Source organism: Rattus norvegicus, chromosome 7 (assembly GCF_036323735.1).
Source record: "Rattus norvegicus strain BN/NHsdMcwi chromosome 7, GRCr8, whole genome shotgun sequence".
Taxonomy (NCBI): Eukaryota; Metazoa; Chordata; class Mammalia; order Rodentia; family Muridae; genus Rattus; species Rattus norvegicus.
In genome coordinates, this window is record NC_086025.1 from 8,502,998 (window position 1) to 8,647,176 (window position 144,179).

A 144,179-nucleotide genomic window follows, 5' to 3' on the forward strand; every position below is an offset into this window, starting at 1 on the left:
GGCTATCTGATGTGGCTGCTAGGAAGTACTACTGTGTCAACATTCCAGACCACAAATATGCAACTATAATGCAGGAAATGGAGAGACCCCCATCATTCCCTTGGTCGTCTATCACAGGGTCCCTGATAAATGACCACTGAAGAACTGAATGGATACATATCCTTCTGTGAATAGACTCTGCTATTGCTTTTCAGTGTCGTTTTTTAGCAATTCTGTCAACGAGAGTGAAGACAACAAAAGATTTAGTTGACCAGAGATGAGTTCAGATTATACTAGGAAAAGATCCATGAAAGGATATGGTTGTTTGGCTTTAGGGATGTGTGTGTGTGTGTGTGTGTGTGTGTGTGTGTGTGTGTGTAGAGAGAGAGAGGAGAGAGAGAGAGAGAGAGAGAGAGAGAGAGAGAGAGAGAGAGAGAGAGAGAGAGAGAGTCTATATATATAACCATGCCATCCTGGAACTCACGTGTAGTCTAGCCTGGCTCAGGGAAACCCATCTGCCTCCATCTCCCAAGTGCAAGTACCTCTACACCCAACTGAGGCGTTTTGACAATGACCTATCTGTGAGTCACAGACTGAAAGGATTACATAAGATTTATGCACAAACCTTCATTCTCTGATGACTGAAGCACCCCTTGGAATACAACATTGTATAAATTACAACTGGTAAATCATTTGTGTTCTCAATGTGCTGTGGCTATTTTGTTTTCTTAATTTCATGTTCGATAATTTTTACCTGGGTGCATACACCTGTGCTAGGGTGTGCATGTGTCAGCCAGAAGCCAACTTACACATGTCTATTCCTATTTCCTCTGTGTATGTTTAACCCACGCAGTCAAGTTCTGCAGCAAGTATCTTCAACTGTTGAGTGAACTCACTAGTCCTTTAAGTTTCAAAAATATTTATGTATGTGGTGCTGTATAGGTATGCATAAGACATAGATAAAACTTATACTAATCAGAGAAAATTGGCATGTTTGTCTCTCACAGAATAAACTCAGATCATCAGGCTTAGCAACAACCTCCTTAAACGAGAGAAAATAATCTGCCATTCATTTGTGTCTCTTAGAAAGTGTTAAGAATAAATATTTAATCTTCAGAATAAACTAACATAACCCGTAAAATGGATGGCAGATGATAACTGTCATTTGCAAATAGGTTTTATTATTCAAATTACTGTGCTGTTCTATTCTTGGGTGACAATTTATTTATAATAAGAAAACAAGACAATTGTTTAAGGGTGAAATAGTTCTGCTAATCTTCTATAAACACCAGAAGATGGCTCAGTGGGAAAATGTGCTTGGTGTACAAGGCTTTAGTGCACTTATTGGACTGGTTATTTCCAGTAGGAACGCTTTCATGACTTCGAAGAAGACGATGACATGTAAGGGTATTATGACACTGATTATATCTTGAACTTTTCTCAAATATTCAGTCTGTGATGTGTTTCAAGATTATACTGATGAGCCAAACTTTCATTGCATCAATTGCATCCATAGGATGCTGTCCAGTGTGAGATTTTTTGTGATTACAAAGACTAGTGTGATACGCAAAGGCTTTACCACACTGAGTACATTCTTATGGTTTCACTCCAGTATGAACTCTTCTGTGTATTTGAAGATAACTGCGGCTTGCAAAGGCTTTACCACACTGATTACATCCATAAGGTTTTTCTCCAGTGTGAATTATTTCATGCCTATGAAGATCTCGGTTATATGTAAAGGCTTTACCACATTGATTACATCCATAGGGTTTCTCTCCAGTATGAAGTCTTTTATGTATTTGAAGGTAACTGTGACTTACAAAGGCTTTACCACATTGATTACATTTATTTGGGTTCTGTCCAGTATGAGCCCTTTTGTGTACTTGGAGATAACTGTGACTTACAAAGGCTTTACCACAAAGATTACATTCATATGGTTTCTCTCCAGTATGAACTCTTTTGTGTACTTGAAGATAACTGTGACTTGAAAAGGCTTTACCACAGTGATTACATTCACAAGGTTTCTCTCCAGTGTGACGTCTTTCATGTATTTTAAGACTGCTACTACATACAAAGGCCTTATCACATTGCTTACATCTATACGGTTTCTCTCCAGTGTGAGTTCTTTCATGTATTTGAAGATCTCGCTTTAAGACAAAGGCCTTACCACATTGCTGACATGCATGAGGTTTTTCTCCAGTATGAATTCTTTCGTGTACTTGAAGATTACTGCGACGGGCAAAGATCTTACCGCATTGCTTGCATTCATAAGGTTTCTCTCCAGTATGATGTTTTTCATGATTCTGAAGACTCGCACGACTTGCAAAGGCTTCACCACAATGACTACATTCATAGGGTTTCTCTCCAGTGTGAACTCTTTTGTGTATTTGAAGATAACTGCGACTTGCAAAAGCTTTACCACACTGAGTACATTTATAAAGTTTTTCTCCAGTGTGACTTCTTTCATGTATTTGAAGACTACTACTATACGCAAAGACTTTACCACATCGCTTGCATCCATAGGGTTTCTCTCCGGTATGAATTCTTTCATGTATTTGAAGATAACTGCGACTTGTAAAGGCTTTACCACACTGATTACATTCATAGGGTTTCTCCCCAGTATGACTTCTTTCATGTATTTGAAGACTGCTAGTACATACAAAGGCTTTACCACATTGATTACATCCATAGGGTTTCTCTCCAGTGTGATGTTTTTCATGATTTTGAAGATTAGCATGACTTGTAAAGGCTTTACCACACTGATCACATTTATATGGTTTCTCACCAGTATGAGTTCTTTTGTGTATTTGAAGATAACTGAGGAGTGCAAAGGCCTTACCACACTGACTACATTCATACGGCTTCTCACCAGTGTGAGTTCCTTCGTGCCTCTGAAGAACACTCTGACTTATGAAGGCTTTACCACATTGTGTACATACAAAGAGCTTCTCTCCAGTATGATGTTTTTGATGATTTCGAAGACTAGCACGACCTGCAAAGGCTTTGCTGCATTGGTGACACTCATAGGGTTTCTCTCCAGTGTGAGTTTTTTCATGTGCTTTAAGAGCTCTGCTGTATGCAAAGGCTCTACCACATTCACTACATCCATAGGGTTTTTCTCCAGTGTGAATTATTTCATGTATTTGAAGATTATTGTGAGTAGCAAATGCTTTACCACATTCACTGCAGCAATACGGTTTCTCCCCTGTGTGAGTTCTTTGGTGTACTTGAAGATTACCTTTACTTGCAAAGGCTTTACCACATTCACCGCAATCATAAGGTTTCTCTCCAGTATGAGTTCTTTGGTGTATTTGAAGATGACTGCGAGTTGAAAAGGCTTTACCACATTCATTACAGTCATAGGGTTTCTCTCCTGTATGAGTTCTTTCATGTACTCGAAGAGAACTGCGACTTGGAAAAGTTTTACCACAGTGATTACATTCACAGAGTTTTTTCCTAGGATGACTTCTATCATGTTGTTGAAGACTACTAAGAGTTGGAAAGGGTTTACTGCACAGATTACACTCACAGGGTTTCCCTTCAGTGTGGAATCTTTCATCTTTTTGAAGAACACTGTTACTTGCAAAGGTACATTGCCTCTTTCCATATCCCTTACACTCACAAGGCTGGGATCCAGAGTGACAAATGTTACACCTATTAAAAGGGAAATAAAAAAAAAAAAAAAAGAATTTTATACTGCAGTCACATCTGTGAAATTTTTCTCCCCCACAGACATAGGGATTAAGGCTTCTCCATGACAACAATCTCCTTGCTTCCCATAAACTGTTCCTCTCACTAAACTTTGGAAAGTCACGGTAAGGACAGAGTGACACTAGCTTTACTATGGACTGTTTGCTTATAAAAGGTATTGGACACTCACTGGATCCCGAATCAATGTGCATGCTTTTAAGGATACTTGAATGGGATGAAACTAAATAGATTGACAGTTCCACAACACGGCTGTCATGGGGCTATGACTAAAAGAGTGTAAAGTGCTAAGTTATTGTTTGGTTGTCTTTTTTCTTAGAAGAATCCCTTACAAACATAGCTCAACCCCCTGAAATGAACGGGCACGGTCTTCTGAGAGTTGAGTGCTCATCAGTGTACTTAAACCTGCGCTTATTCCCTCTGTTGCTTTTCTTTAAAACTTCGGGGCACATTAAATTTTCTTCAGTGATGCATTTATATCAGCTTCCACATGAAAATTACCTTCTATGTCTTCCAGAACTTTGATAACGTTCTTCAATATTGTGAACTTCCCACTTGTAGCCTAAAATATAGTACCAGAAAATGTATAATATATTATTTGATACTGTGCAAATTTTAACTTAAAATCTCTGGTGAATCTGAGAAGCATGACTGATTATTTACTACATTCTTCCTCTTTGACAATAGAGATTACAAAAGTATACCAATAACCAAGAAAAACTAGACCCCTTGCTTAGAAAGTGAAGGAAAACTCACATTCTTACCTATAGCAGTGAGGTTCCTGCACGTTTCCAGCATCACGTCTTTGTAGAGACTCTTCTGAGAAGGATCCAGCAAAGCCCACTCTTCTGGAGAGAAGTTCACACGCAAATCCTCATAGGTCACTGCATCCTAAAATAGCCCATACATACATCATGAAAATGGTGAGACTGCCTGCACTGTAAATGCTCATTTCACTGAGACGATACTTACATAATTCTGGGTGCTCCACACATCTATTCCATATCACAGACATTCAAATGCAGTCTCCAAGTGTTTTAAGAAGGAAACAGAAAAGGAGGATCACACATCTCATTTATGGGCCCACTGAATTCCATATGGCATTGTAAGAGTTATGACTACTAACACATAATACCAAGAGACACTCAAGCAGATCAATGAAGAATAGATTTCTGGGAAATAAGCAATCTGCTGTTACTGATGAGCTATGACTGCAGGAGGCTGCAGATACAAGTGAAGCCAGGTGTTACTGCCTCATACCATGCCTGTGCCCCAACTGGAAGTCTCCCCGCCTGTTTTTCCCTAAGACTGTTGTGATTGCTCTGTTCCACCTGTGATGTCCATTCTTGTGTCTGCCCAACCATACCTAAGAGCCTGTACTTTTTTTTTCATGTTTGAGTTCTTTTGAAATATACAAACCATGGAAAAGGAATATTCTGGCATTGTTTCCTTTTCGATATTTTTAGATGTTTTCTGTATGCTGGATCCTATACTCTCTGAAATATGAGTGAGCATTTAAACAAACATTGCATATTTAGCAAAGTGAGTAGAAAAGATTTTGTCTCATTCACAGTTTTCTACAACAGTTCATCATCAAAAACAGGGAGAGCAGAAACTTAAGCAGAAACATAGAGACAGAAGAAGCTGAGGCAGAGACCATGGAAGTGCTTCTTCCTTACTTGTTGCTCATGTTTTGCTGAGTCTGCTTTCTTATACAAGCCAGGACCACCACAACCCAAATTGGGCTGGACACCCTCTCATCAATCAATAACTAAGAAAATACCCCAGGGACACTTTTCATTCTCTGTGAATTTCACACCATGCATCCCAACCCCAGGTGGTACTGGTTTTGACGGTATAAAGGGGTCATGAGGAACAGCTAAGGCCTGGTAGTATGATGGGCCAGGGAAGGACATTGGTGAAGGTGCAGTGCAGCCTTAGTTGCAGTTGATGGTCCAGGACTGAAGGAGTCAGGTGAAAAAAGTTGAGGATTGGTGCCATGAAGAGAGCCTGTGAGAGGCTTACTGGTAAAGCCTAGTTGCAGCAGAAGACTCCAGTGTATTGGCAATGCCAGTACCATGGGATGATCACCAAGAACAACAGCAGCAGTGGAGTAGACTCAACCAGAGCCTAGAGTCCTACAGAGAGCAGAGCTGGAGAAGTGATGCCAGCCCTTTGGAGGAGCCCAAAAGATGTGTGGATCCCAAATATTCGAGCAAGAAGCTGTAATGTTGAAGCTGCCTTTGTGAGTCCATGATGTTCAAGATGCCAGAGCCGTGGGTATCTGCTGAGGAAAGCTGCTAACAGGAGGGTAATCAGACAAGGAGAATTGTGCTACAGTCAACCAAGTGAAAGGAGTTTGAAATCTGACGAACACTTTGATAACAGACTTGGAGATGCAGTTTGGAGCTTCCCAAGGTGGTTTTCATCTTGTTTCTCCTAGTATTTCCTCACTGTGACATTTTGGAATGGTATTTATATCCTGTGATGTTTAAGGTATGTTATCTGCCTTTTGATTTTGACTTTATAGGGGATTACAGTTAAGTGATTGGATGAATCTCAGAAGAGACTTTGAACTTTGTACTTTTAACATTGCTGAGACTGCTATCAGCTATGGGGACTTTCAAAGTTCGACGAAATGTATTTTACATGATGCTATGTTTAGGTATGGCCTCTATAAACTCACATCTAAACAAGCCTATGGGGCGACACAGTAGAATGGGGTAGTTTGAATATGCTGGGCCCAGAGAGTGGCACTATTGGAGGTGTGGCCTTCATGTCGTAGGTGTGGCCTTGTTGGAGGAAGTGTGCAACTGTGGGAGTGGGATTTGAGAGCTCCCTTCTAGCTGCCTGGGGATGACAATATTCTCCTGATTGATTTCAAACTGAACCTTTGAACCCACAAGCCAGGCCCAGTTAAATGTTCTTCTTTATAAGAGTTTCCTTGGAATGGTGTCTCTTCACAGCGATAGAAACCCTAACTAAGACAGACCCACACTATATATCTAGCCTCCAGGCTTTCCTTAGGCAGGAAGGGAAGATTCTGTAACCACATCTATTTGAGGCTCCAAAGCCAAAGCCATGTGGCCTAAGTGGCCAAGTTCTGCTGCTTGCTGAGGCTGGAACATGGCCCCCTCGTTCAATTACATCTTCACCAGCTTTCCGTTTTCCATGATTGCCTTCACTGCCCAAGCTTGGATGACCTGGAATATGCTCTGGAATCCAGGCTGTCCTTGAACTGAAAGAGGCGCATGGCTCTGTCTCCTGATTGCTTCGTTTAAGTGTACTTAACAAGATGCCTAGACCTGAGCTTTTCTTTACCTGGACCATGCTCTGTAGACCAGGCTGGCCTTCAAGTCAAGACATCTGCATACCACTGACTCCATATATGGACCTAAGCCTTTCTTCATCTAAGAATTACTGTGTACACTGGGCTGGCCTGGAATTCCGAGATCTCCTTTCCTCTGTTTCCTGAGCATTGAGATTAAAGCCCTGTACCAGCAGACCCAGACCCATTTTTACTTTCCTAGATCATTATAAGCATAACCACTATACTTCAAGATCTGTATTAAAGGCAGGCTTGTTTTGATCTGGACCAAAAGAATGTGTCATCACATCTCAAGATCCAGATCAAAAGTCTATATATTTCAGACTCAAGATATGATCAAAACATGTTATCCTCTTGCCTGGAGATCTGGATCACTTGTGTGCCCACCACTTGTGGAGTGTAGTTCATTCCAGACACAGTCAAATTGAGAAAAGAGAAAAGACATCATAACTCATCATTTGTCAAACTGACACACACTCATATCTCATTATGTCCAAATGAAAAAATAACTAGTTCATAATAATGTCAGATCTGATATAACTATGGCCTAAAACCACAATTGATAAAAAGTAAGCTTTGTTGGGAAGGATCTTGTCTGAGGTCATCATTCCCTTAATTCCATTTAATATCTTCAATCTAACTGCTTTAACTCAGGATTTAGCTCCATTGCACTTCCTGGTGCCGCTTTATTCCTTGAACCATACATTTTGTATCTGTCCTTCCTCATCTTCCTCCTTTGCAAAATGGTTTCTTAATAAAAGTGAACAACAGGACAGAGTCTATACTAGGCTGTTGTAAGATTTCCTTTGCCAATGCAATTGCTCTAAATCTCTTCACCTTGGCCTCAGGAAGACTCTTCAAACAAGGGTGAAGACCAGCCACAATCTTTACTACAAGAATAATGTCCAAGCAACATACTGAAATGCTTCTCCTTTGAAAGCTCTTGAGCCAGACCTTCAGAGTTCAAATCACCCTCAGTACCACTGTCTTCTATGCTTTTACTTGTATGGACCATTATGCCCCACTTAAAGCATCCACTGTTATGGTTATGACCAGACTCTGGGCTCTCTGGAGACCACCAAAGACCACCAGAGGGCCAATTCCTAGCTCATATGCAAAAGCCAAGAGTCTTTATTCAAGCTCAAGCTCAGATCTCTCCAACCTGTCCAATGCCATGGATAGGTATAAAAGGTGCTGATCTGGGTGCTAAGCAGGGTGAGGTGACTTCCAACTTGGCAATTACATAACTGGTTGACATTTCAGAAGAAAAACATTTCAGAAGTCATAGTCTACATAACAATTTAGCTAGCATCATAAACTTGATACAGAGAGAGAGAGAGAGAGAGAGAGAGAGAGAGAACTTGAACATGACATTTGCCATTTCCCATTATCAAGGGTGGTTCCTGAAACAAGTTGTGGTTTATCCAATTACTAACTTCAAACTAAGGATATGCTGGACATAAAATGAAGTCTGATCACAAAAAGGATCCAGCTAGGCTGGTTTCTTCACTTTCTTAATCCAAAATCCCAAAATCCACATGTTTCCAAACAAAAGGATGGTCAGGCCTATCATAGCAAAACCCCAGTCCCTGGTACTATTGTCTTAAAGTTACAGTTTTATTGCTATGAAGAGACACCATGACCAAGGCAAATCTTATAAAGGCCAACATTTTATTGGAGCTGATGATGGTTTCAGAGGTTTTGTCCATTAGAATCATGGCAGAAAGTAAAACTGTGTACAGACTTGAGGCTGGAGGTGCAGCTGAGAAATCTTACACTTGATTTTCAGGAAGCAAGGAAGAGACTCTTGTGCAAAAGAAGCCAGGAGGAGGCACATTCATTTCACACTGGCCAGAGCCTGGGCATAGGAGACCATAAAGCCTGCCCCCACAGTGGCATAATTCCTCCTCAAACAGTACCTGCTCAGTGTTTTATGATCTACAGAAACCAAGCCAAATGGACTGTGTCTCAATAATACCACCAGACTGAAGTGAACCAACTACATTTGCACTTACCCATGTGAACGAGTTAGCAAAAGGTAATTTCCCTAAACTGCACACCCACTAATTTGGTTTTCCTTCATTCACAAGGTATGAACTAATGTATGCTGGGTATGTAGTACACACAAAGTCTTTCACTAGCCACATAAGAACCTCCTTTGTAATGAAAACCCCTGACATAAATATAAACTATAGGCTTACGCATTTCACATATGCTGTCAACTTGGTAAATGCTGCTTTCTGACTGTGGAAATTTTAATAAGAATGGTATTCACAAAGTCATACATTTGAATGTGCAGTCATTAGAGAGTAGTGCTGTGTAAATAGAGACTAGGACCTTGTCTTAGTTAAGGTTTTACTGCTGTGAACAGACACCATGACCAAGGCAACTCTTATAAGGACAACATTTAATTGGGGCTGCTTACAGGTTCAGAGATTCAGTCCATTATCATCAATGCAGGAACATGGCAGCATCCAGGCAGGAGGAGCTGAGAGCTCTACATCTTCATCTGAAGGCTTCTAGCAAAATACTGACCTCCAGGAAGCTAGGACTAGTGTATTAAAGCCCACACCCACAGTGACACACCTACTCCAGTAGAGCCACACCTTCTTTTTTTTTTAAAGATTTATTCATTTATAATAAATAAATACACTGTAGCTGTCTTCAGATACACCAGAAGAGGGCATCGGATCTCTTTACAGATGGTTGTGAGCCACCATGTGGTTGCTGGGAAGTGAACTCAGGACCTCTGGAAGAGTAGTAGGGTGCTCTTAACCACTGAGCCATCTCTCCAGCCCCCAGAGCCACACTTTCTAATAGTGCACTCCCTGGGCAGAGCATATATAAACCATCATAAACCTTTAGCCATGTTGGAGTACACAAGGCCTTGTAGGAAGCAAGTCACTGGAGATGGGCTTTGCAGCTTCAAAGTCAGGCCCAGTGTCTCTCTTCCTGCTGCCTGAGGATCTGGATTTGGAGTTCATGGCTCCAAATCCAGCACCATGTTTCCTGTGTGCCACCATACTCTCCGTCATGACAATAATGGCCCAAACTTCTGAAAATAGTAGCCAGCCCTAATTATATGATTTCCTTATAAGAGATGGTATGTTCATGGTGTCTCTTCACAGCAATAGAATTTTGACTAAGGAACTGCTCTGATCTCATGGCTTGCTAAGATTCCACTCTTATACAAGTCAGGATTACTTGCCAGGATGGCACCAAACACAGCTGATGGGCACTATGATATCAATCATTAATCAAGAAAATACCCTACACATTTCCCACAGGCCAGTCTGACTCTAGCTTGTGTCAGGCTGACCGAATCCACCAAGTCCAACCAGCATTCATCAGTGTCATCTCCCAACTCCCAAAGACTGACTTTAAAGCAAACTTCAATTTCCTTAACACCTGTTTTCAGCCTTTGTCTGTGTGTGTGCGTGTGTGCGTGTGTGTGTGTGTGTGTGTGTGCGTGTGTGTGTAAAATTTTGAAAATCTGTCACACTTAAGACAAGACTGATGAAAAAAAAAAAGACAAGAGTGATGGCTGAGCGGATAAGAACAGTTATTGTTCTTGCAGAAGACCTGGGTTTGGTTGCCAGAACTACCATGGTGGCACTAAAGTATCCCTAGATACTATTGCAGGGTATTACTCCTCTGTCTGATGTAGGGTTGGTCCTTTCCCAAACTGTAGGCTACCATTTTGTCCTATCGATAGTGTCCTCTGCTAGAGAAGCTTTGCAGTTTCCTGAGGTCCCATATTTTACTTCTTGATCTTAGAGTCTGAGCCATTGGTGTTCTGTTCATGAAACTGTCTCCTGTGCCAATGACTTAGGGTGAATCCTGCTTCATTGAATGGTTCTTGGCTTAGATATTGGTTTGTCTCTATTAGAATGTTAAACCTGCCCATAGGCCATAGATCCTGTTCTCTTCTTCTTGGGGCTTCCACTCTTAATAAGATTTCATCACTACTTTTACTGTTTCTCCTTCCTAAAGCAAGTAAACGCACTTATTTCAGAGATCAGAACTCTGAAAACACTTTTGCATCTTTAAACTTTAGTAAGAATGAAAATGCTAATGATTCAAGTGACACTTCTGCCTTTTAGTCAAGAAAGCAACAGGCTTGGGGCTGGAGAGATGGCTCACTGGTTAAGAGCGTTAACTACTCTTCCAGAGGTTCTGAGTTCAATTCCCAGCAACCACATGGTGGCTCACAACCATCTGTAAATGGGATCCAATGCCCTCTTCTCATGTGCATGAAGACAGCTACAGTGTACTTGTAAAAATAAAACGAATAGATCTTTAAAAAGAAGAAGAAGAGGAAGAAGGAGAAGGAGAAGAAGGAGAAGGAGAAGAAGGAGAAGGAGAAGGGGAAGGGGAAGGGGAAGGGGAAGGGGAAGAGGAAGAGGAAGAGGAAGAAGAAGAAGAAGAAGAAGAAGAAGAAGAAGAAGAAGAAGAAGAAGAAGAAGAAGAAGAAGAAGAAGAAGAAGAAGAAGAAAGCAACAGGCTTCTTTTCTTTGAGGCCATTTTATCCTAACCTACCTACAAAATTACTACCTCTAGTTCTTATCCCACCCCTTCTGAAGAGGTAACCTTACTAGAATTGGGAAAATAGCCCATCTGGTTTTTCTAGTTGTATTTGTATTCAGTGGCAGTATTGGGGTACCCATCAGAGATCCTCTAAAAGATCTCAACTGTCAGGTGTCCTTGGCTTGTGTCTTAAAAGGACTAAAATGTCCAAACTCATTGGTCTCTTCCTAGGATTACAAGGGCCCCTTCCATTAGATTCCTGGTTTTCCTAGTACCTCTAAGGTTACTCTCTAGAAAAATGACTCCAAAACCAGCCACTTTGTAAGCTCTTGTAATAGCAAAAAGTCACCATGATGCCCCATCCATGTGGCTTCCAAATGGGGAGAGAAGAGATATTTACCCATCATTTCATGTTTATGCTAAAACAATACTGACTGGTCTCCCTTGGCTGTAGGCAGATGCTAGAGGAAGCCAAAGTCTAGCTTACATCTGGACAATGTTCTTTTCTCAAGAGCAAATATTACCAAAAGGTACATTTGTCTAAGAAACATCTCCTGTAGACTTACACTTACTGTATGTGGAGTGGGCTCCCTTGGGTGTTACCAATTCTTGTAGTCCTTGCTTAAGCTTTACTTCTAAGTGTTAAAGATCATGCAGGGGGCTTTTGACTCAGACTTTCTTAAAACCTACTTTTAATAAGGGTTCTCAAATGCTTCAACCACCCCATCTCCCTTTTAGCCCATTGCCCAAAGTAGGGGCCAAAGGCATATGGACCTCTTCAGAAGTAGTTCTTTGGGGCAATTTTACTCTCCATTGTCAGGATACCAGCAGTCTAGTTCAGTAGTGTCAAGTACCTCAAATCACCAGCCATGGTGTGATATAGCAGAAACCAACAGGCCTCCACTGAAATGACATGAATCAGCTAGGGCAACTAGGAATAGCCAGGATGTCAGGAGTTTTTTGCTGTCCGTCTCAGCGAAGTGAAGAAAACACTTCGCATTCCCTTGTCCTCCTGTCCAGCCAGCAAATCTCACCTTATCCTTTAACCAGCAATTAGCTTCTGCCATCTTTACTGACCAAATCAAGAACCAATTAGGGCCCTTCTGGTTTCTGCCTGCACCCAGAGCTGACCCAGTGCCACATCTCTCTGTACCCAGATTCCTTGGGGAGAAAGCTGGATTTTCAGAAGTGCAGAGAATCCTGAGAGCACAAGTGAGACACCACTTCTGCTCACATTCCTGGCCCAAGAGGAACCTGTCTGGAGACCTCAGGACACAAGAACTGAGGAGCAGTCTAGGACAGGATACTTCCTGTTTCTGCCTGCAACCAGAGCTGACTCTGTGACACAGCTCTCTGTACCCAGATCCCACTGGGAGAAAGTGAGTCTCTAGGAGTACTGACACACAGGCTTACAGGAGGGTAAAGCCACTGTCAGAGACAGCAAGACCAGCTGACACCAAACATAAGCAGATGGTGAGAGGATAGAGCAAGAACCTCAGCAACAAAACCAAGGCCAATTGGCATCATCAGAACCCAGTTCTACCCCTACAGCAAGCCCAAGATACTGCCAACACATCAGAAAAACAAGATTTCAATTTAATATCACAACTCATGATGTTAAAGGACTTTAAGAAGGATAAATATAGCTCACTTAAAGAAATACAAAAGAACACAAGTAAACAGGTAGAAACTCTTAAAGAGGAAACACAAAAATACCTTACAGGGTTACAGGAAAACACAACCAAACAGGTGAAGGAATTGAATAAAACCATTCAGGATCTAAAAATGGAAATAGAAACAATAAAGAAATCACAAAGGGAGACAACGCTGAAGATAGAAAACCTAGGAAAGAGATCAGGAGTCATAGAGCAAACATCACCAACAAAATACAAGAGATAGAAGAGAGAATCTCAGGAGTAGAAGATACCATAGAAAACATTGACACAACAGTCAAAGAAAATACGAAAACCAAAAAGCTTCTAAGCCAAAATATCCAGGAAATCCAGGACACAATGAGAAGATCAAACCTAAGGATAATAGGTATAGAAGAGAGCAAAGACTCCCAACATAAAGGGCAAGTAAATATCTTCAACAAAATTATAGAAGGAAACTTCGCTAACCTAAAGAAAGAGATGCCCATAAATATACAAGAAGTCTACAGAATTCCAAGTAGATAGGACCAGAAAAGAAATTCCTCCTAACACATAATAGTCAAAACACCAAAGACACAAAAGAAAGAAAGAATATTAAAAGCAGTAAGGGAAAATGCTCAAGTAACATACAAAGGCAGACCTATCAGAATTACACCAGAATTCTCACTAGAGACTACAAAGGCCAGAAGATCCTAGGCGGATATCGTACAGACCCTAAGAGAACACAAATGCCAGTCCAAGCTACTGTATCCAGCAAAACTCTCAATTACCATAGATGGAAAAACCAAGATATTCCATGACAAAACCAAATTTACAAAATATCTTTCTGGGAAATCGAGTCCTACAAAAGATAAAAAATGGAAAACTCCAACACAAGGAGGAAAAGTATATCTTAGAAAAGCAAGAAAGTAATCTAATTTCAACTAACTCAAAAGAAGACAACCACACAAACACAATTCCACCTCTAAAAACATAAATAACAGGAAACAGCAATCACTATTCCTTAATTTCTCTTAACACCAATGGACTCGACTTCCCAAAAGAACGACATAGAATAATAGAGTGTATACAAAAACAGGACCTAGCATTTTGCTGCATACAAGAAACACATCTCAGTGACAAAGACAGACACTACCTCAGAGTAAAAGACTAGAAAACAATTTTCTAAGCAAATGGTCCTAAGAAACAAGCTGAGTAGCCATTCTAATATCAAATGAATCAACTTTCAACCAATAGTTATCAAAAAAGATTAAGGAAGGACACTTCATATTCATCAAAGGAAAAATCCACCAAGATGAACTCTCAATCTTTAATATCTACGCTCCAAATGCTGGGGCACCTACATTCATAAAAGAAACCTTACTAAAGCTCAAAGCACACATTGTGCCTCACACAATAATAGTGGGAGATTGGAACACACCACTCTTATCAATGGACATGATAAGAGAAAACAGATCATGAAAACAGAAACTACACAGAGAGACAGAGAAACTCACAGAAGCTAGGAACCAAATGGATTTGATGAATATCTGTAGAACATTTCATCCTAAAACAAAAGGATATACCTTCTTCTCTGCACCTCATGGTACTTTCTCCAAAATTGAGCATATAATCAGTCACAAAACAGGCGGCAATAGATACAAGGAGACTGAAATAATCCCATGCATTCTATGAGATCACCATGGACTAAGGCTGGTCTTCAATAACAACAATAACAACAGAAAGCTGAACAACTATATACTCAATGATAACTTGGTCAAGTGAGAAATAAAGGAAGAAATTAAAGGCGTTTTAGGATTTGATGAAAATGAAGGCACAACATACCCAAACTTATAGGACACACTGAAAGCAGTACTAAGAGGAAACTCAAAGCTCTGAGTGCCTCCAAAAAGAAACTCAAGAGAAAGCAAACACTAGCATCTTGACAGCACATCTGAAAGCTGTAGAACAAAAAGAAGCAAATACGCACAAGAGGAGTAGAAATCAAGAAATAATCAACTCAGGGCTGAAATCAACCAAATTTAAACAAAAAGAACTATAAAAAGAATCAACAAAACCAGGAGCTGGTTCTTTGAGAAAATCAAAAGATAGATAAACCCTTAGCCAGACTAACCAGAGGGCACAGAGAGTATCCAAATTAACAAAATCAGAAATGAAAAGGGAAACATAACAACAGAAATTGAGAAAATTTTAAAAAAATCATCAGATCCTAATAGAAAAGTCTATAATTCAACAAAATTGGAGAATGTGGAGGAAATGGACAATTTCCTAAACAGATACCAGGTACCAAAGTTAAATCAGAATCCGATAAAGTATCTAAACAACCCCATAACTCATAAAGAAATAGAAGCAGTCATTAAAAGTCTCCCAACCAAAAAGAGCCCAGGTCCAGATGGGTTTAGTGCAGAATTCTATCAGACCAGCAAATAAGACCTAATTCCAATATTCTTCAAACTATTCCACAAAATAGAAACAGAAGGAACACTGTCCAATTCATTCTGTGAAGCCACAATTACTTATACCTAAACCACACAAAGACCTTACGAAGAAAGAGAACTTCAGACCAATTTCCTTTACGAATATTGATGCAAAAATACTAAATAATATTCTCACAAACCAAATCCAAAAACACATCAAAAGGAACATTCATGATGATCAAGTAGGCTTCATCCCAGGGATGCATGATGGCTCAATATACAGAAATCCATCAATATAATGCACTGTATAAACAAACTAAAAAAAAATGATCATTTCATTAAGTACTGAGAAAACATTTGACAAAATTCAACACCCCTTCATGATGAAAATCTTAGAAGGATCAGGAATTCAATGCCCATACCTAAACATAGTAAAAGCAATATATAGCAAACCAGTAGCCAACATCAAACTAAATGGAGAGAAACTTGAAGCAGGGACTAAACAGGGCTGCCCACTCTCCCCTACTTATTCAAGATAGTACTTGAAGTCCTAGCCAGAGCAATTAGACAACAAAACGAGATCAAAGGGATACAAATTGGAAAGGAAGAAGTCAGAATATCACTATTTGCAGATGATATGATCGTATACTTAAGTGGCCCCAAAAATTCAACCTGAGAACTCCTACAGCTGATAAACAACTTCAGCAAAGTGGCTAAATATAAAATTAACTAAAAAAAAAAATCAGTAGCCTTCCTCTACTCCAAGGATAAAAGGCTGAGAAAGAAATTAGGGAAACGACATTCTTCACAATAGTTACAAATAACAAAAAATAACTTGGTGTGACCCTAACCAAGCAAGTGAAAGATCTGTATGACAAGAACTTCAAGTCTCTGAAGAAAGAAATTGAAGAAAATCTCAGAGATGGAAAGATCTCCCGTGCTCATGGATTGGCAGGATTAATATTGTAAAATGGCCATCTTGCCAAAAGCAATCTACAGATTGAATATAATCTCTATGAAAATTCCAACTCAATTCTTCCTAGAGTTAGAAAGAGCAATTTGCAAATTCACTTGCAATAACCAAAAACTCAGAATAGCAAAAATTATTCTCAATAATAAAAGAACTTCTGGGGGAATCACCATTCCTGACCTCATGCTACATATTACAGAACAACCGTGATAAAAACTATATGGTATTGGAACAGAGACAGGCAGGTAGATCAATGGAATAGAACTGAATCCACACACCTATGTTCACTTGATCTTTGACAAAGGAGCTAAAACCATCTAGTGGAATAAAGATAGCATTTTCAACAAATGGTGGTGATTCAACTGGAAGTTGGCATGTAGAAGAATGCAGATCAATCCATTCTTATCACCCTGTACAAAGCTTCAGTCCAAGTGGATCAAGGATCTCCACATCAAACCAGATACACTCAAACTAACAGAAGAAAAAGTGGAGAAGAGCCTTGAACACATGGGCACTGGGGACAACTTCCTGAACAAAACACCAATGGCTTATGCTCTAAGATCAAGAATCATCAAATGGGACCTCATGAAACTGCAAAGCTTCTCTAAAGCAAAGGACACTGTCATTAGGACAAAACGGCAACCAACAGATTGGGAAAAGATCTTTATCAACACAACATCCAATAGAGAGCTAATATCCAATATATACAATGAACTCCAGAAGTTAGTCTCCAGAGAATCAAATGATCCTCTTAAAAGATGGGGTACAGAGTGAAACAAAGAATTCTCAACTGAGGAATATGGAATGGCTAAGAAACACCTAAAGAAATGTTCAACATCCTTAGTCATCAGGGAAATGCAAATCAAAACAACCCTCTGATTTTACCTCACACCAGTCAGAATGGCTAAAAAAAATCTCAGGTGACAACAGATGCTAGGGAGGATATGGAGAAAGAGGAACATTCCTCCATTGTTGATGGAATTGCAAGCTGGTCAACTACTCTGGAAATCAGTCTGGACATTCCTCAGAAAACTGGACATTGAACTACCTGAGGATCCAGCTATACTACTCTTGGGTATATACCCAAAAGATGCTCCAACATACAACAAAGACACATGCTCTACTATGTTCATAGCAACATTATTTATATAGCCAGAATCTGGAAAGAACCCAGATGTCCTTCAACAGAGGAATAGATACAGAAAATGTGGTACATTTACACAATAGGCAAATGGATGGAACTAGAAAATATCCTCAGTGAGGTAACCCAATCACAAAAAAACATACATGGTATACACTCACTGATAAGTGGATATTAGCCCAAAAGTTCAGATTACCCAAGATATAATCCACAGACAAAATGAAGCTCAAGAAGGAGGATAACCAAAGTACAGATGCATCAGTCTTTCTTAGAAGGGGAACAAAAATATTCATAGGAGGAAATATGGAGACAAGGTTTGGAGCAGAGACTGAAGGAAAGGCCATTCAGGGCCTGCCCCACCCGGGGATCCAGCCCATATACATACAGCCACCAAACCCAGACAATATTGCTGATGCCAAGAAGTACATGCTGACAGGAGCCTGATATAGCTGTCTCCATGGGGCTCTGCCAGAGCCTGACAAATACAGAGGTGGACGCCAACCATTGATATAAGAACAGGGTACCCACTGGAGGAGTTAGAGAAAGGATTGAATGAACTGAAGGGGTTTGCAACCCCATAAGAACAACAATATCAACCAACCAGAGCTTCCAGGGACTAAACCACCATCCAAAGATTACACATGAACAGAACCATGGCTCCAGCTACATATGTAGCAAAGGATGGCCTTGTTGGGCACCAATGGGAGGAGAGGCCCTTGGTCCTTCCAAGGCTCAACCCCCCAGTATAGGGTAATATCAGAGTGGGGAGGCAGGAAGGGGTGGGTAAATGGGTCAGGGAACACTCTCATAGAAGGGGGAGGGGGTGAGGGTTTATCAATGGGAAACCAGAAGGGATAACATCTGAAATGTAAATATAAAAATATCTAATAAATAAATAAATACACAACTAGGAAGCTAGATTTTAGTTATCAGCTCCTCCCTCTACAACCTTTGTCCAAACACACCATCTGATTGGAGACTTTCCAGACAAGCAGACAATGAGAGCTGACAGTCTTAGGTCATTCCAGCAACAGAAGAAATCTCTTGCCAGAGCCTAATTCTAGAAAATGTGTGGAAACTTGCATGATAGTCAGGAAAATGCTATGTCTTTGTAGATAAATCAAATGATGTTTAAGACCAATGTTAACTCCATGAAAAACAAAACCAAAAAGTCCTGTGCAAACTTAATCTTGATTTCAATCCACTAAACAATGAAGTTGGTTCACTAATCCCTCCTCTTACTATCCCTCCCCTCAGTACACCTCTGGCTTATGCTGTGTTTTAGTGCTTACACACTACTCCACTCAAAATTTTAACTACAAATAACAAAGGAGACAGTTACTCCAATGACACCTCCCCTTTATAAAAAGAAAATGGAATTGTGGAACGGTGGACTGTGCCACCAGAGGAAAAGCTGGTAAGGTTGAGAAGATTAAGGATCCCCAGCAATTCTAATTGAAAATGGTAGGTATTTCAATCTACCCCCAAACAGGTTCCTGTCCTGGAGCATGTGACCAGGACACCTCACTAAGAGAGCCTCGACAGTGAGTCAAGTTGCCATAGAGTTCTTTATGCTAACTAAATAGCTAGATAGCCCCTGAGGGTTCAGCCAAGAAGCTTCCCTTCCCAAGCATCCCTTCCTGCAAAAGGTATTTAATCTCTGGTTCGCCCTGAGTAAGTTGTAAGCATTCACATCCACCATGGATAAACAGCCTGTTTCCTTCATCCAGGACTGCAGCAGAGAGGCCTTTGTCATACAGAGCCAAGCCTGACAAACCCAAACAAATGCGACACACCTACTCCCACAGGGGCATATCCGTTAATGACGTAGCTAGTTCTAGCTGTGCACTAGCATTCAAAACCAGGAGCCTGCGGCTGTCAAGCTAATACAACCCAGCATTGCAGGAATGTGACCCAAGTAGAACAGCTCTAAAAGAAAAAGACTGAAAGAGCCTAATGGGCACAGAGAGAGAAGAGGGACAGAGAGGAAAAGGAGAGACAGAAAGAGAAAGGACGAAAGGAAAGACAGTATTTCCTCCAAATAGGGTAGAGACAACTCCTCTGCTGGGTTACGGCTTCCTTATTATATATAACCTTCTCTCCTTGGGTCATTATATATAACCTTCTCTCCTCGGGTCATTATATATAACCTTCTCTCCTCGGGTTATTATATATAACCTTCTCTCCTCGGGTTATTATATATAACCTTCTCTCCTCGGGTCATTATACATAACCTTCTCTCCTCGGGCCATTATACATAACCTTCTCTCCTCGGGTCATTATATATAACCTTCTCTCCTCGGGTTATTATACATAACCTTCTCTCCTCGGGTCATTATATATAACCTTCTCTCCTCGGGTTATTATATATAACCTTCTCTCCTCGGGTTATTATATTGAAAGATCCCATGCAGAGAGATCCTTACTCAAGTCTTGGGAAATCTCGGACCCCAGACACAGAGAGACCATTTTGGATGTAATAAGCAAAGGCGAGGTTTATTAGGAGATCTATTACAGAGATCTCCGGGCCGACACGTATCCCGTGCAGGAGACAGAGGTGTCGACCCCGAGAGGCTGGGAGAAAGAGTATTTAAAGGAGGAGGCTGTGAGCCCAGGGGATGGGAGGATGTCAAAGGGGAAGGCACCACAAGTCACAGGATTGCTTTATGGCTCCAGGAGATAAGGGGACCCAGAAGGTTTTATGGCCCCCTGGTTCCTGGAATGCTCTCTGCAGGACGCAATGGCTGGAAAGCACAAGTAGGGGCTTAAATAAACATCACAGGGGCAGAGCAAAGAACAGTTACTCACACCGGTGATAAGCAAAGTCGTTCTCTTGCATTTTTTTTTTTTTGGTTCTTTTTTTTGGAGCTGGGGACCGAACCCAGGGCCTTGCGCTTCCTAGGTAAGCGCTCTACCACTGAGCTAAATCCCCAGCCCCGTTCTCTTGCATTTTTAACAATATGTCTTCCAGAGACAGGTCCTGTTGCTGAGTTTTGGGCTAATTTAAAACTCTATCTCTCATTCCCCTCTTCTTCTACTAAGTAATTCTAATCTTAGAATTTTGATATCAAGTCTCATATTTGGCTTTACCAGTTGTCCTAATTGATTGGTACTGTTGTCTCAGAACCATCAACTGAACAGTACTCACTGGATGTTTAACAAAATCAATTAGTCTATTTGTCACGTGTGAGCCAAAAACTAAGACCAAGTAAATTATCAGTAACAGTCTAGCTAGAGCAGAGAGTAGGGTAAAAGTAACACCCTTTTTTGAGGGCAGTATATAGTCTTTTATCTTTTAAAATCATCAGCAGAATGATAGTAAATCCTGGGGATTAATTGTATTAACAGGCAGAAATCTATTGTTGGCCTGAACACACTTGTGGACACACAAGAGGTGAGTCCAGTATAATCACCACCGACTGGGTCCTGGTATCAGATAATGAGTGGCAGCTGTCCTAGAACTAATTACTGTTTGGTTATATAAATGTTTATGGAAGGCTGGAGGGGTTCCCAAACAGAGTCCTGATAGATGTCCTTGTACCACCTAAACTCAGCCTTAAGATCTTATTAAGTTTTTAGCATCAGGATTCCAATCTGGACACTATCTGTACCTACACACCAAGGTCATGACTGTCTTTTAGAACTTTTAAACGTATACAGGTTGTGATCCCTGAGGCACAGTCCCAAGAAGTCTTAGGAGTACTAACACATGTAATGTTATATCATTTGTAATAGAAATTAAGCCTATCTCTACACCTCTCCCGATGGAACCCAGGGCAAACATGAAATTCTTGTTTTTAAAGCACACTCTTCAAGTGAGCATTATAGCGACCTCTCAGTCTCGTCTCTGATGTATCCACTTATCTGATGTGTAAGTCTAGGGAGCTTTTTGAAGATATGAGTGTCCCTCTAGGTCCCAGCTCTCAGCCCCAACAGCTAGTACGCGGCTGGTGAGGGCTGAGACTTGGCTGTCAGGGTGGTCAGCAGCACCAGGTATAGTCCTTTCCAGCGAGGCTCTGGGCTCCGTGTCGTTGTATGTAGCTGTAGTCTCCAACCTGGAACTGATTGTCTCGGGGGGTCCCCAGGACATAGGCTATTGTCAGCTTGAGCAGATTTCCTTTTGTATCACCTGTAGGTCTTTTAGCCTGGCATACAAATCATTATTACTATGACGTGTTGGTTTAATAACATCATCTAATATACTCAGAGGAGCTGAGGCCCCATATAAGATCTCAAAGGGGGTAAGGCTGAATCTGGAAGGGATATTTCTTGCTCTGAAGAGAGCAAGAGGGAAGGAGTGCCACCCAGTCTGCGCCAGTCTCCATGGTCAATTTGGTCAGGGTCTCTTTTAGAGTTTTATTTATTTACTCTACCTGTCCTGAACTTTGAGGTCAGTAAATATAACGTAATTTCCAATCGACCTCTAAATACATGGCCACACCCTGGCTTACCTTGGCAATGAAAGTAGGGCCGTTGTTTGACCAGATTATCTTGGGCATTCCAGACCAGGGGAATTTCTTCCAGTATCTTCTTGATGACTATAGAGGCCATCTCTTGCTTGGTGAGGAAAGCTTCTATCTATTCTTAAAAAAGTATCTACAAGCACTAGGAGATACTTGTGATCATATTTTCTCAGTGATGTTCACTTCGACTTCTCGCTAAACTCTCTAGGTCTCCTTGCCCTGTTTGTTTACTAAGCTTTTACTTACTGACATATCTTATATTTTTTTACTGTCTCTCTGGCTAGAATCTTAAAGTCTATTATATACACCTTAACTATTTGGACAAACTTTTTATCTCCTAAATTAGTCCCTTTTTGTATTTGACAAAGTGAGTCTTTTGTTTGTTCTCTGGGGAGTATAGTTTTCCCTCAAGTGTGTCATTGTCTTTTTTCCGTTTAAGCAATTTGGACCTTTTCTTCTGTTGTACATTCTAAGTGAGGCCATCTCTTAGTCCAATCCCAGTTCCCAGTGGCTGTCTCTTGTAGGCCTGTAACCAGGATAGGCTCCTGTATAGCCATTTTTTGAGCCACTTTATCTGCTTTGTTACTGTCCCATGCCACTGAATCTCTTCCCTCCTGATATCCTGGGCAATGAATAGTACTCACAGTTGCTGGCTTCATCAGGGCATCCAAGAGATGGCAAAGACATCTGCGGCGCTGATGTGCTGGGGGATTGAGGTTCAGCCATTCCAGATGACATTGTGTTGTCCACCACGGTAGCACCCACTTATCTCTGACCTTCATGAAGAGAACTGTTCCCGTCTGTAGACAAGGTAGCCTCGGCTTTCAGCAGGGGTCAATCAGCCAGTCGCAGAGGTCTTTCCTCCACCCATGGGCTTCTGCCAGTGCTTGACACTCGTGTTGCAGTGGCTCCAGGTCAGGATTGGGCAGCAAGGTGACTAGATTGTCCCCAACTGGTGGAGAATCTAGTCCATGTCAGCTGACCAGTGGTCCCATCTTTTGGGACGTTCTATTCAAAGGCAAAACATCAGCCACTCTATCACAGTTTAAGTCCTGGATTGGGTGATAATTGTTAGTGCCCGGTTGGCAGGAGTGATGTGTTCCAGGCAGAACAGCACTAAGCCACACATCTCCCAGCATCAGGTACTGGTGCACTGAGACAGGTCTTAAGCTCCACATACACAGTCTGTAGATATGTATACACATGACCTCACCCAGCCATTTCAGCCCACGCAAGCCATTTTGGAGAGCAAATTTCTCATGAGCAAGGGATGGGGGCAGTCAGGGATGACCATGAACTAGTGGGTTACCCGGCCCAGGCCAAGGTCTACTGTTCTTCGGGTAGTCCATAAGTATTGTTTGTTGCCAGTAGACCCTTGTACCCAAGGTCTTTGGATACTGGCCCACTGGAGCATAGGAGCACAGAGCTTTGGGTCCCTGTATCCACAAAACAACTGGGTGGGCTTCTCTTCTATCTTTGTGTATAGCCAGCACTCTAGGACCAAGAGGCTCTTCAGTGGCCCCTCTTGTTCTTTCTGGGGAAGTCCCTGACCCAGTGTCCTTTTTCTTTGTATTAGGCACACTGATCTTTAGCCAGGAATTCTCATCTATTGTCAGGTACTGTCTTCCTAGGTTTCCTAACTATGGTGGCCAGTATATGTTTCTCTCTTGTCTTTTATCTCTCTTTAGCTCTCTAGCTTCTTCTTTTTTTTACCTTCTTTTTTTCCTAGCTTCTTGTTCTTTTACCTTCTTTTCTCTTTCTCTTTCTCAGTCTCTCTGTTCAACCTTACTTTCTCTGTAGCTTACACTAACTCTCTCAGCAACTTAGCTTAACCCTTCAAATTTTTATAACTTTCTCTTTATATCTTTTCTTTATCTTAGCCAGATTGGTGGGGCATTTTCCAGCCCCTTGGAGCCTGGCGGCAGACCTGGCGCTCCCTACCTTCAGGCGTATTGAAGCCAACAGGCAGAAGTGAGGGCCTTCTATCCGTGTCTGGAACATTTTTTTCTGGCCTTTAATAGGATTTTGTCTTTCCTCGGTGGTAAAGAAGACCTGTAACAGTTACTAACAAGCATCTCAAGTGGGATGGTGAGAAAACAAGAAGGGAATCTAGAGAACAGAGGTCCACTGAAGAGGACAAATAGCATTTAGTCAAACCAGGAGGACTTTTTTTTGGACAAAAAGGCCATTGTAAAAATAAGCACAAGCTTTGTCTATGAAACAGAAAGGCGAGCAGAGGGGCAGCCTATCTGTTACCGGCTGTCTCTCTGGACTTAGATTTTCTCTTAAGGAGTACCTCTCTTCAGTGTCAGCTTGGTGGCTTTGCCTCTCAAGAGAACCAGCCTCCAAATGACACTAGCCTTCTAGTAACAACTAATAACAAAAGAATGGAGAGATGGTTAGGACCTGAGTGCTAGATGCCAAGTTGCTGACAAAAGAATTGTAATGGGTTCACCTGGGACTTTCAGGACCTCAGTAGCAGCCCTTTACCAAACTGTCTTAGTGGGCTAAAGGCCCATGGAAAAGAAAACATTAATCCTGACCTTGGCCACAGCCAAAGCCTGAATTCTAAATTTTGACTGGCAAAACAAAGTTCTTCACAGTTTGTTGTAGATTGCTTTTGAAACTATTTTAGGGGCTTTTTTTGTCCCCCAACCTGGGGCATTTCGACCACAGGGGCAGGAACTGGCTGCTGTGGGGATAGGATCAAAGGCACTCTCCATGTTAATGATGACCAACGAGAAAAGTAATTTAATGTTGGAGACTGACTCCTCTCTTGGAATAAGGCCAGCAGATAAGGCAGGCTTCCTTATAGAACTTCTCTTAATGAGCGCTCTCCTTCTGTGAGCAAATGTTGAAGGTCAGGCCACTAAAGGCAGAAATTCCTTTCTTGTTCTTGTTTTCTTTAGAGTCTTCCCCCGCCTCACTCTCAGCCTTTTCAGATCGTTCCTCCTGTTGCATTTCTAATGTAGCCTGTCCCTTTAAGGTTCCTTGCTCCCAAGCAAAATTTAATCTTTCCCAGCTTATCACAGCTGTCCACCGTGAGATTCCCAGAGATAGCGAACCAAGGTGTAGCAATTCACTAAGAAATCTCTCTATAGTGTTTCTTTTTATCTTAAGCCTTTTTCTTTTAAACAGCTCTTGAAGAGCAAGAAAAATTGGGTGAGACTGAGAAGTCTCCATGTTTGCTATAGCAGCTCCGCGGCTAGTTTCGCTCCCCCCACCACTGTGTGGGCTGTGAGCACAAGCACAGATAAAACACTATGCTTCAAAAACATTACGTTGGCTATCAACCAACACACCGCCACTAGAGTGGGGTCCACAAAATTAAATTTCCTTTCACTACACTTGTTTTATACCGGAGGCCTTATCTGGGGAAACTTTTATTTAAGAGCGGTTTTTTTCCTCAAGGTTCTTGTTAATGTCTGCTTCAGACAGGGTCACTAACCTGGAGTTCTTTACACACAACCATTAACAGCGGCTAGACTGGACAAGGGGAGTAAAGAGAGGGGCATCTCTCCTTGGGGAGGAGGCTCAAGAGAGAAAGATAAAACTCCTGGCAGAAAACAATTTTTCTCAAGCAAATTATTTTCAACTTTTAACTTAAGCACCAAGAGAACCAAGTAAAACTCTTTGACGAACAAAGCAAACAGTTTCATGATTTCAAACACAGTCGTCAGTCCAAGATTTCAAACATAGTCGTCAGTCCAAATTTAAAAACGAAACAAGGGGCTGGGGATTTAGCTCAGTGGTTAGAGCGCTTACCTAGGAAGTGCAAGGCCCTGGGTTCAGTCCCCAGCTCCGAAAAAAAGAACCAAAAAAAAAAGAAACAAAAGCCAAAAAGACACTCGACAATACCACAGAAAACAAACCAGACAAACAAGACCAAGACAAAGCATCCTATAACCAATTTCCACAGATGCCTGGTACCTTCAGTACCTGGCCCAAACTGCAGCTTAACCTTAGCTGCTTCTGGGATACCAAACACAGAAACAGAATACAGACAACAGACACTAACACGTCCAAGCACACTTGTCCGTGCCTATACTTAAATAGGCAGCCGAACGCGACCTCTGACGGAGTGGGATTCCTCGTCCACTCCCGCCTAGGTAAAAGGAGCACTCTGTCTCCTTTGTTCCAGAAAACCACAGTCAGGTCCTCCTGACTGCCCACAGCCGGGCTCTTCCGACTGCTCTCCGCCCATGGAACGTCTTTCCAGGGCTGCAGCTTGCGGGCCCCGGGGCGTCCCCCCTTCCGAAGCCAGAGGATCCTCACGGACCACAAAGGCAGCTGCACCGAGTGGGGATACCCATCCACTCTCCTAGCACAGGGCAGGAATACACGTCCGCCCTCCTAGCACAGGGCAGGAATACACATCTACCCTCTTAACACTGACCGGTACTAAGACACACACATATACACACATGGCGGAACCAAAACAGAGACAGACACAGACTGACCAATGCGGCGCCGCTCACACAGAAACACTCAGATAAACATCCAACTCACCTCCAAGGGGTCTTCGGAGTCTGGGGTGGTCGCGAAGATCCCGGACGAGCCCCCAAATGAAAGATCCCACTCAGAGAGACCCTTACTCAAGTCTTGGGAAATCGCGGACCCCAGACACAGAGAGACCATTTTGGATGTAATAAGCAAAGGCGAGGTTTATTACGGAGACCTATTATAGAGATCTCCAGGCTGACACATATCCCACACAGGAGACAGAGGAGTCGACCCCGAGAGGCTGGGAGAAAGAGTATTTAAAGGCAGAGGCTGTGAGCCCAGGGGATGGGGGGATGTCAAAAGGGAAGGCACCACAAGTTACAGGATTGTTTTATGGCTCCAGGAGATAAGGGGACCCAGAAGGTTTTATGGCCCCCTGGTTCCTGGAATGCTCTCTGCAGGACGCAATGGTTGGAAAGCACAAGTAGGGGCTTAAATAAACATCACAGGGGCAGAGCAAAGAACAGTTACTCACACCGGGTGATAAGCAAAGCCGTTCTCTTGCATTTTTAACAATCTGTCTTCCAGAGATAGGTCCTGTTGTTGAGTTTTGGGCTAATTTAAAACTCTATCTCTCAAATATATAACCTTCTCTCCTCGGGTCATTATATATAACCTTCTCTCCTCGGGTCATTATATATAACCTTCTCTCCTCAGGTTATTTTATATAACCTTCTCTCCTCAGGTTATTATATATAACCTTCTCTCCTCAGGTTATTATATATAACCTTCTCTCCTCAGGTTATGATATATAACCTTCTCTCCTCAGGTTATTATATATAACCTTCTCTCCTCAGGTTATGATATATAACCTTCTCTCCTCAGGTTATTATATATAACCTTCTCTCCTCAGGTTATTATATATAACCTTCTCTCCTCAGGTTAAAGTATGTATCTTTTCTGAGGGCGTGGTATTAGCCCTTGTTTCCTTCCACCCCCTATTCCCACAGAAAACAGGAAAAACCTACCTATAACATACTATTTGTGATAGAATAAAAAGACCAACAGACCACAAAATTAAAATAGAGTAAATATTAACAAATGAGACCAGGAAACCCATTGAGTCTGGCTTTCCTAACACACATGACCAGACCCATGGCATCTACATGCAAATAAGTAAATAACAGAGATTTAGACCAGCAGAGAATTAACTGCAAACAGTTTCTGTAAGCTTAGAATTTTTTCAAATCCTACTTTTAATATGGATTCCTGAATGCTTTAACCTATTTCTAGCCCACCATACACCAGAGGCAGTGGAAAGGAAAGGTTATCAGGATAAAAGGAAACAATTTAGAAATTGTTCTTTGGAGCAAACCTCTTCTGCGTTGTCAAGAAATCAGCAGTTCAGTTCGCAGGACTCAGCACCCGCAGCTGTATCCACTGGCAAACACTTCACGAATACACCGCAGTGTCTAGATCCAAACACAGTCAGCAGTGGCAGCACAACCAAGGAGAAATAGCCAGGCCTCCACCGAATCTTACAAGTCATCAGTAGTGACTCAGGCCAGCAGGGACATCAGGAGAAGTTCTCTGCTATGCCTCTCTCAAAGAAGAGAAGATCAGAAAAGATGAAGACTAGTGACCAAGAAGTGTTGAAAAGCTAGCTATGCAAGCCCTGCCCCCTCTCCCCACCCCAACCCCTGTCACTGTGCGTTGAGTCCTATTTATACTCCCTCCAAACATCATGTGTCCTTGCATGGGTCTTGCCTCAGCACCAGTCTGTCTTAGCCAAATTCCATGTGAGTCTATATCAGCTGACATCACTCTGCCAATCGGCCTGAGTCCAAGGAAGCATGGAGAAGCAGATCGACGTCACTAGACTTTGAGTAGTTTTTTCTCTATTGCATCATCACAAGAAAAGCTCAGCAATGCGATCTCAGGCAAATCAATATATGCATGTCGTTTAGCCAAGAATCCTTCACTATGTGTCCTACACGCTTACTTTAGCAAAATATACTTTCGCCTGTGTGCGCTTCAGCAGAATGTTATTACACATGTCTGCCTTAGTGAAACACTCTCTCACCTGTGACTGCATCAGGAAAACATTCCTACATGTATCTGACCCAGCAACACCATCTGACACAACTGGCTTTCCAAAGAAACCATAAGTTTCCATTTCACTTTTCTACACCTGAATGTTAGGTGCCCACTGAAGAACTCCTAGAGGTCACTGGAGAAACTCTGCGGTCACCACCTCTGCCTTCCCTGGCAAGAGAGAAAGACACTGAAGCAGGCTCATTGCACAGTGACATCAGCAACAAGGATGTTTTCACACAAGGTTTCTGTGCAGCTGTGCCCAAGGGAACTAAGTGCAGAGGAAATTAGATTCAGAAAACAGATGCTTTGGCGAGGGGTCACATCCAAAGACCTTCCAGTTCTATGTGACCCAGCTGGAATGCAGACACCTTTAATACCTTGGGACAGAGGCAACCAGATCTCTGAGTTCAGCGACAGCCTGTTACAGGACATCTAAAGTAAAGATCAGCTTAGGTCCAGAGTGTGGTGCACGCCTTTGATCCCAGCACTCAGGACACAGGGGCATGCAGATCTCTGGGTTCCAGTCAGTTTTGTTGAATCAGTGACTGGAAAGGCCTGTCAGTAGAGTTGAGTTCATGACAACACAGTGTGTGGAATCCGAAGGCAGTTTTACCAGGAGAGTTTTACAGAGACAGGTGGAAGAGAGAACAACCTAGACACAGGTAAAGACAAAACAAGCCAGAGAATGAGAAGGAGCCAGAAGATCTGAACATTTTGCTAGAGTTAGTTTGAGCTCAAGCAGAGGAATACAGAGAAGCTGACAGAAGCCTGTTGGAACCAATAAGCTTGGAGAGGAGTTTGAGCCATAAGAGAGACAGACAGAAGTCAGAAAGAAGAAAGGATGAGTTTATTCTACAATAAGTCTCAGAGGCTGAAAACATTCTAAGCTTACATTAGATGGTACCACATTGTACTAAGCCTAGAGGCTTCCAAGAGTACTCCAGGTTAACAGACGGAGCAAATAACTGTCCAAGATGCAACAGGCAAATAAAACATACCTTTAAACTAAGTCACTCAGAGGTCTCTCCTCTGAGTGGGAGATGTAGGGACTCCACAGAACTCAAAGGACTTCACTGGGTGCCACCAGTATCTACCTCACAGGATAACCACACACAGGCTCCTCCAGCTCATACTCTTGTGGTGAAGGAGGACCACTCAACCATGATGAGGATTCTGGGCTCACCCCACACTCTTCACTCCTTCAGTCAGCAAGTTACAGCTCAGCATACTGAGCAAGACAGCTTATGTAAGTACCTTAGCCAAGCCTATAATATTGAGGCCCTACAGTGCTCTGCCAACTCTGATTGGCAAGTCCGTCTGGAGGTCCTGATTGGCTAGAGAGGCCTGAATGATGGAAACCTTTCATTTGGAAAAGAGTGTTGTGAAGTGTCACAGCACAATGGTTCCCAGCTCTGGACTTTAGCCAGGCAAAGAACTGTCCCAGAACTGGAGAGATGGGCATTATGGTAGAAGGTGGCCTGTTAGCCTACAAGCAATCCCACTACCGTACTATCAGATACTTGGCAACGGCTTATGTCATCATCTGCCACCATCATCTTCAGCTGCCACCAAGTATATCTGGTGTGTTCAGCATGATAGAAGGACCCGCCTGCCAACCCAGCTGTCTCTCTACCCTTCAAGCCCCCTTTGTCTCCCTCTCTGCCCCATTCTCTCTGGCCTGATGACACTACTCCCATCTACCTGCCTGTCTACATGTCTACTTTTCTGCTTCTATCCCTTCGCCAGGAACTCAAACTTCCATCCTCCCCCAATAAACCTCTTTTACATCAGATGTATGGAATAGTTTCCCGAGGCACACCTTGACTACACCTGCCAAAGGAATTCCCCATCACCACACTGTTTTAAAACAACACCTGAATTACAAAGTCATCGCTGAACTCAGTAGTCACTTCTTCATCTATTTACAAGGTGAACAGCACATACAGATCACAAAACAACAACTTGTGATCCACTTGTCACACGGCTAAAATGGTGCCCAGGCTATTCAAGTCAAATTTAACCCACTGGATTGATTTTCACCTGGCATCAGCAATTTTAAAAAGACTAGAATGCAACCTGTGCACAGAGTTGGGGCTGTCCCACAGCTCTCAGACCCAAAAACTGCCCACAGAGAGCTGGTCTGCCGGGAGCGCTCTCACTCCTAAGTCCACAGGTGGGACCCCACTTTCTCTCCACTGACTATCCAAAGAGAGACCCACTGGGAGCACATGGAGGTTGCCTAGGTCCCTTTCAGTCTCCATCTGTGCCAAGAGTGCAAGATCACAGGCTCACAGGACAGACAAACTCCAGTCAAAGACAGCAAGAACAACTAACATCAGAGATAACCAGATGGTGAAAGGCAAGCTTAAGAACCTAAGCAACAGAAACCAAGACTACTTGACATCACCAGAACATAGTTCTCCAACCACTGAATACTGGCTATTCCAACACGCCAGAAAAGCAAGATTTGAATTTAAAATCACATCTCATGATGATGATAGAAGACTTTAAGAAGGACATAAATAACTCCCTTAAAGAAATACAGGAAAACACGAGTAAACAGGTAGAAGCTCTTAAAGAGGAAACACAAAAATCCCTAAGAGAGTTAACAGGAAAACACAAACAAACAGGTGAAAGAATTGAACAAAACCATCCAGGATATAAAAATGGAAATAGAAACAATAAAGAAATCACAAAGGGAGACAACCCTGGAGATAGAAAACCTAGGAAAGAGATCAGGAGTCATAGACACAAGTATCACCAACAGAATACAAGAGATAGAAGAGAGAACTTCAGGGGCAGAAGATACCATAGAAAACATTGACACAATGGTCACAGAAAATGCAAAAAGCAAAAGGCTCCTAACCCAAAACATTGAAGAAACCTAGAACACAATGAGAAGACTAAACCTAAGGATAAAAGGTATAGAACAGAATGAAGATTCCCACCTTAAAAAGCCAATAAAGGAATTGATACCATCCCATAGTTCGCTGCACCCAAATCTCATGGGGAAAAGAGCTGAACACCCAGCAGTACAGACATTCGGAGACCGCAGGACAGACTGCCACCTCTGCACACCTCTGCCCTCATCCCTGGTCCAAGGGGAAACTGCACAGTGCCTCTGGACACAAGGATATAGGAACAGACAGTTGCTGGTACCCACAGTTCTGGTCTGCACCCAGGACCAAACTGAACTGGCCAAACAGCTCCCTGTACCCAAATCCCATGGGGGAGAGAGCTGGATCCTCAGAAGTGTGGATATTCCTGAGAAGTCAGAGGAGACTACCTTCTGCCAACAGTCCAGACCCAAGAGAGAAACACATAGTACCAACTGTGCCCGCAGGGTGCAAGGACCTAGGAACAATCAGGGGTAGGACCCTTTGCCTAAAGCTGAAAAACAGTCTCCAGGAGTGCTAACACACCTAAAATCAGAGCACCTATTCTCAGAAAAGGCTGAAAGAAAACAGCAAAACAGTTCTACAGGAGTGCTGACACAGGGGCCTACAGCAGGGTCAAGTCACTCTCAGAAACAGCAAGATAAGCAAACACCAGAGACAACCCAATGGATAGAGGCAAGCACAGGAACCTAAGCAACAGAAACCAAGACTACTTGGCATCATCAGAACCCACTTCTCCCACCAAAGAAAATACTGGATATCCAAACACACTAGAAAAGCAAGATTTAGATTTAAAATCAGATTTTTTGATAATGATGGAAGACTTTAAGAAAGACATAAAGAACTCCCTTAAGGAAATACAGGAACCAAGTAAACAAGTAGAAGCCCTTAGAGAGGAAACACAAAAATCCCTGAAAGAATTACAGGAAAACACAACCAAACAGGTGAAGGAATTGAAAATGGAAAAAGAAACAAAAAAGAAAGCACAAAGGGAGACAACCCTGGATATAGAAGACCTAAGGAAGAGACAAGGAGCCGTAGATACAAGCATCACCAACAGAATACAAGAGATAGAAAAGAGAATCTCAGGGTCAGAAGATACCATAGAAAACATCGACACAACTGTCAAAGATAATATAAAATGAAAAAAGCTTCTAGCCAAAACATACAGGAAATCCAGGACACAATGAGAAGATCAACCTAGGGATAACAGGTATAGAAGTGAATGAAGACTCCCAACTTAAAGGGCCAGTAAATATATTCAACACAATTATAGAAGAAAACTTCCCTAACCTAAAGAAAAAGATGCCCATAAACATACAAGAAGCCTACAGAATTCCAAATAGATTGGACCAGAAAAGAAATTCCTTCCGTCACATAATAGTTAAAACACCAAATGCACAAAACAAAAAAAGAATATTAAAAGCAGTAAGGGGAAAAGGTCAAGTGACATATAAAGACAGACCTATAAGAATTACACCAGACTTCTCACTAGAGACTATGAAAGCCAGAAGATCCTGGACAGATGTCATACAGACCCTAAGAGAACAAAAATGCCAGCCCAAGTTACTGTATCCAGCAAAACTCTCAATTAACATAGATGGAGAAACCAAGATATTCCATGACAAAACCAAATTTACACAATATCTTTCTACAAATCCAGCCCTACAAAGGATAACAGATGGAAAACTCCAACACAAGGAAAGAAACAACACCGTACAGAAAGCAAGAATATAATTTCCTTGCAATGAAACAAAAAACAGAGACAAACATAATTCCACCTCTAACAATGAAAATAACAGGAAGCAACAATCACTATTCCTTAATATCTCTCAACATCAACGGACTCAATTCCCCAATAAAAAGACATAGACTAAGAGACTGGATAAGTAAAGAGGACCCAGCATTCTGCTGCATGCAGGAAACACTTCAGAGACAGAGACAGACATTACCTCAGAGTAAATGGCTGGAAAACAACTTTCCAAGCAAATGGCCCAAAGAAACAAGCTGGAGTTGCCATTCTAATATCAAATAAAATTGACTTTCAACCAAAAGTCATTAAAAAAGATAAGGAAGGACACTTCATATTCATCAAAGGAAAAATCTACGAAGATGAACTCTCAATCCTAAATATCTATGCTCCAAATACAAGGGCACCTACATACATAAAAGAAAACTTACTAAAGCTCAAAGCACACATTGGATCTCACACAATAATAGTTGGAGATTTCAACACCCCATTCTTATCAATGGACAGATCATGGAAATAGAAATTAAACAGAGACATAGACAAAGAGAAGTCATGAACCAAATGGACTTAACAGATATTTATAGAACATTCTATCCTAAAACAAAAGGATATACCTTCGTCTCACCATCTCATGGTACTTTCTCCAAAATTGACCACATAACCGGTCATAAAACAGGCCTCATTAGATACAGAAAGATAGAAATAATCCCATGCATCCTATCAGATCACCACGCACAAGACTGGTCTTCAATAACAACAATAATGACAGAAAGCCCACATATACATGGAAGTTGGACAATGCTCTACTCAATGACAACTTGGTCAAAGAAGAAATAAAGAAAGAAATTAAAGACTTCTTAGAATTTAATGAAAATGAAGATACAACATTCCCAAACTTATGGGACACAATGAAAGTGGTACTAAGGGGAAAACTCATAGCTCTGAGTGTCTACAAAAAGAAACAAGAGAGAGCATATGTCAACAGCTTGACAGCACACCTAAAAGATCTAGAACAAAAAGAAATAAATAAACTCAAGAGCAGTAGAAGGCAGGAAATAATCAAACTCAGAGCTGAAATCAACCAAATAGAAATAAAAAGGACTATACAAAGAACCAAAAAAACCAGGAGCTGGTTCTTTGAGAAAATCAACAAGATAGATAAACCCTTAGCCAGACTAACCAGAAGTCACAGAGAGTGTATCCAAATTAACAAAATCAGAAATGAAAAGGGAGACATAACAACAGAATCTGAAGAAATTAAAAAAATCATCAGATCGTACTACAAAAGCCTATATTCAACAAAACTTGAAAATCTGGAGGAAATGGACAATTTTCTAGACAGATACCAGTTACCAAAGTTAAATCAGGAACAAATAAACCATTTAAACAACCCCATAACTCCTAAAGATATAGAAACAGTTACTAAAAGTCTCCCAACCAAAAAGAGCCCAGGACCAGATGGGTTTAGCGCAGAATTCAATCAGGCCTTCATAGAAAAATTCATACCAATCTGTCCATACTATTCCACATAATAGAAACAGACAGAACACTACCAAATTCCTTCTATGAAGCCACGATTACTCTTATACCTAAACCACACAAAGACCCAACAAAGAAAGAGAACTTCAGAGCAATTTCCTTATGAATATTGATGCAAAAATACTCAATAAAATTCTTGCAAACTGAATCCAAGAACACATTAAAACAATCATCCACCATGATCAAGTAGGCTTCATCCCAGGGATGCAGGGATGGTTTAATATGTGGGAAACCATCAACAACGTAATCCATTATATAAACAAACTCAAAGTTAAAAACTACATGATCATTTCATTAGATGCTGAGAAAGCATATATACAGCAAACCAGTAGCTAACATCAAACTCAATGGAGAGAAACTTGAAGCAATCCCACTAAAATCAGGGACTAGACAAGGCTGCCCACACTCTCCCTACCTATTCAAGAAGTTCTAGCAATTAGACAACAAAAAGAGGATACAGATTGGAAAGGAAGAAGTCAAAATACCACTATCTGCAGATGTTCAACCCAAAGATTCCAAAGGAAAGAAATCTCTCTCTAAAGTTAAGCACAGCAGAGAAAAACTGTAATTCAATTTATACAAAGCCATCGCTAATGGGAAATTTAGCCTGAGTTCTTTTAAGCTCAAAACGTATTTAAACTGTAGAATGTAACAAAGATCAAAGAAGTATAAATTTGCAGCAGAGGGAAATGTTTAAAGGAAAGAGTGGAAGTTCATTTTTTCTCCAAGACAGGAGGCACGGCAGTAGAACAGTGTCCAAGTAGACATGGCGGTGGAGAGAGAGCTGTGAGTTCTACAACTTGATCCACAGGCAGGAGAAGAAAGGGACTGTGTCACACTGGCTGGAGTTGAGCACATAGGAGACCTCAAAGCCCACCTCCACAGCAATGCACTTCCTCCAACAAGGCCACACCTCCTAATAGCGTCCACTCCCTGTGAGGCAAGCATTCAAACACAAGAGTCTTTGGGGTCTAAACCACCACACTATGTCCCAAGCAAAAAAAAACGAGTCTTTTAAAGGAGATATAAATAACTTTTAAAAACTATTTAGGTATATTGACTTTAAAACAATGTAAGTTCTTTCCTGGTAGAGAAAATGACATTAGGAAGACAGTGTATGAACTGCCCTATGTAAAATGTGAACTGCTGAGGGTTGTATACTGATACACAAGTCAAAGACAAATGCCCCATGTCTGTCCTCCATCACCAAACTGAAGCAAGCCAACCAGATTTGCACTTACCCACGGGAGAGCTGGCCAATTGAAAATTTCATTGGCCCAAGATAACTTCCCCAAATTCTACATCTACCAATTTGGCTGTCTTAATTCAAAAGCTATAAACTAATGCATGCTGGGAAAGTACACAGAAAGACACTCTCCTACCACATCAGGATAATGGAGACCCCTACTGTTAAAAGCCTGTAGTCCAGCTCTTGCCTAGCCTGTTTTGACCTGCAGCATACACAGTAAGCTTTTCCTTCCTTTTTTTTTCTGGTGTCAATAAAGAAGCCATGCTCCACATGCAAGTCCTATTCCTGCTATTGACATGAACAGACCACTACGTAAATCAAATGGATTATTTTTAGAACTGTGTGGTGCCACAAACCTTTAACCCAAGAATTGAGGAGGTTGGCTCAGAAGACCTGTATGGCTACACAGTGGGAAGAAGGCAACCAGAGTCAACATAAGAGACCTTGTTGTAAACATCTTTTCCTGAAAGCCTGGAGGTGAAGCTGTTCTGGAATTAATGTGAAGCCACACCACACAGTTAGAGATTAGTAAAGAAAAATCTCTACATGATAAGAAGTCTGCAGCACGAGGCAGCTACAAGACTTTGCTAAATTGTATAACCAGAAATGATAGACTTCTGCATCCCACATATGCTGTAAACTTGGTAAATGCTGCTTACTGCTTATGGTGGTTTTGAGTAAGAATGTTACCCAAAGGCTCATAGATTTCAGGGCTTGGCCATTAGGAAGTGGTGTTACTTGACAAGTACTAGGACCTTTACCCTTGGTGGAGTAGGCCTTGCTGGAGAAAGTCTGAAAAGGCTTTGGAGTTTCAAATGCTCAAACCAGACCCAGTGTCTGTATAACTACTGCCTGCTGATCTGGACTTAGAAGTCGCCGCTTACCTCTCCAGCACCATGTCTGCTGTGTATACTCCGTGCTGTGGCAATAACGGATTAAACCTCTGAAACTGGAAGTGAGCCCTATCTGAATAATTTTATTAGTGATGCTGTTGGTCACCGTATGGGACCGTCACAGCAGTGGGAACTCTGACTAAGAAACTGCCCTGTTCTCATGGCTGGGTGAGACTGCCTTCTTATACAACTCCGAAGTCCCTGCCCTTGGCAGCACAAAACACAGTGGGATGGGCACTCTGTATCAATCATTAATCCCGAGAATACTCTACACATTTGCCCACAGGCCTGTCTGACTCTAGCTTGTGTCAGGCTGACCCAATCTCACCAGTACCTCTGAGACATCTCCCGACTCCCCAGAACAAGACTTTTTAACCGAAACTCAATCACCTTAACACTCAGTTTTCAGCCTGTGAATGGGCACACTCACATGTAAAATTGTGAAAGCCTGTCAAGTTTAAGACAGGAGAGATGGCTCAGCAGTTAAGGCTTCTGCTCTAGAAGACTGGGGTTTGGCTCCCAGCACCAATGTGATGACATAAAACTATCACCAGATCCTGGTGGAGGGCATCTAATGGCCTCTTTGGTCTTCTCTGGGCACCAAACACCCAAGTGATGAACAGCTATACAGGAAAGCAAAACACTCATGCACATGAAATTAATTTAGTAAATTAAAAATAAAGATCCCCATATCTCTTATATGTCACCATGGATAAAAGAGCCATAAGGCATATGAGCGACAATATTACAAATATCTGTAGCCAAAACTATAATTTCGTAATTAAAAGACTCAAAGAACTTGATTAAAGGAGAGAAATCCTATGACTCTAGACAAGTCTCAGTATTATTTCAGTACACAATCTCAGCTATAGATTCCAAAACATCCAATAAAGAGTCTAACGATTTCTGCAAAGAACAACAGAAAACCGATGACAAAAGGTCATCATGAACAAAAACATGAGCAACACAAGACTGAACAGACAGCACAGTGACTCATCTGACTTCAAAACTCCCCTACACCTGCAATAAGACTGTGCTGTTGAGAAAGAATAGAGATGAGCAGAACATGAGAGCACTCAGAACAAAATCATAATTAATATTGGGTCAATTTCGCCAACTTGAGCCAGGAAACAGTGAGGCTGGCATTCCTGACACACGTGACTGGACCCCCGCGGCATCTACATGCGACTGTGTTAATAACGCAGACTTTACACCTGCGCAGAGTTAACTGCAGACGGATCCTACACCTCAATGTCAAGGGCCATGGGAAGAACTTCTAGAAGACACTAAAGAATTTGCTGTGCTAGTAAGCAAATCCCTCTTCACCAACAACAAAAGTCGCGCATGCGCGCAGGATGAAGGATGAACGTATCCGACCACCACTTCTTGCTTCCCATACTATGCGCAGGCGCAGCCAAGGAAACTGTCGCATTGAGAGGTCCCGCTTCTGCCTGGGAGGTTAAGGGAACTCAGGAACCTCAGGTGAACAAATGAAATCACAATGGTCACTGAGTGTCGCCACCGGTTCCCGCAACCCGGGACAACCCTACGCGGAACCCCGCGGCTCCGCCCCGCATGGGGACGGTAGCCCCGCTCACCATGGCGCGGATTCCTAGTTTGCCCCGCTCTCCTCACAGCTCCTAGTTGATGGTCAAAACTGCTTTCCTCAGATTCAGCAGGTAATATGACGGACAGGAAGTGCTCGCCCCATTATGACTAGAGGGCCTGTCTCGAAGTCCTGATTGGCTACTGAGGCCTGAGTGACAGAAACAGCGTCCCTAAGAGACACTGTTTCCCATGTTGGCTTCCACTGCAGGACCAGAGCTGGCATAGATCTTAAGACTGGATTTGCAGTAGAACTTGCTCCTGAACAGCAAAGTCGCCCCTGCACTTTTCCTGTACTCAATAGACAGTTCCCCTTTTCTTCCTGGGCAGATAGTGTTAGGACTCAAACCCAGGGACAAATAAATGCGGCCCCTATCTATTAAAGCTGCTGTCTGCCAGTTTCTCTCTGCATCTCAGTCCCTACCTGTTACAGTGTTGGCCTGCATACCTGGCCCCTATCCTGAACTTCTCCAGACTAGGAGCTTAGCTACCCTTCCCCCAGACGCCTGCTCCTATATAATACAAACATTTAGTTACCTTGGGGGAAGTGGAGAGCTTTTTTCATCTACCCTTTATATCCCTGACCTCTTCATCTACCTCTCTGTCCCCTCTCTCCTCTTGTCATATGCCTCAGCATCATTTCCACCCTGGATTCTCCTACCTGGCTCTCGCGCTGTTCTCCCGTTTATTAACAAAAGCTTTCTCTTCCACCATACTTAGGAACAGTCAACGTTCTTTCCTTTGTTCTTTTATTCATTCATCTGGGGCCAAAACCGAGAACCAGTCAAGTCCTTCTTTTTCTGATTTCTTAGTTGTTTTTTTTTTTAATTCATAGGGGCTCTAGCACACACAGCTGGTTGCTCAATGTGTACTGAAGTGATCCCCCTGCCTCACAGCTGAAATAGTATCTCACACATTCAGGTGGAAATTAAGCCAACAGATTGGTGATAGCATCAGCAATTTCAATAAGGTTTCCTCGCACCTTTCAGATGCACATTCTTAGCCAAGCAATAACACTTTCCCAGACTTACGTGGTGGCACTGGCCTACCATGCCTCCAATCAGGAGCTGGACATCAAAAGGTTAAATGAATGAGGTCTATACCACCAATAAGTATGGTCTCCAAAGTGACCTCCCAACAGGGAGAGAAGAGATTTAGCCACAATTTCATGTGTACTTCAAAACAATACTGATTGGCCTTCCTTGGCTGTAGGCAGGCTCTAGAGTGGGCCAAATTCTGACATCTTTCATCTGGGCAACATCTTTTAATCAATATAAAAATATTAGTGAGATGCATTTGTCTAGGCAACATCTCTCGAAGACTTGTAGTGTCTGTGGAACAGGGTCCTTGGCTGTTAGGAATTCTTTTAGTCTCTGGTTCATCGTTCCTGCTTAGTGCTGAAGTTCATGCAGGTGCCCAAAAGTGATTTTTGGGCCACTTGTGCAACTGGTGCTCAGAAGTGACAGAACTTGATAGGCGCCTCTAACCTTTTTCTACCACTTGTCCATCAGGGTGAGGGTAAATTAAAGGCCTTACTTGACGGAGTATGGCTTCCTCTGAGCATCATCGTACATTAATAATGTTTCTAATTAGCTGGATAGTGTCACGATGGCTCCATGAACAAGAAAACAAGCAGCTTTCCACATTTACAGAATGTTGGTCAATGGCCCACAGACTGCTGGGATCTCACTGACCTGAGAGGGCGGAAAGAAAAATATTCTTCCTCTTACTCCCTCTGGCAACATTAGAATAGCCTGCAACTGTGTAAGGCGAACGTCCCAGAGATCTTTTGGCCACCACTTTTTCCCACTTTTTTTTTTCAGTAACGCTTGTTATTTAAAACCCAATACATCCCGGACTATTTCCTCACACAATCTATTGAAAACAAGGCATGTCATTCTTTTGCCTCGGCCCTGGAAACCTGATGTGTACTCGATTGCACAGCTCGATTGAAAATAAGTTCTTTTCTAGTTCACGATGAGGACCAGAAAGACAGCATGGAGGGTGGGGGTGCTTGCTGCACAAGCCTTTTACAACCTGAGTTCAATCCTTACTAGCCACATAAAGGTAGAGAGACAAAGTTGTCCTCGGGTCTCACAGGTGCCCTAGTGTCACACACCCATGACCACACTACTGATAACAACGATAAGTTCTACTATATAGGAAAACTTCTAGAATCTCTGCATGGCACATGCGGACTGTGTACTAGATGATGCAACTGCAATAAAGGCTTCCCATGTGAATTCCATCTAAAATGGAAAGACAGCACTCTTCCCATGACATGGGTATAGTATGTAGGGGTTCTAGAAGTTCCCCTGTGTTTAAGTAAGGAGGCAGAAGAGAGGTTTGCCGATTGAGTCTTAGAGTCAGGCTTGACAAACCCTGTGCCCATGGGCACCACTACTGATAATATGTATCAAGGACCACAGAACCCAGGGGCAGATCTCCCTACATCATCACAAAAGGCCTGACACCTCAATGGTTGCCTGTCTAAGAGCTAACCCAGAGCATTCACAGTGTGCCCAAAGCCAAAAGAATACAAATGCACTCTTGGACTCATATTCCCCTTATCTCTTCCTATACCCAGCTGTGTGTGTGGAAGGTGAACACAAATAGGCAGAACCCAGACTACAGACCCTAAGGTGTAGATCTGGTTGCGAGGCCCACCCTGTGGAGAATGAAGCAGGAGGAAACCTGCACAGGCCCTGGAAGTGGGCAGGAGAAAGCAAGGGAAACTGCTCCAATGCTTTGGATAGCTGAAGTGAGGCACAGAAGTGAAGGTTTAGAATTCAGTGGGCAAATCTCCCAGCTCCCTGGACTTTTGGTCCTTTGGAGTGATTGTGGCTAGGACAGAGGATGCTACCTCAGGGCATGGTCCACTCTTGCTCAAGTCTCCAAGGATTTGAGTCCTCTATTCTGTCACTGGATAGAGGCTCTTGTTCTAACCCACTTTTTCCCACTTTTAACTGCTCCTCTTTCATCTTAGGCATGGAGATCACCGGGGGTGGGGCGGAGGCCTGGCGTGAGGCATTTCAGACCCAGCCTCACCCGTATCTGGGGCCTCACGCTCTCATGGCTGCTCACTGGCAGCAGCCTGTCTAGCACCAGCAATCCATCCTTTTGGTTCTCCTGGATGTGCTTTCCCAGGGTTGGCTCTCTAGGCTGATGCAAATTCACCCGAGTCCGCAAATCTAACCAACGTCGTGGGCTGGAAGTTTTGGTAACTGGGTATTTGTTAGAGGCACACAGATGAGAAAATCTGCATACTTTTCAATAATGTACACTTTCTGGCACTACAGTTGAGGCTCCAAAGGGGAAGCCCATGATATTGAAGGACCCAGGTCCAGAAGACATGGAAGGTAACTTTACATGCAAGCTGGTGCTCATGTACATCTAAAGGAAGTTTAATAAACCCTCGAGTTTTGAGGAAAAGCAAGAGGGTAAGTAAGCGCAGCCTATGCTGCTTATCAAATTCTCATGCTACCATATCTCAGTGTCAGGTAGCTGACTGTGGGGAAACCTTACTTACTAAAGTTGGAATCTACTGTTGTCTGGACAGCTCTTGACATAAGCACAAAATGTAGAACTCCATTTACCAACAAGGCTTCTCCTCTGGTCTTCTCAGGAAGCCTGAAAACCCCACACCCTCACATGCAGAAAGCTACATAGTCTTAATGAGATCACAGGGTTGGCTTCCTTTCTCCTGATGCTGTTTTGTTTTGTTTTGTTTTGTTGTTTTGTTTTTGCCAGGGTTCTCGGCTTCCTAGGCAAATAGCCTACAAACTGATCTTACCCCTGGCTGAGGAAGTACTGCCTTAGACTTGACGCCTCTCTCTGCACAGCCCCTGTGTTACTCACACAATGTTATTATACCACACTAGGCCAAGAGGAGGATCATAACTAATTTTGTCAATGATACTCTGAGGTCGGTTATGGAAATCCATAATTTAGAACATCTAGATTAGAGATGGAGCCACAACTTCTGCCTGTGGAATGGGAGAATGCGGGACAACTTTTGTAGTAAAAAAAAAAAAAAAAATTCAGTGCATACAAGGGGATCCCACAACTTGCTACCTGCAGAAATGGTTCCCTAATCTTCTATGATAATGTACAAACAAAATCTGAAAATCTATACACTTTTTAATGCTCTTTAAAACACATTGTTAATTAGGGGTAACAGACTGCAGCAAGTATGGCATGCATCTAATTGCAGGCATCAGATCGTCCCATGATTTACTAACTCAGCAAGGAGACTGAGGAGAGCAGCCCTGTATTCTGAACCTTGGAAATAAATTCACTCAAGAGTTTTATTGTCTTGTGTTGTATAGACCTGTAGAAGACAGTGTAGAGGGTAAATTATGTAATTTTAAAGGCAGGTTAGGATCCACACGATACAGCACTGCCTTTTAGTCTGAACTCAATAGCTCTTTCCTTGCATTTTAGATGAATTGGGGACTGCTCAATGCCAACTGTCCTTCTAGAGTTTTAAATAGATTGCTAAATGCCCACGTAAGTGTTGAATATTTTAGTTTATTGAAATTTACTTGAAATGCAAAGTGCAGCTCATGAGACAGGGAAGGGAATCATAAAAAAAATTAATCTTCCATGTGTCCCCTAGCTTGCATAGGTTATAAACAGAGCTTTTTCATAGGCTCTCCTAAGTCTTCATCAGGAAACAGCTGGGATTTAAACTTAGATTCATGACAAAATTCCATAACCCATGCTGCAGGGAGATTTCAGGTATTGGAGGATCTGTATCTAAAAGAACCAGAATATAACAGTGAACTGGGAGGTGAAAGACTCTCAAGACTGAAAGCGGGGGACCCTAGATGAAATGCCCTACAGTGGGAGAGGGAACTTGTTGAGTCCACCTCCAGCAGAAAGACAGGGCATCAAGTGAGGGATGGGGTTGCTATCCCACAGTCAAAACTCTGACCCATAAGTCTTCCTGTATGAAAGAACTTCAGGGATGGACATGGAGAAGAGCATGAGGAAAAGAAGGTCCAGCAACAAGCTCAAAGTGGGCTCCAGCTCAAGAGGAGGCCCCAACACCTGACACCATTACTGAGACTATGTGGCACTCACAAAAAGGGAACTATAATGGCTGCCCTCTGAAAGACCCAACAAGCAGCTGAAAGAGTCAGATGCAGATATGTGCACCCAACCAATGGACAGAAGCTGCTGACCCCTCTGGTTGAATTAGGGAAAAGCTGGAGGAAACTAAAGAGGAGGGCAACCCTGTAGGAGGACCAGCAGTCTCAATTAACCTGGACTGCTGAGATCTCTCAAACACTGGATCACCAACCAGGCAGCATACACCAGCTGATATGAGGTCCCCAACACATAAACAGCAGAGGACTCCAGAGTCTGGGTTCAGTCAGAAAAGATACACCTAACCCTCAGGAGACTTGAGACCCCATTGAGTTTAGAGGTCTAGGGGGTGGGTGGGGTGGGGACATCCTTGTGGAGACTGAGTGGGGGACAGCAAGGAGGAGGTATGGGATGGGGAACAGTTGGAGGGTGGACTGGGAAAGGAATAAAGTCTGGAGTGTAAAAATAAATAAATTATAAAATAAATTACAGTAAGGAAGCCGAGGGGGTCACCTACACATTAGCTGGTGGCACTTTTTTACTTTTGATTTGCTTTAACACAGAAATTTTTTTGCATTTTTAACAAATTTCAATGTTTAATTGTTGAGTTTTGATTCATTCAAGGATGTGTTACCCTTTCCTCATGACTAATATCCTTTTTATCTTCCTTAATATTTTCTTAAGTGCAATTCTCTTCCATTCATTTGGATTTCTTGGAAAGTGTTAAGAATGAGTATTTATTCCTGGGAATAAGATAACATAACCCATAACAATGGATGGCAGATGATAACTGTCATTTGCAAATAGGTTTTATTATTCAAATTACTGTGCTGTTCTATTCTTGGATGACAATTTATTTATAATAAGAAAACAAGACAATTTTTTAAGGGTGAAATAGTTCTGCTAATCTTCTATAAACACCAGAAGATGGCTCAGTGGGAAAATGTGCTTGGTGTACAAGACTTTAGTGCACTTATTGGACTGGTTATTTCTAGTAGGAATGCTTTCATGATGTTGAAGAAGACTATCACATGTAGGGGTATTATGACACTGATTATATATTGGGCTTTTCTCAAATATTCAGTCTGTGATGTGGTTCAAGATTATACTGAGGAGCCAAACTTTTATTGCATCAATTACATCCATAGGATTTCTCTCCAGTGTGAGATTTTTTGTGATTACAAAGACTAGTGTGATACACAAAAGCTTTACCACACTGAGTACATCCATAGGATTTCTCTCCAATATGAATTCTTTCATGCATTTGAAGACTACTGTGACGTACAAAGGCTTTACCACACTGAGTACATTCTTACGGTTTCACTCTAGTATGAACTCTTTTGTGTATTTGAAGACAACTGCGGCTTGCAAAGGCCTTACCACACTGATGAAGTTCACACGCACATCCTCATAGGTCACTGCAGCCTAAAATATCCCATTCGTGTACATAATAAAAACGCTGAGACTGACAGTATTGTAAATGTACATTACATTGAGAACGTATTTCCAGAATGCTGATTGCTTCATACACTTTCTCCATATCACAGAATTTCAAAAATCATTTTAGAAGGAAACAGAAAAGGAGGATCACATCTCTCATTTCTGGGCCCACTGAATTCCATATGGCATTGCCAGAGAAATGAGTACTAACAGACAATACAGAGAGACATCAAACAGATCAGCAAAGCACAAATTTCTGGGGACTAAGCAATCTGCTGTTACTGACGAGCTATGACAGCAGGAGGCTGCAGATACAAGTGAAGCTGGGTGTTACTGCCTCATACCATGCCTGTGCCCACTGGAAGTCTCCCTGCCTGTTTTTCCCTAAGACTGTTGTGATTGCTCTGTTCCACCTGTGATGTCCATTCTTGTGTCTGCCCAACCATACCTAAGAGCCTGTACTTTTATTTTTATGTTTGAGTTGTTCTGACATATACAAGCTATGGAAAAAGAGCATTCTGACATTGTTTCCTTCTCGACTATTTTAGATGTTTTCTGTACTGTGGATCCTATACTCTTTGAACTATGAGTAAACATTTAAACAAACATTGCATATTTAGCAAAGTGAGTAGAAAAGATTTTGTTTCATTCATAGTTTTCTACAACAGTTCATCATCAAAGTCAGTGGGAGCAGAAACTTAAACAGAAACATAGAGGGAGAAGAAGATGGTCAGGGACCATGGAGGTGTGTTTCTTACTGGATTGTTGCTCATGGTTGGCTCAGTCTGCTTTCTTATAACCCACATTGGGATAGACACTCCCCCATCAGTCAATGACTAAGAAAATATCCCAGAGCTCCCTCTTACTATATGAACTTCACATCATGCACCGCAGTCCCACTCATCTGCCCATCTTTTCATTTCTTTTCTCTGTTCTTAAAACTTTTCCCAAAAAGAAGAGGAACTGTCTTTGTAGAAGCTGTACCATGTCAGAGTTCGTCACACAATATACCTACCATTAGTCCACACAATTTGCTTGCAAATGTTCACTGCAGTGAGCTCTGTGGCTTCATCTACACTATCAATACTGGATCCTCACTGGGACTCCTCTCAGATATTCAGTTGTTGTTCTGTGTCATGGAGATCTTGGAGCACTCGCTTATACACTGTGGAACCCTCCTGGGCTCCCTCAGTGTCTGTCCCCTGCTGAGCCTTGCTGATGCATGTTGAAACTTTTGTTTTTAAAAACAGAACATCTTGGCCTTTTCTGTTTGGCCAATGAGCTGTAAACACCGTTGGGTCAGTTCCTGTTTTTATCCTGAGAACAAAAACTTGTTTTTCCGTTGTGCTTCCAGGGTTTTTCCACCCGTGGACTTGGTGTATATATACTGTGAACCTCAGTAAAGCTTTGACATTGTCGTAGCATGACTGACCAGAGTGTCTTCTGTTAAATCCCCCAGGCCTATGCCCAGTTCTTGATACTGTGGCAGCTGAGTGCTGTCAAGGTCCCATCAAGATAGGGAAAGTGAGGAAGCCAGCCTGCGAAGTGAAAGGAACTTATTGGGTGAGTGGCACAGCAATAAACCGAAGGTAAGTTTAGTTCACAGTAAGTAAAAGGGTCGTGCCGTGGGAACCTCGAGTTCCACATTACAGCTAACAGATCAGATAGTACCTCTGCTCCAACAGCAGGGGACAGTGATAAAGGTAAAAATGACTAAAGGATTTATTAAATAGAAATCTATCATCAGGGTCCTCCTTTTCCTCTCCCTCTCCTCTGCTTCCACCACAGCCTGCAGATGTGGGAGACCTCAGCACTGTGCTCTCACCTGTCAGACTTGTCCAGAAAATGGCTGCCAAGATCCCATCCCCTGACCAAATAGTGGAAGAGTCTGTGACTGTAGTCTCTTCTGAAGAGGTGTCCTCTGATGTATCTATCACCGAAAAGTATAACAGAGAAGAGGCTTTGGCAGGCTCCTCCCCCAACCCCTCCCTGCTCCATTATGATGACACTTCAGAAACCATAGCAGACAGAAACATTTCCCTTCCCAAGAGCACATCTGGGTCCAGGAGGAGGTCGGCCATCTGGAAGCACTTCTACTTGTCACCCTTGATAGCTCTAAGGCTGTCTGTGTCTACTGTATGAATGAGTTCAGGAGAGGGAAAAACAGGAAGGACCTGGGCACCAGCTGCCTTATCAGGCACATGTGGAGAGCACATCGGTCCATTGTACTGCAGAACAGGGCCAGCACAGGCATCCCTTCATTGCACCCCATGTCTCCGACCCTGCTGCCTGCCCTGCTGCCCCCAGAAGGGGATCTCAACCCTGCATTATTGTCTTCAGGCAAATAAGTCAAAGAGTCCCCTTCTGCCTCCTCATCCCAGACAGGCTTCCTGAGACCCTGTCATCACACACTAATCCTGGGGATGTGTCCCGGGAAAATGTGTCCATGTTGTTATCCTCTGATGACTTTGGGGAGGTAGTGTCCTCTCCAGGGAAGCAGCCAGCAGACGCAGTAAATCCAAGGTCTGAATCAGGCATGGTCTTCCATCAAATAAGAAGGTGATGAGAAGACTGAAATCAGAAGTCTGGCTTCACTTTTCCCTGGCCCCCATGGACAGTCTCAAAGCAGTGTGCCAGTACTGTAACTGCGTCATTAGTCAGGGGAAGAAGGGGGATGTTGGCACCAGTTGTTTGATGCGACACCTGTACAGATGCCACCCTGAAGTTGTTGGGAACCAGAAGAACTTTCTGGGTACAAGTTTGGCAAACTCTCCATACGCCACCTTAGCTTCTGCAGAAAGCTGCTCCAAGTTAACTGACTTGCCAGCAGCGATCAGAAAAAACCATCAAGGTATGTTTCCTACTAATAGCAAGAAGACCTCAAAGCTGTGGAATCACTTCTCTATTTGTTCAGCAGACTCAACAAAGGTGGTGTGCCTGCACTGTGGCCGGACTGTCAGCAGGGGCGAGAAGCCCACCAACCTGGGCACCAGCTATCTCCTGAGACACCTGCAGCGGTTCCATGGCCATGTACTCAAGAATGATGTCTCAGAGGCCACTCTGCCCCATTCTCCAGGCATCCGGAGGCCTCTGGGCATGGAGCTCTCAGGGGCTTCCTCTTTGCGTGACTTCACAGAGAAGTTCTATGACTCATTCAGTTGCCAAAAAAAAAAATCATGTCTCATAGCTGAAATGATTGCACTTGGCCTTCAGTCATACTCCCTTGTAGACAACCTTGGCTTTAACAGGCTGCTTGAATACTTGAAACCTCAGAACTCTTTACCCTCCCCTCCCTACTTCTCTAGAACAGCCATCCCAGGTATGTATGACAATGTGAAAGAGATAATTATGTCACATCTGAAGGAAGCTGAAAGCGGCGTGGTCCATTTCACCTCCGTAATACTAATGAGTAGCCAGACTCGTGAACACCTGACCCTTATAGCTCACTGGGTCACCTTCACACCCACTGTCCGACCACATTGTGAGGACCACCATTGCTCAGTGTACAGTGTACAGTGCTTCAGTCACACAGTGAATCTGATTCTGAGTGAGGCCATCAAGAGCCAGAGGATGGTGCAGAACTTACTGAGTATTGCCGGAAGCTATGTGAGCGGGTCCATCAGTCACCCAGAGCAAGAGAGAAGTTAGCAGAACTGCAGAAAGAGTACGAGCTGCCCCAACACCAGCTGATCCAGGATGTACCATCCAAGTGGAGCACATCATTCCACATGCTTGAATTTAGCAGAAAAGGGCAGTCAACGAGGTATCCATTGAGCGTAACTTCAGAGAACTGATCAGCTGTGACCAGTGGGAGGTCATGCAGTCTGTATGCCATGTGCTGAGACCATCCGATGCTACAAGCCGAGAGATGAGTGCCCACGTGTCTACCCTGAGCCAAGTCATCCCAGTGATCCACATCCTCAGCAGAAAAGCTGAGATGCTATTTGGGGAGACAGTGGGTATTGACACAATGCTTAAGTCCCTGAAGGAAGCCAGGGCAAGCCGCCTGTCTGCCACCCTCAATGACCTCAGGTACATCTTTGTCACACTGCTGAACCCTAACTATGAGTTTCCCTGTTCGAGGTGGAGGCAGAGCAGTACAGGCAAGACTTAATCAGGGAGCTAGAAATACTGAATTCTACCTCAGAGAACACAGCCACCTCCAATGGCTGTTACTCAGGGTCCCCACTTAAAGACACTGGCACAGAGGAAAGCCTGTGGTCACTCGCACCAATAGAGAGAGATCAGAGAGAGAAGCTACCTGGAGACATGGTGTTTGCATATCTGGAGGAAGAGGTGCTGGAGCACAGCTATGACCCACTTACCTACTGGAACCTGAAGCGGTCATCCTGGCCTGGGCTACCCACCGTGGCAGTGCGATTTCTGGGCTGTCTGCCAAGTACAGTCCCCTCAGAAAAGGTGTTCAGCACAGCCATGGAGGCTGGCAGCTTTGGCCAGCCCAGGCTCATGATGAAGCATTTTGAAAAGCTCATCTTTTAAAAAGCGAATCTCCCCTTAATGTGCTTCAGTATTGAACTCAAGAGATGGAGCCAGCAGACTGGAAGGAGAGGTGCTTCAGAGCGCTAGCTGTTGTACCAGGGCTGACTCACCTGGCAGGGCCATGTAAACACCAGACCAGGCATCTGGGGCTACCTGCCAGTTCTCACCATAATATCCACAGGTGCCTTACTCCTCCGTCAGGCCAGGTGTCGAGGTGCATTTTCAGAAGCCCACCAGAAGCAAAATCTTGGCAATTATGAAATAGGATGATCAGGTTTAAAACTATAAAGTTTTTTTTAAGGTGCTAGTAATCCGTTTTACTAGAGTTGAAGGAAGATGTAAATGATTTTATTGTGTAAGGTTTTTATTCAGTAAAAACCATAAATCACGTGCTGTATTTTAATTAAATATTATTTTAATTGCAACAAAACATCTTTTGTGGCTGTCAAATGACCTGTAAGTAAGAGGTGGACGGTAAGCCATCTTGACTGAGCAATTATTAACCACAGGCTCCAAGAGTATGTAAAATATTCTGGAAACTGTTTACTGTGACAGAACCAGGCGTTTGAAAACAAAACTGAACTTGGACATATCATGGAGTGTCAGTCACATGGCTAGATGGTCATGAGAACGTTCCCATGTCAGGCGTTTCCATTCAGGTTTTACATGGTCAGTTAACTCAGATATTCCACTTCTCATGAGCTCCTTGAAATTGGATCCAAGTTTTAAAGTCATGCTTCAGACTTCACCAGTGCATGATATGACACGTTTACGACAGATAGCCGATCAAATCTCCAGGCCTCTGATTTATGTTTGCATCTCTATACAATAAAGCTATCCCATAAGAAGTACGCACTGACCCCCTCCCAGTTTGACCAGACTATATTGAGGAGGTAGCTTGTTAACAGGGAAACCACTTGTTTATTGCAGTCATGACAAAAGCCTTAGGTATTTGGATTTTATTTTTATGATAGGGAAGACTCAACAATCACTGGGACATTATAGAATCCCGAGGACATCAAAATGAAGTATCAGCTATCAGATTCTTTGCCAGACTCAAAAGGTTTTGCTTATAATGCCTTTAAAAAAGTTTTTTTTCATTTTCTCATTTCAAATCAGTTAAATATTATGGGTGAAATAAATCACTCATTTGCCTTGACCTTTTAGGAAAAAATGTTTTGTTGAAATACTGTATGTAGGCTCAGTCTCAATTTGCCTGGACTACGCTTTAGTGTATTTATAAATGATGAATTTGGATTCTGAAATTAAACTTTTTTCTTGGATATTTTATGTATTTACATTTCCATTCTCTCTCATACCCCCTTCTCCCTCCCACTGCTTCTATGAGGATGCTTCCACTCCCACACACGCACTCCCATCTCAACACTCTGGCACTCCCCTACACTGGGGAAGTGAGCCTTCACAAGACCAAGGGCTTTTGCACCTATCGATGCTGGACAATAACATCCTCTGCTACATATGTGGCTGGAGTCATAGGTCCCTCCATGTAAACTCATTGGTTGGTGGTTTAGTCCCTAGGAACGCTGGTAGGGTCTGGTTGATTGATATTGTTGTTCTACCTATGAGGTTGCAAACCCCTTCAGCTCCTTCAATCTTTTCTCTAACTCCTCAATTTGGGTTCCCTTGTTCAGTCCAATGGTTACCTGCAGTCATCCTCATCTGTTTCAGTAGGGCTGTGACTGAGCCCCTCAAGACACATCCATATTGAGCTCCTGTCAGCAAAAACTTGTTGGCACACCCAGCAATAGTGACTGGGTTTTGTTGCTGCATATGGGATGGATCCCCAGGTAGGGCAGTCTTTGGATGACCTTTTCTTCAGTTCCCACTCCACTCTTTGTCCCTGTATTTCCTCATGTGAGTATTTTGTTCTCCCTTCTAAGAATGTTTGACGAATCCACATTTTGCTCTTCCTTCTTCTTGAGCTTCATATGATTTGTGAATTTTTTCTTAGGTAATTCAAGCTTTTCAGCTAATATCTACTTATTAGTGAGTACATACCATGTGTGTTTTTCTGTGATTGGGTTACCTCACTCAAGATGATATTTTCTAGTTCATTCCATTTGCCTATGAATTTCATGAAGTCATTGTTTTTGATAGCTGAGTAATATTCCATTGTGTAGATGTACCACATTTTCTGTATCCATTCCTCTGTTGAAGGGCATCTGGGTTCTTTCTAGCTTCTGGCTATTATAAATAAGGCTGCCATGAATATAGTAAAGCAAGGATCTTTTTTGTATATTGGAGCACCTTTTGGGTAAATGCCCAGGAGTGGTATAGATGGGTCCTCAGGTAGGACTATGTCCAATTTTCTGAAAAACTGCCAGACTGATTTCCAGAGTGGTTGTACCAGCTTACAATCCCACCAACAGTGGAGGAGTGTGCATCTTTCTCCACATTCTCGCCAGCATCTGCTGTCACCTGAGTTTTAACTTAGCCTTTCTGAGTGGTGGGAGGTGGAATCTCAGGGTTGTTTTGATTTGCATTTCCCTGGTGACTAAGGATGTTGGACATTTCTTTAGGTGCTTCTCAGCCATTCAGTATTCCTCAGTTCAGAAGTCTTTGTTTAGCTCCATACCCCATTTTTAATAGGGTTATTTGATTCTGTGAGTCTAACTTCTTGAGTTCTTTGTATATATTGGATATCAGCACTCTATCTGTTGTAGGATTGGTAAAGATCTTTTCCCAATCTGTTGGCTGTCATTTTGTCCTAATAACAGTATCCTTTACCTTATATAAACTTTGCAATTTTATGAGATCCCATTTATCAATTCTTGATCTTAGAGCATAAGCCATTGGTGTTCTTTCAGGAAAATTTCCCCAGTGCCCATGTGTTTGAGACTCTTCCCCACTTTCTCTTCTATTAGTTTCAGTGTATCTGGTTTTATGTGAAGGTCTTTGATCCACTTGGACTTAAGCTTTGTACAAGCAGATAAGAATGGGTCAATTTGCATTCTTCTACATGTTGACCTCCAGTTGAACCAGCACAATATGTTGAAAATGCTTTCATTTTTCCATTGTATAGTTTTAGTTCCTTTGTCAAAGATCAAGTGACCATAAATGTGCAGGTATTGCTGTAAAATTATAAAAAATGACACTTGTCCTGGTTCCTGCAAGTTCCCACTCCTGAGGATCCTCGTGCTCTAGCTGTTTCTGTTTCCTCTTTCACACACTGTCCCCTGGGCAGTTGCTACCACACCCGAGACTCACATAGCATTCTGCAGGCCATGTGGTCCCATACCATGCTAGCCCCAAGCATTCTATAGACTAGCAGGGCTTCCTGTCACAAACTCTGTTCACACTCCCAACACCCAGTGAAATCATTACTCAACAAACTGGAACCCAACAACCAGATCCATGTGTTAAATGCTCAATGTACATACATCCACACAATTAACTTACAACAAATTGATAAGATATAATTGTCCACCTCGACATACAATTCCCTGTATACATCCATCCCTTAAGAATATTCATAACAACCGGTAAATGTGCAGAGAGGAATCTTAACATCAGCCTCCATGTTCTCTCCGCTCCTTCTCCTTCACTCTAGTCTCCTCCTCTCTCTAAAACTTTTCTCCCAGCCATCCTTCCTTCTCATCCAATGACAGGCCTCATTCTATCTTGTACCTTACCTGTGTGGCATCATCCTACATGTGAATTCATTTCTGGGTCTTCAATTCTATTCCATTGATCTACGTGCCTGTCTCTATACCAATACCATGCAGTTTTTATCATGATTGCTCTGAGATACAGCTTAAGGTCAGGGATGGTGATTCCCCCAGAAGTTCTTTTATTATTGAGAATAGTTTTTGCTATGCTGGGTTTTTGGTTGTTGCAAATGAATTTGCAAATTGCTCTTTCTAACTCTATGACGACTTTATCTGAAATTTTAATGGGGATTGCATTCAAACTGTAGATTGCTTTCGGCAAGATGACCATTTTTACTATATTAATCCTGACAATCCATGAGCATGGGAGATCTTTCCATCTCTGAGATCTTTGATTTTTTTCTTCAGAGACCTGAAGTTCTTGTCATACAGATATTTCACTTGCTTGGTTAGAGTCACACCAAGGTATTTTATATTATTTGTAGCTATTGTGAAAGATGTTGTTTAACTAATTTCTTTCTCAGCTTCTTTATCCTTTGAGTAGAGGAAGGCTACAGATTTGTTTGAGTTAATATTATATCCAGCCACTTTGCTAAAGTTGTTTATCAGCTGTAGGAGTTCTCTGGTGGAATTTTTGGGGTCATTTGCATATGCCATCATATCATCTGTATATAGTGATATTTTGACTTCTTCCTTTCCAATCTGTATCCATTTGACCTCTTTTTGTTGTCTAATTGCTCTGGCTAGGATTTCAAGTACTATATTGAAGAGGTAAGGAGAGATTGGGCAGCCTTGATCAGTCCCTGATTTTAGTGCAATTGCTTCAAGTTTCTCTCCATTTAATTTGATGTTGGCTACTGGTTTGCTGTATATTGTTTTTACTATGTTTAGGTATGGGCCTTGAATTCCTGATCTTTCCAAGACTTTTATCATGAGTGGGTATTGAATTTTGTCAAATGTTTTCTCAACATCTAATGTAATGATCATGTGGTGTTTGGGCCTTGAGTTTGTTTATATAGTGTTTGTTTATAAAGTGAATTATGTTGGTGGATTTCTGTATATTGAACCATCTTTGAATCCCTGGGATGAAGCCTACTTGACCATGGTGAATGATCATTTTGATGTGTTCTTGGATTCAGTTTGCAAGAATTTTATTGTTTTTTTTTTTTATTCTTTTTTTCTGAGCTGGGGACCGAACCCAGGGCCTTGAGCTTCCTAGGCAAGCGCTCTACCACTGAGCTAAATCCCCAACCCCTTTATTGAGTATTTTTGCATCAATATTCATGAGAGAAATTGGTCTGAAGTGCTCTTTCTTTATAGGGTCTTTGTGAGTTTTAAGTATAAGTAATTGTGGCTTCACAAAACAAATTGGGTAGTGTTCCTTCTGTTTTTATTTTGTGGAATAGTTTGAAGAATATTGGAATTAGGTCTTCATTGAAGGTCTAATAGAATTCTGCACTAAATCCATCTGGTTCTAGGCATTTTTTGTTTGGGAGACTTTTAATGACTGCTTCTACTTTTTAGGGGTTATGGGACTATTTAAATGGTTTATCTGATCCTGAATTAATTTTGGTACATGGTCTCTGTCTAGAAAATGTCCACTTCATCCAGATTTTTCCAGTTTTGTTGAGTATAGGGTTTTGAAATAGGATCTGATATTTTTTTTTTAATTTTCTCAGTTTCTGTTATGTCTCCCTTTTCATTTCTGTTATTGATAATTTGGATACTGTCTCTGTGCTTTCTGGTTAGTATGGCTCAAAGTTTATATATCTGTTGATTCTCTCAAAGAACCAGCTCCTGTTTTGTTGATTCTTTGTATAGTTCTTTTTGTTTCTACTTGGATGATTTTAGCTTTGAGTCCATTTACGTCCTACCACGTACTCCTCTGGGATGAATTTCGTTCTTTTTGTGTTGCCAAGCTGCTAGTGTATGATTTTTCCAGTTTCTTTTTGGAAGCTCTCAGACCTATGAGTTTTCCTCATAGCACTGCTTTCTTTGTATCCCATGAATTTGAGTATGTTGTGCCTTCATTTTCATTGCATTCTAAAAGGTGTTTAATTTCTTTATTTTTTTCCTTAGCCAAGTTATCACTGAGTAGAGCATTGTTCAGTTTCCATATATATGTGGAGAGCCCCAGCTCTGGACACAGATGAAACGTTTTATTTTCGATTTTCTAAAAAAAAAAAAAAGTGTTTCAGATTGCTTTCCCTTTCTTCTGTTATGTGCCTTGTATAGGTATGTGCCTTGTATCCCTGATCTCTCTAAAACCTCCAAGATAAAGGGGGCATTAGATTTTAATCAAAGGCTTTTTCAGTTTGCAAGTATTTTATTGAGTACTTTTGCATCAATGTTCATAAGAGCAATCGGTCTGAAGGTCTCTTTCTTTCATGAGTCTTTGTCTGGCTTAGTTATCAGGGTGACTATGGCCTCATAGAGTGAGTTTAGCAGTGTTTCTTCTGTTTGTATTTTGTGGGATAGTTAGGGAAGTGTTGGCATTGATTCTGCTTTGAAAATTGCTAGAATTCTGCACTAAAACTATCTATCATGGGACTATTGTTTGGGAGACTTTTTTCCCCATTTTTTATTAAATTGGGTATTTCTTATTTACATTTCAATTGCTATTCCCTTTCCTGGTTTCCAGGCCAACATCTCCATAACCCCTCCAACTCCCCTTCTATATGGGTGTTCCCCTCCCAATCCTCCCCCCATTAAAACCTCCCCCCAACAATCACATTCACTGGGGGTTCAGTCTTGGCAAGACCAAGGGTTTCCCCTTCCACTGTTGCCCTTACTACGCTATTCATTGCTACCTATGCAGTTGGAGTCCAGGGTCAGTCCATGTATAGTCTTTGGGTAGGGGCGTAGTGTCTGGAAGCTCTGGTTGGCTGGCATTGTTGTTCTTATGGGGTCTCAAGACCCTTCAAGCTCTTTCAGTCCTTTCTCTGATTCCTTCAACAGGGGTCCCATTCTCAGTTCAATAGTGTGCTGCTGGCATTCGCCTATGTATTTGCCATATTCTGGCTGTGTCTCTCAGGAGAGATCTACATTCAGTTCCTGTCAGCCTGCACTTCTTTGCTTCATCCATCATATCTAGTTTGGTGGCTATATATATATGGGCCACATGAGGGGCAGGCTCTGAATGGGTGTTCCTTCAGCCTCTGTTCTAAACTTTGCCTCCCTATTCCCTCCCAGGGGTATTCTTGTTCCCCTTTTAAAGAAGGAGAGCAGCATTCGCATATTGGTCATGCTTCTGGAGTTTCATGTGTTCTGTACATCTAGGGTAATTCGAGCATTTGGGCTAATATCCACTTATCAAAGAGTACATACCATGTGTGTTTTTCTGTGATTGGGTTACCTCACTCAGGATGATATTCTCCAGTTCCATCCATTTGCCCATGAATTTCATAAACTCATTGTTTTCATAAACTCAATGGAATAGCTGAGTAGTATTCCATTGTGTAGATATACCACATTTTCTCTATACATTCCTCTGTTGAAGGGCATCTGGGTTCTTTCCAGCTTCTGGCTATTATAAATAAGGCTGCTATGAACATAGTGGACCATGTGTCTTTGTTATATGTTGGGATATTTTTGGGGTATATGCGCAAGAGAAGTATAGCTGGGTCCTCAGGTAGTTCAATGTCCAATTTTCTGAGGGACCTCCAGACTGATTTCCAGAATGGTTGTACCAGTCTGCAATCCCACCAACAATGGAGGAGAGTTCCACTTTCTCCGCATCCTCACCAGGATCTGCTCTCGCCAGGATCTGCTGTCACCTGAGTTTTTTATCTTAGCCATTCTCACTGGTGTGAGGTGAAATCTCAGGGTTGTTTTGATTTGCATTTCCCTCATGACTAAAGATGTTGAACATTTCTTTAGGTGTTTCTCAGCCATTTGGCATTCCTCAGCTGTGAATTCTTTTTTTTTTTTTCTCTTTCTTGCTATTCTTTTTTTTTTTTTTTAATTAACTTGAGTATTTCTTATATACATTTCGAGTGTTATTCCCTTTCCCAGTTTCCGGGCAAACATCCCCCTCCCCCCTCCCCTTCCTTATGGGTGTTCCCCTCCCAACCCTCCCCCCATTGCCGCCCTCCCCCCATAGACTAGTTCACTGTGGGTTCAGTCTTAGCAGGACCCAGGGCTTCCCCTTCCACTGGTGCTCTTACTAAGATATTCATTGCTACCTATGGGGTCAGAGTCCAGGGTCAGTCCATGTATAGTCTTTAGGTAGTGGCTTAGTCCCTGGAAGCTCTGGTTGCTTGGCATTGTTGTACTTTTGGGGTCTCGAGCCCCTTCAAGCTCTTCCAGTTCTTTCTCTGATTCCTTCAATAGGGGACCTATTCTCAGTTCAGTGGTTTGCTGCTGGCATTCGCCTCTATATTTGCTGTATTCTGGCTGTGTCTCTCAGGAGCGATCTACATCCGGCTCCTGTCGGTCTGCACTTCTTTGCTTCATCCATCTTGTCTAATTGGGTGGCTGTATATGTATGGGCCACATGTGGGGCAGGCTCTGAATGGGTGTTCCTTCAGTCTCTGTTTTAATCTTTGCCTCTCCCTTCCCTGCCAAGGGTATTCTTTTTCCTCATTTAAAGAAGGAGTGAAGCATTCACATTTTGATCATCCGTCTTGAGTTTCGTTTGTTCTAGGGATCTAGGGTAATTCAAGCATTTGGGCTAATAGCCACTTATCAATGAGTGCATACCATGTATGTCTTTCTGTGATTGGGTTAGCTCACTCAGGATGATATTTTCCAGTTCCAACCATTTGCCTACGAATTTCATAAACTCGTTGTTTTTGATAGCTGAGTAATATTCCATTGTGTAGATGTACCACATTTTCTGTATCCATTCCTCTGTTGAAGGGCATCTGGGTTCTTTCCAGCTTCTGGCTATTATAAATAAGGCTGCAATGAACATAGTGGAGCACGTGTCTCTTTTATATGTTGAGGCATCTTTTGGGTATATGCCCAAGAGAGGTATAGCTGGATCCTCAGGCAGTTCAATGTCCAATTTTCTGAGGAACCTCCAGACTGATTTCCAGAATGGTTTTACCAGTCTGCAATCCCACCAACAATGGAGGAGTGTTCCTCTTTCTCCACATCCTCGCCAGCATCTGCTGTCACCTGAGTTTTTGATCTTAGCCAATCGCACTGGTGTGAGGTGAAATCTCAGGGTTGTTTTGATTTGCATTTCCCTTATGACTAAAGATGTTGAACATTTCTTTAGGTGTTTCTCAGCCATTCGGCATTCCTCAGCTGTGAATTCTTTGTTTAGCTCTGAACCCCATTTTTTAATAGGGTTATTTGTTTCCCTGCGGTCTAACTTCTTGAGTTCTTTGTATATTTTGGAAATAAGGCCTCTATCTGTTGTAGGATTGGTAAAGATCTTTTCCCAATCTGTTGGTTGCCGTTTTGTCCTAACCACAGTGTCCTTTGCCTTACAGAAGCTTTGCAGTTTTATGAGATCCCATTTGTCGATTCTTGATCTTAGAGCATAAGCCATTGGTGTTTTGTTCAGGAAATTTTTTCCAGTGCCCATGTGTTCCAGATGCTTCCCTAGTTTTTCTTCTATTAGTTTGAGTGTGTCTGGTTTGATGTGGAGGTCCTTGATCCACTTGGACTTAAGCTTTGTACAGGGTGATGAGGATGGATCGATCTGCATTCTTCTACATGTTGCCCTCCAGTTGAACCAGCACCATTTGCTGAAAATGCTATCTTTTTTCCATTGGATGGTTTTGGCTCCTTTGTCAAAAATCAAGTGACCATAGGTGTGTGGGTTCATTTCTGGGTCTTCAATTCTATTCCATTGGTCTATCTGTCTGTCTCTGTACCAATACCATGCAGTTTTTATCACTATTGCTCTGTAATACTGCTTGAGTTCAGGGATAGTGATTCCCCCTGAAGTCCTTTTATTGTTGAGGATAGCTTTAGCTATCCTGGGTTTTTTGTTATTCCAGATGAATTTGCAAATTGTTCTGTCTAACTCTTTGAAGAATTGGATTGGTATTTTGATGGGGATTGCATTGAATCTGTAGATTGCTTTTGGTAAAATGGCCATTTTTACCATATTAATCCTGCCAATCCATGAGCATGGGAGATCTTTCCATCTTCTGAGGTCTTCTTCAATTTCTTTCCTCAGTGTCTTGAAGTTCTTATTGTACAGATCTTTTACTTGCTTGGTTAAAGTCACACCGAGGTATTTTATATTATTTGGGTCTATTATGAAGGGTGTCGTTTCCCTAATTTCTTTCTCGGCTTGTTTCTCTTTTGTATAGAGGAAGGCAACTGATTTATTTGAGTTAATTTTATACCCAGCCACTTTGCTGAAGTTGTTTATCAGCTTTAGTAGTTCTCTGGTGGAACTTTTGGGATCACTTAAATATACTATCATGTCATCTGCAAATAGTGATATTTTGACCTCTTCTTTTCCGATCTGTATCCCTTTGATCTCCTTTTGTTGTCTGATTGCTCTGGCTAGAACTTCAAGAACTATATTGAATAAGTAGGGAGAGAGTGGGCAGCCTTGTCTAGTCCCTGATTTTAGTGGGATTGCTTCAAGTTTCTCTCCATTTAGTTTAATGTTAGCAACTGGTTTGCTCTATATGGCTTTTACTATGTTTAGGTATGGGCCTTGAATTCCTATTCTTTCCAGGACTTTTATCATGAAGGGGTGTTGAATTTTGTCAAATGCTTTCTCAGCATCTAATGAAATGATCATGTGGTTCTGTTCTTTCAGTTTGTTTATATAATGGATCACGTTGATGGTTTTCCGTATATTAAACCATCCCTGCATGCCTGGGATGAAGCCTACTTGATCATGGTGGATGATTGTTTTGATGTGCTCTTGAATTCGGTTTGCCAGAATTTTATTGAGTATTTTTGCGTCGATATTCATAAGGGAAATTGGTCTGAAGTTCTCTTTCTTTGTTGTGTCTTTGTGTGGTTTAGGTATAAGAGTAATTGTGGCTTCGTAGAAGGAATTCGGTAGGGCTCCATCTGTTTCAATTTTGTGGAATAGTTTGGATAATATTGGTATGAGGTCTTCTATGAAGGTTTGATAGAATTCTGCACTAAACCCGTCTGGACCTGGGCTCTTTTTGGTTGGGAGACCTTTAATGACTGCTTCTATTTCCTTAGGAGTTATGGGGTTGTTTAACTGGTTTATCTGTTCCTGATTTAACTTCGATACCTGGTATCTGTCTAGGAAATTGTCCATTTCCTGAAGATTTTCAAATTTTGTTGAATATAGGTTTTTATAGTAAGATCTGATGATTTTTTGAATTTCCTCCGAATCTGTAGTTATGTCTCCCTTTTCATTTCTGATTTTGTTAATTTGGACACACTCTCTGTGTCCTCTCGTTAGTCTGGCTAAGGGTTTATCTATCTTGTTGATTTTCTCAAAGAACCAACTTTTGGTTCTGTTGATTCTTTCTATGGTCCTTTTTGTTTCTACTTGGTTGATTTCAGCTCTGAGTTTGATTATTTCCTGCCTTCTACTCCTCCTGGGTGTATTTGCTTCTTTTTGTTCTAGAGCTTTTAGGTGTGCTGTCAAGCTGCTGACATATGCTCTTTCCTGTTTCTTTCTGCAGGCACTCAGCGCTATGAGTTTTCCTCTTAGCACAGCTTTCATTGTGTCCCATAAGTTTGAGTATGTTGTATCTTCATTTTCATTAAATTCTAAAAAGCTTTTAATTTCTTTCTTTATTTCTTCCTTGACCAGGTTATCATTGAGTAGAGCATTGTTCAATTTCCACGTATATGTGGGCATTCTTCCCTTATTGTTATTGAAGACCAGTTTTAGGCCGTGGTGGTCCGATAGCACGCATGGGATTATTTCTATCTTTCTGTACCTGTTGAGGCCCGTTTTTTGACCAATTATATGGTCAATTTTGGAGAAAGTACCATGAGGAGCTGAGAAGAAGGTATATCCTTTTGCTTTAGGATAGAATGTTCTATAAATATCCGTTAAGTCCATTTGGCTCATGACTTCTCTTAGTCTGTCTACATCACTGTTTAATTTCTGTTTCCATGATCTGTCCATTGATGAGAGTGGGGTGTTGAAATCTCCCACTATTATTGTGTGAGGTGCAATGTGTGTTTTGAGCTTTAGTAAGGTTTCTTTTACATATGTAGGTGCCCTTGTATTTGGGGCATAGATATTTAGGATTGAGAGTTCATCTTGGTTGATTTTTCCTTTGATGAATATGAAGTGTCCTTCCTTATCTTTTTTGATGACTTTTAGTTGGAAATTGATTTTATTTGATATTAGAATGGCTACTCCAGCTTGCTTCTTCTGACCATTTGCTTGGAAAGTTGTTTTCCAGCCTTTCACTCTGAGGTAGTGTCTGTCTTTGTCTCTGAGGTGTGTTTCCTGTAGGCAGCAGAATGCAGGGTCCTCGTTGCGTATCCAGTTTGTTAATCTATGTCTTTTTATTGGGGAGTTAAGGCCATTGATATTGAGAGATATTAAGGAATAGTGATTATTGCTTCCCGTTATATTCATATTTGATGTGAGGTTATGTTTGTGTGCTTTCATTCTCTTTGTTTTGTTGCCAAGACGATTAGTTTCTTGCTTCTTCTAGGGTATAGCTTGCCTCCTTATGTTGGGCTTTACCATTTATTATCCTTTGTAGTGCTGGATTTGTAGAAAGATATTGTGTAAATTTGGTTTTGTCATGGAATATCTTGGTTTCTCCATCAATGTTAATTGAGAGTTTTGCTGGATACAGTAATCTGGGCTGGCATTTGTGTTCTCTTAGGGTCTGTATAACATCAGTCCAGGATCTTCTGGCCTTCATAGTTTCTGGCGAGAAGTCTGGTGTGATTCTGATAGGTCTCCCTTTATATGTTACTTGACCTTTTTCCCTTACTGCTTTTAATATTCTTTCTTTATTTTGTGCGTTTGGTGTTTTGACAATTATGTGACGGGAGGTGTTTCTTTTCTGGTCCAATCTATTTGGAGTTCTGTAGGCTTCCTGTATGTCTATGGGTATCTCTTTTTTTAGGTTAGGGAAGTTTTCTTCTATGATTTTGTTGAAGATATTTACTGGTCCTTTGAGCTGGGAGTCTTCACTCTCTTCTATACCTATTATCCTTAGGTTTGATCTTCTCATTGAGTCCTGGATTTCCTGTATGTTTTGGACCAGTAGCTTTTTCCGCTTTACATTATCTTTGACAGTTGAGTCAATGATTTCTATGGAATCTTCTGCTCCTGAGATTCTCTCTTCCATCTCTTGTATTCTGTTGGTGAAGCTTGTATCTACAGCTCCTTGTCTCTTCTTTTGGTTTTCTATATCCAGGGTTGTTTCCATGTGTTCTTTCTTGATTACTTCTATTTCCATTTTTAATTCCTTCAACTGTTTGATTGTGTTTTCCTGGAATTCTTTCAGGGATTTTTGCGATTCCTCTCTGTAGGCTTTTACTTGTTTATTAATGTTTTCCTGTGCTTCCCTAAGTGTGTTCAGGTCTTTCCTGAAGTCCTCCAGCATCATGATCAAATATGATTTTGAAACTAGATCTTGCTTTTCTGGTGTGTTTGGATATTCCATGTTTGTTTTGGTGGGAGAATTGGGCTCCGATGATGGCATGTAGTCTTGGTTTCTGTTGCTTGGGTTCCTGCGCTTGCCTCTCGCCATCAGATTATCTCTAGTGTTACTTTGTTCTGCTATTTCTGACAGTGGCTAGACTGTCCTATAAGCCTGTGTGTCAGGAGTGCTGTATACCTGTTTTCCTCTCTTTCAGTCAGTTATGGGGACAGAGTGTTCTGCTTTCGGGCGTGTAGTTTTTCCTCTCTACAGGTCTTCAGCTGTTCCTGTGGGCCTGTGTCTTGAGTTCACCAGGCAGCTTTCTTGCAGCAGAAAATTTGGTCTTACCTGTGGTCCCGAGGCTCAGGTTTGCTCGTGGGGTGCTGTTCAGGGGCTCTCTGCAGCGGCAGCAACCAGGAAGACCTGTGCCGCCCCTTCCGGGAGCTTCAGTGCACCAGGGTTCCAGATGGTCTTTGGCTTTTTCCTCTGGCGTCCGAGATGTGTGTGCAGGGAGCAGTCTCTTCTGGTTTCCCAGGCCTGTCTGCCTCTCTGAAGGTTTAGCTCTCCCTCCCACGGGATTTGGGTGCAGAGAACTGTTTATCCGGTCTGTTTCCTTCAGGGTCCGGCGGTGTCTCCGGCAGGGGTCCTGCCGCTCCTGGGCCCTCCCCCACGGGAGCCCAGAGGCCTTATACAGTTTCCTCTTGGGCCAGGGATGTGGGCAGGGGTGAGCAGTGTTGGTGGTCTCTTCCGCTCTGCAGCCTCAGGAGTGCCCACCTGACCAGGCGGTTGGGTCTCTCTCTCACCGGGTCTGGGAGCAGAGAGCTGCTGCGGGCCGGGATCCGCGGGTGTGGGACTTCCGGTAAACACAGAACGTGCCCGGTTCTAGAGAAATTCTGCTTCCGTGTGTCCCAAGCTCACCAGGCAGCTTTCTTGCAGCAGAAAATTTGGTCTTACCTGTGGTCCCGAGGCTCAAGTTCGCTCGTGGGGTGCTGCCCAGGGGCTCTCTGCAGCGGCAGCAACCAGGAAGACCTGTGCCACCCCTTCCGGGAGCTTCAGTGCACCAGGGTTCCAGATGGTCTTTGGCTTTTTCCTCTGGCGTCCGAGATGTGTGTGCAGGGAGCAGTCTCTTCTGGTTTCCCAGGCCTGTCTGCCTCTCTGAAGGTTTAGCTCTCCCTCCCACGGGATTTGGGTGCAGAGAACTGTTTATCCGGTCTGTTTCCTTCAGGGTCCGGCGGTGTCTGTGGCAGGGGTCCTGCCGCTCCTGGGCCCTCCCCCACGGGAGCCCAGAGGTCTTATACAGTTTCCTCTTGGGCCAGGGATGTGGGCAGGGGTGAGCAGTGTTGGTGGTCTCTTCCGCTCTGCAGCCTCAGGAGTGCCCACCTGACCAGGCGGTTGGGTCTCTCTCTCACCGGGTCTGGGAGCAGAGAGCTGCTGCGGGCCGGGATCCGCGGGTCAGTGAATTCTTTATTTAGCTCTGAACCCCATTTTTTACTAGGGTTATTTGTCTCCCTGCAGTCTAACTTTGTGAGTTCTTTGTATATTTTGGATATAAGCCCTCTATCAGTTGTAGGATTGGTAATGATCTTTTCCCAATCTGTTGGTTGCCGTTTTGTCCTAACAACAGTGTCCTTTGCCTTACAGAAGCTTTGCAGTTTTATGAGATCCCATTTGTCGATTCTTGATCTTAGAGCATAAGCCATTGGTGTTTTGTTCAGGAAATTTTCTCCAGTGCCCATGTGTTCGAGATGCTACCCACTTTTCCTTCTATTAGTTTGAGTATATCTGGTTTGATGTGGAGGTCCTTTATCCACTTGGACTTAAGCTTTGTACAGGGTGATAAGAATGGATAGTTCTTCATTCTTCTGCATGCTGACCTCCAGTTGAATCAGCACCATTTGCTGAAAATGCTATCTTTTTTCCATTGGATGGTTTTGGCTCCTTTGTCAAAAATCAAGTGACCATAGGGGTGTGGGTTCATTTCTGGGTCTTCAATTCTATTCCACTGTTCTATCTGTCTGTCTCTGTACCAATACCATGCAGTTTTTATCACTATTGCTCTGTAATACTGCTTGAGTTCAGGGATAGTGATTCCCCCAGAAGTCCTTTTATTGTTGAGGATAGTTTTAGCTATCCTGGGTTTTTGTTATTACAGATGAATTCTCAAATTGTTCTGGCTAACTCTATGAAGAATTGGGTTGGAATTTTGATGGGGATTGCATTAAATCTGTAGATTGCTTTTGGTAAAAATGGTCATTTTTACTATGTTAATCCTGCCAATCTATGAGCATGGGAGATCTTTCCATATTTTGAGATCTTCTTCAATTTCAAGTTTGGGTATGTTGCACCTTCATTTTCATTAAATTCTAAGAAGTCTTTCATTTCTTTCTTTATTTCTTCCTTGACCAGGTTATCATTGAGTAGAGCATTATTCAACTTCCATGCATATGTGGGCATTCTCTCCTTATTGTTATTGAAGACCAGCTTTAGCCCATGGTGGTCTGATAGGATGCATGGGATTATTTCTATCTTTCTGTATCTGTTGAGGCCTGTTTTATGACTGATTATATGGTCAATTTTGGACAAAGTACCGTGAGGTGGTTAAATAAAGGTATATCCTTTTATTTTAGGATAGAATCTTCTATAAATATCTGTGAAATCCATTTGGTTCATGACTTCTCTTAGTCTATTTCTCTGTTTAATTTCTATTTCCATGATCTGTCCATTGATGAGAGTGGGGTGTTGAATTCTCCTACTATTATTGTGGGAGGTGCAATGTGTGCTTTGAGCTCTAGTAAGGTTTCTTTTATGTATGTAGGTGCCCTTGTATTTAGAGCATAGATATTTAGGATTGAGAGTTCATCTTGGTGGATTTTTCCTTTGATGAATATGAAGCATCCTTCTTTATCTATTGTGGTTACTTTTGGTTGAAAATCGATTTTATTCGATATTAGAATGGCTACTCCAGCTTGCTTCTTCAGGCCATTTGCTTGGAAAGTTGTTTTCCAGACTTTTACTCTGAGTTCGTGTCTGTCTTTCTCTGAGGTGTGTTTCCTGTAGGCAGCAAAATGTTGGTTCCTCATTGCATATCCACTTTGTTAATCTGTGTCTTTTTATGGGGAATTGACTCCATTGATGTTGAAAAATATTAAGGAATAGTGATTGTTGCATCCTGTTATATTAGTGTTTGGATGTGAGATTATGTTTGTGCTTGTCTTCTCTTTGTTTTGTTGCAACACGATTAGTTTCTTGCTTATTCTAGGGTGTAGCTTGCCTCCTTGGGTTTGGCTTTACCATTTATTATCCTTTGTAGGGTTGTGTTTGTAGAAAGATATTGTGTAAATTTGGTTTTGTCATGGAATATCTTGGTTTCTCCATCTATGTTAATTGAGAGTTTTGCTGGACACAGTAACCTGGGCTGCCATTTGTGTTCTCTTAGGGTCTGTATGACATCTGTCCAGGAGCTTCTGGCTTTCATAGTCTCTGGTGACAAGTCTGGTGTAGTTCTGATAGGTCTGCCTTTATATTGTTACTTGACCTTTTTCCCTTACTGCTTTTAATATTCTTTCTTTGTTTTGTGCATTTGGTGTTTTGACTATTATGTGAAGGGAGGAGTTTCTTTTCTGGTCCAATCTATTTGCAGTTCTGTAGGCTTCTTGTATGTTTATGAGCATCTCTTTCATTAAGTTAGGCAAGTTTTTTGCTATGATTTTGTTGAAGATACTTACTGGTCCTTTGAGTTGTGAGTCTTCACTCTCTTCTATACCTATTATCCTTAGGTTTGATCTTCTCATTGTGTCCTGGATTTCCTGTTTGTTTTGGGCCAGTATCTTTTTCCGTTTTACATTATCTTTGACAGTTGTGTCGATGATTTCTATGGAACCTTCTGCTCCTGAGATTATCTCTTCTATCTCTTGCATTCTATTGTGATGCTTGTATCTACAGCTCCTTGTCTCTTCCTTTGGTTTTCTATATCCAGGGTTGTCTACCTTCATGCTTTCTTTATTGCTTCTATTTCCATTTTTAATTCCTTCACCTGTTTGTGTTTTCCTGGAATTCTTTCAGGGCTTTTTGCATTTCCTCTCTATAGGCTTCTGCTTGTTTATTTGTTTTCCTGCATTTCTCTAAGGGAGTTCTTTATGTATTTCTTGAAGTCCTCCATCATCATGATCAAATGTGATTTTAAATCTCGATCTTGCTTTTCTGGTGTGTTTGGATATTGAGTGTTTGCTTTGGTGGGAGAGTTGGACTCTGATAATGCCATGTAGTCTTGGTTTCTGTTGCTTGGGTTCCAGTGCTTGCCTCTTGCCATCACGTTGTCTCTGGTGTTACCTTGTTCTGCTATTTCTGACAGTGGTTAGAACGTTCTTTAGGCCTGTGTGTCAGGAATGCTGTAGACCTGTTTTCCTGTTCTCTTTCAGCCAGTTATTGGAACAGAGTGTCCTGTCTACTGGTCTTCAGGTGTTCCTGTGGGTGTGAGTCCTGAGTCCACCAGGCAGGTCACTTGGAGCAGAAAAGTTGGTCTTACCTCTGGTCTCAGGCCTGGAGTCACTTCTCAGAGCCAGGTTGCAGCTCTCCGTGAGGGCAGCAACCAGAAGGACCTGCCCCGCCTTCCCTCGGGAACCTGTGCACAGAGGGCCCAGATGGTGCTAAGTGTTTTCCTCTAGATTCAGAAATGTGAACAGAGAGTAGTCTCTCCTCTGGCTTCCCAGGTGTGTCTGCCCCTCTGAAGGTCTAGCTCTCCCTCCCACAGAATTTGGGTGCGGGGAGCTGTTTGACCAGGTCCCTTCAGATCCAGGCAGTGTCTGGACTGCAGCGTTCTTCCTGTTCCCAGAGGCCCTATATAGTTTCCTCTTGGGCCAGGGATGTGGGCAGGGGTGGGCAGTGCTGGCAGTCTCTCCTGCCCTGCAGTCTCAGGAGTGCCTGGCGGTGACCTCTCTCTCCCATGGGGTTTGGGAGCAGGGAGCTGTGGGCCGGGATCAGCGAGGTTCAGGCCCCAGCTAGAGTGTTTGGGAGACTTCTAATGATGGTGTCTATTTCTTTAGGTGTTATGGGGCTGTTAATATAGTTTACCTGATCTTGATTTAATTTAGTAACATAGCACATAGTAAATGATGTCTAGAAATCATCCATTTCATTGAGATTTTCCAGTTTTGTGGAGTGTGGGCTTTTGAAGTAAGACCTAATGATTCTTTGAACTTTCTCAGTGTCTGTTGTTAAATCTTCCTTTTCATTGCTTATTTTATTTATTTGGATACTGTCTGTCTCTGTGTCTCTTGATTAGTTTGGCTAAGGGTTTGTCTATCTTTTTGATTTTGTCAAAAACCCAGCTCTTGGTTTCCTTGATTCCTTGTGTTATTTTGTTTCTGATTTATTTCAGCCATGATTTTAATCATTCCCTGCTTTCTACTCCACTTTGGTGTGCTTGCTCCTTTTTTTCTAGATTTTTTGGGTGTACTTTTAAATGGTTGATATGAGGACTTTCAAATTTCTTTATGGAGGCAACTTAATGCTATGGAATTTCCTCTTAGCACTGCTTTCTTTGTATTCCATAAATTTGGTATGTTGTGCCTTGATTTTCATTGAACTCTAGAACATCTTTAATTTCTTTATTTCTTCCCTGACCAAGATATCACTTAGTAAAGAGTTGTTCAATTTCCATGAGGGTATAGGCTTTCTGATTTCTGTTGTTGAGGTAGCACTTTAATCTATGTTGGTCTGATAAAATACAATGTATCGACTTTGTTGTATCTGTTGAGGCTTGCATTGTGACCAATTATATGGTCAATTTTGGAGGTTCTGTGAGGTGATGAGAAGGTATATTCTTATATGTTTGGGTAAGATATTCTATAGATGTCTATTAGGTACGTTTGATTAATAATGTCTGTTATTTCTCTGTTTTAGTCTTTAATCTTTGTCTAGATGACCTGTTAATTAGTGAGAGTGGCGTTTTGACATCTCCCTCTTTTTATGTGTGGGGTTCAATGTGGGATTTAAGCTATAGCAATGTTTCTTTTACAAATGTAGGTACCCTTATGTTTGGAGTATAGATGTACAGAACTGAGATATCATCTTGGTAGACTTTTCTGTTGATGGGTATGAAGTGTCCTTCCCTGTCTCTTATAATTAATTTTGGTTGAAAGTCTATTTTATTAGACATTAGAAAAGCTACTCCAGCTTAGTTCTTGGGTCTGCTTGCTGGAAAAAAATTTTTCCAGCCCGTTACTCTGATTTGATGGCTGTCTTTACTCCTGAGATGTGTTTCTAGCATGTAGCAGAATGGTGGGTCCTGTTTTTGCATCCATTCTCTTAGCCTGTGTCTTTATTTGGGGAATTGAGTCCACTGATGCTGAGAGATATTACTAGTGATTGTTATTTCATTTTTGTGGTGGTGGTGGTGGTGGTGGTGGTGATGATGGTGATGGTGGTGATGGTGGTGGTGGTGGTGATGTTAGTGGTGTGTGTGTGTGTATACTTGTGTGTACTTTCCTTGTATTTGCTGGTTTGGAAATACATATTGCTTGTGTTTGCTTGGATATACTAAACATCCTTGGGTTGTAGTTTTCCTTCTAGTATTTTCTGTGGGGCTGGATTTATGAATACTGTTTGAACTTGCCTATCTTAAAATACCTTGTTTTCTCTATCTATGGTGATCGAGACTTGTACTGGGTATAGTGGTCTATGTTGGCAATTGTGGATTTTTTTTAGAGGTTGCAAGATATCTGACCAGGCTCTTCTAGCTTTTAGATTCTCTGTTGAGAAGCCGGGTATAATTCTGATAGGCCTGCCTTTGTATGTTACCTGAGCTTTTCCCCAAGCCTCTTTTTTTTTTTTTTTTTTTTGGTTCTTTTTTTCGGAGCTGGGGATCGAACCCAGGGCCTTGCGCTTCCTAGGTAAGCGCTCTACCACTGAGCTAAATCCCCAGCCCCTCCAAGCCTCTTTTAATATCCTTTCCTTGTTCTGTATGTTTTGTTTTATTATGTGGTAGGAAGTTTTTTGTTTCTGGTCCAGTCTAATTGGTGTTCTTTAAGTTTCTCCTATGTTTATAGGCATCTCTTTCTTTAGGTTGGGAAAATTTCCTTCTATGTTTTTTTTCCTTTTTGAGAATTTTTTCTGGGTCTTGGACCTGAGACTCTTCACCTTCTTTTATTTATATTATTCTTAGGTTAGGTCTTGTCACGGTATCCAAGGTTTTAGCTGGATGTTTTGTGTCAGGATTTTTTTATTTAACATTTTGACTAATTTATCAATTTCTTGTACATCTTCTATACCTGAGATTCTCTCTTTTATGTCCTGTATTCTGTTGGTGATCCTAGCAGCTGTTGGTACAGTTCTCTTCCCTATGTTTTCAAACTCCAGGATTTCCTCTGTTTGTATTTTCTTTGTTGCTTCTATTTCCCCTTTCAGGTCTTGCACAGTTTTATGTATTTCCTTCACCTGTTAAATTTTACTTTCCTGTATGATTTTAAGGGATTTGTTTCATCCTGAAAGACCTCTGTTTGATTGTATATTTCTGTATTTCAGGGATTTATTTATTTCCTCTTTAAAGGTCTCTATCGTTTTTACAAGATTGGATTTAAGGTCATTTTCCTGTGTTTCGGTTATTAGGATATTCAGGGCTTGCTGTAGTTGGGTAGCTTTGCTTTGGAGGTGTCATATTTCCCTGGCTTTTGTTGATTGTGTTCTTTCCAGGGCCTTTAGCCATCTGGTTTTGATGACTGGATGTTCTTGTTGTAGTATTGGGAAGGAGGAGAACCAAGATGGTACTGGTGTGGAAGGCCTCTGATGGTTATCTTGGGCTGTATGGTTCCAGACGTGCAGGTCTCTATGATTCAGAAGCCTCAGGTCCAATGAAGGTGGGTGGAGACATTGCAGAAGAGTGGAGGTTCCCTGGGATAGGAGACTGCTCAGGGCAGCTTGGCTTGCCCCAGGGTTCTCAGAAAGCAGGGAAGGTAGGTGGACAAAGGTGTCTAAGGTCTGATGAAGGTTGGGGAGAGGAAGCAGAGGAATGGAAAAAGAATTTTCAAATTTTTAAATTGGTTCAAGAAGGAAGAGAGATTACCCCCATTTAGGCAAGATTAAAGGTAAAAATGACACAAATGACAACTGTACCAATTGATGGGCCTGAGTGCCCTTACTCAATCCTCCTTTAACTATGTCTCTATTGCCTGAAAATGACACTGAAGCATGTGCCATGGCAGAAAAGAGGAATTGTTTATCAATTCTTCCCAGGCGTTTTGATATTTCCTATACAATTTTAGCAAATTAAAATGTTTATTAGGGATTAGATATGGATATAATGAAAGATTTTTAAAAGATTTTTTTTTGCTTCCTATGATCTAGCATTCTCATAACTCTCTGTTTGGAGCAATGACACACAGTGGCTGCCATATGATTCTTGTACAACATTTTGTTCAAATGGTTGTCAGCCCTTCCCAATCTCTTCGATGCTAAATGTGGCTTGCAAACAAAGCTCATGAAAAAAAAATGGACAACTAGGACTAAGGGGTAGGTAATCCTGGAAATGCCCTGTATGAAATGCCGACAGGAAGTTGTGATAGGTACCCATAGATTATCAGTTGTATAATAAAGCTCCTACTATGTTCCCACATTTTAGGGGCATATCCAAGGCTGCCTGGATAAAACTGATACAGCATCTGATACTGGAGTCCAGCTCTACTGAGTTCAGATCTTGAGGAGGGGTACAGTTGAAGAAGGAAGAATGGAGACACTCACAGGGATGTGCTGATCACACTGTCTTCTCTCAGAGAGGACATATTTTATTTATATTTTCAGCACTGAAACAAATAGGTACAGGAAAGCATGTGTTGCATGGGTTTTACATAACCAATTTCCAAGAACTTTCAAGATCACATTACAATGTTCTTAAAACTTTCTACCCACATTCTCCTAACATGTCCTGCCAACCTGACACTAGTTCTACTTCTATAAAAATTAAACAAGGTTCATCTGAGCTTTATGCTGATTCCATTGTGAGGCTCAAAAATGCTATTGAGAAATAAGTAAAATGGGATCAAATTCAAGTTATTATTAAAACAGCTGAATTTTGATGTTTGTCTAGGTTAGGGTTTCACTGCTGTGAACAGACACCATGACCAAGGCCACTCTTATAAGGACATTTAATTGGGGCTGGCTTACAGGTTCAGAGGTTCAGTCCATTATCATCAAGGCAGGAACATGGTGGCATCCAGACAGGGTGCAGGCACAGCTGAGAATTCTACTTCTTCATCTGAAGGCTGCTAGAATAATACTGGCATACAGACAACTAGGATGAGTGTCTTAAAGCCCACATCCACGGTGACACAACTACTCCAACAGAGCCATACCTTCTAATAGTGCCATTCCCTTGGCCAAGCATATACAAACCATACCACCAGTGCAGATGCCAAGGATTAATCAGGCCTCACAGAAAAATAAGAAATGTTATGGACTTTCTAAATTATATAGAAAAATGGAGACCTAAAACACAGAACAAAATTATCTGCTTTAGAAATCTGTACTGTTCAAAGACATGTGCCTGCAAAATATTACAATTGCCACCAACCTGGTCACTTAAACTATATAAATTGCCCTTATAACAAATAAATACTTCAAAGAGTTCATGGTTTATGCCTTAAATCCAAGAAAACACTGGGCAATCTAAATATAAGGACAGCTATGCTGGTCTAGCAACTATATCAATATCAACCAAGAGCTGAGAAATGGATTAAGGCCATCCACAGAAATTAAAGTGTTAAATCCCAAAGCACTAATATCTGTGCTAGCTTCATATTGTAATCCATCTATTCTTTATTATAAGCTGGTATACACACACACACACACACACACACACACACACACACACACACTCACACACACAGAGTGCTGTTGTTGACATTTCTTGCTCTAAAGATACTGCCGTTTCCCCTCTTCAATGTACCTGTTAGTTACACACAAGAAATTGTGGACTTCTCCTAGCAGGAATAGTGGGACTTTTATTTAGTCACAGTAGTTTACCCATGAAAGGAATCAAAGTTCATACAGAAGTCATATAAACAATGATTAGGCAGTGAAATTGCTGTCATGGAAAAAGTGCTTTTAGAGGACTGAGTTAGCCAGAGTCAAGCTAACACCATGAAATACTGCAAACTGTCAGTTTGGGAGACTAGGCCTAAATTTCTGTTTTCCCAAAATGGAAAAGTCCAGGAAAAAAATATCCCTCATGGGCAGCCCATCAGGAGCTGTCAGAAGCTGCCCCACCACCTAACTTGAGCCAAATATAGTTAATCAGCAAAGGTCCTCCAAATCTGCCGGAGCTATAACCAATTACAAAAGCAGCTATACCCCTGGAGATAGAGCCAAACAATCAAGGGAAAGAAAAGTATATCGCCCACTTCTACCCTAACAGGCTTTTAATTGACCCTGAAAAGCCACACCTCTACCTTCCATCCTGATGTATGGTAGACCCCTGCATGCTGGTTCTACAGAATAAATGTTCTTTGCTATTGCATACAGTTTGAGTCTACAGCATCATTCTTCGTGAATCACTTTGACTGAAGCCATCTAGGAAAGGCTATGGCAAGAAAATGAGTTGTGTTAAGATGGCCCACCATCTTGCATGACTGTGACGCAGAGTCCTGAGAAAATTCATGCCAGTATTGTTTCTTGCTGCGGACATGTCTTTCCTGCCAGGATTACATAGCCTAATGATTCCTGGCCATCAGTCCACCCTAATGGGCAAATTTCCTGCAGGTCAACATGAAGATGAATTTTCATGAATTAATGTTGTTTAGAAGAATTAATGACTTCATAGAATTCCTAGTTTGATTCAAATAATTTTAGGAAGAATGTTTAAGGAGATGGTTTTAATTATTTTGCCAAAAAAAATGAATAAAGTTAGAATCAAGAATAAAATGTGCCCCCTCTTCATACAGTAGTTGAATAAAGGCTGCATAATAAGGAATGCAATGAGATATTCTAAAGTGCACTATGAATTGAAATAGGCTTGAGACAGATTTTTAATTAAGGAACAACATTCATTCCAGGTCATATTCAAGGATGAAGCCACAGGTGTGCAGTATGATAAAGCAAGGCCATGTGAAACTGTTGTTTGAACTTATGAGCTTATAAAATGCTTTGAACTTATTGTCAACATCCTGCAACTCCCCTTTTGTGTAACATTTTTTCTGTGAAGTAACTTTTCCTTAGAGAACCATTTGTACAAAAAACTATAAAAAGCTCAAACAAGGGCTAGAGAGATGGCTCAGAGGTTAAGAGCACTGACTGCTCTTCCAGAGGTCCTGGGTTCAAATCCCAGCAACCACGTGGTGACTCACAACCATCTGTAATGAGATCTGATGCCCTCTTCTGTGTCTGAAGACAGCTACAGTGTACTGTAGAAAGAAAGAAATCTAATAAAATAATAATAATAATAATAATAATAATAATAATAATAATGATAATAATAATAATAAAAACTGAAACAATAAAGGTTGGTGCATTTCTTTTCTGCTTCACCCAGTGTACATGTGTCTCTGTGATTTATTTCTTCCTTTCTTTCCTTTTCTTTCTGGCTCATGGAGAGTTATCAAATTCTGAGATACTCACCTGGCCAACAAGCAGCCCTGAGTCAGGGAGAAAAGGGCCCAATTAACTAAGTTGGTTTTTTGTTTTCCTTATTCCCCTAGTGCCAGAAGTTTCTGGCCCCAGAGAGAGAAACAGTTAAATTGCCAGACACCTGCAGATTTTAGCTTCAGAATAGCAAGAAAGAGTTAAATTGCCCCAATCGCTGATGCCATACTCCACTGCCTTCCTCAGTTAGCTGGATGCCAGAAAAGGTTTCCAGCAGTGCTTCATTCATGATGGAGAATTTGATAATATAGATAAAATTGTAACTTTAAGCACTTTATTGAAGGAGAATCATAAAACATTCATGTATTTAAATGGAAGAGGAAAACCATTACAAGATTAATTGGCTCTAGAACAGATGTCTCTGCTACAACCATAGAAGAATGGCCACATAAATGGCCTGGGATGGACATATATTCAACCCTAATAGGGATGCAACTACTAACTCTAAGGAGAGTAAACAATGTGCTACAAGATTACAATGCATAGGTCCAGAAGCAGGTCTGTTGCCTTGTTACTCAGTGGTCCAACTTTATATCAAGTACTGCCATAGGATTTCTCTCCAGCACAAAACTTTCTGTGACTACAAAGACTAGTGAGATATACAAAGGCTTTTCCACATTGAATACATTCATAGAGTTTTTCTCCTGCATGAGCTCTTTTGTGTATTTGAAGATAACTACGACTTACAAAGGCTTTACCGCACTGAGTACATTCATGTGGTTTCTCTCCAGTATGAGTTCTTTCATGTACTTGAAGAAGACTGCGAAGTGCAAAGCCTTTACCACACTGATTACATCCATATGGTTTCTCTCCAGTATGATGTTTTTCATGGTACTGAAGACTAGCACGACTTGCAAAGGCTTTACCACACTGATTACATTCATAGGGTTTCTCACCAGTGTGAGTTCTTTTGTGTATTTGAAGATTACTACGACGTGCAAACGCTTTACCACACTGATTACATTCATAGGGTTTCTCACCAGTGTGAGTTCTTTGGTGTATTTGAAGATGACTGGGACTTACAAAGGCTTTACCACACTGATTACATCCATATGGTTTATCTCCAGTATGATGTTTCTCATGGTACTGAAGACTAGCACGACTTGCAAAGGCTTTACCACACTGATTACATTCATAGGGTTTCTCTCCAGTGTGAGTTCTTTCATGTATTTGAAGATTACTGAGACATGGAAATGCTTTACCACATTCACTGCAACAATAGGGTTTCTGTCCTGTATGAGTTCTTTTGTGTACTTGAAGATTACTGAGACGTGTAAATGCTTTACCACATTCACTGCAATCATAGGGTTTCTCTCCTGTATGAGTTCTTTGGTGTATTTGAAGATGACAAGGACTTACAAAGGCTTTACTGCATTGACTACACTCATAGGGTTTTTCTCTAGTATGATTCTTTTCATGTTGTCGAAGACTACGGAAATTTGCAAAGGCTTTACTGCACTGATTACATTCATATGGTTTTTCTCCACTGTGAATTCTTTTGTGTACTTCAAGATAACTTCTATTTACAAAGGCTTTTCCACATAGAGTACATTCATATGGTTTCTCTCCAGTATGGACTCTTCTGTGTATCTGAAGAGAACTGTGACTTATAAATGCTTTACCACATTCATTGCATTCATAGGGTTTCTCACCAGTGTGAGTTCGTTCATGTACTTGAAGAGAACTGGGACTTGGAAAGGCTTTACTACAATGACTACATTCATAAGGTTTTTCTCTAGTATGATATTTTTCATGTTGTCGAAGACTATAGAAATTTGCAAAGGCTTTGCTACATTGATTACATTCATACGGTTTCTCTCCAGTATGAATGCTTTTATGTATTTTGAGATAACTGCGACTTGTAAAGGCTTTACCACATTGAGTACATTCATATGGTTTCTCTCCAGTATGAACTCGTTGGTGTATTGGAAGATAACTTCGACTAGCAAAGGCTTTTCCACATTGACTACACTCAAAGAGTTTCTCAAGAGTATGATGTTTATCATGATTTTGAAGATAATCAGCATTTTCAAAGGCTTTACCACTCTTGGAACATTCATAATGTTTCTCTCCAGTATGAATTCTTTTGTGTATTTGAGGAGAACTACATTCTCTGCAATTGTAGGTTTTCTGGCCCATATGTGTTCTCTGATGTATTTGAAGACAACTGGGACTTACAAAAGCTTTACCACATTCATATGGTTTTTCTCTAGGATGATTTTTTGCATGTTGTGGAAGACTATGAAAATTTAAAAAGGCTTTACTGTATTGATTACACTTATAGGGTTTCTCTTCTGTATAGACTCTTTCATATGTTTGAAGAAAATTGTTACATGCAAAGGTACATTGCTTCTTTCCATGGCCCTTATTCTCACAGGGCTTGTATCCACAATGACGGATGTTATACCTATTAAAGAAAAAAATAACAAACAAAAGATTTTTTACACTGCATTCACAAAAGTGAACTTTTTCTCCCCCACGGACATGTGCTATAGGGGTGTATAGGACACCAACCAGGACATCAACCTTCTTGTTTCCCATAAGTTGTTGCTCTCACTAAACTCTGGAAAGTCACTCTAAGTATAGAATGGCAATAGCTTTACTATGAACTGTTTGCTTTTAAAAAGGCATACACTGGTCCCCTAATCAATGCTTTTTATGATACTCAAATAGGATGAAACTAAATGGATTGACAGTTCTACAATATGGCTCTCAGGACTAAAATGGTGTCATGTTTTAAGATATTATTTGTGTTTTTCTTTAGAAGAATGCTTTGCAAACACAGGTCAGCTACCTGAAATTCAAGTACATGGTCTTTTGAGAATTCACTAATTATAAGTATACTTAAAGCTGTGTTTATTCACACTGTTGATTTTCATTAAAACTTCAAGGTACATTAAAATTTCTATAGTGATACATTTATATTAGCTTGCACATAAAAATTACCTCCAATGTCTTCCAGAATTTTGATAGTGTTCTTCAATATTATGGTCTTCCAATCCATACCCTAAAATAAGTACCAGAAAATTTATGATATATTATTGGATAATGCGCAAATTTTAAGTTAGTATCTCTGGTGAACCTGAGAATCATGTCTGAGTATTTATATTTACCACACTCTTCCTCTTTCACAGTAGAAATAAAAGAAGTGCACCAATAACCAAGAAACACTTGACCCCTTGTTTAGAAAGTGAAGGAAAACTCACATTCTTACCTATAGCAGTGAGGTTCCTGCATGTTTCTAGCATCACATCTTTGTAGAGACTCTTCTGGGAAGGATCCAGCAAAGCCCACTCTTCATGAGTGAAGTTCACATGCACATCCTCATAGGTCACTGCAGCCTAAAATGCCCCATATAAGCATATGATAGAAATAGTAAGACTGTATTATAAATGTACATTTCACTGAGAATATATTTACATAATTCTGGGTGCTCCACATATCTATTCCATATCACAGACATTCAAATGCAGTCAGCAAGTCATTTTACAAGTAAACAGAAAAGGAGGATCACACCTCTCATTTCTGGGCCCACTGAATTCCATATGGCATTGCAAGAGAAATGACTACTAACAGACAATACAGAGAGACACTCAAGCAGATCACCGCTATATACGATAGCAAAATTGTATCAAAATCCCTAACTTCAAGAAAGGATGGCCACCTTTAATGCAGACCTCAAGAGGCAGGAATAGCCAACACAGTGACTGCCGAGCCAGCCTACTTTGTGTACTGTTTCCACGACAGCCAGAGAAATCAGTGAAATCCTGTCTCAAAAAGCAAACAAAGGATAGAAAGCGCAACAGCTCACTTGAACTTCCTCCAAACAGTTAAAATTTACTACAGTATGGGGCTAACTTATCAGAAAACTGGAGGGTCCCAGTTCAAAGCATAGGGGGAATACAATATTTCTACTTAGGAATGCATTTGTAATAAGTTACTGACAGATCAAAGACGTCTCAAAAATATTAGCAAATCCAAAATCAAAACCAGAAACAACAGCAAAGAAAGGAACCTAGGAAAAATAGGTCAACTTAAGATCAAATGGGGACATCAATCCCCAACACTCATTTGGAGGCTCCCAACCATTCTTAACTCCAGGTCAACAAGATCCAATGTTCTCTTCTGACTTCAGTGAACACCAGGCACACAAAAGTGATACACATTCATGTATTTGTGTGCATGTATTTGCGACCCACCATATGTGTATATACAAAAGACTCATACACATTTTTTTTAAAAAGCAAAAGCATACATAAATGTTGGGGGCCAGCCCTGGCAGGGGTCTTCTTTCTTGTTGAAGCAGTGAAAGGGGAAGAGCATTGGTGGAGGGTAAGACTTTGTCTTACAAGATATTTAGGGTTGCTGTATAACAATAAAAAGTTTACTTATCTATGGCTAAGTTACTATGCTATGCTACTGTGCCCGCCTGACTTCTGTGTTCCTCTGAGGCCAGAAACTGCAGTTTCTGACACTTAGCACCTCATCCTAAAACAGCAGGAGATAAAGTAAAGGATTCATTGCTAGAGCCTTTTCCTTTTTGTCCCTATGACTCTTGCTTGTCATGCTAGGGGGAAGTCTGGAGCAATAAACTTATATTTCACCAAGAGAAGTGAATAGCATAGTGCTTGAAGAAGGAAAAACTTTTACATAGGCAAATATGCATAAACTTACATAGATTCATATACCGATTGATGAATGTGCATTTATACATTTCCACTCAGGGCCCAGTTTACATGCATTCTCACAATTACATTTCTTACACACACACTTGCATACATTCTCACAATTACATACTTACACACACATCCATACTTACATATGCATATGGAACAAAACACCAAGCACCAGTGCAGAAAGAACTCACTCTGGATGAAAAAGGAACTCCAGGGCTGGAGAGATGGCTCAGTGGTTAAGAGTACTGACTGCTCTTCCAGAGGTCCTGAGTTCAAGCCCCAGCAACCACATGGTGGCTCACAACCATCTTTAGTGTGATCTGATGCCCTCTTCTGGTGTAGCTGTCTTAAGCTACACCAGTGTATTCATATATAATAAATAAATAAATCTTTGAAAAAGGAGCTCCAATCTTTATTACATAGAGAAAGAAAAAGTTTCTACCCTTTTAATGCTACAAGAATTAAACCCAAGTTTGTAAGAAAAAAAAAAAGCTTGTTCCTTTTACTGAGGCTAAGCCTGCCTTGTCATTAAGAAAGGACCTGCTCTGTCTCGTGGTAAGGAGAGGCCTGCCTGCTCCTTCTGCTCCCTCTGCAGCAGCTTCTTTTTTCCTCTTTCCCTCTGCATTGTGCACACTGCTCTTAGTGTTTTATGTTACCTATAGTCTCTAAGTTACTGAACTCTGCATTCTCCCTTCTAATCTTGCTCTCTCTTCCTGCTCTGATGTTCCAATAATGCCCTTACTCTCAATGCCTTTTCTCCCAATGCTATGCCTATACTTCTGAGTTCTTCTGGAGTTCAGTTCTGTCTAAAAGCTTCTCCTCATCTCGGTTCCTCTCTCAGCTCGGTTCTTCTCAGCTCAGGTCTGCTCAGCTCAGTTCTCACTCTTCTCTTTGTCCTCAACATCTTTCAGAATACATGATCACATGTTACAAAGTTCATCACAAGTTCACACAAAAAAATCAAGTCATAAATTAAAATAGAAGTTTACAACAGAGAATGTTTACCTGCATATCCATTAGGAGGAGTTATCTGGCTAAGCATCCATCACCTGTCACAGCTCCACAGGTTCAATGAAGGTTTAAAGCCATAACTAAGTTATTAGTGAAGTTTTGTATAGATAAACCCAGTCAATATTTTATCCTCTGCACCTATAATAAATCATTAGTTCCCTTTTTATGACCTTTGGTTAATTGTTTTACAACCTCTTCGAATGTGCTGAGTAGGAGAAAGTCTAGTTACTATCTAAAAGCAACTAACTGGTGACACTTGGGAGACTGGCAGAGTTCTCATTGCAGTTTTGACTATCAGAAAAGGACTTAATAGTGGTCCCACTATAAAAGAGCTTAATAATCACTGATATAATTTTAGGAATTTTTATAGGATCATTAAGACTTAAGAAATCATCTATTTGTCTATATAGCATCACTACAAGACAGTATATCTTTGTAGATCTGCAGAGATCTGCTCCAAGGGGGTGTGCTATTACTTAATGATGGTTACATGTGTTTAATAATAACAGGAAAAGCATTTTAATAGCAGGAATCGTTCCTAAAATTAATCCCTTGCAGCCTTGCTTAATAAGGGTGAAGAGGTTGCAGATTATATAATAATGCGAGCCTGGCCATCTCAGAATGATCACCTGCTAGTTATTATCTTGTCCTGTTATAGCTCCTGACACATAGAGATACAGAGAATGTTAAACAACTGCAGTCCAATGGTTGTGAAGACTCAGTATTAAGGTCAAGAATGCACACCATTCGTTTAAAAAATAAAACCTTCTGCAAAAGTTCAAAACTCTAGATGTGAGTAAAGGTCAATACAAGTGCTTGTGCCAAGAGTAAGTGCATGTGGGTGTCATGCTGCCCAGGGGGAGTGGGAGCAGCTGACCAGGATGATGTGCACAAGAGGACCACATCCTGAAGTTCCTTGCCATCTTTTCCACATGCTTTCCTGAATCGAGCAATGTGTAGCATTCTGGACTAAAGGAAGGAGATGGTGTGGATGTTAGGAGGTGACACACAAGCAGGTAGTGGACCTGATTTGAGCAGACAAGGAGGAATTGATATTGACAATGTTGTCTATACCTCTTTCCGAGGCTGATAACCCAGTGACCACTCCTTGGCACAATCATTTTATGACTACACAGCTGTTTTCTAAGCAGTACCAGGAGGTTGCCATACTGCACCAAAATCTAAAAAGAGAGTGTGCCAACTTTACATTTTCTTGACTTCCAGGAAAATGGCCATTCTCATTATCAGAATAAAAAGTTTACTTATCTAAGTTACTATGCTACTGTAGCATATTACAATTAGATGCCTGATGTGGGGGCAGAGGGGGTTGGAGAGTATCTAGAAAAGGTGTTCAATCCAAGTCACTGGTGAGAGAGACATCATGCAGGATGACAGCTACAATGGTGTGTCTGATGTAGAGCTGAGAGCAGTATTGCTGGACAGAACAATGGAACTGTCAGAGTGAGAGACAACAGTCTACAGATGGTTACATTAAAGCAGAGGAGAAGAGGGAAAGTCTTACCAGTTACAAAAGGAATGTGAACAAAGGAAGATGGTCATGCACCTCAAAATGTTAAAGACTCGTGAAATCGACTTCCCAAACTGTGCCTGTGACTCTAAAAGAAAGGGGCATGTTATCACAGCCATCAGCATTGTGAACTTTAAACTTCCTGGAAGGAATGGTCTTCTGGAGGAAATTTTTTGCTACTGTTGCTTGTAGGCATCAATTAGTACTGGAGCAGAATTTAGAAGACTTTAGCTACTTATGCTCAAAGAAAATCAGAAAATCAAGAAGTCAGTCACACCAACGTTTGTGTTCTTGCTATAGTAGAAAAACCACTGGGCTCTGGAAGTCATCTGAGATTTCTCTTGCTTCTTTTATCTGTGATTTTAGGCAAAGCAGCATCCTTAGATCTGAACTCTCTCTTTTGTAAAAGAGGAAGACTAAGCCAGGTGGTGAATATTCAGAGTCCTCTGGGCTGTAGTTCTGGATGGGAGGTTGAGTCAGGCTGTCAGTCAGTCAACTGTGCTGCTCCAGTCCCACTGGAAAGCCATATTCTCCCCAGTAACTCCCCCCACCCCTTTGGAATATTTTCTAGATGTCGAGTCACAGCAGCAGGATACGGCCACAGCCTTTCTTTGTCCCTTCCCCTTCCCCTTAGCCTCTTAGCCTTTCCATGCCCATGTTAGACAGTAAGCATTAACACAAAAGAAGAGAAAAAGGAAAAACAGTCATTAATATCCCAAACTCCTAGGTGAAATATTACTAATAAGTAAGCTCCTGTGAACTTAACATCTGTGAACTGAGCTGGTAGTGAAAGACCCCCAAAGGGAGCCCCCCTTGCTCAAGTCTCAAGACAGCACGCACCCAAAGACACACAGACAACAGTCTTGCTGTAAACACATGAGGCAGTTTAATTTGGCGGAGTGCTCCGGGCCAACACGTGTCTCACGCAGGAGACAGAGAAGTCGACCCCGAAGCTCAGAAGCTTAGGATTTATATAGGCAGAGGTTGGAGAGAGCGGGGTCCCTAGCGCGGTGACACGATCATCTTATTGCGCAAGCAGGAAGCAGATCTGGGGGAAAGGTCAGACTTAATCTCCTGGGAACAGTCCTTGGTTCTTGTTCTCTAGGGTGGATGTTTATCTGAGTTGACCAAATATCTGGTTAAACTCCAACTTTGGTTTCCTGGAACATTATCTGCGGGACACAGTGGGGGCTTTAAGCAAACATCATAAGATCGGGGGCAGGGGTCTGGGCTCATTACTCACTTGAACATGTCTGGTGAATGTCTTTCTCAAGAATTTGCCATGTTTGCCATTGTGTATCCTCACTATCTTTAATGGCCTGCCGGTCTCTGGAATATCTCCTTCTTTCCCCAGCCCATCCCGAGCCCTGGGGCCTAGGGTTAATGAGTCAGCCTGCCCTCCTGCATTTTTAACTGCTTGTGTTGCTTGTGCTCATGAGTCAGACTCTGCTGCTGTAAGTTTTAAACTACTCTAAAATCCACTCTCTCATTCCCTTCTTCTTTCACTGAGTAATTCTAATCTTAGAATTTTGTTTTCAACGTTTAGTAGCATCTCACTCTAGGCAAAAAGACTCGTATTCGGCTCTATCAGAATCTCGGACTGACCGGTACTGTTGTCTCAGTACCATCAATTGAACAGCACCCACCCAATCTTTAACAAAAGCAATCAATCTATTTGCCACACACCGGCCAAAAATCAAAACCAAGCAAATTATCAGTAATGGTCCAGCTAGAGCAGAGAGTAAGGTAAACCATGGTCTCCAGGGAGACCGGGTAAACCATGACTCAAACCAAGCTTGTTGAGCATCTCTATCTTTCTGCCTTTTATCTAGTCTTTCTCTGAGCCTCTGAATGGAGTCTCTTACCACTCCGGTATGATCAGCCTAAAAGCAACACTCTTCTTTGAGGGCAGCACACAGCCCTCCATCCTTTAGGAACAATAAATCTAATCCCCTCCTATTCTGAAGCACCACTTCGGACAAGGAGTCAAAGATTTTTCTAAATTGGTGATGGATTTCTCTAGTATCTCTAAATCTTCATTAATGGCAGTACTGAGAGCGTTAAGGCCCTGTTGTCCAGTGGCCAATGCAGCAGCTCCTGTCCCTATTTCAGCGGCAATGCCTGCTCCTAGTAATATAGCTAGAGAAAGGGACACAGGCTCCCGTTTGTATCTTTTAGGTATAAGGTCGAATTCATCTTCAAAATTATCAACAGCATGATAGTAAATTCTGGGGATCAGTTGTATTAACACACAGAAATCTATAGTTGGCCAAAATACACTCGTGGACACACAAGGGGTGAGTCCGGTACTGCATGCCCACCACCGATTGGGTCCTGGTACCAGATAATGAGTGGCAGCTGTCCTAGAACTAATTACTGTTCGGTTACACAAATGCTTATGGGAGGCTGGTGGGGTTCCCAAACAGAGTCCCAATCCAGATACTTCGGTCAAAGTTAGTTTCTTTTCAGTTCCCCGGGAGCATGAGTGATGGGAAGTAGTATTATTGAAAATACCATTCATAGCAATCCCCTCATAGTATGGGGGCGCTATCGTTAAACACAGCCAACGGGATTCAGTAGTGGCTGGACTTGTATCATTTAAAGCATGAAAAGCTCCAATAACCAAATTAAGTAGTCATTGGCCTGTCGAGGGTTTGGGAGGGGGAAAGGAAGTTAGAGAATTCAGAGAAGTAATGGGATCGAAAGGGGTGGCAGTCGCCAACATAGGTAGGGGGTGTACTAGGGGTCTGGTAGGTGGGCCTTATTCTGGAAGAACTCTGTTAGGTCCTACGGGCACTGGAGGAAGACTTGTTAAGGTCAACTTAATTCTAAAGATAAGTCCAGGGTCTTTTCCGGCAGCATCTACTCGCAGTTCCCAGTTGTTTCCTCTAAGCCAGTTCCGGTCTCATTTCCCATGTCAGTGAACCTTTTGACTATGGGATTGCAGTATCTGCCTTTACAAGCCCCTTCGGGGCTGTTGCCATGGGCACACCCATTTTCAGGGTATTTAGAACTATCTCTCTCCCCCTGGTTTGCCTTGTCATAGCTGCTGTTCCTTTTTACCGTAATCAAATCCCAAGTGGAGGTAGGGTTCCAATAAGCCTCACCAGTAGTCGCAAAACCCCATGCAGCACAATAAAAATCAGAGGCCCCTCTGCATTTGTGTTGAAGCTTCCAACTGTGGCCCTGACCAGGGCAAACAGAATTCTGAAGACTGGAGGTTAGCTCGGTAGAACTGCCCCGAGCACCCAAACGTACTTCCTATTCCACCCAGGACACATTGCCTTTCACTGGTGGTTTGGAAAGATCAGTATGGTCGGGGAGATCCCAGGTGAGCGATCTGGCCCCCAATTTACAAATATCTGGCATTAGGTCTGGCCACCAGGTCCATGGAGGGTGTACTGCAGTGATCGACCAGACAGTGTTCCCCTCCTCATTGATCAGCTCCCAAATCTGTTGTATCGGCAGATGGGGGTTGCTGTCCTGATTCACAGTCATGCCTTAAAAGGATTATGAGGGGGTTGCGGATTTAGCTCAGTGGTAAAGCACTTGCCTAGCAAGCTCAAGGCCCTGGGTTCGGTCCCCAGCTCCGAAAAAGAAAGAGAAAGAGAAAGAGAAAGAGAGAGAGAGAGAGAGAGAGAGAGAGAGAGAGAGAAAGAAAAAGAAAGAAAGAAAGAAAGAAAGAAAGAAAGAAAGAAAGAAAGAAAGAAAGAAAGAAAGAAAAAAGAAAAGGATTATGAGTCTTTTCCAAGATCCACTCATTTGGCTAGCCTCAGGAGGAGCCCTTTTTACATGTGAAGCGAGGAGCCAAGTGGGGATTCTTCTACCTTGATGGCAGTTGGAGTTATTAACAGTACCAAGTAGGGTCCTTTCCACCGCGGCTCGAGGTTTCCAGCTCGGTGTCTCCGTACCAAGATGGCGTCTCCAACCTCAAAATGATGAGGAACAGAGGGGTCCCCAGCGGCATAAGTGTCTTTCAGCTGTTCCCAAATCTCTCGCCTGACCGCCTCTAGAGCTTTCAAATGGGCTAAAAGAAGGGTAGAAGGCACAAAACTGTCATCAGGATGTGCCACACTTTTTAGGGTTTCGAACAGGGGCGGCGGTGTATTAAACAGTATCTCAAAAGGTGTCAGTCCTAACGGTCCAGGCGTGTCCCGTACCAGAACAAGGCAAGGGAGAGAAGGGCTGTCCCATCACCCCCGCCGGTCTCTAAGGTCAATTTAGTTAAGGTCTCTTTTATAGTTCTATTCATTCTTTCTACCAGTCCTGAGCTCTGGGGTGTAAGTACAATGTAATTTCCAATTTATCCCCAATTGTCTGGCCAGTCCAAGAATCTTCTTGACCACTACATTTGCTGTTTCCTTCTTGGTGGGGAATGTCTCGACCCACCCCAAGAAGGTGTCTATGAAAACTAAAAGGTATTTATTACCGTACCGGGCTGGTTTGACTTCAGTGAAATCGACCTCCCAATAAGTTCCTGGTCGATCACCCCACAAGCACTTTCCTGCATAGTGTTTACTGGTCCCGGCATGAGTGAGGGCACAAGCCCAGCAGTTTTTTACTAGATCCTCTGCTGTTTTCTGCAGTTTAGGGACGTAATAAGGGGACTTTTTGACCAGTAGCGGTGTATATTAGTCAGGTATTCCAACCCCTCTTCTTCTGTGAGGATCTTTTCTCAGGAATCTCCTCCGCCTGTTGGGGCACAACTCTAGCCACTAGAGTCATCGGCCCTTGTGCCGCCTCTTTGGCCTTTGGTCAGCTATCTGGTTCCCTCTCTCGATGGGGCCAGTCCCCTTCTGATGTCCGGAGAAATGAACAATTGCCACTTTGCGGGACAAATGGATAGCCTCTAACAGGCTGAGAATCTCTTCTTTGTTCTTAATGTCTTTGCCCGCTGGTGTTAGTAGTCCCCACTGTCTATAAATTGCCCCGTGGACATGAGCTGTAGCAAACACATACCGGCTATCGGTATATATATTGATAGCCTTCCCCTCTGCCAGCCTTAGAGCTTGAGTCAAGGCAATAAGCTCTGCTTTTTGGGCCGACGTTCCTTCTGGTAAACTACTGGCCCCAATGACAGATTTTCCGTCCACCACTGCTGCCCCAGCTCTTCGCTTACCTTCTACCACGAAGCTGCTTCCATCAGTGAACCAGGTTGCACCCCAGGCCATGATCGGTCAGTTAAGTCTGACCGGGTTCCTGTTTCCTCAGCCAATATCTCTTCACATTGATGTACTGGGATTTCGCCAGCCTCGGGTAGCAAGGGTTAAGGATGGTGGATGAAGCGAAAGTTACCCGTTCTGTCAGCAAAAAGCTCTGGTAGTGGGGCATCCGGGCATTGGTCATCCAACGATCTGGTGGTTGTCTAATAATGCTCTCGAGGGTATGGGGGGCCACTACTGTCACACTCTGGACCAAATTTAGCTTATCAGCATCTTTCACCAGCACCGCCGTAGCTGCAATTGCTCGCAGGCAGGAAGGCCATCCACTGGCCTCAGGATCAAGTTTCTTTGACAGATAAGCCACAGGGCGATTCCAGGGTCCTAAAGCTTGGGTGAGGACCCCTCTGGCAACCCCCTTCCATTCATCAATGTACAAGATGAAAGGTTTATTCAGATCAGGCAACGCCAGGGCAGGGGCTTGTAGCAGTGCCTTTTTGAGGGTCTCAAAAGCCAACTGGTGTTCCCTGGTCCAAATGAACTCCCCTCTTTCTTTTTTCAGAGGGTATAATGGGGCTGCCAGGGTGGCAAACCCAGGAATCCAAAGTCTGCAAAATCCCGCGGTCCCCAGAAATTCTCTAACCTGGCGAGGGGTGGTTGGGGTTGGGATCTGTGTCACTGTTCATTTCTGGCTTCTGTGAGCCATCGTTGCCCGTCTCTCAGGGTATATCCCAGATACTTTACTTCAGTCTGGCACAATTGTGCCTTTTTGGCAGAAACCCCAACTCACCTAAATTCGGCCAGGATTTTCTGAGTCCTGAGCTTGCACTCCTCGAGGGTCTCTGCAGTCAGCAGGAGGTCATCTACATATTGAAGGAGAGTCACCTGGGGATTATTAGCTCAGAAAGGGGCAAAGTCCTGATGTAGCGCTTCATCAAATAGGGTGAGGGAGTTCTTGAACCCCTGGGGCAATCTTGTCCACATGAGCTGTCCAGTTTTTCCGATTTCAGGGTCTCACCATTCAAAAGCAAACAGGGATTGGCTGTTCGGGTGCAACCTCAGACAGAAGAAAGCCTCTTTGAGGTCTAGGACTGTGTACCAAGTTCGTTTAGGCGGCAGTGTACTGAGCAAGTTGTAGGGGTTAGGCAACGTAGGGTGGATGTCTTGTACTCGTTTATTGACTTCTCTAAGGTCCTGGACTGGGTGATAATCGTTGGTCCCTGGCTTTTTCACTGGCATTAAGGGGGTGTTCCATGAAGACTTGCAAGGGACTAAGATTCCCTGTCGCAACAGGCTTTCGATGTGGGGGCGTATGCCCTCTCTTGCCTCTTTGTTCATGGGGTACTGTCAGACCCCAATGAGTGTGGCTCCAGACTTGAGTTCAATTACTATAGGAGGGGCCCGTCTGGCCATCCCCATTCCCCCAGGCCTGAGGAAACTGAATCAGCCAATCTCGTAATTCTTCCGGGGGCTTCTTTTATCTCTTGGTGAAGCCGATATTCTTCCTCTAACTGCAGAGACATCACTAAGGTTTGGGGTGCCTCAGTCCCCCAGGACAACTCTGGTCCGGAGGGGGCAAATGTTATTTGGGCCTTTAGCTTGATTAGCATGTCTAGTAAGGGCATAGGACACTCTGGAATTACTAAAAATGAGTGGGATACTTGATTTCTCCCGATATCTTCAGTCCGGGAAGAAGTCCAAGGATATTGTTTCTGCCCTGTCACCCCGATCAGCAATGTCTTTTTATCTCTCATCTTTCCCAAAGGTTTATTGAGTACCGAGTATTCTGCTCCTGTGTCAACAAGGAAATCTATGGGGGTCCCCTCCACTCTTAGAGTTACCCTAGGCTCAGGGAGGGGGACTGAGCCCTGTCTCCCCTAATTTTCATCATCTTTTAAAGACATCACCTTTGTTTCTTTCTTGTTGGGGCACTCTCAGGCCCAATGGCCCTTTTCCTTGTAGTAGGCACACTGGTTTTTTTCTAGGTGTGGTTATCTTCTCTGGGTCTCCTTGGCCCCTGCCTTCTGTTGTCGCCCAGGTTCCCTGTCTGTCTGAGCCTGCCTGTTCCCTGACGCCTTCCTTCTCCTACTACTGCGGCCAGTATCCTCGTCAGAGTCTTCTTTCTTTTCTTTCCTCACCCTCAGTTCTCTATTTCTTTTCTCTTTCTTGCTTCTCTTCCCCGGTCTCCCTCTTATGACAAACTTTCTCAGCCTCTTTTACTACATCCCTGATGGTATAATCTTGCAGTTCCTCAATGCGTTGTAGCTTCTTCCTAATATCAGATACTGACTGTCCAATGAAGGCCATAATTACAGAGGCTCGTTGTACCTCTGACATAGGGTCAAAAGGGGTATATCTCCAGTAAGCCTCCATGAGCCTCCCTAGAAACACTGAGGGAGGCTCAGTTGCTCCCTGCATGACTTCTCTTACCTTCGCCAAATTGGTGGGCCTCCTTGCGGCCCCCCTGAGAACTGCCACTAGAGCCCGTCGGTATATGGACAGTCGTTCCCTACCTTCGGCTACGTTGTAGTCCCAGAGGACAAGTCAGGGGAAATCCGGAGCCCTGGGGCCTAGGGTTAATGAGTCAGCCTGCCCTCCTGCATTTTTAACTGCTTGTGCTCATGAGTCAGACTCTGCTGCTATAAGTTTTAAACTACTCTAAAATCCCCTCTCTCAGGAGAATACTTCTTTAGTCCTCCATCTTGGGTTTTTGTTATGCTAACCCTCTGCATATCTGCCAGGCCTCCTTTACCTGGAAAATGGCAGCTTCTGTCTCAGCAGTAACTGAGGGTGCACAGAAACTGGGCTCTGGGAAGGAGACTGAAGAGGGTGGGTCCTGGTAGCAGCACTTGGCCAGCTGCTGACAAGATGACAACATGGTACGGTGCCCCTCCCTCTAAGCTGGTGAGCTGGGCTTCAGTTTTCCCAGGCCATGCACACTCTTAGTGAAAGATCTCTGTAGGGAGACCCTCCCTCAAATATCGAGAAGTCTCGGACCCCAGACACACAAGGGACCAATCTTGAATGTAATACGCAAAAGGTGGGGTTTATTACAGAGATCTCTGGATCAACACGTATCTCACGCAGGGGACAGTGGTGTCAACCCCAAGTAGCTGGGAGAAGGGCCTTTTAAAGGAAGAGGCTGTGGGGAGATGGGGGGACAAGTTACAGGATTGTCCAGTTGTTTTATAGCTCCAGGAGATAAGGGGACGCCAAAAGGTTTTATAGTCCTCTGGTTCCTGGAACAGAGCTACTAAATCAGGAGAAGGGTCGGGTCCTCATTGTTAACTCTCATCCTGTCAAGGTAAATGTTTGTCAGAGTTGATGAAAGCATCTGCATCTGCCAGAATGCTCTCTGCAGGATGAAATGGCTGGAGGGCAAAATGGGGCTTAAACAAACATCATAGGGGCAGTCCAGAACCCATTACTCATTTACTCACGATAGAGTCTGTACCAGTTCTCCTGTATTTTTAACAACCTATCTTCCTGAGTCAGATCCTGTCGCTGAGTTTTGAGCTAATTTATTTTTAGCCAATTTAAAACCCTATCTCTCATTAGTTTATTTGAGAAAAACTATTTGCATTTTCACTGCAGTATCTTGCATTTTTTTTTGCAATTTACAAAATGTGGAGAGAAAATGCAGAGACCACCCAGGTTCCAGTGTTTCCTCAGTCCCTGCTCTAGAGCTTTACCACTCTAAGACTGTTTGGTAAAGTCATTTACTGTAATTAACTATAACATATTCTTTTAAATAATTTGATTTATTGATAAAAAAGGGAGTAATGCTTGACATGCACAAAAACCTAATTCCATCAGACAAAAATATGAAAATAAAAAATACAAGACAAAAACAATAGTTTAACAAGGAAAAGCAGCTGCTTCTGTTTTATACTGCACTTCTCAGGGATGGAGTCTAGAATGGTGGAGATGGTGTGGGTGCACGAGAAAGAAGCATGGGGCTCAGTTTGAACCAACATCTGCCTATCTCTTCATTTCATCCCTCTGCCCCTGCAATTTTCTCCCAAAAGATAAAAATCTGGTTGTGAAAGCTATACTGTGTCACAGTGTGTCACACAATATACTCTTCTGTCCACACAATTTACCTGCAAATGTTCACTACAATTGGTCTGGTCTGAGGCCTCTGGCTACTGCTGTGCTATAAACACTGGATACTCACCAGGATTCCCCTTGGAATTGCCCTGTGTCATGGAGATTCTGCAGCTTTGGATCTGCAACAGAGGCCCCTCCATGACCTCCAGCAGGTCATAGATGAGGTAGATGTTGAGGTCAGCGAAGGTCAGCGAACTCAGAGCCCCAGATCCGTGTCTGGGTGACAGCTGAGTTGGTCAGACCACCAACTCTCCCACATTAACTACCACCAAGGCAAGGTCTGCAACACTTCCCCACAAGACAACCCAACGACACAGCAGGCAGCGATCAAGGCTAAACCTCCCACTCTCTGCACTCTAGGCCGGATGACCCACACCCGCACCAGGGCTAGACTTACTGTGCTACTCAGGCCAGGCACAGGGCCAGCCCTCCCCAGTGAGGTACAGATCCAACACATCTGCCACGCACAAGTGACAAGGGCTGAGAGGGGTCGGGCATCTCTCCATCACTCATACACCACATAGCAAATGAGGGGTGAGGTCAGCTCTCCCACACTCATGCCCTCGGAGCTAGCTTGTCCAAGTGCCCAGAAGGGCCAGCCTCTACTATGCTGTCCAGACGAGGTGTGGGGCTGGCTCTCCCATGTGCTAAACAGGTTTCAGGTATAACTTTCACCAAAAGAACATACTTTAACAATGACTGTCTCAAAAGTAACCACTTATGTTTCTGATAGATGATTAAAAGAAAAAAAGATTCAAGGTCTAAGAATAAAAATTTTAAATAAGTTTTAAGGACCTCAAAAATGATTTAAAATGTACAGAAATAAAAAAAAAAATGTTTCAGGGGCTGGGGATTTAGCTCAGTGGTAGAGCGCTTACCTAGGAAGCGCAAGGCCCTGGGTTCGGTCCCCAGCTCCGAAAAAAAGAACAAAAAAAAAATGTTTCAGATTTCTTTCCCTTCTGTGCTGTTATTACTCTGAGATTTCAGAAGTTCAAGATTTGATGGAGCACGGACTCCTTATTACTCAGTCACAAGCTCAGGATTTTCAGTCTTCTAGATATAACTTAAAGATGTTTTCCATCAGACTCTCTCCAATCTATATATCTGGCTCTCTAAAAAACACTCATGCCTTTTTAATCTAAAGGTATAGTTTTTACCAAGACCCAAAGACATGAGTCTACTCCTGCTGTCTTTTTTTTTTTAAAGATTTATTCATTTATTATATACAAGTACACTGTAGCTGTCCTCAGACACACCAGAAGAGGGCATCGGATCTCTTTACAGATGGTTGTGAGCCACCATGTGGTTGCTGGGAATTGAACTCAGGACCTCTGGAAGAGTAGTCGGGTGCTCTTAACCGCTGAGCCATCTCTCCAGCCCTACTCCTGCTGTCTTACAGACGCCTGTTAACACTTTTTCTATCAGGTTGATATCAAACAATGGTAATGCTAATACATCTCCTCTTGTAACTAAAAATTCATGTAAGCTTTGGGGAATCAAAGAAGTCATAAGGCTTGGACCCACCTGTCACATGTTAAAGGGACTCAATGTAAATGCAGTCTATATTTCTACATCTGTCTATTCGTGTAAATTCAATTTTCCCCTAATCTTGGGATTTCCCTATATCTTAACTAGGGTTTTACTGCTGTGAAGACACAACATGACGAAAGCAAATTGCATAAAAGCATGGCAATTTGCAGGCAGACTTGGTGATGGAGGCACAGTAGAGTTCTCTATTTGATCCTCAGGCAGCAAGGAAACAGAGACACTCCACACTGGGCAGAGTCTGAGCAAAGGAGACCTCAAAACCCATCTCCACAGTGACACACCTCCTTCAACAAAACCACATCTTCTCCAAGAAGGTCACACTTCCTAAAAGTGTCATTCCTGAAGTGAAAATTCTAGTTGTGTCATGTGATGTAGATTCGTGTTATTTTGCTGAAGCAAGTCCCTGGAGAGGACACGTGATGTTTGGAAAGAGTATAATTAGAACCCAAAAGACAGTGACAAGCACTTGCATTGCTAGCCATGTAATGCTTCACTGGTCTTGCCTCCTCGCTGATCTTCACTTGTTGAAGCACGGCAGAGAACTTCTGTGTAACTCCTATTCTTGTCTCAAAAGCCAGAGGCACATGGCCAAAGCAGCCAAGTTCTGCTGCTTGCTGGTTCTGGAACATGACCACTTCATTCAATTACATCTTTACTGGCTTTCTGTTTTTCCATGATTTCCTTCACTGCTTAACCTTGGCAGTCTTAGAACTTTCACTACAGACTAGGCTGAACTTGAACTCAGAAATCTATATGCCTTTGTCCCCTTGAGGGCTAGGATTAAATGCACATAGTGCCACACCTGGACCTAAGCTTTTCTTTACCTGAAACTTGCTCTGTAGACCAGGCTGCCTTGAACTCAGAGATCTCCGTGCCTCTGTCTCCTGAGTGCTGGGATTAAAGATGTGTACTACAATTACTGGACCTCAGTTTTTCTTAATAGATCTTTATAAGCATAGCCACTGTATCTTAAGATCTGGATTAAAGGCTTGTGTGGATCTGAATCAAAACAGTGCCAGCCCATCTCAAAATCCTGATCAAAAACCTCTATTTTTCAAACTCCAGATCTGGATCAAGGCATGAAATCTTTCTTGATCAATATCTGGACCACTGGTTGTGATGATTTGTATATGCTTGGCCCAGGAAGTGGCACTATTTGGAGGTGTGGCCTTGTTGGAGTAGGTGTGTCACTGTGGGCACCAGCTTTAAGACCCTCAGATCAGCTGCCTGGAAGCCAGTCTTCTCTTAGCCTTCAGATGAAGATGTAGAACTCTCAGGTACTCCTGCACCATGCCTGCCTGGATGCCGCCATGTTCCAGCCTTGATGATAATGCACTGAACCTCTGAATCTGTCAGTCCCAATCAAATGTTGTCCTTATAAGAGTTGCCTTGGTCATGGTGTCTGTCCACAGCAGTAAACCCTAAAACACTGATATAGCCTCCATTTCTGGATGGTCACACTGTATATAGTCACATTAACAACTGAAAACAGCCATCTTAACTATCCCCTGTTAACATGACACACAATCGTATTTCGGTATGTCTAAATGAAAACAATGACCAGGTCATAACAATGCCTAACCTGATCTAACTGTGCCTTAGACAACAACAAAGGCATAAACAATAAGCTTAGCTAGGTTTGATCGTGCCTGAGGTCATCACTCCCTTAATTCCATTTAATATCTTCACTCTCTTTATCTGCTTGAACACAGGACTTAGCTCCATTCCACTTCCTGGTGCCGCTTTAATCCTTGAACCATTCATTTTGTATCTGTCCTTGTTCATATTGTCCTTTGCAAATGTTCTCTTACTAAGAGTGAATCACAGGACAGAGTCTACACTAGGCTTTTTGAGATTTCCTTTGCCAAAGTAATTACTCTAAATCTCTTCACCTTAGCCTCAGGCAGACTCTTCAGACAGGCAAAAAGCAGCCACAGTCTTCACCAACATATCACAAGAAGAATGTATAAGAAACATATTAAAATCCCTCCCTTCTGAAACCACTTGAGCCAGTCACCCAGAGCTGAAATCATGCTTAACACCACTGTCTTCTATGCTTCTACTAATATTAAGTCCAACTTAAAGCATCCCACTGCTTTTCTAATCAAAAATTCCAAGCCTACATCTCTCAAACAAAAACATGTCAGGCCTATCACAGCAATACCCCAGTCCCTGGTAGCAACTTCCTAGTTAGGTTTTTACTGCTCTGATGAGACTATGAATAAAGGAACTCTTAGAAAGGACATTCCATTAAGAAGGATAATGGTTTCAGATAATGGTCTTGCTGCTGGAGGTGCAGCACAGGGTGCTACAGCTGAGCCTCAGGGAGCAAGGAGAACTCTGTTCCGCAGGCAGCAGGAGGACACAGTGATTCCACACTGAGCAGAGCTTGAGCACAGGGGACCTCAAAGCCTGCCTACACATGACACGCTTCCTCCAACAAGGTCAATCTATTCCCACAAGGCCACACCTCCTAATAGTGCCACTCCTCATGGGCCAAGCAGTCAAAAACATGAGTCTATGGGGGGTTATACCTATTCATACCACCATGGTCCCCTTTCCCAATTACAGGACATTTTAACTTCTGTCCCTAGTCTACATTTCTCTCAGCAGATTTGCACTTGGTTGAAAGACACCAAACAGGGAGCATCTGCAGCCTGCAGTTCTGGACTTGCTGAAAGCTGATATAAAATAGTGCAGCTAGGGGTTGGGGATTTAGCTCAGTGGTAGAGCGCTTGCCTAGCAAGCGCAAGGCCCTGGGTTCGGTCCCCAGCTCCGAAAAAAAGAAAAAAGAAGAAAAAAATAGTGCAGCTAATACAGCTGTTCCTTATCCCTTTGGAAAATGCCTAATTGCCTAGATTTGACTCCTTGGTCCTGACAGCAGACACCTCAACTTCAGGGAGAAGGATTACAGAAGAGAGTACATCAGCCCTGCCCCCTCATCAACCTAAAACCACCAAGTTAAAAATAAATTCCCTTTGGGGAAACTTGGTGGAACTGGAAGGCATTCCTTCCCTTTGTCCTTCTCCAGATTAGGAATACTCCTTACCAAGGAGGTCTGACCCCCTACAAAATAATGTTCGGAAGAGCCCCCTTCTGTGCAAACATGACATCTGCCTTGACGGCTAAAGTCATCTATTTTTGCCCTACCAGTCAGTACAGGCATTACAGAGGACTCAGGACACACTGTATCTGCTGGTCTGTCATCTGCATAACCTCCCACCAATGAAGCCTCACTACCTGGAGACCTCATGCAGATCACATACATCAAAAAGACACTCTTGACTGTCCAGTGGAAAGGTCCCACATTGTACCATTCCCACCACTCTCAAAGTCAACAGCATTTTCCCCTGGGTACATCATACTCACCTAAAGCCAGTCCCAGACAGAAAACCCAAGGCAGATACTAGACCAAAATGAACCATTCAGCCAGACCCCAAGGGCTCTACAAAGATAAGACCCAAATTTAAAATAGACCTTTGTACCACCAAGGAGAAATAACAGAGGCTGAAGAAAGGATGGGGGAAGGGGGGAGTAATGCTTGCCAGACAAAAAGGAAGTCCACCTGGCCCACTAGTGATCATTGAGGATGCTAGGCTAGATCTGGGCCCCAAAAGGGACGAACACAGAGAAATCCAGATGGGATAAAACTTCTCTTGTGTAGTCTAAGGGCACAGAACCCTACCACAAGCCCTCTCAGGCATTTGGGACTCTCTCCCACCATTTAAGATAAGACACAGAGTTGATGTGGGGGCTTCAGGCATAACAGACAAATAAAAACCCAGGGATAAAGTTCGTTATTCAGAAATTAATTGTTCTGGTTCTTCAAAACCGATGGGACCTCTGATAAAACTAGAAAACTACCTAGATTCCTACGTTGCCTTTCTTGAAAACCAGGGGGACAGTCAAAGCAAATCTCCAGACTACAGGTGGGCTACACCTGCTCTGTTTTAAAGAAGGCCTTCGCATGACCCTAGGGGAAATCTGTTGTTTTCATGCTAACCACTCTGGGGTTATTAAAAACATGCTGGCTAGAAGAAAACAAATTCCTTGATAGAGAAGAAGAAAAGAGAAAGCTCTAAGTGGTTTGAATCTCTACTCATCTAGTCCCTGTCCTATGTTCCTCATTAGTCTTACAGAATCCCTAACGTTGTCACGTTTTATCTTACTCTTAGCTCCTTGTATTATTAAGACATGGTTTGTGCACAGTTAAGCTCATCTTCCCGAGGATCCAATATTAACGCCTCTACTCTGAAACAGAAAATCAAAGACTGGAAACGGGTAAAAAGATGGGGTGTGGGGGCAGGGGGGGAAATGGCAGTTAGGAACAAACAAATGAGGCTTCTAAGTACTGCCGTTTTGTTTTCAGACTCCATTTTGGTCATAAGATGAAATTAAGTTCAAACTCTAATGTTGTGGGGGAGCTGAGGAATTTCCAGAGGTCTAGGCAGCTCCTTCCCTATTGATCTACTCCCGGAAGCGTGCTGATTGTCAGATGTCACATGGCTGCATGATACAGTTCCAGCTTTGGGAGCACATCAATGTACGCAATGAATCTCTGGCTTTCCCGTACACAGACGGACGACATGGTTTCATGGTTTTGTCTTTTTCTATACCGCATTTGAACCCAAATACCTTTGTAAAAATTTCTGGGAAAGGGATCGAGGACATTACTAGAGAAGGAAATGGCTCTGATGTCTATAAGAACAAATTACTCAATCCTGGCCATTCAAACAGTCAACCCAGGCATAACGGGACACGGGGTTCTGGGTGTGGAAGCCCTGCCTTAACCGTTCTCCGGGAAACCAACTCATGATGATTAAGTTGCACCAGGAAGTATTTGAAGCAGAAAATGTTCTTGAAAATCCTGAAGTTTTAGTCATTAATAGAATTGAAGACCCCAAGGAAACGGAAAAATGGGCCTAGGTCACTATGGATAGGGATGTTCTAGAAAATACAAGGGACAGGATAGGGGAAAAAAAATAAATGGATCTACTGGATTAGGGAGCTGACCTTCCTGGAAAGACTGGGACATACTGACTTGACCCCCTGACATCATCTGCCCTAGGAAATTAGGGTACAAGTTATAAGAGATGGGATTTGGGATTGGGAAGGAGCCTGGAGGAAGTTGCAAGAGGAATGAATATTGCATATGGAGAAAAATTGAAAAATATTGTAGAAGTAGATATTTGGATGAGCTTAACGAAGAGATGGTACAAGTTTCAGACAAGTTAAAAATATAAACATTATCCTGACTGTTTAGCCTTTCTTTTTCATGCTAATGTTGTAGCCGCATCGCTTGTGACTTGGAGGCTTTTCTGAGAGTTAAAAGTTAACGTATAACTCACCTTAGCAGACACTGAACTGTGTTTGTGTGCGCACCATGCTTCCTGGTGGCATAGTTACACGGGATTTCTCAGGAAAACTAATATGCTTGCGGAAAGTAATGGCTTTTGGTTATGTATTATTGCATAACAAGGAAGTGTGTAACCAATAAAAGCGTGAGGTGAGCTTAGAGAAAAAGAGACAAACCTGAAGGCTGTCCCTGAGCTCAGCTTCTGAACGACTATGAGTCACCCATCAGCTTGAGCCTGCATCGTTGCCTGAGACTCTTGACTTCATGCTGATCCAATCCTTCCATTCTCAGGAACCCCCAAACAACTGAGGCTGGTCCTCAGCGACTGTTCCTAGCCACAAAAGTACAAATGATGTTGACGGTGGCCACAGTGGCACCAAACACTGTGGGATGGGCGCTATTATATCAGTCATTAACCCCAAGCACACCTGACCAATCTCACCTCTGAGACACCTCCCAGACTCCCAAACACAAGACTTTTAACCAAACCTCAACCACCTAAACACACGGTTTTCAGCCCGTGAATGGGCACACTCACATGTAAAACTGTGAAAGTCTGTCAAGTTTAAGCTCTGCAGTTAAGACTTCTGCTCTAGTCAAAGACCTGGGTTTGGTTCCCAGCACCAACGATCCTGGTGGAGGGCATCTAATGGCCTCTCTGGTCTTCTACGGGTGCCAAAAAGCAAGTGATGAACACACATGCACAGAAGCAAATCACTCCTGTACAGGAAACACGGACCTCCATATCTCTTATACGTCAGTCACCATGGATAAAGTGGTCAGAAATACACAGAAATGAGACAAATATCTGTAGCCAAATCTGTAACATTGTACTTAAAAGAAGCAAGGAACTCAATCAAAGGAGAGGAATTCCAAGATTGTAGACAAGAAGTCTCAGTATTATTTCAGGACACAATCTAAGCTATAGATTCAACAAACGTCCAAAAAAAAAAAAAAAGAGTCTAACGATTACTACAAAGAACAACAGACAACCGATGACAAAAGGTCATCATGAATGACAACATGAACAACACAAGACTGAACAGACACCACAGTGACACCATCTGATTTCAAAACTCTCCTACACCTGCAACAAAGACTGTGCTGCTGAGAAACAATAAAGAGATCAGCAGAACATGAGAGAGCACTCTGAAACAGACACACAGTTAATGTAGGTAACCCAGTAAGTCTGGCATCTACATGCGAATGTGTTAATAACGCAGATTTTACACCTGCGCAGAGTTAACTGCAGACGGATCCTACACCTCAATGTCAAGTGCCAGGGGAAGAACTTGTAGAAGACACCAGAGAAATTAGAGCTCTGCCAGTCAGAAAATCTGCCGTCCCTGACGTGAAATCCACGCATGCGCTTGCGCTGACTGTTGTACTGCAGTTTGCGGACACCAGGTCCCGCTTCCCACGTTGTACGCAAGCGCAGTCAGGGGAACCAAATCATTGAGAGGTCCGGGTTCCGTCTGGGAAGTGCAGGGACCACAAGGTGAACAAAGGGATCACGCAGGGCGCCGCAGGTTCCCGCAGCCCGAGACAACCCCACTCGGGCTCCCGCGGCTCCGCCCCGCGTGTGAACGGCGGCCCCGCTCACCATTGCGCGGATTCCGAGCTCGCCCGCTCTCCTCACAGCTCCCAGCAGCCGTTGAAAGAGCTGCGCGCGGAACCACGAGAGCCTCCCTCAGACTCACAGCCAAACCTGCAGCATCCTAGGACGGAAGTGTCCGCCTCCGTCCTGACTGGCAGTCCGAGTCCCGGCTCTGATTGGATAATGAAGCCTGGATGACTGTGACGTAGCACAGTGGTTTCCAACCTTGTTGCCCACTCCAGGCACAGAACTTTCCCAGACCTGTGGAGATTGGCATTGCAGCTGAACTTGTGCCTGGACTGCAAAGTCACAGAGTAGGTACTTCACCTTCTTTCTCATGGGCACAAAGTGTTAGGTCGTACATCCAGGGATAAAAACCCGAGGCGGCTATTTTATCAAAGCAGAGGCTGTCTGCCAACCTCCCGTTGCGTCCCTCAGTCCCAACTGTTTACAGGGTTGGTTGGCTGGGATGCCCTGCCCCTACCCTGAACTTGTACAGCCCTGCTTCCCACAGTGGCCCTTCCCTTTAAAAATCCAACCGTTTAAATTAGCTAGGGATGGGGATGTATTTTTATTTTTTCATCGACCCTTTATACTCCTGATCTCTTGGTCTGCCTATGAAAGGCTATTGGTGGAACCTGGTTGGATCATAAGACCAGAGTATACTGGAGATCCTCAATACGTGGGATGATCACCAAGAACAGCAGTAGCTGTGGAGTGGAGTCCTCCAGAGCCTAGAGTGCTACAGAGGGCAGAGCTGGAGATGTGACCCAAGCCCTTTTGGGAAGCCCAGAAGATAATGTGTAGATCTCAAAGTTGAAGTTCCTTGGAGACCCCAAGATGTTAGAGATGCCAGAGCCATAGAATACCTGCCTCGGAGAGCTAATAGGAAGTGGGATCTGCCCAAGAGAAAGAGTTGTGTTTCAGTCACCAAAGCTGAAAGGAGTTAGAGATGAGACATGAAGATGCTGAGTTTAGAGTTTCCCCAGATGATTTTTGGTCTAGCTTTGGTTCCGTCTTTCCTCACCACATTAGAATGGTAATGTGCATTCTGTGGTGTTGGAAGTATATGATTTCCTTTATGATTTGGGTTTTACGGGTGATTACAGTTAAGAGATTGCATGCATCTCAGAAGAGATTGAACTTTGGACTTTAGACATTGTTGTGACTGTGATATACTATGGGGACTCTGGAAGTTGAACTAATTTTATTTTGCATTGTGCTATGGCTACGATAGCCCTTATAGACTTGGGTGTTTAAGCAAGGTTATGGGAGCCAGGTAAATGGAATGTGGCGGTTTGAATGTGCTTGGCCCGTGGGAATTGGCATGACTCAGAGGAGTGTCAATATTGGAGTAGGTATGGTCTTCTTGGAAGATATGTGCCACTTGAGGGGTGGGTATTGAGGTTCCTATGCTTAAGCTCCATCCTGTGTGGAATAGAGCCTCCTCATGGCTGCCTAGGGAAGACAGCCTGCCCTGTCCTCAGTGCAGTCAGATCAAAATGTACAACTCCTGGCTCCTTCAATGCCTTGTCTGCCTGCTCACTGCCATGCTTTCCACCGTGATGATAATGGACCGAACCTCTGAAAATGTAAGCCAGACCCAACTAGTTTCCTTTGTAAGACTTTCCATGGTCATGGTGATTTTTCATAGCAATAGAGCCCTAATGAAGGCACACGCTCATCGATGTTTATGCCTTTTACGATAACTGAATGGTGTGGAACTAAATGCATTGACGATTCTACAGCATGGTTCTCGTGATTAAAATGATGACATCTGTTAAGGCACTCTTTCCTTGTCTTGTTTCTTAGAGAAATTCCCTCTAAGCATTGCCAGGTACCTGGCATTGGGGCATGTGGCATTATGAGAATTTAATAAGCGTCACAAAGCTGTGCTTATTTACACTGTAGCTTTTCCTTAAAAGTCATGGTATCTTACAGTCTCTTCAGAGGTCCATGAGCATCAGTCTGCACAGCAAAATCACCTTCCGTGCTTCTAGACCTTCTTGATGTGCTTCAATATTGTGGTCTTCCCATTGGCAAATAGCCCCTAATATAATACCAGAAAATGAACATTGTCAGAAATTATGCAAATTTTTGGAGTCCTGTGCTTCCAACGGATATCCAGGTATTAATAAAGTCCCAACCCTCCACAATGGCTAGATTTGAAGGCTCTGGTGAGTATGCCACAGCCTAAAGAACCAACCCTGAGAAAGAACAGACCCAAAGGAAACCAAAAGAATAGACTGCTGGGTGCTGCATAAGCTGCCACCGGTGAGCAGCGATGAGAGCTGAAGGCTGCAGACAGAGGCAAAGCTGGGTCTTAATGCCTCACATCATGCCCCTGCCCTACATTGGTCCTCTCCATACCTGTGTGTTCTTAATAGATTTGTAACTCCTCTGTTCACCCTTTGAAGTCCGTTCCTGTTTATGCCCAAGAATGCCCTAGGAACCCATGCTTTTCTTTAATCTCAAAAACAGAATGTTAAGTACCTGTTACATATTTTTATTTTCTTTTTAATTTTTTAATATTTATTATTAGTTTTTTTATTTACATTTCAAATGTTATCCCCTTTCCCCCACCCAACCACTCACCCCTACCCGCCTTCCTGCTCTGACATGTCCCTACACTGGGGGAAGGACCAAGGGCTTCTCCTCCCTTTGGTGCCGAACAAGGCCATCCTCTGCTACATATGCCTCTGGAGCAGTGGGTCTGTCCATGTGTATTCTTTGAATGGTGGTTTAGTCCCTGGGAGCTCTGGTTGGTTGGTATTGTTGTTCTTATGGTGTTGCAAACCCCTTCAGCTCCTTCAATCCTTTCTCTAACTCCTTCAATGGGGACACCATTCTCAGTTCAGTGGTTGGCTGTGAGCATTCACCTATGTATTTGTCATGCTCTAGCTGAGCTTCTCAGGAGACCTCCATCCATATCAGGCTCCTGTCAGCATGCACTTCTTAGCATCAGCAGTAGTGTTTGGGTTTGGTGGCTGTATGTATATGGGCTGGATCGCTAGGTGGGGTAGGCTCTGAATAGTCCTTCCTTCAGTCTCTGCTCCACCCTTGGTCTCCATATCTCTTCCTATGAATATTTTTGGAACCCATGTGTTTATTTCCATTTATTTAGTGGCTTTTGACATAAACAAGGTATGAAGAAGGTACATTGTAAAATAGTTTCCTTCTCGGTTAATTTATATGTTCTCTGTTTTCTGTGTCCTAACCTGGGAGTGAGTACTTAATCCTAGATGGTGTCTGCTGAACTATAATTTACTCTTTCTAACCCAGGCCACCTAACTTACAGAAAGCCATCTCTATGTGGGGGTTTAGTCCGAGTTGTATCCTGACCTACTTCGATCTGGATTGAAGACTGTTGCAGAGATTGATGGGTTGTAAAATTGGAGAAGAGGGTCCAGGAAATGCTTATCTCAAACTTTCTCCATTTTGTCTTTCTTTCTCCCTTCTTCTTCAGGAAAGGGGTTCTCTGTGCATCTCTCGATACCCTAGAGCTCACTGTGGAGGAAGAAGAGGGCCTGAAACTCACAGAAATCTACCAGACTATGCCTCATAACCTCTGGGATGAAAAGTGTTCCCCACCCACAACCAGCATCAAGAAAATGTTTAAAGGGCGTATTGGAAGATTGTCCTGAAGGGAGGCAAACCCTCCCTAACTCGCAGCCATTAAAACTTTACTGATATTCTGTTACTCTCTTGTCCATTTACAGCTATCTCATTCTTCTATGATTGTGTTGAAATGTTTTCTGGGCCCTTGATCTGGGAATCTTCTCCTTTGATTCCTATTATTCTCAGGTTTGATCTTTTCAGAGTGTCCCAAATTTCCCACGTTTTGTGTCATAAACTGTTTACATTTTTCATTTTGCTTGACTGATGTATCAATTTCTTCTCTCATCTCTTCTGTCCCTAGGGTTCCGTATTCAGTCTCTGGTATTCTTACGTCTGTACTTCCTGTCCTCTTTCCTAGGTTTCCCATCTCCAGGATTGCCTCAGTTTCTGTTCTTTACTGCTTCTGTTTCCACTTTTAGGATTCAGACATTGTTTTTTCATAGCCTTCACCTGTTTGGTTGTATTTATTTGCTTAATCTTTTAATGCCTCTATCTGTTCAAATGTCTTCCTGATTTCTTTAATGGATTTATTCAATTTTGTAAGACCGGATTGAAGATTATCTTCTTGTGCTTCAGTTTCATTTGGATATCCAGGGCTCTGTAGCAGGATAGCTGGGCTCTGGTGGTGCCATGGTGCCCTGGATCTTGTTGGTTATGTTTTTGCTCTGTCCTTCAGGCATCTGGTTTTCCCTGGTGTTGGCTGGTTGACCCTGATGTCCTCAGAACTTCTTGGGAAGGCAAGAGGAGCTGTGGACAGACAATGAAGCTCAGAAGACCCAACTCTGTTGGGTGTTCTCCTAACTGGGCTGCCTGTCTGATGTTAGTAAAAGAGGATACAACCAGTCCTACAGGATCTTGATGTGCCATGGAGGGAAACAAAGGGGAGAGAGGAATAGGGGAAGGATCTGTGTAAGGAGGTACCAGGAGGAGATGGCGATTGACATTGGGATGTAAACTGAATAAATAATTTTTTTTAAGTTTACTGGTCTTTTTGCCCTGTGAGGTTGAGTGTATACATTCAAGAAGTTTGGAATATGCAGTTGATGTTAGACCTCATTCATCTGATAGGACCTTAAATAGGAAAAGCTGTCACTACGCAAAACAGATTTTCAAGAGTCTAGTAACTGACTCTCAATATGAAGAAGGGGTTGTTTCACACCTAGAGACTGCTGAGCTTACTCAGGATGATTCTGAATTGACATCACTTTTTATTCAGCTACAACAAATGATCAGGATATGAGTCATGCACTGGATATTAAACAGTTAAGATCCAATACTGGTCTGCCAGGCCTTCTGGCACAAGGTAACAATGAAATTGATCAGCTATTGACAGGAAGTATACTAGAGGCTTCAGAATTCCATTTTTAAAAACGCCATGTTAACAGTAAATGTTTACAGGAAGGCTTCTCTATCACTCGGCAACAATCCGAGGAAATTGTGCGACAATGTCCTACTTGCTTAGGGGACTCTCCAGGCAGCTTTTTCTACAAATTGTATAGTTTTGGAAGGTATGGCTTCTACCTCCTACATATTCAGGTAATATTTAATTCTTTAGATCTCTGATGGGGTTGAAAACAGGTTATAGTCCCATAACTGAACATGTTGTTTAGCATTAAAGATGTTACAGATTTGAAAGGATGGATCTCAGATGGTAATACAGGTAAAATCAACATAATTCAGGCACAGAATTGTAACTTCTTTAAGTTAGTATAGATGATAGAATACTTCATCTAAATTTACAAATATGATGAACTGGATGTTGAGTGTATATCATACCTTATAATTTGCATAATTGTTACAGTTGTGTTCAATTTGTTTTGGAGAAAAGGAGCTTTTTAAGTGAACAAAAAGCGAGAAATGTAGTGGACTGTCCTGTGCTGTTTGTATTCTGATGTTAATTCTGCTTCCTCAAGAGGGGTTGACCACAACAAGCAGTAGATCATGAACCCAGGTGATCTCATGTGAACATTCGCCCCATTTTAACTGGTCATAAAGGCTAGAGCCTATGATTGGCAGTGGAAGGCAAAGGTTGACAGGGGTTTTTTTGTTTTTTTGTTTTTTTTAATGAGTGGAGGTAGGTAGAGAGGAAAAGAGCACAAGTAGGGAAGGAGAGAAAACAGAAGAGGAGGAGGAGGAAGCCATGATGGAGTAGAACCACGTGGCCAGGAGAAACTGCAAGTAGTGAGAGGTCTTATAACTGGGGAATAAGTTAGAATAGTGTAAAAATCTGCCCAGTAGGCTTATAGCTTATAATTATAACTAGATTGTGTTTTTATATGGGTTTATTGGGGTTGATAATTCCAGCAACATACAACACCTCTGGAAATCAATCTAGTGGTTTTCAGAAAATTGGAAATAGTTCTACCTAAAGAACAAGCTATACATCTCCAGAACATATACCCAAAAGATGGTCCACCATACCACAGGGACACATGCTCCACTACGTTCATAACAGCTTTATTCATGCTACCCAAACTAAAGAGCACAGAGACAGTACCCAAATTGACAAAGTCAGAAATGAAAAGGGAGACATAACAACAGACACTGAGGAAATTCAAAAAAAATCATCAGATCCTACTGCAAAAGCCTATACTCGACAAAACTGGAAAATCTAGGTGAAATGGACAACTTTCAAGACAGACACCATGTACCAATGTTAAACCAGGTAAGCTAAAATAGTTTTGACAGTTTTTTGATAAGAAGGCCAAAGCCATACAGTGGGAAAAAGAAAACATCGTCAACAAACGCTGCTGGGCTATCTGGCAGACTGCATGTAGAATGCAGACTGATCCATATTTATCTCCTTGTACAAAGCTCAAGTCCAAGTGGATCAAGGACCTCCACATAAAACCAGATACACTGACTCTAATAGAAGAGAAAGTGGGAAAGAGCCTTGAAAACATTGGCACATGAGAAATTTTCCTGACCAGAACACTGATGGCTCAGGCTCTAAGATCAACAATTCAAAAATGGGACCTCATGAAACACTGCCAATAGAGCAAAATGGTAGTCTGCAGATTGAGAAAAGATCCTTACTAGCCCTACATCTGATAGAGGGTAATTTCTAAAATATACTACGAACTCAAAAAGTTAGACTCCAGAAAATCAAATAACCCAATTAAAAATGGGGTACAGAACTTACCTGAGGAATCTCAAACGACTGAGAAGTACCTAAAAAAATGTTTAACATCCTCAGTTATCAGGGAAATGCAAATCAAAACAACCCTGAGATTCCACATCACACCAGTAAAAATGACTAAAGTCAAAAACTCACGTGACAGCAGATGCTGGCGAAGATGGGGAGAAAGAGGAACACTCCTCCATTGCTGGTGAGATTGAAAACTGGTACAACCGTTCTGGAAGACAATCTGGTGATTCCTCAGAAAATCAAAAATAGTTCTACTTGAAGACCCATTTATACTACTACTGGGCATATACCCAAAAGATGCTCCAACATATAACAAGGACACATACTCCACTATGTTCATAGCAGCCTTATTTACAATAGCCAGAAGCTAGAAACAAACCTGATGTCCCTCAACCAAAGAATATATACAGAAAATGTATACACTTACACAATGTAATACTAGTCAGCTATTAAAAATAAGGACATCACAAATTTTGCAGGCAAGTAGATGGAACTAGAAAAATGTCCTGAGTGGGGTAACCCAGACCCCAATAGATGGTGTTTAGCCAAAAAGTTCAGAATACCCATTGTCCAACTTAATATGATAGACCATATGAAGCTGAACAAGAGGGAAGGCCCAAGTGTGGAAGCTTCAATCCCACTTAGAAGAGGGAACAAAATAATCACGGGACGCAGAGGGAGAGAGGGACTTGGGTGGGAGGGGGGAGGGGAAAAAAGGGAGCAGGATCAGGTATGGTGGTAGACAGGAGAGAAGCTCAGAGGGCCAGGACAATGAAACAAAAATATGCAGCAGTGTGGGGAAGGGGGGAAACAACTACAAAGTCCCAGATACCATGGATGTAGGAGGCTCCCAGGACCCAATAGGGATGACCTTAGCTGAAATTCCTGTTGTGGATTGCTGTTTGTATGTTCTGCTCCCTCAAGAGTGCCGGTATTCAGGTGCAGTCAGGTGACCTCTTTATTAGTCTGATAGAGCTAGAGCCTGTGATTGGGCAGTGGAAAAGGAAGGCAGAGCTGAAAGTTTTAGAGAGGGGATGGGGGTGGGAGGAGTCAGGAGATGGGAGAGAGAAGATGGTAAGTGAAGGAGAGGACGATGAGCCACGTGGTCCTAGGTGTTGGGATGGAAACCGCAGCTCGTGTCCAGACGAACCACACCAGGCCAACACGGTCTCAAGCGAAGAGGTTTATTGGGGTGGCAGAGACAAGGGAGGTTTAAGAGAGGGAGAGAGAGAAAATAGAAAAGAGAAGAGAGAAAAAGAGAAGAGGAAGGGGTCAGGAAAGGTCTGCCTTTTATTTTAAATGTGACTTAACTGCTTCCAGGTGAAGGTGGGAGCTGAGCCAAAGGCACGCTGGGAATGTATGGCCATTGCCATGGCAACAGATGAGCGTGTGATGTCACTGCTGGAGGTGAAAGCAGTTCGCGATACCAACATACCTCCCTTTTTCTTATCATAAAAAGAAAGAAAAGGAGAGAGGGAAGCTGATGGTAAAAGGGGAATGGGGTGCCATGTCTCTTAGACTTCTTCCTGCTGTCTTGGGGTGTCGTCAGTTTCCGGATACAGCTGACTTTCACAATCGGGTTCTACTTGGTGGACGTTCACATCAGGCTCCTCCATGGACGGCAGTTGGTAATCCTGTAACAGGAATTGATTAATAGTTTGGGGGGTTGGGGATTTAGCTCAGTGGTAGAGCGCTTGCCTAGCAAGCGCAAGGCCCTGGATTCGGTCCTCAGCTCCGGAAAAAAAAAAAAAAAGACAAAATAGTTTGGTTACAATTTTTCAGTATCTGTTGTTGAACGAATGTAGAGACAAGATTAATGAGGCAGGGAGTGAATAATAACACCAGAAAAAATGACTAGAAAGGGTGTTATGAAAGGGAGTATCCACTTCCACATAGGGTTTTTGAAAGTTCAGGAACTAAAGGCCTGCTGTTCCTTGGAATTCTGTATGTCTGGTTGTAGCTCTTGTATTTTATTTCTCACTATAACAGAACTGGTTGATGTAGAAACAGCATTCTTCTTGGAGGAGCAGGCAATGACCACCTTCCTTAGCTGTCAGGACATCCAGCCCCCATAGGTTCTGAAGCACCACTGCAGCTGAAGAATCAATCTGTTTCTGGATTGTCAGCATGGTGTCAGATTTTTTTGAAAACCGTTGTTAATCTTCTAAGTGAACTCATTATATTAGGTCATGAAGTAGTTATCCCTACAATCCCAGTGCCAGTGCCTATGGCTATTCCCGCAGTGACCAAGTGTGGCACGACCCGAGCTGCCCTCTTATGCTGGGCAGCTATCATATCTACAACTGGGATTGGCAGGGGCTGGTTTCCCTGGATTACCCCTCGTTCAGGGAGAAGGAGCACCAACGTGCAAACTCCTGACCAGCTGGCAGGCAGGCGATGATAACGTGTTTTGGACAGCAGGGCATTGTGACAGAGATGGGGTGTCAAGGGTAGTGGTTCTATTACAGCATAGGGAGCCTAGCGTTCCTATAGAATGTGCCCCAGATGTCTTAAAACAGTTTGCCATGCCAAAAAGAGGGAGAGAGAAAAGGCATGGAGTCAAAAGTGGCAGTTGTGAGTTAGTTCCTGGGGGTACACATAGCCAGCAATCTTTAAAGTGGCCAGGTCAGGTGACATTAAGGAGTTGGTATGCCCAGATCAAGGTCTAAAGCAAAAGGTGAAATGATGAGTTAGTGCCATTTATGAGGGGGATGTCAAAGAGGTAAGGACCTCGGAGGAGTGTTTGATTACTTTTCCTACATTTCCGATATCTAGAGGTTGGGCAATTGAGACATATTTTCTCTGAATGTGGATAGTACTTAGTTAGTGAGGACCCAGCTTGATTTTTTTTAAGATTATTTTTATGTATATGAGTACACTATAGCTGTCTTCACACACCAGAAGAGGGCATCAGATCCCATTACAGATGGTCGTGTGCCACCATGTGGTTGCTGGGAATTGAACTCAGGACCTCTGGAAGAGAAGTCAGTGCTCCTAACCGCTGAGCCATCTCTCCAGCCCTCCAGGTTGATTTTTTTTTTTCTTTATGGTAGAGCTCACCAAGAACTCCTATCTCCCACCTGGGATTCCATGAGTCTTGTATGTAGAAAAAAAAGTCTTGCATTGTTGATAGAAGGACAAGGCCAGTATAATCAGCCCCCCATATTTGTCTGGCCATCTTTTTAAAGATTTATTTATTTATCATGTATGAGTTTACTGTAGCTGTCCTCAGACGCACCAGAAGAGGGCATCAGATCCCATTACAGATGGTTGTGAGCCACCATGTGGTTGCTGGGAATTGAACTCTGGACCTCTGGAAGAGCAGTCAGTGCTCTTAACCACTGAGCCATCTCTCCAGCCCTCTTGTCTGGCCATTTTTTACAATTGTCTTTTGTCTGATCAAAGAGAAAGTAAAGAGATCATAATATTTAGATAGTATAACTGGTACAGGATGACAGCAATTTGGAACGGTTCCTGGCATCTGGCCATGGAACAGTTTCCTGATCCTATTTGGAAAGACTGTTTGTTTAGCAACAGAGGGGTTCTGGACTCCCAGACTTGGGGGGCTACCGGAGAAGCTGGTAAAGGAAGCAACATGTCTGTGTTAGTCGGTTGACTGGTTAGAAGAAGGAGCAGAGGGGCTGCTGGTGAGCTTGGTGTCTTAGGTAGGGTCTTATTGCTGAGAACAGACACCATGACCTATGTAAGTTTTATGAAGGACAGCATTTAACTGGGGCTGCTTACAGGTTCAGAGGTTCAGCCCATTATCATCAAGGCAGGAGCATGGAAACGTCGCTGCCCCCAGGCAGGCACGGTGCAGGAGGAGCTGAGTTCTACAGAGGAACAGTCTGAGCATCCTCAGGCAGCTAGGAAGAGGGTCTCCAAGCCCACCCCCACAGTGACACACTTCCTCTAACAAGGCCACACCTCCTAATAGTGCCACTCCCTGGGCCAAGCATATGCAAGCCATCAAACTTGGGTTTAGGTGAATGGGGGGAGCTAAGGAAATAGAGGCTCCCAACTTAGCTAGAAGATCACTTCCCAATAAGGGGACAGGACATGTTGGCACTACCAAAAAGGAATGGGTGAGAGGTACACCCCTAAAAATGCAACTAAGTGGTAGGGTTTGGTGAGGAAAGAAATGTTGTCCTCCTACCCTGACAATAGGGGAACAGGAGAGAAGTGGGTCCCCAAACTCCATTAGGACTGAGTAGGTGGCCTCAGTGTCCAAGAGGAAGGAGATGGGCTGCCCACATACCATGATGGCTACTCAGAGCTCCCTGCTGGTATGGCAGTGGTTGGGTCAAGGGAGCTCAGGCCCCGTTAGTCATCCATAGCCAAGCCTAGGAGATCAGTTGGAGGGTTATCTGGGAGTGATGTCCCTCTGTCCTGTGAAACACGAGGGCAATCAACAGCCCAATGTCCCTCTTTATGGCACCAAGGACATGGCCCATTTGGCTTGTGGACGTTAGGGCAAGCCCTTGCCCAATGACCTTGTTGACCACATTTGTAGCAGGAGCCTGATGGTTTCTTAGCCTTAGAAGACCAGGAGAATGGGGTGATAGCTAGGGATGGTAGGACAGCCTTTGCCAGCATATGATATTTTGTCTGCCAGCCTTCTCATCCCTTCCATGGTGCACTTTGAAGGCCAGCACCAAAACTTCTGCCTGTGAAGTTAGGGCCCCCCCCCTCTAACTTTTTAAGTTTGTCTTTTATGTCGGGGTACCTCTGGGGAAAGAAATAGGTCATCAGAAGTTGCTTATCTTCTGGGTTTTCAGGGTCCAGATTAGTGTATTGCAATAGAGCCTTTGTGAGGCGGTCTAAAAATTGAGATGGGTTTTCCTGTTTTTCCTAGGTGACTTCTTGGAGTTTTTCAAAATTCACTGGTTTTAAGACTGTCTGTAAAGACGGCCAGGAGACAGGTCATGAGTCTACCTCTGGCTAAAACATCACAGGTGGGATTCTAACTCCATCCAGATCTTGGTCAGGTGCTGCCTCAGACCCGATTGGGTATGATCCATCTGTTTGATGGATCTCGTCTGCATGTGTTCTCTCCTGCTCCCAAACTCAGCGGCGTCCCTCAGGAAGTAGATTATTAGTAAGGACCATATTACATCACAGCTGTAAGACTGAGCAATGTGCTGAAACTCTTTAATAAAGGCGGATGAGTTAGAGGTATGGGAACCCAGTCTGCTTTAGAGAGCAAACATACATAAATGCATAGAGGACCTCTTTGCATTTACCAGACCACTGGCAGTATGTATGAAGATCCCGTAAGACTATAGAATCTACTGTGCCATTAAGTGGCCATTTGGAGCCATTGTCCAGTAGGTACTGAGTCCACACCTCATTGAAAAGGTGTATCAGTTTTGATGCCCTGAAGTGGGGCGTTCATTTCAGAGATTTGAAATTTTCCAGAAGACATGTTCGAAGACAACGAGTTACCCATTAGGGAGTTACTGAATTATTCATACTGGTGTCCCCGTGAGAAATACAGTAACAGCACTCTGCCAGGCCAGGCGTCTGAGTCGTCACTTAGACTCCCAGAGGCTATATACGGGGAGTCCCTGACCCACCAGAAAGTGTTCCTTCCCAGGCCTGGGAATTTCTAATCGGCTGCAAGAGCCCAGAGGGGAGGGGGGCAGGGAACGGCTTCCAGGGGAATATTCGCCCAGTGGTCGAAGTCTTATCTTGGCCCTTGGCTGTGGAAGACCAACGCCCTACCCATAAAGGCTGGGTAATCAGGCCCTACTTGGGAAATCAGAGGTTCTCCTTGCCAACCAGAGGGAAAAAAACTACCAATCTGCAGGTGTTTGTGCAAGGATTTTAGCGGTCTGGTAGCAGGAAACGTGAAACCATATGGTTGGTGAGGGCCTGTCTGACTACGTGACCCACGTAGCAAGAGCGAGCACCATGTGGTGGACCACGGCAGGCAGCAGCTCATGTAGAAGTCTGTGTGTCCTGCACAGCTGCAGCAGCAACTCACGAGGTGGAAGTCGGAGTCCTGCGGCAGCCAGCAGGTGGTGGTGGTTGAACAGCGCTGCCTGGATTGAATTCGAGTGGCAGCGCTCAGCAGGAAGGGAAGGGCTGCTGCACGCCGCTTTGGCGGTAGTGAGCACATGGCACCAGTCCAGGCACAGGCAGGGAGAGGTCTATTCCCCGTACTGGTCACCAATTTTGGGATGGAAATCATGGATCGCATCCAGACAAACCACACCAGGCCAACACGGTCTCAAGTAGAGGAGGTTTGTTGGGATGGCGGAGACAAGGCGGAGTAGGTAAGAGAGGGAGAGAGAAAAGAGAAGAAAGAGAAGAGGAAAGGTCGGCCTTTTATTTGAAATGTGACTTAACTGCTCTCAGGTGAAGGTGGGAACTTAACCAAAGGTATGCTGGGAATGTATGGCCATTGCCATGGTAACAGATGCACAGGTGACATCACCGCTGGAGGTGAAAGCAGTTCTTGATACCAACACTAGGAGCTATAAGTAATGGGATTTCACAGTAACGTAAGGCACATTTGTCCAATCTATTTTTATATTTTATATTATATTATAATTAATATCCTTCCCTATATTTAATATTGTTTAAATTCCCTTCTATTTACTATATAAGTCTACTTGCAGAACAACATATGTGCCACGTGCTAGGTTAAGCAGCCCAGTGTTCCCATGGAGACCAGGCTGAAGAACCCCGTTGCTTATGATAGTATTGACATCTTTAAGAAGGTGATGAGCATCAATACCTCTCTATATGGAGTTACTTCAGTTATGAAGTAGCCACTGGGGGAGAAATCCCCTGATTCCATCTGAACACAGACTGCTGTCCAAGAGGGATAAACAAACACAAGATAAACTGCTACTGAGCTCTGCCAAGACAGGACAAGTAATTCTTCATACCACCTGCTTCACTCAAGGTCTGCCAGATGTTCTGGGCCAGAAGACTGAACATAGATACTCCAATATTATCAGAAATATTGAGGGCTGTCCAGTCAACTGTCTTTGCCAATTATTTAAATTTTAAAAACTATGCTGTTACACTTCTTACATAATCAAATATGTATTTCCTTCTCAAATCTCTGATGAGATTAAAGACTATAATCTCATAATTAAAAAATTATTTAACATTAAAAAATTCTAGATTTAAAAAGATAATTTGCAGGTGATAATACAAGTTAAAATAAAAAACAATTAAGATATAAAATCATAAACTCATTAAGGTAGATAATAAAATACTTTATCTAAATTGCCAAATAAACTAGACACTATAAATATCTATTATACCTTATAATTTACATAATTATAATTACATTCAATTTATACCTAAGGAAAAAAGCCTTTTATAACCCCAACTCAGGGTTTCTACCCTGCCTTTGACCATTTCATTTCCAGGAAAAAGACACAAACAACCTTTATATTTATAATAAGCCTTAAACAGCACAAGAGCTAGGCAGATTCTTGCCCTCTGTTATTAGAATCTACTTTTGTACTGATAACCCTGAATCATTACTTAATGCTTACAGTGTTTCATCCAGGCTGTTCTTTTTTTTTTTTTTTTTTTTTTGGTTCTTTTTTTCGGAGCTGGGGACCGAACCCAGGGCCTTGCGCTTCCTAGACAAGCGCTCTACCACTGAGCTAAATCCCCAGCCCCCATCCAGGCTGTTCTTAACACCAATTGGCCAGCCCTCAGGGCCACGACTTTATGGCTCACCTAACCCATGGCGGCTTCTCTTTCTTCCTCAGGCACCTTCTTCTCCTCATGGCTCTTCTCTGACCCCAAGCCCAGGGACATTTAAACCCCACATACGTCTCTTTAGTCCTGCTATTGGCACCTTTATTTACCAATCAGAAATAACTTGGGGGCTGGGCCACTGGGGCTATGTGTAGACTCTAGGTCTTGGGGTCCACACTTGGCATTCCAATAAACACCAAGACCAGACCTCAACAGATTAAAGAAAGTGCTATATAAAATTACAATTCATAGGTCCAGAAGGCATAGTTCTAAGTGTTTCTGCTGTGATGGGAGGGTATCCTGGAGCTTAGAAGCCCAGGAACAATAAATACAGCTCTGAAGGGAAAAGGTATCCCAGTAGAAAGGCATCCTGACACATGGGAGCTCAGGAATCACACAGCTCTGAGGAAGCCGCCTCAGTAGAAGCATTGCAGCTCCCAGGGGAGGGCCTCAGCCCCGCTCCTCCTTCACTTCTCCTCTTTGTTGCTTCTTTATTTTCCTGAAAAGTGGATGATGAATCCAGGGATGGCTGCCCTTTGCTCCCAAGAGTGGGAAGCATGGAATTAGACAAAGGGCAGGGCTTTTCAGGAGAGGTTTCTGGATTGGGGATTGGGGGGATTTCAAGTCCTGAGCTTGAAGAGCTCAGGGATGGGTGGGGTTTTGTGGAAAGTTCAGGGATTGGTAGGTTTTCATGATCAGGGATTTGTGGGGTTATTTCAACCCTTTTCCCAGCATACTGCCAATGAGAAGGTGGGAAATCCTTCTGGCTTTTGTTGAGGTCATCTCTGTGGGGCTGCTGGGGGGCAGGCAGAGGAAAGCTGGAGAGGAGGTGCTGCTACTGTGGACAGCTCCCATGGGCCAGCCCACTGTGGACAGCTCCTGTGGGCCAGCCCACTGTGGACAGCTCCCGTGGGCCAGCCCATTGTGGACAGCTCCCATCGGCCAGCCCACTGTGGACAGCTCCTGTGGGCCAGCCCACTGTGGACAGCTCCCGTGGGCCAGCCCACTGTGGACAGCTCCCGTGGGCCAGTTCTCACAGTGGTGTTTCATGAAGGCAGTAAGCTGAGGCAGGAAAGGTGTCACCACCATGGACAACTCTTGAGGGGCAGTTCCTCACGAAGCTGGAAAAATGAAGCACCATGACAGCTTCTGTGACAGCCACAGAGATGCCATGCCACTGCCATGTAGACAAGGGCCTCTCACCAAGGCCGTGGACTGGGGCAGGAACGATTGCAGGACCTGAAGCTTCCTAACCTCCCTTGTCCTCCATTCCTCATGTTGTTTCAGGCCCCTGATAATCTACAAAAGCTACTCTTTCTCTTGTCTCAGACACAGGATGACCTCACAGGTCACAAGCATCCAAATTGTCCTGTCCCCTCCCGAAAAGAGGACACTACGTTAGGTGAGGTCTCTAGAACTACGCCATCCTGACTGTGAGGTACAGTCCCACTTGACCCTAGGCTACCCCTATCTCTTGGGGGGATAATGGTGTGTTTGCCAGAAGCTGGGGGGGAGGCTTCCTTTCCTTGGGAGCCCCTTGCCCTTCATAGTTGGACACAGAGTTATTGGCACAAAGGGAAAGAGATATGGGACCAGGCCAGGATACATGAGACACAATGTTGAACTCACAGCTTCATGCTTGGTACAATGTGTGCTTTCCCGTGTGAGCCATCTTCCTCTAGCTCCTGGCCTTTGTAGGTTACTTACAGAAAACCTGCTGAGTCCCATTTACCCTGCACTTTTCTTAAATGTGCGGTTTGTTGCATGGAGTCCTGGTGGGAAAAGATTTCCAGTCTTTCTCTTCCAACTGGATTTTCTTCTTACTCTGTTCTGAGACAGGATCTGGTATAACCCAGGGTGGCCTCAGACTCAGCAATGTGGTCAAGGATGACCTCAAATTCCTGAGCCTCCCCACCCCCACCCCTGGCCCATGCCTCCTGAGTGCTGGACGACAGGAGCAGACCAGCAAACCTGGCATTTGCTGTGCTAACAATGGAAACCAGGGTTCTCAGCATCCTAGGCAAGCAGGCTACAAACTGAGCTTAAAATACAGCTCCTGAATTCTTTCATTTTAGACTTGATGGCTGTCTGCACACTCTCTCTGTTCCTCACACAATGTTATTGTACCACACTCGGCCAAGTAGGGGTTCATAACAAATTTGTCACTGACATTTTGGGGTCTGCTTTGGAAATACATAAATTATAACACCTAAAAGTGGTCCTCCCTCAGGCTATTAGTCCTGTGGCTTTTAAGGAAATGGCTCACTCATGCAATCTCAACACTTGGAATGCTGAGGCAGGAGGATTCCATGAGTTCCAGCACAGTCAGAGGTATACTGTGAATTCAGGCCAGTTTAGTCTACAGTGTAATATCCTGTGTAAAAATAAATAAAGTAGAAAGTGTAAACTCTGGCTATGAAGATAGGAATGTCTGTGATAGGATCAATATTCCACTCCTCAAAGAGCTCCTTCAACTTTTTACTACTCTAGGCTGGTTCATCATCTGTTTGATAGAAGTAGACAGCCCACAACAGCCAAAGTTTGTATAAGAGAACACACAGCATAGACACTCTAAGGACTGAGAAACCACTGAGAGGAATATGGAAATTTATTAATGAAAATGTACAAGGATGGGCTGGAGAGATGGCTCAGTGGCTAAGAGCACTGACTGCTCTTCCAGAAGTCCTAAGTTCAATTCCCAGCAACCACATGGTGGCTCACAACCATCTGTGATAAGATTTGATGCCCTCTTCTGGTGTCTGAGACAGCGACTCACATAAAATAAAACAGCCGAGGTTTGTGTAAGAGAACACACAGAAGAGCCACTCTAAGGACTGAAAACCACCCAGAGGAATATAGAAATATTAATGAAAATGTACAGGGATGACATCTGTGGCACAAGACCAGGTGAATGACATCCAGCCGCCATAACTCGTTAGTATTCTTACTTCTCAGGTTAATGCCAACTATATGACTGTGACAGTGTAAGGAAGCACGAATGGGATGTTCCTGACAATTGCCATGCTTCCTTAAAGGGAAGTGGCAACAGAAGTCTGTTGACATTAGTGGAGGGGTGATGGTGCTCCTGTCTGAGAGAAGCAAGTATCGCCCATGGAATTGCTGCCATCAGGCCATCCACTTTGCTAACTAAGCATGAAGACTAAGGAAAGCAGGTTATAGTTTCTAACCCTTATGGTATTAATAAATCCATTCCCAAGGTTTACTGTATTGTGTTATAACCTGTAGGAGACATTATAGTGGGTAAAATAAGTGAGGTTAAAGGCAATCTAGGATCCAAATGACACAGAAATACCTCTTGTGGTCTGAATTAAATAGCTTTAGCTCTTCCCTTGCTTCTCAAGATAATTCTATCCAGAGTTTTAAATAGATTGGTTAGTGCATAATTAGGAGTTAAACATTTTAATTTTGCTGAAATTTACTTGAACTACAATGTACATGAGGCAGGGAAGGAATTAATAAACAAATTCCTCTTCCGTGTGTGCCCTGGCTTCCCTGCATTGGAAAGTTAGCTTGCATATAGACTGAGTCTTCATCGAGAAATGGTGAGAACTTAAGAATAGAATAGACTGATGATCACGTCCTTTCCCCGATTCAGGGGGATTTTCAGGCAACGGTGGATAAGCGTCTAAAGGAAGCCACCGTAAAGGAGCTCAGGGACTGTCACCAGGACGGGAGTTGGTGGCACTGTACTCTCAATTTTACTTCAACAGGGAAAATATTCTTTTATTTTCTATTTTTTCCTCTATAACCAATTTTAAGGTTTGATTACCAAGCTTTGATTCCGTCAAGAATTTAATATTAATATCCTCCTTATTTTTCTTAAGTATTTTGAAAACAGTCCAAATTAATGGTCAGGTGACCCGGAATTGAATGTGGACCTTCCAGCCTAGTTCATCTTCCTTTTCAGTGTTCTCTCAGACTATGCTCCATACTCCCTCACTAAAGCCCTTCGTTATGGACTTTGCATGATGAGCCCAGTAGAAGAATGCGTTGAAGGCAAAAGAACCAAAAACCATCAAGGCCGTGCTCTACACACACACATTGCAGTCTCTGTTCTCCCAGTTAAGTCTCTCTGCTGTGGTTGTCAATCTTTTTGGCCTGTTTTAAGTCTAAATCATTATATTAATTATACAATTAGTTAATTGTTCATTCAATATGCAAATATACCAATATATCAAAAAACTGTATAATTAATATAATAAAACCAGTTATACTGTAAAGTTTAAAATAAATTACTTGGGGAAAAGGCGGTACAGGCCCTCGTGGTTGCCACCCTCACGGAGAGCCCAGGAACCACTTCAGCCATGGGACCACAGGTAAGACCAACTTTTCTGCTCCAAGCGACCTGCCTGGTGGACTCAGGACACACAGAGGCAAAATTCCTCTGGGACTGGACACTTCCAGTTTTTAGCTGGAGCCCAAACCTTGCTGATCCCAGCCCACAGCTCCCTGCTCCCAAACCCCATGGGAGAGAGAGCTCACCACCCGGACAGGTGGGCACTCCTGAGACTGCAGAGCGGGAGAGACCACCAATACTGCCCACCCCTGCCCACATCCCTGGCCCAAGAGGAAACTGTATACGGCCTCTGGGAACCAGATGATAGGGGCACCCAAGCAGCAGGTCCCCTGCGGTCCAGATACCACCCGGATCTGAAGGGACCCGATCAAAAACTCCCTGCTCCCAAATCCTGTGGGAGGGAGAGCTAAACCTTCAGAGGGGCAGACATGCCTGGGAAGCCAGAAGAGACTACACTCTGCCCACATTTCTGACTCCAGAGGAAAACACCAAACGCCATCTGGGACCCTGGTGCACAGGGGCCCCGGGGAAAGGTGGCACAGGCCCTCCTGGTTGCCGCCCTCACGGAGAGCTCAAAAGCAGCCCCCCAGGAGCCACTTCAGCCACGGGACCACAGGTAAGACCAACTTTTCTGCTCCAAGTGACCTGCCAGGTGGACTCAGGACTCAGCGCCCACAGGAACAGCTGAAGACCAGGAAAGACAGACAGGAAAGACTACACGCCTGAAATCAGAACACTCTGTTCCCATAACTGGCTGAAAGAGGACAGGAAAACAGGTCTACAGCACTCCTGACACAAAGGCCTATAGGAAAGTCTAGCCACTGTCAGAAATAGCAGAACAAGATAACACCAGAGACAATCTGATGGCGAGAGGCAAGCGCAGAAACCAAGACTACATGGCATCATCGGAGCCCAATTCTCCCACCAAAGCAAACACTCAATATCCAAACACACCAGAAAAGCAAGATCGAGATTTAAAATCACATTTGATCATGATGATGGAGGACTTCAATAAAGACATAAAGAAATCCCTTAGAGAAACGGAGGAAAACATAAACAAGTAGAAGCCTATAGAGAGGAATCACAAAAATCCCTTAAAGAATTCCAAGAAAACACAAACAGTTGAAGGAATTAAAAATGGAAATGGAAGCAATGAAGAAAGCACAATGGGAGACAACCCTGAATATAGAAAACCAAAGGAAGAGACAAGTAGCCATAGATACAAGAATCACCAACAGAATATAAGAGATAGAAGAGAGAACCTCAGGAGCAGAAGATTCCATAGAAATCATCAACACACTTGTCAAAGATAATGTAAAACGGAAAAAGCTACTGGTCCAAAACATACAGGAAATCCAAGACTCCATGAGAAGATCAAACCTAAGGATAATAGGTATAGAAGAGAGTGAAGACTCACAACTCAAAGGACCAGTAAATATCTTCAACAAAAGATATTTCCCTAACCTAAAGAAAGAGATGCCCATAAACATACAAGAAGCCTACAGAACTCCAAATAGATTGGACCAGAAAAGAAAATCCTCCTGTCACGTAATAGTCAAAACACCACATGCACAAAACAAAGAATATGAAAAGCAGTAAGGGAAAAAGGTCAAGTAACATATAAACGCAGACCTAGCAGAATCACACCGGACGTCTCACCAGAGACTATAAAAGCCAGAAGATCCTGGACAGATGTCATACAGATCCTAAGAGAACACAAATGCCAGCCCAGGTTAGTGTATCAAGCAAAACTCTGAATTAGCATAGATGGAGAAACCAAGATATTCCATGACAAAAGCCAAATTTACACAATATCTTTCTACAAATCCAGCGCTACAAAGGATAATAAATAGTAAACCCCAACATAAGGAGGCAAGATACACCCTAGAAAAAGCAAGAAACTAATCGTCTTGACAACAAAACAAAGAGAAGAAAAGCACACAAACATAATCTCACATCCAAATACGAATATAACAGGAAGCAATAATCACTATTCCTTAATATCTCTCAACATCAATGGACTCAACTCCCCAATAAAAAGACACAGATAACTGGATATGCAATGAGGACCCTGCATTCTGCTGCCTACAGGAAACACACCTCAGAGACAAAGACAGACACTACCTCAGAGTGAAAGGCTGGAAAACAACTTTAAAAGCAAATGGTCTGAAGAAGCAAGCTGGAGTAGCCATTCCAATATTGAATAAAATCAATTTTCAACTGAAAGTCATCAAAAAAGATAAGAAAGGACACTTCATATTCATCAAAGGAAAAATCCACCAAGATGAACTCTCAATCCTAAATATCTATGCTCCAAATACAAGGGCACCTACATACATAAAAGAAACCTTACTAAAGCTCAAAGCACACATTGCAACTCACACAATAATAGTAGATTTCAACACCCCACTCATCAATGGACAGATCATGGAAACAGAAATTAAACAGAGACATAGACTAAGAGAAGTCATGAACCAAATGGACTTAACAGATATTTGTAGAACATTCTGGCTTAAAACAAAAGGATATACCTTCTTCTCACCACCTCATGGTACTTTCTCCAAAACTGACCATATAATTGGTCATAAAACAGGCCTCAACAGATACAGAAAGACAGAAATAATCCCATGCACCCTATCAGACCACCACAGGCTAAAGCTGGTCTTCAACAACAATAAGGGAAGAACGCCCACATATAAATGGAAATTGAACAATGCTCTACTCAACGATAACCTGAAATAAAGAAAGTAATTAAACACTTCTTAGAATTTAATGAAAATGAAGGTACAACATACCCAAACTTATGGGACACAATGAAAGCTGTGCTAAGAGGAAAACTCATAGCTCTGGGTGCCTGCAGAAAGAAACAGGAGACAGCATATATCAGCAGCTTGACAGCACACCTAAAAGCTCTAGAATAAAAAGAAGCAAATACAGCCAAGAGGAGTAGAAGGTAGGAAATAATCAAACTCAGAGCTGAAATCAACCAAGTAGAAACAAAAAGGACCATAAAAAGAATCAACAGAACCTAAAGATGGTTCTTTGAGAAAATCAACAAGATAGATAAACCCTTAGCCAGACTAACTCGAGGACACAGAATGTGTACAAATTAACAAAGTCAGAAATGAAAAAGGAGACATAACTACAGAATCAGAGGAAATTCAAAAAATCATCAGATCTTACTACAAAAGCCTATATTCAACAAAACTTGAAAATCTGCAGGAAATGGACAATTTCCTAGACAGATATCAGATACTGAAGTTAAATCAGGAACAGATAAACCATTTAAACAACCCCATAACTTCTAAAGAAATAGAAGCAGTCATTAAAGGTCTCCCAACTAAAAAGAGCCTAGGTCCAGATGGGTTCAGTGCAGAATTCTATCAGACCTTCATAGAAGACCTCATACCAATACTATCCAAACTATTCCACGAAATTGAAACAGATGGAGCACTACCGAATTCCTTCTATGAAGCCACAATTACTCTTATACCTAAACCACACAAAGACCCAACAAAGAAAGAGAACTCAGACCAATTCCCCTTATGAATATCGATGCAAAAATACTCAACAAAATTCTGGCAAACAGAATCCAAGAGCACATCAAAACAATCCTCCGCCATGATCAAGTAGGCTTCATCCCAAGCATGCAGGGATGGTTCAATATAGAGAAAACCATCAATGTCATCCACTATATAAACAAACGGAAAGATAAAAACCACATGATCATTTCATTAGATGCTGAGAAAGCATTTGACAAAATTCAACACCCCTTCATGATAAAAGTCCTGGAAAGAATAGGAATTCAAGGCCCATACCTAAACATAGTAAAAGCAATATACAGCAAACCAGTAGCTAACGTTAAACTAAATGGAGAGAAACTTGAAGCAATCCCACTAAAATCAGGGACTAGACAAGGCTGCCCACTCTCTCCCTACTTATTCAATATAGTTCTTGAAGTTCTAGCCAGAGCAATCAGACAACAAAAGGAGGTCAAGGGGATACAGATCGGAAAAGAAGAAGTCAAAATATCACTATTTGCAGATGATATGATAGTATATTTAAGTGATCCGAAAAGTTGCACCAGAAAACTACTAAACCTGATAAATATCTTCAGCAAAATGGCTAGGTATAAAATTAACTCAAATAAATCAATAGCCTTCCTCTACACAAAAGAGAAAGCAGCTGAGAAAGAAATTAGGGAAACGACACCCTTCATAATAGTCACAAATAATATAAAATAGCTTGATGTGACTTTAACCAAGCAAGTGAAAGATCTGTATGATAAGAACTTCAAGCCTCTGAAGAAAGAAATTGAAGATCTCAGAAGATGGAAAGATCTCCCATGCTCATGGATTGGCAGGATTAATATAGTAAAAATGGCCATTTTACCAAAAGCGATCTACAGATTCAAGGCAATCCCCCATCAAAATACCAATCCAGTTCTTCAGAGAGAACAATTTGCAAGTTCATCTGGAATGACAAAAAACCCAGGAAAGCTTAAACTATCCTCAACAATAAAAGGACTTCCGGGGGAATCACTATCCCTGAACTCAAGCAGTATTACAGAGCAATGGTGATAAAAACTGCATGGTATTGGTACAGAGACGAACTGATAGACCAGTGGAATAGAATTGAAGACCCAGAAATGAACCCACACACCTATGGTAACTTGATTTTTGACAAAGGAGCCAAAACCATCCAATGGAAAAAAGACAGCATTTTCAACAAATTGTGCTGGTTCAACTGGAGGTCAGCATGTAGAAGAATGCAGATCGATCCATGCTTATCACCCTGTACAAAGCTTAAGTCCAAGTGAATCAAGGACCTCCACATCAAACCAGATACACTCAAACTAATAGAAGAAAAAGTAGGGAAGAATCTCAAACACATGGGCAGTGGAGAAAATTTCCAGGACAAAACACCAATGGCTTATACTCTAAGATCAAGAATCGACAAATGGGATCTCATAAAACTGCAAAGCTTCTGTAAGGCAAAGGACACTGTGGTTAGGACAAAACAACAACCAACAGATTGGGAAAAGATCTTTACCAATCCTACAACAGATAGAGGGCTTATATCCAAAATATACAAAGAACTCAAAACGTTAGACTGCAGGGATACCAATAACCCTAGTAAAAAATGGGGTTCAGAGCTAAACAGAGAATTCACAGCTGAGGAATGCCGAATGGCTGAGAAACACCTAAAGAAATGTTCAACATCTTTAGTCATAAGGGAAATGCAAATCAAAACAACCCTGAGATTTCACCTCACACCAGTGAGAATGGCTAAGATCAAAAACTCAGGTGACAGCAGATGCTGGCGAGGATGTGGAGCAAGATGAACACTCCTCCATTGTTGGTGGGATTGCAGACTGGTACAACCATTCTGGAAATCAGTCTGGAGGTTCCTCAGAAAATTGGACAATGAACTACCTGAGGATCCAGCTATACCTCTCTTGGGCATATACCCAAAAGATGCCCCAACATATAACAAAGACACATGCTCCACTATGTTCATAGCAGCCTTATTTATAATAGCCAGAAGCTAGAAAGAACCCAGATGCCCTTCAACAGAGAAATGGATACAGAAAATGTGGTACATCTACACAATGGAATATTACTCAACTATCAAAAACAACGACTTTATGAAATTCATAGGCAAATGGATGGAACTGGAAAATATCATCCTGACTGAGGTAACCCAATCACAGAAAAACACACATGGTATGTACTCTTTGATAAGTGGATATTAGCCGAAATGCTGTAATTACCCTAGATGCACAGAACACATGAAACTCAAGAAGGATGACCAAAATGCGAATGCTTCACTCCTTCTTTAAAAGGAGAACAAGAATACCCTTGGCAGGGAATAAGGAGGCAATATTTAGAACAGAGGCAGAAGGAACACCCATTCAGAGCCTGCCCCACATGTGGCCCATACATATACAGCTACCAAACTAGATAAGATGAATGAAGCAAATAAGTGTAGGCTGACAGGAACCGGATGTAGATCTCTCCTGAGAGACACTGCCAGAATACAGCAAATACATAGGCGAATGCCATTAAACCACAGAACTGAGAACCGGACCCCCGTTGAAGGAATCAGAGAAAGGACTGAAAGAGCTTGAAGGGGCTTGAGACCCCATATGAACAACAATGCCAACCAACCAGAGCTTCCAGGGACTAAGCCACTACCCAGAGACTATACATGGACTGAACCTGGACTCCTACTGCATACGTAGCAATGATAGCCTAGTAAGAGGACCAGTGGAAGGGGAAGCCCTTGGTTCTGCCCAGACTGAACAGCTAATGAACGTGATTGTTGGAGGGACGGTGGTAATGTGGGGAGCATGGGAAGGGGAAGCCCATGTAGAAGGGGAGGGGGAGGGGATAGGGGGATGTTGGCCCAGAAACCGGGAAGGGGAATAACAGTTGAAATGTAAATAAGAAATACTCAAGTTAATAAAGATGGAAAAATAAATAAATTACTTAACAAATTTAATTTACTTAACAATATGAAACAAATTGGATTAACTCTTGAGTAGTTAATCCAATGGTATAGGTCATAGCCAAATAGTATCTACCACTAATTTTTGAAAATCATTAAGAGTTTGCAACTGAAAACACCATCTGGAACCCTGGTGCACGGAGGCTCCCGGAAAGAGCAGCGCAGATCTTCCCGGTTGCTGCCGCCGCGGAGAGGACTTAGGCAGTACCCCACGAGCAAACTTGAGCCTCGGAACCACAGGGGAGGGCCCAGGAGCGGCAGGACCCCTGCGCCTGAGATACCGCCGGAACCTGAAGGAAACAGACCGGATAAACAGTTCTCTGCATCCAAATCCCGTGGGAGGGAGAGCTAAACCTTCAGAGAGGCAGACAAGCCTGGGAAACCAGAAGAGACTGCACTCTGCACACACATCTCGGATGCCAGAGGAAAACACCAAACGCCATCTGGAACCCTAGTGCACGGAAGCTCCCGGAAAGGGCGGCGCAGATCTTCCTGGTTGGCCGCAGAGAGCTCGTGGGCAGCACCCCTCGAGCAAACTTGAGCCTCGGGACCACAGGTAAGACCAACTTTTCTGCTGCAAGTGACCTGCCTGGTGAACTCAAGACACAGGCCCACAGGAACAGCTGAAGACCTGTAGAGAGGAAAAACTACACGCCCGAAAGCAGAACACTCTGTCCCCATAACTGGCTGAAAGAAAACAGGAAAACAGGTCTACAGCACTCCTGACACACAGGCTTATAGGACAGTCTAGCCACTGTCAGAAATAGCAGAACAAAGTAACACTAGAGATAATCTGATGGCGAGAGGCAAGCGCAGGAATCCAAGCAACAGAAACCAAGACTACATGGCATCATCGGAGCCCAATTCTCCCACCAAAATAAACATGGAATATCCAAACACACCCGAAAAGCAAGATCTAGTTTCAAAATCATGTTTAATCATGATGCTGGAGGACTTCAAGAAAGACGTGAAGAACTCCCTTAGAGAACAAGTAGAAGCCTGCAGAGAGGAATCGCAAAAATGCCTGAAAGAATTCCAGGAAAACATAAATAAACAAGTAGAAACCCATAGAGAAGAGACACAAAAATCCCTGAAAGAATTCCAGGAAAACACAATCAAACAGTTGAAGGAATTAAAAATGGAAATAGAAGCAATCAAGAAAGAACACGTGGAAACAACCCTGGATATAGAAAATCAAAAGAAGAGACAAGGAGCTGTAGATACAAGCTTCACCAACAGAATACAAGAGATGGAAGAGAGAATCTCGGGAGCAGAAGATACCATAGAAATCATTGACTCAACTGTCAAAGATAATGTAAAGCAGAAAAAGCTACTGGTCCAAAACATACAGGAAATCCAGGACTCAATGAGAAGATCAAACCTAAGGATAATAGGTATAGAAGAGAGTGAAGGCTCCCAGCTCAAAGGACCAGTAAATATCTTCAACAAAATCATAGAAGAAAACTTCCCTAACCTAAAAAAAGAGATACCCAGAGGCATACAAGAAGCCTACAGAAATCCAAATAGATTGGACCAGAAAAGAAACACCTCCCGTCACATAATAGTCAAAACACCAAACACAAAATAAAGAAAGAATATTAAAAGCAGTAAGGGAAAAAGGTCAAGTAACATATAAAGGCAGACGTATCAGAATCACACCAGACTTTTCGCCAGAAACTATGAAGGCCAGAAGATCCTGGACAGATGTCATACAGACACTAAGAGAACACAAATGCCAGCCCAGGTTACTGTATCCTGCAAAACTCTCAATTAACATAGATGGAGAAACCAAGATATTCCATGACAAAACCAAATTTACACAATATCTTTCTACAAATCCAGCACTACAAAGGATAATAAAGGGTAAAGCCCAACATAAGGAGGCAAGCTATACCCTAGAAGAAGCAAGAAACTAATCGTCTTGGCAACAAAACAAAGAGAAGAAAAGCACACAAACATAACCTCACATCCAAATATGAATATAACAGGAAGCAATAACCACTACTCCTTAATATCTCTCAACATCAATGGACTCAACTCCCCAATAAAAAGACACAGATTAACAAACTGGATACGCAACGAGGACCCTGCATTCTGCTGCCTACAGGAAACACACCTCAGAGACAAAGACAGACACTACCTCAGAGTGAAAGGCTGGAAAACAACTTTCCAAGCAAATGGTCAGAAGAAGCAAGCTGGAGTAGCCATTCTAATATCAAATAAAATCAATTTTCAACTAAAAGTCATCAAAAAAGATAAGGAAGGACACTTCATATTCATCAAAGGAAAAATCCACCAAGATGAACTCTCAATCCTAAATATCTATGCCCCAAATACAAGGGCACCTACATACGTAAAAGAAAACTTACTAAAGCTCAAAACACACATTGCACCTCACACAATAATAGTGGGAGATTTCAACACCCCACTCTCATCAATGGACAGATCATGGAAACAGAAATTAAACAGAGATGTAGACAGACTAAGAGAAGTCATGAGCCAAATGGACTTAACGGATATTTATAGAACATTCTATCCTAAAGCAAAAGGATATACCTTCTTCTCAGCTCCTCATGGTACTTTCTCCAAAATTGACCATATAGTTGGTCAAAAAACGGGCCTCAACAGGTACAGAAAGATAGAAATAATCCCATGCGTGCTATCAGACCACCACGGCCTAAAACTGGTCTTCAATAACAATAAGGGAAGAATGCCCACATATACGTGGAAATTGAACAATGCTCTACTCAATGATAACCTGGTCAAGGAAGAAATAAAGAAAGAAATTAAAAACTTTTTAGAATTTAATGAAAATGAAGGCACAACATACCCAAACTTATGGGACACAACGAAAGCTGTGCTAAGAGGAAAACTCATAGCGCTGTGTGCCTGCAGAAAGAAACAGGAAAGAGCATATGTCAGCAGCTTGACAGCACACCTAAAAGCTCTAGAGCAAAAAGAAGCAAATACACCCAGGAGGAGTAGAAGGCAGGAAATAATCAAACTCAGAGCTGAAATCAACCAAGTAGAAACAAAAAGGACCATAGAAAGAATCAACAGAACCAAAAGTTGGTTCTTTGAGAAAATCAACAAGATAGATAAACCCTTAGCCAGACTAACGAGAGGATCCAGAGAGTGTGTCCAAATTAACAAAATCAGAAATGAAAAGGGAGACATAACTACAGATTCAGAGGAAATTCAAAAAATCAGATCTTACTATAAAAGCCTATATTCAACAAAACTTGAAAATCTACAGGAAATGGACAATTTCCTAGACAAATACCAGGTACCGAAGTTAAATCAGGAACAGATAAACCAGTTAAACAACCCCATAACTCCTAAGGAAATAGAAGCAGTCATTAAAGGTCTCCCAACCAAAAAGAGCCCAGGTCCAGACGGGTTTAGTGCAGAATTCTATCAAACCTTCATAGAAGACCTCATACCAATATTATCCAAACTATTCCACAAAATTGAAACAGATGGATCACTCCAGAACTCCTTCTATGAAGCCACAATTACTCTTATACCTAAACCACACAAAGACCCAACAAAGAAAGAGAACTTCAGACCAATTTCCCTTATGAATATCGACGCAAAAATACTCAATAAAATTCTGGCAACCTGAATCCAAGAGCACATCAAAACAATCATCCACCATGATCAAGTAGGCTTCATCCCAGGCATGCAGGGATGATTTAATATACAGAAAATCATCAACGTGATCCATTATATAAACAAACTGAAAGAACAGAACCACATGATCATTTCATTAGATGCTGAGAAAGCATTTGACAAAATTCAACACCCCTTCATGATAAAAGTCCTGGAAAGAATAGGAATTCAAGGCCCATACCTAAACATAGTAAAAGCTATATACAGCAAACCAGTAGCTAACATTAAACTAAATAGAGAGAAACTTGAAGCAATCCCACTAAAATCAGGGACTAGACAAGGCTGCCCACTCTCTCCCTACTTATTCAATATAGTTCTTGAAGTTCTAGCCAGAGCAATCAGACAACAAAAGGAGGTCAAGGGGATACAGATCGGAAAAGAAGAAGTCAAAATATCACTATTTGCAGATGATATGATAGTTTATTTAAGTGATCCCAAAAGTTCCACCAGAGAACTACTAAAGCTGATAAACAACTTCAGCAAAGTGGCTGGGTATAAAATTAACTCAAATAAATCAGTAGCCTTCCTCTACACAAAAGAGAAACAAGCCGAGAAAGAAATTAGGGAAATGACACCCTTCATAATAGACCCAAATAATATAAAGTACCTTGGTGTGACTTTAACCAAGCAAGTAAAAGATCTGTACAATAAGAACTTCAAGACACTGAAGAAAGAAATTGAAGAAGACCTCAGAAGATGGAAAGATCTCCCATGCTCATGGATTGGCAGGATTAATATAGTAAAAATGGCCATTTTACCAAAAGCGATCTACAGATTCAATGCAATCCCCATCAAAGTACCAATCCAATTCTTCAAAGAGTTAGACAGAACAATTTGCAAATTCATCTGGAATAACAAAAAACCCAGGATAGCTAAAACTATCCTCAACAATAAAAGGACTTCAGGGGGAATCACTATCCCTGAACTCAAGCAGTATTACAGAGCAATGGTGATAAAAACTGCATGGTATTGGTACAGAGACAGACAGATAGACCAATGGAATAGAATTGAAGACCCAGAAATGAACCCACACACCTATGGTCACTTGATTTTTGACAAAGGAGCCAAAACCATCCAATGGAAAAAAGATAGCATTTTCAGCAAATGGTGCTGGTTCAACTGGAGGTCAACATGTAGAAGAATGCAGATTGATCCATGCTTATCACCCTGTACAAAGCTTAAGTCCAAGTGGATCAAGGACCTCCACATCAAACCTGATACACTCAAACTAATAGAAGAAAAACTAGGGAAGCATCTGGAACACATGGGCACTGGAAAAAATTTCCTGAACAAAACACCAATGGCTTATGCTCTAAGATCAAGAATCGACAAATGGGATCTCATAAAACTGCAAAGCTTCTGTAATCAAAGGACACTGTGGTTAGGACAAATCGGCAACCAACAGATTGGGAAAAGATCTTTACCAATCCTACAACAGATAGAGGCCTTATATCCAAAATATACAAAGAACTCAAGAAGTTAGACCGCAGGGAGACAAATAACCCTATTAAAAATGGGGTTCAGAGCTAAACAAATAATTCACAGCTGAGGAATGCCGAATGGCTGAGAAACACCTAAAGAAATGTTCAACATCTTTAGTCATAAGGGAAATGCAAATCAAAACAACCCTGAGATTTCACCTCACACCAGTGAGAATGGCTAAGATCAAAAACTCAGGTGACAGCAGATGCTGGCGAGGATGCGGAGAAAGAGGAACACTCCTCCATTGTTGGTGGGATTGCAGACTGGTACAACCATTCTGGAAATCAGTCTGGAGGTTCCTCAGAAAATTGGACATTGAACTGCCTGAGGATCCAGCTATACCTCTCTTGGGCATATACCCAAAAGATGCCCCAACATATAAAAAAGACACGTGCTCCACTATGTTCATCGCAGCCTTATTTATAATAGCCAGAAGCTGGAAAGAACCCAGATGCCCTTCAACAGAGGAATGGATACAGAAAATGTGGTACATCTACACAATGGAATATTACTCAGCTATCAAAAACAACGGCTTTATGAAATTCGTAGGCTAATGGTTGGAACTGGAAAATATCATCCTTAGTGTGGTAACCCAATCACAGAAAGACATACATGGTATGCACTCACTGATAAGTGGCTATTAGCCCAAATGCTTGAATTACCCTAGATGCCTAGAACAAATGAAACTCAAGACGGATGATCAAAATGTGAATGCTTCACTCCTTCTCTAAAAGGGGAACAAGAATACCCTTGGCAGGGAAGAGAGAGGCAAAGATTAAAACAGAGACTGAAGGAACACCCATTCAGAGCCTGCCCCACATGTGGCCCATACATATACAGCCACCCAATTAGACAAGATGGATGAAGCAAAGAAGTGCAGGCCGACAGGAGCCGGATGTAGATCGCTCCTGAGAGACACAGCCAGAATACAGCAAATACAGAGGCGAATGCCAGCAGCAAACCACTGAACTGAGAACAGGACCCCCGTTGAAGGAATCAGAGAAAGAACTGGAAGAGCTTGAAGGGGCTCGAGACCCCATATGTACAACAATCCCAAGCAACCAGAGCTTCCAGGGACTAAGCCACTACCTAAAGACTATACATGGACTGACCCTGGACTCTGACCTCATAGGTAGCAATGAATATCCTAGTAAGAGCACCAGTGGAAGGGGAAGCCCTGGGTCCTGCTAAGACTGAACCCCCAGTGAACTAGACTGTTGGGGGGAGGGCGGCAATGGGGGGAGGTTTGGGAGGGGAACACCCATAAGGAAGGGGAGGGGGGAGGGGGATGTTTGCCCGGAAACCAAAGAATTATTATTAAGTATTAAATAAATTAAAAAAAAAAAGAAACAAACAAACAAAAAAAAAAAAAAAAAACTCAGAAACACAGATGGACCCATCCAATTTTACGGCAGCCTGTAGGTAGGCCCTGTGCTAGACAGTGAGAATTATGGGAAGAAAATCTGTGTTGTCTTAATGGGAACCATCTTTCTAAGAGTGGGCTCTTAGGTCATTGACCTACCCAACTCTTACAGGAGGAAGCAGGGACATGTCTTCACCTAGAAGGAAATTCCATTCTTTACTATAATACAATGAAGTTTACTGGCAAAAAAAAAAAAAAAGAGTTTGCAACTGATTGCTCTGATTTGTAACTTTTGTGGTTGAATTTTCTGTTGGCTTATTTCATAACCCAAATAGTTAACAGAATCTCCTCTCTGTAATTTTTCAGGAGCAATCTGTAAAACAGGCATGGCAGAATTCTTTTTGCTCCTTAAACATTTACTCTCAAGTATCTGTATCAGAATTGGCCAAAAATTAATAATAATAATAATAATAATAATAATAATAATAATAATAATAATAATAATACATTTAATGATAAATGATGAATTGAGGAAATTACTTACAAATTATTTCTAACAGTTGTAGCACAAAATACTGACATGAAGTTAGACTTTTTCAAATTCTTCATGGAAGAACATTCACTGACACCATCTTACTGGACCAGTATTATTTTATGTAGGCCCTGTGAAAGCAAAACTTTCCTTATCCTGCTCTTGCAAGGAGATGAAAAGAAAGCACTCTCTTAAATCAATTAGTATCATAGGACATGGCTTAGGTAATAAAGAAGTTAAAAGAATTCTAGGCTGTAATGGGTCCATTGGTTGAATTATTCTCTTCACTGCTCTTAAATCTGTCAACATCCTCCATTTTCCTGATTTCTTTTTCACAACAAATACAAGGGGATTCCATGTGCTGGTAGTCTCTATGTTGAAATCTGAGCTGCTCTTGTACCAGCTACTCTAGTGCCTGTAATTTTTCTTTAATTAAGGGTCACTTATCTACCAACACAGCCTTGTCAGCCAACCACTTTAAGGGTAGGGTCACTGATATAATTTCAGCAGTGGCCTCGCTTACAAATGGAAACTGTATCCTTGTGGTGATGTGGGTTTAGACAACTGACACAGCCTGGGGTTGTTTTTCATGATATATATATATTAATACTTTCCTCAGGAGCAGCTACCATTTCATTGTGGGTGGTCTCAGGAAATACAGGAATATTATACTGAGTTCCCAAATGTTGTAAAAGAGCCACTCACCATAAGTATATGGGTATGTCAGCTACATAAGGTCTTAACATTCCTATTTGACCTGCTGGTCCCACACATTTAACCCATCTCACACTTCATTTTTAATAACTTCCCAATTCCCAGAAACTCTGTGTAAACTTTTAGAAGTGGCCACTCTGAATTCCAAGACCTTTGTGAAATAATAGTTACCCTGCCCCTGTACCCACCAAACCTATTTCAATACCATTTACCTGCTATTTTAATTTTGACCTGTCATCATAAACCACTGTTCACCAGAGCATATAGTTTCCAGTACTCCCAACCCCTCCTGTTCTTTCTACTGCAGCAGTTTTGGCTTTGATGTAGGAAAACAGAAGCAGCTGAGCGATCCTATCACCTGCATTACAATGCATCTCATTTTTTACATAGGCCATAATGTTAATTTCCTCTTTGAATTCTTCATCTATAATTCCTGGATACACAATGAATCTTTGGAAAGTCATTCTACTCCTTTCCAAAATCACTCCTACTGTCCTAGCAGGTAAAGGACCATAAACCCTATAGATATTTTGTAACCTTGAATTTTGGGGGACAGAATAAAATGTTTATATATGGCCAAGTCTAGAGCACCACTATTTGCAGTAGCATGCATTAGATTCGCAATATTAATTGAGGATGTTCTGCCTGATTGTAATTTCATGGCTTACTAGAGACACACACCTTGTACTTTTGGGCTGCAAGGCCTAGGACCAGGTATCCAAAGCCATTTCTCAGTGCTAAGAAAATTGCCTTAGTTATCTCTGCTGGACTAACACTCAGTGGTCCAATGTCAACCCTGCCACATTGCCTGCACACATCTGGACGCCTAGGCTGATTTCTGGTTTATATTAACAAAAAACCATTACCCTTAGAGATGCTTTGACCCTGAACAAATGCTTTCTGAACAAAGTACAGTATTTCTCATAACTAATGCACCAGACATTTTGAGATCTGAGACCTTTTTAGCAGCTTGATCACACTGTCTTTGCAAATGACAAAATTTCCCACAACAGAATCACCAGGCCTTTTGATGTTGGAGACCACTAGCTTCATATACAATGGTACACACTAGAAACAGTAGTACACATAGGAAGCAGAGAGGAAAACAAACTCCCATAAGTACTGTGGGTCTCCCAGGTGATGAACTCAGGTCATCAGGCTTAATTGCAGCTACCTTCACCCACTGAGGAAATTCTCTGGACTAATTTGTGGTTCTGATAAGGTGTTAAGAACAAGTATTTGTTCCTCAGAATAAAATAAGATAATCCATAAAAGTGGATGGCAGTATAAATATCATTTTCTCTTGAAAGTATGTTTTATTATTCAAGTTTTTCTGTGTTCTTCTACACTTGGGTGACAATTTGTTTACAATCTGAAAAGGATTTTAAGGATAAAATGTTTCTATTAATCTTACATAAGCACCAGTGAGATGACTCAGTAGGAAAAATATGCCTGTTGTACAAGCCCTTACTGCATGTATTAGATTCATGGTGTTGCTCTCCATAGGAATTCTTTCATGCCTTTAAAGAAGACTCTAAGATATAGAGGCATTATCCCATTGATTTCATCATAGGGTTTCTCTCCAGTGTGAGTTCTGTGATGAACTGAAGATTACACTAATGTGACAAAGCTTTACTGCATCAGTTACATTCGTGGGGATTCTCTAGTATGACCTATTCTGTAATTATGAAGACTATTCCAATATGCAGTCTTTACCACACTGAGTACATTCATACAGTTTCTCTCCACTGTGATTTCTTTTGTGTATTTGAAGGTAACTGTGACTTGTAAAGGATTTTCTACATTGACTACACTCAGAAATTCTTTCCAGTGTGGTTTCTTTCATATATTTGAAGATGGCAGGAGAGATGTAAACGCTTTAGCACACTGATTATATTCATTAGGTTTCTCAATAGTATGATGTTTTTCATGATTTCGAAGACTACTACGACTTGCAAAGGCTTTACCACACTGATTACACTCATAAGGTTTCTCTCCACTATGACTTCTTTCATGTTTCTGGAGAAGACTGCGACGTGTGAAGGCTTTGCCACACTGATTACATTCATAAGGTTTCTCTCCAGTATGAGTTCTTTCATGCATTTGAAGACTACTACGACATACAAAGGCCTTACTGCACTGATTACACGCATAAGGTTTCTCTCCAGTGTGACTTCTTTCATGTATTTGAAGAAGACTCTGACGTGCAAAGGCTTTACCGCACTGATTACATACATAAGGTTTCTCTCCAGTATGAGTTCTTTCATGTATTTGAAGACTACTGCGAAGTAGAAAAGCTTTTCCACATTGATTACACTCATAAGGTTTCTCTCCAGCATGAATCCTTTCATGTATATGAAGGTGACTGCGACGTGCAAAGGCTTTACCACACTGAGTACATACATAAGGTTTCTCTCCAGTATGACATCTCGCATGGATATAAAGATTACTGCAAAATGCAAAGGCTTTACCACATAGAGTGCATTCATACGGTTTTTCAAGAGTATGATGTTCCTCATGATTTCGAAGACTACTACGACTTGCAAAGGCTTTACCACACTGATTACATCCATAGGGTTTCTCTCCCGTATGAATTATTTCATGTCGGTGAAGATCACTATTATATGCAAAAGCTTTACCACACTGATTACACTCATAAGGTTTCTCTCCAGTGTGCACTCTTTTATGTATTTGAAGATGACTGCGACCTATAAAGGCTTTACCGCATTGATTACATTTATAAGGTTTCTCTCCAGTGTGAGTTCTTTCATGTATTTGAAGATGACTGCGAGTTGCAAAGGCTTTACCACATTCATCACAATCATAAGGTTTCTCTCCCGTATGAGTTCTTTTGTGTATTTGAAGATGACTGCGACATGCAAAGGCTTTACCACATTCATTGCAATCATAGGGTTTCTCTCCTGTATGACTTCTCTTGTGTATTTGAAGATTGCTGCTACGTGCAAATGCTTTACCACATTCATTGCAATCATATGGTTTCTCTCCTGTATGAGTTCTTTTGTGTATTTGAAGATGACTTCGAGTTGAAAAGGCTTTACCACATTCATTACAGTCATAGGGTTTCTCTCCCGTATGAGTTCTTTCATGTATTTGAAGAGAACTGCGACTCGGAAAGGCTTTACTGCATTGACTACACTCATAAGGTTTTTCTCTAGTATGGTTTTGTTCATGTTTTCGAAGACTACGGAAATTTGCAAAAGCTTTACTGCATTGATTACATCCATATGGTTTCTCTTCAGTTTGGATTCTATCATATATTTGAAGAAAATTGTTACAAGCAAAGATATATTGGTTCTTTCCATACCCCCTATGCTCACAAGGCTTGTATCCACAATGACAGATGTTATACCTATTAAAGAAGAAATAACAAACAAAAGGTTTTCACACTGCAGTCACTCAATTTAAGTTCTTGTTCCCCATAGATGTGTGCTAAGGTTTCTCCACAACGGCAACCTTCTTGCCTCCCATAAACTGTTCCTCTCACTAAACTTTGGAAAGCCACTAGAAGTATATAAGTAACACTAGCTTTACTATGAACTGTTTGCTTATAAAGTCATAGACATACAGTAATCCCCTAACCCATGTGCATGCTTTTTATGATACTTGAATGAGATGAAACTAAATAGATTGACAATTCTACAACATGGTTCTCTCAGAGTTATGTCTAAATAGTGTCATTTGTTAAACATTGTTTCCTTATCCTGTTTCTAAGAAGAATACCTTATAAATACAGCTCAGCTACCTGAAATTCAAGTACATGGTTTTATGGGAATTTATTAATCATCAAAATACATAATGCTGTACTCATTTACACTGTTGCTTTTCTTTAAAACTTAAAGGTAAATTAAATTTTCTTCAGTGATGCAATTATATCAGCTTGCACATGAAATTTACCTTCTATGTCTTCTATACCTCTGACAGTATTCTTCAACATTGTGATCTTCCAATTTGTGACCTAAAATATAGTACCAGAAAATTTATGATATATTATTGGATAGTATGCAAAATTTAAGTTCGTATCTTTGGTAAACCTGAGAATCATGTCTGATTATTCACACATCCTTCCTCTGTCACAATAGAAAACACAGAAGTGCACCAATAACCAAGAAATACTTGTCCCCTTGTTTAGAAAGTGAAGGAAAACTAATATTCTTACCAATAACAGTGAGGTTCCAGTAGGTTTCCAACATCACATCTCTATAGAGACTCTTCTGGGAAGGATCCAGCAAAGCCCACTCTTCATGACTGAAGTTCACATGCACATCCTCATAGGTCACTGCATCCTAAAATATCCCACACATGCACATAATAGAAATGGTGAGACTCACTGTATTGTAAATTTACGTCTCGCTGAGAATATTTACATAGTTCTGGGTGCTCTGCACATTTATTGCCTATCACAGAATTTCAAATGCATTCAGCAAGTTGTTACAAGTAAACAGAAAATGAGGATCACACCTCTCATTTTCAGGACCACGGAACTCCATACGGCATTGCAGAAGAAATGACCACTAACTGACAATACAGAGAGACACTCAAACTGATCAACAGAATATACTTTAGCAAAATTGTATCAAAATTACTAACTTCAATAAAAGATGAAGAAGATGGATGTGGTGATACACACCTTTAACCCCAGACCTCAGGAGGCAAAGAGGAGTGAATCTAATTTCTAGGCCACCTTAGTCTAAGTAGTGATTTCCATGACAACCTCTGCTACTTCATGAGACCCTCAAAACAAACAGCAACAAAAAGAACAAGATAGAAAGCACTCAGGGGCTCAATCAAAATTCCTGCAAAGAGTTAAAATTCACTTCAGCTCAATAGTAGTCTTCATAAAACTTAGTGGCCCAGTTTAAATCATAAGGGGAACATGACATTCCTACAAAGAAAGCATTTTTAGTAAGGGACTAGAGATCGGGAGTTTTCAAAAATATTGCCAAGTAAATATTGATCCAAAATCAAAACCAAAAACCATAAGTTAGAAAGATGGGTCAGCAGTTAAGAGCACATGCTGCTTTTGCAGGGAACCTGACTCGAATCCTAACACTCGCTTGGAGGTTCCCAGCCATTCTTAACCCAGATCAAGAGAATCCAATGCTCTCCTCTCGCTTCAGGGAACATCAGCACACAAGTGGTTCACATCTATATACATGTATATATGAACATATGTATATGATATATACATACATATACAAAAAGACTCATGAACATTTATTAAAGATCAAAGATATACACAAAGGTAGCAAGACTGTTGAACTGCAATGCAACCATTCTGCAGTCTCAGTATTAATGCCATGCATGCGCGCCATCCTGCTGATAAACAGCACCCTCTGCCGCAGTTCCAAAGTAAAGATGTGAGTCAAGTCTAGCACAAGAGCAACTGCTCGACAGGTATAAAACCTAATCCATCAACCAAAATATAAAATAACAATATAAGGCTAGAAAATCCGCTTATTGAGGAGAAGCAGCTGCTTCTGTTTTATACTGCACTTTCCAGGGATGGGGTGTGTAATGGTGGAGATGGTGTGGGTGTATGAGAAGGAAGCATGGGGCTCAGTTTGAACCAACAGAAGACGTAAAAGAAGACGAACTGTGGCGAGGAATAAGCACTGAAAGCCCTTCCCCAGAGACTAACTTCCTCCAGAAAGGATCCTCCTCCTAAAGGTTCCGTAAGCACTCCAGTGACAGCCACAACCATGAGGCAAATGCTCACATACACCATCCTACCTGGACGAGTTTTCATTCAACCCACCACATTTCAACACAGGCCATGACAAGCTCCTGTGCAGAGCCCATCCCAGTCATCCCATTATGCAAAACATTTTAGTTTCACTTCAAAGATCCCCATATTACAGAATAGTCCCAACATTGTTGCAATGTCCAAAGATGTTTCCGACACTCTAGGCAAGATCTTGACTGTGATATCTTATAAAATCAAACAACAAACTATGGTTTCCCAATACAAAAATGGCACAGAATACACACTTTCCAACGAAGTAAAAGGAAGGAAGGAAGGAAGGAAGGAAGGAAGGAAGGAAGGAAGGAAGGGAGGGAGGGAGGGAGGGAGGGAGGGAGGGAGGGAGGACGGACGGACTGGGCCAAGGGAAGATTTGGCAAAATCTTGCATCTCTGGGTCTCAGTTTCAAAGAGTTTAATTGGCTTTTTTTCTCTGCAACTTCTCTTCTTCACCATGATTTCACAGAAAGGGTAAATGCCATGTGATTTATAGGATATTGCAACCACATGGCATAAACCAAATGGTCAACACTCATAAATTTCCTGGTGTCACTCCATTACACTAAGGAGATATCAGACTTCCATGCTGTGTGTTTGCTTTATTTTTACACATTGAATTACCTAATGTATATACTAGCTTCCAAGTGGGAAATTCTATTAGCCATGAACCTCCAACAAACACCTAGCTATCCCGTTATCAAAGGAAGCTGTGAATGATCTACACTGCTTAGACTTAGAAGACTCATGAGTTTGCATCAGCCTAGAGAGCCAACCTTGGTCAGCACACACCCCAGGGGAACCAAACTAGGCTGCAGGTGCTAATGAACCACTGCCAGTGAGCAGCTAGGACAGCTGGAGGCTGCAGATACAGGTGAGGCTGGGTCTCATGCCTCACCTTACACTCCCACCCCCACTGGTAATCTCCATGCCTGTTTTTCCCTAAGACACTCGTGATGCCTCGGTTCCACCTGTGGTACCCATTCTTATGTTTATACTAGTATATCCTAGGAACCTGCGGTTTTATATTCATTTCTTAGTTGGTCTGACATAAACAAGGTATGGAAAAAGAACATTCCAATATTGTTTCCGTCTAAACTATTTAAGATGTTTTTGTGTATTCTGCACCTTATAGCCCTTAAACTGTGAGTACCTAATCCCCGATTGCAATTGGAGGGGTAAGGGAGAAGAGGATTTGTTTTACTCACATTTTCATAGAACAGTTTATGATGGTTTGTATATGCTTGGCCCAGGGAGAAGCACTATTAAAAGGTGTGACCCCGTTAGAGTAGGTGTGTCACTGTAGGTGTGAGCTGGAGGTCAGTATTCTGTTAGCATGCTTCAGATGAAAATGTAGAACTCTCAGCTCCTCCTGCACCAAGCCTGCCTGAATGCTTTCACGTTCCTGCCTTGATGTGGTATTTTGGTGAAGAATGTGACTACTTTTTGCCCTTGTCTGAAGAGTCCACCTGAGGCGAAAGTGAAGAGACTCGAATTATTGCACTGACAAAGTAAGTCTCAGAAATGCCCATCATAGACTTTGTTCTCTGGTTAAATTGCATGAAGAGGATTTTAAACAAGTGTAGCAAGTTTAGAAAGGAAAAATAAAAAATATATGGTTCAAGAATTAAAGGCATACCAGGAAGTGAAAAATGGAGCCTCATCCTGTGCTCTAGGAGATAGCAGGTGAGCAGAGTGGGGCTTTGGGGCAAGATCCTACCCAGCTAAGTTTAGATCCAGGCATGGTGGTACAACCCTTTAATCCCAGGAGATAAAGCCAAGCAGATATCTGAGTCCAAGGCTCGCCTGGGACAGTGCAGGGTCTAAGTGAAGAAAACTTAAATCCTGGCTTGGTGCCCCACACCTTTAATCCCAGTGCTTAGGAGACAGGCCTACAGATTTCTGAGTTCAAAGTCAATCTATAGAGCAAGTTCCAGGACAGCCAAACTTAGGCAGTGAAGGTGTTGGAAAACAGAAAGCTGGTGATAAACAAGGGAGCCATGTTCCAGCCCCAGCAAGCAGCAGAGCTCACAGTTTTGGCCATATGGCTCTGGCTTCTAGTGAAAACTAGAAGGGACTATTGGGACAATTGATGCTGGCTAGCTGGAGCTAAGAAACTATTGGTGATTAAGAAAAGCTCACTGAGGAAATCTTCTGGGAAGTGTTTTCTGAGAGCACAAAGAAGCTGTGTTCCAGAGACAGCCAAGGTTGTACCTCATGCTGCAGCTGTACTTGCCCAGGGTCACCCAGGTGGTACTGGTTTTGAAGGCGTGAAGGGGTCATGAAGAGCAGTGGAGGCTTGGTACTGTGAGAGGCCATGAAAGGTCATTGGTGAAGGTGCAGCCTCAGTTGCAGTTGATGGCCCAGGACTGAAGGAGCATGCAAAGGATTTGAGACTTGGCATCATGAAGCCAGCCTATGAGAGGCTGCAGTGGAAGACCCCAGCATATTAGAAATGCCAGTACCATGGGATGACCATCAAGAATAGCGGCAGCAGTGGAATGGATCAACCTGAGCTTAGAGTGCTGCAGAGGGCAGAGTTAGAGAAGTGATGCCACCCCTTTAGAGGAGCCCAGAAGATCATGTGTGGATCCCAGACATTGGAACAAGAAACTAGAAGGTTGAAGTTGTCTTGGAGTCCCCAAGATAAACGTTTGAGATGCCAGAGCCATGGGCTGTCTGCTGAGGAAAGCTGCTAAGAGGGAGGGAACCAGCCCAGGAGAAAGAAGTTTGTTGCAGTCAACAAAGATGAGAAAGGAGCTGGAGATCTGAAGACCACTTGACATCAGACATGGAGACGCAGAGTTTGGAGTTTGCCCAGCTGGCTTCCTGTCTTGCCTTAGGAATTACAGTTGAGTGATTCGATAAATCTTAGAAGAAACTTTGAACTCTGGACATTTAACATTGTTGAGACTGCTATAGACTATGAAGATTGTGGAATTTGGACTAAATGTACTTTTTATTATGATATGGCTTGGTATGGCCCCCTAGACATGTGTGTTTGGACAAGCCTATGGGACCAAGGAGTAGAATGTGATGGTTTGTATATGCTTGGCAGGGAGTGGCATTATTACGAGGTGTGATCTTGTTTGAATAGATGTGTCACTGTGGGTATGGGCTTTAGACCCTCATTCTAGCTGCCTGGAAGTGAGTATTCTGTTAGCAACCTTCAGATGAAGATGTAGCTCCTCCTGCACCATGCCTGCCTGGATGCTGCCATGTTCCCACTTTGATGATAATGGACTGAACCTCTGAACCTGTAAGCCAGCCCCAGTTTAATGTTATGTTTGTAAGAGTTGCCTTGGTCATGGTATCTGTTCACAGCAGTACAACCCTAACTAAGACACAGTTCATCATCAAAAAGTTAGAGCAGAAATCCAAGCCGGGCAAGAATCTGGAGCCAGAAGCTGAGGCAGAGGCTATAGAAGGTTGCTGCTTTCTGGGTGGTTCCCCAAGGCTTGCTCAGTCTGCCTTTGTACAGAACACAGGACCAACAACCCATTGGTGACACAACCCACATTGGGCTGGGCCCTTCCCCATCAATCACTAATTAAGAAACTGCCCCATAGCCACTTTTTTTTTGTGAATTTCACATCATGCACCCCAATATCACTCACCTACCTGCCCCTGTCTCAGGCCCTTTTAACTCCCTCCACCCCAGAAAAAAATCTTGTTACGAAGCTGTTATATAGCACAGTGTGTCACACAGTATAAGCGTCTGTCCACAGGTTAGTGGCCAATGCTCTTTGCAATGAGTCATTGATCTGGTTGGAGTCCTCTGGCTTCTGCTACCTCACCAGAATTCCTCTCAGATATCCTGCTGTTCTGTGTCATGGAAATCCTGGAACTTTAGATCTGCAAGTGAAGCCTATTTATGTGCCCCAGCAGTTCACAGATGAAGTAGATGTTGGACTGACTTAACTCATAGCCCTGGAATATGGACCTGAGTGATAGCTAAGTTGGTCACACTACCAGTTCACCTACACCCATGCCACCAGGGCTAGGCAAGGCATAGGCCGCAGTGCTGCAGCCACTGAGGGGCAAGGCCAGCTTGCCTGTCTGATGGGTGGCAACAGTTGAGGAAGGGGGAGGGCATCTCTCCCTTCAATCAACAAGGAGGAGCAGGGCCAGCTCTCCCATGCTCATGCACCCGTGGTCAGCTTGCCCATGACCCCACCGCCTGGGCCAGGTGTACTGCATGCCTGGTCAAGGTGCAGGACTGACTGTCCCATGTGCTACAGCTGGGGCAGGGCCAGCTCTGCCAAGTGCTGAAGCCAGTGTGGAGTAGAGCCAGCTCTGCACAGTCCTCAGATATCAACATGGTTCCAAGCCACGGCACAGACCAGGGACGTCTGCCTGGCTTTTGGCAGTAATACAGGCCACGGACATCTACACGGATCCCTGCTGCTACGAGCCCTCTGACCCAGCCATGGCCTGCACAGGCCAGGACCTCACCATGGCCTCCAGTGACATCATACTCTACTCACAGAAGGCTGTTCTTTTTCACCTTCTCATCCCCTTGAGCCACTGTGAGACCAGAAAGCTGTACAACCTGGGGAGTTGGTCTGGAGCAAGAGTGAGGTTGTGATGTGTGCAAACCCTGAAATCTTGTCCTGAGCCCACCAGGGGGAGGACTGTTTGTTCCCTCCACCCTGTGAGTCTGCATGTTCTAGTGCACAGAGACTCTACAACCCCAACCTCTGCCACCCTTGAGGTAGCCAGGTAGCCTGGTGGCCAAAGCGCAGGTTTAGCTTCCTCTCTCCCTTTGAGGACACGTCCAGCAAGCACCTGGAATTCCTCTTCAGGCTAGGAGTGTTCCCAGCACCTTAGCTCCAGCCAATGATGTACACTCACCCTGAAAACTACCCACCTCCCCAGGGCCATACAGCCCTCGTTACGACCAATAAGGGAGAGCTGCTTCACTGAGACTCTCTCCACAGCTTTTCCCCCCTGCACTCAAGCTGGCACGACCCTGCAAATACACTCCTGCTGCATAAGCACCATTCCTGTCACCCCAGGCATCTGTATGACACGGCCTAGATACCTGAGAGTGGAAGCGGAACCAGGCAATAAAGCCTAGGTCACCTGATCTGGACAAGCTACTCTTTAAAAGGCACCTGCACCTCGACTTTCTACAGCAGGAATTCAGTGGCTAGTCACAGAACCACTGTGCCCATGAGAACTGGACTCAGCAGGTAGCAAGGTCCTCTTCTCTTGAAACTGCAGCGGGAGGAAGTTTTGTCTGTCTGTTTCAAATGTATAATGTATGTGGCCACTACATGTTTGTTTCTGATTAGTCTTAAATGTATGAGTAAGAACTGGAGAGATGGCTCGGCCGTTAAGAGCACTGGCTGTTTGTTCTTCCAGAGGTCCTGAGTTGAATTCCCAGCAGCCACATGGCAGCTCACAATTGGCTATGGCACCTGTTCCAGGGGATCTGACACCCATTATATAGACATATATGCAGTCAAATCACCAATGTACATAAAATTAAATGAATGAGTATACAATGTTCTACATGTCTTTCTTGCTTATAGATTATTGACTTATAAAGTACCAGGTATGGTTAAAAATCTGTAACATCTGTGTCAAAAAGTTAACTTAAAACTCATAACTCAGGATTGGAGCCATTCTGGGCAGCAACATATGGCATGAGCTAACAAAAAAAAAAACAAAACAAAAAAAAAACATGTCTCCAAAGATACTTTTAAATTGATTTTTATAATTTCTATCCTGTCTTTAAAAACCAAGGGTGTGTGTGTGTGTGCAAATGAAAGTACTAAAACTGCACCTCCATACATTCATGTACAAAAAAAAAATCTTTCTGGAAACCAAATTTTATAACATAAAAGTTACACCCATTTGGAATTGATTTTGGAAACACT

The 144,179-nt window shown here is 42.5% G+C and overlaps 3 protein-coding genes and 2 long non-coding RNA genes across 10 annotated transcripts in view; 2 read left to right on the forward strand and 3 right to left on the reverse strand.

The window, feature by feature from the left end:
• Positions 1-1,138: 1,138 nt before the first annotated feature.
• On the reverse strand, positions 1,139-47,140 carry Znf624l (zinc finger protein 624 like). Of its 3 annotated transcripts, XM_063262852.1 has the most exons (5): positions 47,015-47,140; positions 46,205-46,727; positions 4,452-4,578; positions 4,189-4,249; positions 1,139-3,633 (listed from the first exon to the last, which is right to left on the reverse strand). In XM_063262852.1, exons 2-5 carry the CDS (start codon positions 46,205-46,207, stop codon positions 1,575-1,577), a joined length of 2,250 nt encoding a protein of 749 aa, XP_063118922.1. In that variant the 5' UTR covers positions 46,208-46,727; positions 47,015-47,140; the 3' UTR covers positions 1,139-1,574. The 3 variants fall into 3 exon arrangements, with proteins under 3 accessions (XP_063118922.1, NP_001395799.1, XP_063118921.1); NM_001408870.1 differs by lacking the exons at positions 46,205-46,727; positions 47,015-47,140 and adding an exon at positions 38,652-38,773; XM_063262851.1 differs by lacking the exons at positions 46,205-46,727; positions 47,015-47,140 and adding an exon at positions 22,830-27,989.
• LOC102551804 (uncharacterized) lies at positions 38,420-71,807 on the forward strand. The gene is made up of 4 exons (XR_001839095.3): positions 38,420-38,732; positions 46,649-46,778; positions 71,180-71,344; positions 71,454-71,807. It is a non-coding gene; the product is annotated as an uncharacterized LOC102551804 (long non-coding RNA).
• Positions 71,808-74,727: 2,920 nt separating this feature from the next.
• Positions 74,728-99,580, reverse strand: Zfp873 (zinc finger protein 873). 4 transcript variants are annotated; one of them, XM_063262855.1, is made up of 5 exons: positions 86,802-86,929; positions 85,510-85,709; positions 77,682-77,808; positions 77,414-77,474; positions 74,728-76,874 (listed from the first exon to the last, which is right to left on the reverse strand). In XM_063262855.1, exons 1-5 carry the CDS (start codon positions 86,851-86,853, stop codon positions 75,002-75,004), a joined length of 2,313 nt encoding a protein of 770 aa, XP_063118925.1. In that variant the 5' UTR covers positions 86,854-86,929; the 3' UTR covers positions 74,728-75,001. The 4 variants fall into 4 exon arrangements, with proteins under 4 accessions (XP_063118925.1, XP_063118926.1, NP_001408320.1 ...); XM_063262856.1 differs by having other exon boundaries at positions 77,674-77,808; NM_001421391.1 differs by lacking the exon at positions 86,802-86,929 and adding an exon at positions 99,459-99,580 and having other exon boundaries at positions 74,734-76,874.
• An 82-nt stretch (positions 99,581-99,662) lies between these two features.
• On the forward strand, positions 99,663-104,047 carry LOC100360470 (hypothetical protein). Its single transcript, NR_185299.1, has 2 exons — positions 99,663-99,766; positions 102,919-104,047. It is a non-coding gene; the product is annotated as a hypothetical protein LOC100360470 (long non-coding RNA).
• A 29,786-nt stretch (positions 104,048-133,833) lies between these two features.
• The window catches only part of Zfp433l (zinc finger protein 433 like), a 14,584-nt gene continuing 4,238 nt past the window's right edge, over positions 133,834-144,179 (reverse strand). The window contains exons 2-4 of the mRNA XM_039080427.2: positions 136,715-136,841; positions 136,453-136,513; positions 133,834-135,907 (exon numbers count right to left, since the gene is read on the reverse strand). Of these exons, the coding sequence (XP_038936355.1) occupies positions 134,380-135,907; positions 136,453-136,513; positions 136,715-136,841 (1,716 nt within the window). The 3' untranslated portion in view covers positions 133,834-134,379. The remainder of the gene's footprint in view (positions 135,908-136,452; positions 136,514-136,714; positions 136,842-144,179) is intronic.

Coding starts and splice junctions, on each gene's coding strand:
- Znf624l (XM_063262851.1), bottom strand. CDS start 22,967: ATGAAGGTCAGAGATAAGTGGGTGCTACCGTGGTGGACAACACAATGT. Junction 4,250..4,451: donor CAGGAACCTCACTGCTATAG/GTAAGAATGTGA, acceptor ACTATATTTTAG/GCTACAAGTGGGAAGTTCAC. Junction 3,634..4,188: donor AGTTCTGGAAGACATAGAAG/GTAATTTTCATG, acceptor CCCTTTTAATAG/GTGTAACATTTGTCACTCTG.
- Zfp873 (XM_063262855.1), bottom strand. CDS start 86,853: ATGGCCTGGGGTGCAACCTGGTTCACTGATGGAAGCAGCTTCGTGGTA. Junction 77,809..85,509: donor TAACTCCAACTGCCATCAAG/GTAGAAGAATCC, acceptor GGGGCATTTTAG/GCTGCAGTGACCTATGAGGA. Junction 76,875..77,413: donor AATTCTGGAAGACATTGGAG/GTAATTTTTATG, acceptor TTTCTTTAATAG/GTATAACATCCGTCATTGTG.